This window comes from Triturus cristatus, chromosome 5_1 (assembly GCF_964204655.1).
Source record: "Triturus cristatus chromosome 5_1, aTriCri1.1, whole genome shotgun sequence".
Taxonomy (NCBI): domain Eukaryota; kingdom Metazoa; phylum Chordata; class Amphibia; order Caudata; family Salamandridae; genus Triturus; species Triturus cristatus.
This window is the reverse complement of record NC_140587.1, coordinates 308,007,032-308,151,210: the sequence shown is the minus strand read 5'-3', so window position 1 is coordinate 308,151,210 and position 144,179 is coordinate 308,007,032. Positions and strand designations below refer to the sequence as shown.

The window sequence follows — 144,179 nt, the reverse complement described above, 5'->3', positions numbered from 1 at the left end:
TCCTGGCAGTTGCCCCCCTGTTGTGTAGCAGTTATTAATTTCTCTTCTTCCAGGACTAGCAGGGCATATAATTCTCGCATCTTTTGCTTCTCTTTCCTTACCCTAGTTAGCGAGAACTGGAGAGTTTCCCCCCGAATCCCAGCTTTTAATGTATCCTAAACTATTTCTAGAGAAGTGCTACCAAGAATCTCACTAAGGAACATTACAATCCAGGCTTTCATGTTAGTTACAGATTTTTCATTTACCAGTAATGCCCGCTAAAAACTCCATTGACGGCCTCTTCTATGGGGCATACACTCCTTGATTACCAAAACTAGAGGGTTGTGGTCAGACATGACCTGGGGGGAGAGTTCAATATCACAGTCTTGAATTCTAGCATGTGAGACAAAGAAAAAGTCAAGACGAGCGCGTGATTGATGGGGTGAAGAGAAAAAGGTGATGCTATGTTCGGTTGGCTTCTGCTCTCTCAAGCATCCATCAGGGTATAATCTTTACACATACTTCTAAGATATCCTGAGTTTCCTGCCGTAGTATTTATATTGTTCCCCACATGACCAGCTATTGGCCAAATTGATGTTTAAGTCTCCACATAGAATAATGGGAGCAGGCCAAGACACCAGTTCATTGTTCAACCAGTCATATAGTCCAGCATCATCTAGAATTGGTCCATATAAAGAACATAACATAAAGGTGCACACATTAGACCGAAATCACAGCATAACCCATCTCCCCCGACTGTCAGTACGAATATGTGACAAAATCTGAATCACATCCCTTTCAGCCAAACCTGCCACCTCACAAGTCTGTGTGTTTTGATACGTGCCCGGAACTACTATAAAACCTAGAGTGTCCAATAAAGACAGCTGCACTCCCTCGATGTGGGTCTCTTGAAGGCATACTATATCTGCCTCTAAAGCTTGCAAGTCCAGGGTTATCCTGGCTCTCTTTTTCCTATAATTGAGGCCGCAGATGTTCACCGTGGTGACTCTTAGTTTACACGTTGGCCCAGTTTCCTAAATTCTCGCGCTTAATACCTTGCCCCTACCCATCCAAGAAAAATATCTTCTTGTCCAAGGCAATGCTATCTCTTCCTGTATTTTTTTGTGTCCAATTTCCATGCCGTGTCGCACCCTTCCCATCCCCAAACCCCTCCCTCCTACGGACCCCTCCCTCCCCCCCACCAAATAAGCAATCAGGCTGAAAAAAAACAAAGGAAAGAAAAAAAAACAACAACGAAAAACCTTAGACTGAGTATCCCACTCCAACCAGATTCAATGAGGACTAAATTATCCTTAAAACCCCAGAGTGATTGCTGTGTAGCAGGTTGTACCACCAATCATTTAATCCAGGAACATGAAGCATGGATCCCTAACTGCTTTACTGAGCTATATTTTATCTACATTTCATCCACCTATTTCTTTCAGGTATTCCTGAGCGCTGACTTCTGAAGGGAAACTTTGTGTTTGCCCTTTGTAAGTCACTTTTAAGCGGGACGGATTTAGGAGATAGACTTCCGCTCTGCACTGCTGGAAAGGATTATACTGTCGCATCCGCCACCGCCTCTCTACCGTGGAATGGGCAAAGTCGGGTCTTACAAGAACAAAATATCCACGAAAGCCTTCTTTGCGGTAGGACGAGCTTGATCATAAATTTCTTGCCGCAACAGAAAGTTCCCAAAATATGCCAAGATCGTCCTAGGTCTTTCGACATCATTGGATCAAGACTTCTTCATCATTAGGGGAAACCTGTGGGCACATTGAATTTCAGCTCTCCAGTCCCAATTAGTTTTCTCACGGAAGGCACCCTTGAAGAGAAATATAATATAGGCACATACATCAGGGCCTTCCACCTGCTCGGGTATCCCCAGGGCTCTCAAATTGTTATGTCCCTGCCTATTTTCGTACTCTTCAAGTTTCCATAAGTGATCGACCATCGTTGCTGCCTGTGAGGCTTCTTGCAGTTTTAACCTCCTAATCTCGTATTCCAGATGCTCAGTGCGTTCCTCCACCATGGTCAATATCAGAGCAGGTTTTATTTTTTTTTTTACAGTCCTATGCAGTTTTTTATTAGCAAGCCTCACCCAGTGACTTGAGCTCTTGGCTTCATATTGAACTTGTCTTAAGGTTTGAAGGATTATTGCCAGAGATCCCTCTACCGAGGGGGATTGTGGTTGTATATCAGATGTTCCCTTGTTTCCTTGTTTGGCAGATCTTTCATGTTCCCCCCCCCCAGAAAATGCCAGCTGCGATGCAGAGTAGTCCCAGTGAAGATTGCCCAGGGAGCCGTCCCCACTGCTGCCTTTAGAGGCTTCTCCACTTGCTCGCCCTTTCTCGTTCCTCCTCTTCTTTCCTTGGGATCCCACCCCCAACCGCTTATGTTGGGTTGCATAAGTAGATTCTTCCAGGGCATCACTAGAGGAAGATTCTGAATCTGCATCAACAGTTAGGGAGAATGATGATTCTCCAATATTCGAAAGGTCTGATCATCCGTCAATGAGTAGAACTTGGCTCTGACATCAGGAGACTTAGCTATGCATAGAGGTAGCCATTTGCCACCCTCCCCAGATCTTGCACCAGCTCAGTGGGAAACCCAGTGATGTTTTCAATATGAGAAATTTGCTGACCTGTAGTTGCAGGTTGGGTCGGGCATCGCGCTCCCTTTTGCCCCTCGCTTGCTTGCATCTGCTTGCTTCTATCTTGGGCCTGGCCCCTATTATTGGGGCTATCTCCTCTAATGTCTTCTGGGGTCACCATGCTAGGAGCTACCTCTACCGCACCCCCACACTAGTTACGGGATTAGTTTGAGAACCATCAATAGGGTTTAATATCTCACTGTGAACAGGGCTGACGTTATTCGTAATCCCCAAGTCCAGTTGATCCCCTGGGGAGGGGGCATCCGCCTTCCCCTCCGCTCCTTCCTCGGTCTGCCTGCTGGTTTAACTGGTGTCCCTTGCTTAACTTCTGGCCCACTGATGTGGCCTTGCTACTGCCAGAGAACAAGGTAGAAATTAAGGATTGGCCGTGTGTCCCAGTCTTCCCTGGTCGGTCCTGGTGCTGTTCACCAGACTGCTAGGCTTGAGCCCTCCTCTGTCCACAGCCTCTTCTTGATTCCCCCCACACCCTCTAACCAGCGTCCCGGGAAGAGGAGGAGGAAAGAAGCCCCCAGACAATCCTGTATTCGGACCGGTTTTCCGTGATCCACAACCAGGCATCCTGATTTGTTTAGGAGTGCTGCTGACTCCGCTGTAACACTGTAGGAGGGAGCGTCGGAGCCGTGTGATCAGTGTCAGAAGCCACGCAGCATCAGAAGAACAACCAGCCGGCATCCGCAGTCCCCGCTTTGTCCAAGTAACGGCTCCCGGTGCACAGCACCTGATCTGAAGAAACAGGTGCAGTCCGGATATCATATTCCGGAGAGAAAACTCTTATTCTTAAATTACTGGCCACTGCGGAGCTTCATGGGCAGGAGCGACCTGGTCCATGTCCTACACAGATGCCATCTTGCTTTTGAATAAATCTGTCTGCATGTTATTTAACATCAACCTACAGCTACATAGCTGTAAAATCACAATCCCATAAGATGTGCTGAAATTACTCACACACAACGGCCTTGCCTGTGGAGAGGTGATGTTGTTACTTTGACAGGATAACCAGTGTGTTGGGGCCACCAAAAGCATTATCCTTCAAGAGGCGTAATCTGGCACAGTATGTTGTTACTTCACATGTAATCATGGGCGTTCTTGGTTTTCCCAGTCTGTCAGCAAACAATCCCAGTGCTAGTGGAGGTGCACCCAGAACTAGATTGTTTTGAAAACATGGTATGGTCTGGTCAGTTTCCATTACATACGTCTGGCGTGGCCACACAGGCTTGCTACAATTGCATAAGCCTTTCACATCTTTGGAAATATATAGAGTGATGAATTAGTTATTTTGTCAACTGGCCACAGAGGGTATGTTGCTAAAAGAAAAATAAATATGCAGTTTGACTTTAACACTAATGTTTATGCAGTGGCTATTTTTCACCCACAAGCACAGGCTCTTGACATGCATAAAAGTGGCATCCTCAATACCTTGCTTATTACTTGTCTGGTGCCTGAAGAAGAAAATACAAAGCCAGGAGCTTTTGTCTGCATTCATACATACCCAGGATTAATAAGAGATTCAAAGGGCCATACGGTGTATACACACATAAAGGTAAAGGGACACAACACGTTGAAAGTGGCTTTTGTTTAAGTACACAGCGGACACATGATAAAGGCATCAGCCATTAATCCTGCATAAGGGTTTTTGTGTTCTGTTTTGTAACCTCAAAGTGTTCGCAACAAATTCCAGTGTTGATTGTTTCTGTAAAACACCAAGCCTTCTGTCATCCCTTAATAGCTATGAAATGTGAATGTTTGTCTCATCACAACTCATTATCACCTGCTTAAAGCATAGCAACCAAAATCCACACAGTTTTTCCTGTGCTTGACAACAACCTAAAAAAGTTCATGCATATAGGTATGCACAATAAGAAATTAAAGAAACAAAATTCATTTAATCTGTGGCTATCTGACATCATGTAGTGTTACTCACCCAGAGTCTGCTGCCTTAGTCTACAGCTGATTTGTGTGTGACGAATGTTCAATCAACTGACAAAGTCCGCCTTCTATCCTGTTTCCAGATTGAGGATGTTTTACACATTTCTATCATTTATTGATTGTATTTTAAACGAATTATATGTTCCATTGTTTGTAGTTTTACTGAATATAGTTTATATTGATAAATCACATTTATGTGGTTGATATATGGGATCAGTATCTCAATTTTTCTACACTTTTTTAACTACTTGTAGCTGAAAACTATAACTGTTTGCTCTGTCCCGTAGCTAACATGAGGTTTTGAATTGATCAGGTGAACTTCGGAGGCTTATGTTTTTTTAGAGTTGGGCGGAGTTACCCAAAAACTCTATGCGATTCTGCATAGCTTACAGTGGCGTAATTCAGTACATTGCTCACGGTGATTTGTATTCTCAGGAGCATGTCCTGTGCTGTACAATCAGTGCAAACAGCATCATGCGGCCATCCAAAGGGTGCAGCTTTTTCAATGCGATCCGTAGCAACCTGCCATAACCACCCACGTTGAGAAATCACATCGGTAGGTGTCTAACTCTCAATTTTCTCACTCGCCAACTTAACATTGGCAATCCATGTGAGAGAAAAAACTCCACCACACAGCAGTTGGCAGAGTTTTTTCCAGAACTCCACTCTGCAAACTCTGCTGGAGGAGCAGAGTTTACCTCCATCCCTAATCTTTATACACCACTATGACATAAAATCTTGATTAAAGTGTCTTCTCCACTGTCGATAGTAACAATAAATTATTTCTCATCCATATATTTAACATTTGTGTTCTGTTTTATGTGCATGAGAAATGTATAAGAACATCTAACAAATACTGCACGTTATTTTTTTTTAACTTGTTTTTATTCAATACTGCACAGGTATCACATTACATAGCGACCCATCAGATAGTAAACCCACGAAGAAGAATAAATAGCCACAAATTAGCATGCACTCCAGACAAGTAGTGCAGGATATCACAGCGGCCTAAATGTTTGCCCTTGTGCTCCGCTCTTAAGTGACATTGCTGGACATACATTGTCTTGCGCGACATACAGAACAACTCCCATAGAGAGAAATTATGCACAGTATAAGCCAACATAACAATCTTGGCAGCGACTCGTGATACTGTACATTATTAAATTGGATTCCATCATGCCGAACATTCATTCTTAACAAACAACTGAAAATATACACACAAAAAATCTACAAAGAGTTTTATTAACTATACATAAGCAAAAGAAACAAAACTAGCCTATATCTAACTATAAAATTATACCTTTAAAACCTAAGAACTATTCTAAAATCCTATTTACCAAAACGACAATATAAAATCTAAAATTATTAGCCCCTTATCCTATAAAACATAATATAGACTGAAATCTCCTAAGACATACAAACCTAAACTAAAAATTAACCAATACCTATGATACTAAACACCAACTAAATCATCAAACCCCTAATCAAAAAGACACATCTAAAATATTCTAACATATCATTTCAAACTATCTAAATATTATATCTTAAACTAAACTGCATCTAAAACTATTCTAAACTATGTATACATAATTTGCAGCTAAGAAAGAAACAAACGTCTTAATAAATATAATCTAACAAATCTAAAAAATGAGATTACATTTGTTGGGTTTTTGGAGATAGGGCCCCTCGACATCCCCACAGAATTATTATGACTTGCCTCAAATGTTTTTTTTTGTTTGCCACTTTGTTTCTGTGTGTTGGTAGAGAGTCCTAATGTGGAAGATAGTTGAGGTGCAGATGTTCACACTTATGTTAAGGTGCAGGGTTGACGGGTCCATGTGTTGCTTAAGATGATGCTCCATGCCTTGCTGCAGATGAGATTGCCCTCTGATCTGCTTCTCTGCCTCATATATGTGTCCCCTTTTTTAATCCTATTGCCACAGACTCTAACCTGAGCTGTCTTACTTTTCTGCTAGCAAAATATATTTTTTCTGCTGATTATTAAATTGATCTTTGGAAGAAACATGAATTTATAAAATACAAGATTCACTAGAAATTAGAAAACATTAATTAATAAATATGTCTTATCTGGCTAAGTTAAAGCAAATTATGTCATTGAAAGAGGTTACACATTAAGTAATGACTACTAGATTTGTTAACTGTCACTCAAAAAGACATTATTTGAAAGTAAAATGTCGTACTCAAACAGATTTCTATGCAGATTAATTATGTTGTGTTAGTGTTACACTAGTAACATACATACATACATACATACATACATATTGCATGGTTTTGGGACATTCAAACATCCTTTACATTACTATTGATATGGAAATTGTAGGTTTCCTAATGTGACCTAAACATTTTTTTATTTACATGTGAAAATGTAGATTGTAACTTTAAGTTTTCGTTTTTTTATTTACCATGATGGCTTTCCTTTATGTTTTTAGACATTAAAGATCATGTAGAATGGAATTGATGCATAGTATTCACCTATAATTTGAATCTTGTTTTTTAACACATATTGTGTCATCATAATAATTGTTTGAGGCAACCTTATCACTCTGAACATTGTTCCCTGCTATACAATTAGGGGCCAATTACGATGTTGGTTGTAAAGCTTTATGACCTACATCAAAGAGCCCGTCATCCAGTCGGAACCTGCCCGTAATCCATATGGATGGCAGTTTACACCATCCGGATTACGATGCATGATTTCCGGCAGGGTTTCCATGCCGACCTTTCCAACATGGTAACCCTGTCAGAAAAGCATGTTTGGGGGCCCCTAGCAGGGCCCACTTTCCTTTGCGGCCTCCGGTGGGGGGGGGCGAGGGTAAATCCCTGCACCTTCAGGTGCCTGCCAGGGGGTGCAGAGACTAATATAATCCCCCATTTCTTTATGGTAGCTTGTGTTACGGACAGTTTATGGTTGTAATGCAAACTCCCATAGAGAAATGGGAGAATGTGATAGCACCATGTGCAGTCGCATCATAATGAGCTGGTTGGGACCGCTGACTGGAGTTCGTTCGGTCCTGTTTCTGCGATCGTGTTGGTCGGAGGAAACTCCCACCAACATCATAATAGGACCCTTAGTGTCTCATGTAAATTTATGATTCATTTTTAACATTTGAGTGGACAGAACGCATACCTTAAAGTAATACAATGCGCTGTGTATTTGTACACAAGCTATTACATGTTACCAGCAAAGCACAAATGTGACTTTTTAGTATTATCTAAGTGTAAACTGAAGTTTAGTACATAAACTAGCATTACTGATGCTCACACCTCCAAATATTTGCCAACACTGCACATCAAAACAGAAGTTATTCATGATTGAGTTATCGTTCAAATGACAGTATTTACTCGGGTTATTGCATCAACTTCCCAGCAATTGCATTATGTTGCAGTTGTCATGAATAATATTTATCCTTCAATGTAATGATTCTTGCATGTGTGTTAATGTCCAGAAGAGAATTTTACAGTTATAATATACACACATGTAGACATACCTTCATATGTAACTGAAGATATTTGATGTGTAGACAGAATGAATTACGAACCTAATATGTTTTTGTCAAGTATTATCCTTATGTCACACACATGGAATGTGTGTTACATTAATCTACACACATACCATGGTTTAAAGTAAAAGCATTATTTATTTGCAAGTGAAATGTTACCTTACGAGTGTTAGATCTGGGGGTCTCTAGTTGGCAGGGTAGGTACCACTGTCCAAGTAGGGACCCTTGCTTCTAGTCAGGGAAAGGGGGATACACTGTTAAGATAACCCCTGCTCACCCTCTAGGTAGCTTGGCCTGAGCAGTCTAGGCTATCAAAGGCAATGTGTAAAGTATTTGTACCAACACTCACAGTAACACAGTGAAAACACCACAGATTTACTCCACACCAGTTTTAGAAAAATAAGGTATCTTTACTAAAAACTTCACAAGACCAAATACTACAGACAAACCAACATATAATTTAAAAAGGTTACTTTAAAGATAGTTCAAGAGTTTGCAGAAAGTACTCCAGGATGTAAAAGTCAGTGTCTTGCACAATGCGACTCTCAATGCACAAAGTGCCCAACAGTACCTGTAGTTGCGATAAGGTTCCCAAAAGCTATAACAAGGAAGATGGCAAAGGCGATGCGATACTCCTGAGATCCTGGGGAGGCTTTGCAGCAGCCCTGCTTCACGTAGCAGAGGTGGATGCGCCGGCTCCGATCTGTAAGGGGAGGATGCGATGACTTTGGCCTTCGTTGCGTAGGTTTCTTAGGGGGAAGCTTCACGCACAGGTTCGATGTGACACGCTTCGATGTGGCACGATGCGCGGCGCAGCGTTGACTTCCGGCGCCGCAACTCTCGATGCGCCACGGAACGGGACTCTGCGTCGACGCACACGATGACTGGAGACTTCCACGCACCAGCAGTGGTGCGGCTCGCAAACTGGTTCTGCGACGACCCTCGCAATGTCAGGAATCTTCACGCTTCGGGACGATGCTCGACGCACTCGGCGATGCGGGGACCCTGCGTGTTGCGATGGTGCCGCGATGAAATTTTCCACGCACTCTCGTTCTTGCGACACGCAATCGGATGATGCGTTGGGTACCAGTTACTCTTTTCACGCTTCTGCTTCCCAGCTCCCAAAACACAGCAAAACGACCTCCTGAGGCCCATAGACTGGGCAAGCACTCCAAGGCAGGTCAGAACTCCTTCAGCAGAGTTCCAGGGGAGCTGGTGGTGAAGTCCTTTTGTTCCTGGGACTTCTTAACAGGGAGCCAGCTCTTCTCAGGCCCTTGGAGATCAGAATCAAAAGAAGGGGACACAGCTAAGTCCTTCCCCTCTCCTTGGCAGCAAAGCAAAACAGCAAGCAGGCAGTCTTCTCCTCTTCAGTCCTTTTCAGCTTTCTCCTTGGCAGAGGTTTCTTCTTAGTTCCAAAGTGATCTAAAGTTTAGGTGTCTGGGGTCCTCTTCTTATACCCCTCCAAGTCTTTGTCTCTCTTTGTTTCAGTGGGGGGATTCCCCTGCTCAAACCGGTTCCTGGGTGTGCTCTGGTCTGGAGCACCTGGTTCCTTTCAGAGTGAGGGGCAGGGTCGTTAGACGCTCAGCAGGAGGTGGAGCCTTCTTTGTGCCAGCAGAGGCAGAGTCCTCAGCCTGGCCAGCAGGGGGTGGAGCCAGCTTTGTGCTGGCAGGGGCAGCCCTATTCAAACCCAGGGACTACTCCTCCCACCCATCTAAAGCAGATCTCCCTATTCACCCTGCTGCTGACTCATCCAGGCTCCTGGAGCCACCTAGCCCATCACATGACACCAGTCAGCCAACCAGCACACAGGCACACAGGAAGGTTAAACAGGAGAATAGCTACATTCTAAAAAGTGCTATTCTCACACAGTGAATTTAAAAACCATCTTGCTAAAAAGATGTATAGTTAAATTCTGAACACAGAGATACCAAACTTGGATTTTCTTTCTTGCCCTTATGGGAAGATAGGCATGTAAACAGCCTTCCCCATTCTATCCTATGGGCAAGATAGCCTCTCAGCAGTGAAAAACGAAAATGGCTGTAATTCACTACCAGGGCATGTTACACACCTCAGTACATGCCCTACCTTTCAGATACACTGCACCCAGCCCAGGGGGGTACCTAGGGCCACCATAGGGATGCCTGACATGTACAGAAAGGGAAGGATAAGGCCTGGTCAGTGGGTGCACTGGCCAGGTCGGAATGGCAGTCCTGGACTGCACATAGGCACTGCAAGCAGGCCTAAGACATCATTGTAGCGCTACTCCTGTGGGTGGCACAATCAGTGCTGCAGCCCACTAGTAGCATTTGAATCACCAGCCCTGGCACACTCAGTGCACTTTACTAGGGGCTAACAGGTGAAACAAATATACCAATCATGGATAACCAATCAATATAACAATTTATACAGAGAGCATATGCACTTTAGCACTGATCAGCAGTGGTAAAGTGCCCAGAGTCCTATTGCCAACAACCACGGGTCAGAAAAAATAAAGGAGGAAGAAGCAAAAAGTTTGGGGATAACCCTGCAAAAATGGCCGTTTCCAACACAACCCCCTTCCAGCCTAAAGCCAGGGTAGACCAAGCGATACCTCGATGGGATTCCCTGCTTAGGGCGATAGAACATGGAAACTGGCCCAAGCAGCAGGGCACTATTCCTGTTCTACGCCTTCCTGAACCCGGTTGGATCTCTCCATCCATACTCTCAGGGTCCACCAAGCCAACCCATGTGGAACCCTTCTCTTCACCTGTGGACACCACCTGTGCAGCACCTAGCCTTAACTTGCTCACAGATGTGTCCCAACAGACAGACAGCAAGCCGCAGTGACCAGTGACAGTGGTCAGGGATGAGACCCAGGCCTTATGTCTCTCCGGGCCCTCAAACCCCTGTGGCGTCAGAAGGTGGGGGGCAGTAGTCCAAGGTGGTGGGCAACCTTTGTCCACTTCCTTTCCTGTCAGGTCGGGTCTGACAACCTGGCACTGACCCACCAGCTCCGGGCCTGTATCCGGTGGCTGGACAGGAGGCTGGGGTAGGCTTTTTCATACCCAGTCCTCCTCTTCCTTGGGGCTCTGTACCCTCCCACCTGGAGCGGTACCCCCTTCTAGAATAGTCAGGGCACCTGTGGCAGGTGTCCTGCACCATTCGCCCACCAGTTCAGGGGTTCTATCCTGCAACTGGGATCCCAGGTCAGGGGGGACACCCCGGACCTGGCCCTCCAACCTAGGGTCTACACCCTCCAGGTGAACCGGGGTCAGAGGCGAGGACTCCCTCCCTCTGCACCCCCTTCCAGAATTCTGCACCCTCCTACTCGGAGCGGTACACCTCAAAGACAAACTGGTAGAGACACTGCTTACAGATGTCCCTCCCTACAGTTCAGGACCTCTCTCCAGCAACTGGTCTCCCAACCTAGGGTCTAAACCCTCAGGTTGCACCGGGGTCAGAGGCGAGGACTCTCTCCCTCTGCACCCCCTTCCAGAGAGCTGCACCCTCCCCACTGGAGTGGTACCCCTGGAAGCCAAACCGGTCAGGACACAGCTTACAGATGTTCTTCCCCCCAGGTCAGGCAGATCCTGAACCTGACCTCCCAACCCAGGGACTAAACCCTGCGGTTGCACACCTGCCTGGCATGCCAGGACTTCTGGGGACTCACGCAGTATCTCCCCAAGGGTGACACATGACTCATGTGTCTCGTGACAGTCTGCCTGGCGCAGATCTCCTGGCCCCTGTCCACCTGACAGTGCGCGAAGATCCCCCAGGACAGAAGTGGTGTCACCATGGTAACTCCTAGGGGACTCAGCCCTTCTGGCTGGTCCCTGACCCACTGGTTCTCCCACTGGGGAACACATCCCCCTCTCACCCCTCAGTCTGGACTTCTGCACCCTCCCAACTGGAGCGGTACCGCCAGACACCAGAACCACTGGAGCTCTGTTTACAGAGGCTCCAGGTTCTCCTGACACTAGGAGATCCTCCTCAAATGGCCTACTAGCACTGTCTAGGCCCCCAACCTGGTGTTCCCTTAAGGAACCCACCAGGCCCAGAGACTGGGTTTCGGGCACCTTGGGACCCACAGTCCCACACTCACCCCTTCTCCACTGAGACAGGACGTGAGCCCCTACACCCCTCCCACTACACTGGGAACTAACCGGGCTACACTGAACCTCTTCCACCTCACAGGTCTGGAAGATATCTGGGCCATTCCTTTTGGGATCACTCCCCAATGCCTCTCCAGACCTTTTGGCATCCAACCAAAGGTCTGCCTCCAACGCAAGCTCTCTGGAACCAGAGAACTCACACTCCACCGGGTGTTGGCATAGCTCTGGAAAACAGGGACTTAAAATATGCTCTCCAACAAATGAATCATACAGTCCCCCACAGTTGTTAACCAAGCTACCTTTTGCCTCACCCTCCAGTGCCTCACACAAGTACCCCACACCACTCTCCTGAGATTGGCAAGACAGTACCTGACTGTCCCTGTCACACAACTCACACTCTTCTGGGCGGTCTTCACACTCACACACCAAGGTTTCTACCATGGGGGAACCCCTCTCCCTGTACCTCTCATCTAGGGTCAGTAGAGTGTCCCTCCCACCACTAGGAATATGGTCCCCTGTGCCAGTTCCCCAATCCACTTCAGGGACACTGCACTCCACTGGAACTACATCATAAACCTGAACCCCCTGGTGTATGTCAACCCCCTCCCTCAAGTTAGGCGCCACATCTCTGGGTGTTTGTACCTCTCCCTCAGCACTGGATATTACAATCTTGCTGCCACCATCTGAGCTGGACTCCACCTCCAACTCAGCAAAGCTCACTTCTTGAGCTAACCATTCTTCTTCAGCTGAGACACTCATGGCCTCAAGCCTCTCGAGCTCCAAATCAAGCTCCCTCATTCTTAATTCATGTGCCAAGGTCAATTTCAATTCTTCCAAGGCATACATCTTCTTGCTCTCTTCTACTTTGTTCTGGATTTCTATTTCCATCAGCTTCAACTCAAGCCTCATGACTTCTAACTCATGATCTCTAGCCCTTTGATTCTCCTCCAACTCCTCTAGAGTGAGACTCCTACTGGAATGGGAGCTGCCAGCCCTTGAGACTGGTCCGACCACGGGCAGAGCTTGGGGAACAAAACCATTCTCTTCATCTGCATCATCTTCCTCTTGGGCCTCCCAACAGGCCTTCAAGAATCTTTGTAGCACATCCTTTCTAGATCCGCTTTTCACAGGGCAACCAAGGTCTTTGCAGAATTGCTTGAGCTCCTCAACTTTGTACGAATACAAATCCTCAATGGAAAACTCCAATTCTGCCCTCTCACTTGTTGCCACCTGAGACATGATGCTCTTGAAGAGTTACTCAAAAATAGAATAAAAAATATATTATGTGGTTGTCTATTAGTCTGCACTTAAACTAGTGATGTACACCAATTACTGTGGGTCAAGTACAAATACAAGTTCAATCCTCACCGCTGACCACCAATGTTAGATCTGGGGGTCTCTAGTTGGCAGGGTAGGTACCACTGTCCAAGTAGGGACCCTTGCTTCTAGTCAGGGAAAGGGGATACACTGTTAAGATAACCCCTGCTCACCCTCTAAGTAGCTTGGCCTGAGCAGTCTAGGCTATCAAAGGCAATGTGTAAAGTATTTGTACCAACACTCACAGTAACACAATAAAAACACCACAGATTTACTCCACACCAGTTTTAGAAAAATAAGGTATCTTTACTAAAAACTTCACAAGACCAAATACTACAGACAAACCAACAAATAATTCAAAAAGGTTACTTTAAAGATAGTTCAAGAGTTTGCAGAAAGTACTCCAGGATGTAAAAGTCAGTGTCTTGCACAATGCGACTCTCAATGCACAAAATGCGACACTTTCGTGCCCAACAGTACCTGTAGTTGCGATAAGGTTCCCAAAAGCTATAACAAGGAAGATGGCAAAGGTGATGCGATACTCCTGAGATCCTGGGGAGGCTTTGCAGCAGCCCTGCTTCACGCAGCAGAGATGGATGCGCCGGCTCCGATCTGTAAGGGGAGGATGCAATGACTTTGGCCTTCGTTGCGTAGGTTTCTTAGGGGGAAGCTTCACGCACAGGTTCGATGCGACACGCTTCGATGTGGCACGATGCGCGGCGCAGCGTTGACTTCCGGCGCCGCAACTCTCGATGCGCCACGGAACGGGACTCTGCGTCGACGCACACGATGACTGGAGACTTCCACGCACCGGCAGTGGTGCAGCTCGCAAACTGGTTCTGCGACGACCCTCGCAATGTCAGGAATCTTCACGCTTCGGGACGATGCTCGACGCACTCGGCGATGCGGGGACCCTGCGTGTTGCGATGGTGCCGCGATTAAATTTTCCACGCACTCTCGTTCTTGCGACACGCAATCGGATGATGCGTTGGGTACCAGTTACTCTTTTCACGCTTCTGCTTCCCAGCTCCCAAAACACAGCAAAACGAACTCCTGAGGCCCCAAGACTGGGCAAGCACTCCAAGGCAGGTCAGAACTCCTTCAGCAGAGTTCCAGGGGAGCTGGTGGTGAAGTCCTTTTGTTCCTGGGACTTCTTAACAGGGAGCCAGCTCTTCTCAGGCCCTTGGAGATCAGAATCAAAAGAAGGGGACACAGCAAAGTCCTTCCCCTCTCCTTGGCAGCAAAGCAAAACAGCAAGCAGGCAGTCTTCTCCTCTTCAGTCCTTTTCAGCTTTCTCCTTGGCAGAGGTTTCTTCTTAGTTCCAAAGTGATCTAAAGTTTAGGTGTCTGGGGTCCTCTTCTTGTACCCCTCCAAGTCTTTGTCTCTCTTTGTTTCAGTGGGGGGATTCCCCTGCTCAAACCGGTTCCTGGGTGTGCTCTGCTCTGGAGCACCTGGTTCCTTTCAGAGTGAGGGGCAGGGTCGTTAGACGCTCAGCAGGAGGTGGAGCCTTCTTTGTGCCAGCAGAGGCAGAGTCCTCAGCCTGGCCAGCAGGGGGTGGAGCCAGCTTTGTGCTGGCAGGGGCAGCCCTATTCAAACCCAGGGACTACTCCTCCCACCCATCTAAAGCAGATCTCCCTATTCACCCTGCTGCTGACTCATCCAGGCTCCTGGAGCCACCTAGCCCATCACATGACACCAGTCAGCCAACCAGCACACAGGCACACAGGAAGGTTAAACAGGAGAATAGCTACTTTCTAAAAAGTGCTATTCTCACACAGTGAATTTTAAAACCATCTTGCTAAAAAGATGTATAATGAAATTCTGAACACAGAGATACCAAACTTGGATTTTCTTTCTTGCCCTTATGGGAAGATAGGCATGTAAACAGCCTTCCCCATTCTATCCTATGGGCAAGATAGCCTCTCAGCAGTGAAAAACGAAAATGGCTGTAATTCACTACCAGGGCATGTTACACACCTCAGTACATGCCCTACCTTTCAGATACACTGCACCCAGCCCAGGGGGGTACCTAGGGCCACCATAGGGATGCCTGACATGTACAAAAAGGGAAGGATAAGGCCTGGTCAGTGGGTGCACTGGCCAGGTCGACATGGCAGTCCTGGACTGCACATAGGCACTGCAAGCAGGCCTAAGACATCATTTTAGCGCTACTCCTGTGGGTGGCACAATCAGTGCTGCAGCCCACTAGTAGCATTTGAATCACCAGCCCTGGCACACTCAGTGCACTTTACTAGGGGCTAACAGGTGAAACAAATATACCAATCATGGATAACCAATACATATAACAATTTATACAGAGAGCATATGCACTTTAGCACTGATCAGCAGTGGTAAAGTGCCCAGAGTCCTATTGCCAACAACTACGGGTCAGAAAAAATAAAGGAGGAAGAAGCAAAAAGTTTGGGGATAACCCTGCAAAAACGGGGCGTTTCCAACAACGAGTTATTAAGCAAGGCTTATAACAATGCATACACTCTAGCAGTATGGTGTAGGGGTGTATGTGTTGTCACATGTAATGAACAATGTCAACAGCTGCCTCAAGTTACACAGACAACACATATCTTCAAATATAAATGAGTGATGTGGTCTTTAGCCATGCCGTCACAATTTGCTAAGTCATCCGCCAACCCACACAACCAAGATTGAAAAGAAGTAGGTGTATGCAATTCAGCTTTTATACTCTAAGTCGAACCTTTCATAGATCAACTTTAAAACTATACATTTCTGTAATGCTTGTATATGTACTCCTATGGAACACACATTGATTCAGTATTATAATCAAACCATGCTTTTTAAATTTGGAACATTTTGCCTGACTCAGTGTAAAATTGCTAATGTTGTTAACAATGACCACTGACTTTAATGACCTTTTCATTTTTCATTCAGAACATGTTTTAAGATATAATGAAGCTCATGGAGGTGCCATTGTTATTGCAGATGGACACAAAGTAAGCTAAGTCAGTATATATTTAAAATAATTTTACCTTGTGTTATTTTTTACTCTTGTATTTTTCAAAATATTTTCACATTACTTTTGAGTGTAAATTTTGTAGTATTTCTAGAAGAGAATAATTCCATAAAACAATATTGTTACAGACAAACAGCGAGTAATAGAAATAAAAACATCCTTTCAAAATTGCTGTAAGTTAATACACTCAATAAATATATGTACCCAACCCCCTTCATCCTGTTGTGTCTTAACCATTGGTTCCGATTTGTTGGAAACATCTATGCAGTCTCAATGGGGTTTAATATGCTATCCATCTGGATAGAAAATTAATTCTTTTGAAATGAGCACCTCGCAGTGCTTTATTACTTGTCTCACTAAGCTGCTGCCATTCTCTAGTGTTGAATTTACACCCTGTCTCAGAATGAATTTTCCAAAGCCACTCCATAATAATCTCCTCTCTATTAGCCTTCTGATGTAACAAGTGATACCAAATTCCAACACCCACTCTGTTGTTCGCCATCTCCCTAGTGAGGTGTGCAGATTCGCTCAGCATACTATAATTGTTTTTGAGAAAATTCACTACCTGGTGGAAACTCATATAAAGGGCGGTGCTTTGGTTACTGAATTGCAATCCTATTGTTTCCCATGTCATTAATCTATCATGATTGTACAAATCCCCAAGCCGATCAAAACCTAATTCTTGCCATAGCTGATGAGTCCTTTGGACGGCGTTAAACCTCTTGCACAATCTTGAATAGGCGTATAAACATGGTATGCTGGGATATCTCAATATTTAAAAAACAACTGAGTTCTCACCAATAAGGCCAATAAAACCTTATATCATGACTTTTGTGAAGTTTTGCTGACCATAAAAAAGCTAGCAATTTAATGGCACTTTCTTTTAACATATGAATCAAGAGGAAATTATCGAAGACTGAAATTATCTCTCCTAATTGTGATAACAAGTTATTCAGAGAGGCCTGGTATTATGTCGCAAAATGTGGGAGTGACAATCCCCCACATGATACATCTAATTGTAATGTGGCTAGTTTTACCCGAGGTTGTTTATTATTCCAAACAAACTTCCGAATCATGTTATCCAATTCTTTCAAATAATAGCAAGGAATTTATATTGTGAGATTACTAAAAAGGAATAAAAACAAATTGGCGCATTGACATTTTGACAATTAAGATCCATCCGTTCAGTGATAAATGCAAAAGAGTCCAGTTATCTAATAATTTATTCACTTTCGCAAGGATATTTCCATAGTTTAGTGAAAACAGTTGGGCATATTTATTTGTGACAAAGATACCAAGGTATCTAATTGGGTGTGGTGATCGATGCTGTAAAACTTCAAATTGAATGTGAGGATTTCTGTTTTTGCTTGATTCACCTTGTATCCCCCAACATGCTTACATTTCTGGATTTCGTCCAACGCACCCTTCATATGAGATCCCCCAGCTTTGAGATATAAAATTATGTCATCTGCGTATAATTACATTTTTGCCATCCCATCAATGAGAGCTAAAATTGATGAATTATGATGAATTTTTGCTGCTAGGGATTAAATAGAAGGGGAAAACAGAAGAAGGGACAGCGGGTATCCACATCGATTTCCACAATTTATATATACCATCCCAGCTTCTACCCCATTAATAATAATTTTGGCCTCTGTCTGGCTATATTCTTCTTTCAACATACACATCAACTGATGTGGAAAACGAAACTTATCCAAAATAAAAAATAAAGCACACCAATCTACAAAGTCAAAGGCCTTTTTGACATCCATTATAAGAATTGCTGCTTTGATCTTATTAGTCGAAAAATAGTCAATAGCTTGCATTAAAAAGTATGTATTAGTGGCCATTAGCCGCCCTGGAAGAAATCCATTTTGATCTGTATGAACCACCTGTTGGGTGCATGGAGTAATTCTCATCGCCCAGATTTTCATAAATATTTTATAATCTGTCTTTAACAGACTGTACATGCTCCCCTCAAGGACAGTGCCTCATCTAGTGAAAATTCCCTCCTGGATCCTTTTTCTTTGCCATGTTAAAAGTGTGGAAAAGCTGCATGAGAATAGCGTCACTTTTTTGTGGATGGTACTTGCATGAAGCACCTACACCAATGCTGCACTACATCAGTTTTTGTAACTCGGACTTTAGTCTTGTGAAAATCTTACAGCAGAGCAAGGCCGAAGATGTATATGACAAGTGACTCGAGAAACTCATCTTGGAAGATAGTACCTTGACAGGTGCACAGATTATCCTTTACCAAATAAATACCACTGTCTCTAACTTTGACACCTTTAAACAAAATAAGAAGATTAACAAAATCCAAAAGGAAATCAAAAGTTACAACACCAAAAGAACTTACCCGTACCTTCATGGCGACTTCTATGAGACAGCATACCAACCACCCAGACAACAAAAATTTGGGGTAGATTTCGCAACAACCAACAGTAACCTTCTCGGACTCCTCCAACACCTCAGCTGAAGACTCAAGCCGCGGTGAAGGTCCCAGTACTACAAGACCCCAGAGACCACAACCACTCCTCCGAGCCGGTTTTTTTAGATACAAAGCGGGGCAGAGGCAGGGGCCTCTCAAGGAGCAACTACCAATACCAATACGTAGGAGAACGTCAGACCTGCCGCAAGTTTTACCAATGGGGCCCCCACCAATGACCATCTCCACCAGTCCTATTGCCAACACTCTGCAAACATTCCCTATCTTCAACCTTTCCCAACATGATCTCTCACCCCAGGAAATCCCTCTCCTGAGCAAAGGACTCTCTTTCGTCCCTGTAGACAGAAGCAATTTTTTCGAGCCACATTAAAACCTCCTACAGTTCTTCAGGAGAATCAGATTAAAACAATTATTTGCGGAGAGACCACAACGCGACCTGGCTGGTTGTTCTCCTTTCTAACCACCCTCTACATTCAACCCAGCAGCGGCTCTTATGCCCCCTGACATCCTCACCTTTGAGAGACGGGTCTTACATGAGATCAAAACTATCCAGGTTGAACATGAATTTGTAACTTACAATCTGACCCTCATTGAGAAACAGGCCCTCACAAATCTTACTTCCAACAAGGACATAATCATGAAACCAGCTGAAAAGGGTGGCGGCATCGTCATCAAGGACCAAGAAAAATACAACATGGAAATACTAAGACAACTAGCGAACGCAAATCACTATCTGGCTGTACCACTGGATCCCCTACCAGACATAACAGCCAAGATTCAGGAAGTCACTGAACTAGCGGGATCCCAAGACATCATCACGGACAAAGAAGCCAATTTCCTTAACAGCCGTCATCCACGAGCACCGGTGATATATGTTCTTACCCAAGATACACAAAGATGCACACAATCCTCCTGGCAGAACCATAGTCTCCAGAAGTGGCCCCATCCTCGAGCCTATTGGGTAATACATTGATACCATAATCAAAGTATTTGTCCCGCTCACAGATACCTACGTCCGGGACAGCATGTACCTTATCAACCTCATAGAAGACATTCCATTCATCACAGGTACTGACCTGATTGTCAGCCTGGACATTGAGTCCCTTTATATGACTATCCCTCATAAATAAGGCCTCTTGAACCCTTTTACAACAAATATCCCTTTCTGGCGTTGCTGCATTGATGATATTCTGTTAATCTGAGAGGAAACCAAGAAGCCCTACTACAGTTCCTCGAATGGTTGCATATTTGCCACCCACACCTCAAATTCACGGCTGATTCCAAAGAGAACAACCTTCCTTTTTTGGACCTTGCACTATGTTGTGATGTGCTTATTATCTTTACACTCTCCCTACTCTGGCTCTCTGCCTGCCTGCTCAGCCTTGGATGAGGTATGATAGAATGTTGAGGGTGGTTGGGATTCTAGTGTGATCAGTTGGTGAGGAGGGGCTGAGCAGGGAGGACGCTGCTCCTGGTGGGGCATTAAGAAGGAACAGAACATCTTCCTGTAACATGTAACTAATGATTTGGACTGAAGAATAAATCATCATATCATCTATACAAGACCATGCCTGCGCTCATTCATTCCTTTTAACACTGGCGACGATTCAAAGAACCTGCGTGTATTTTTGGACTTGTTAAACTCATGAGCCTATGTGAGTCACCTTGGATGAACTTGGTATTGAAGAAGCGCAGTTAAGAAGAAGTAATCTTGCACTCCACAAGCCCCACCAGTGACCTAAAGACCGGTCAGCCCTATCGTGGACGTGCCAGATTATGGACTTGGGTGAGTGTTTCCCCAAAAGACTAATTGGACTAGTTGTTGTGTGGTTCTGGTTGATAACCGACATCCCTGTGAGGAGTAAAGGCTGGTAGTCTACTATTTATTCAAAGAGGCTGCTGAGGTGAAAATGATGACAATATGAATTTCGGCGCAAGGGAAAGGGTGCGATCAGCATCACAGCATCACAGCATCACACACGGAGCATCGCATTTCAGTCTACCTACTCAGAATGGAAGTGTTGTCAAGTTTCCTCAGAGACTTTAAAGAAATAATTTTAAATTTAAAAAGACATTGAGACTGTGTTAGCGTTTCAGTCTCTGTTTGTCAACTGAGGAGCTCTTTGTTCACGTCTTGGGGAAGAGCGTCGTGTGAGGAGCCTGCAATGCGAGTCATGGAAAAGTCTTCATGTGTTCGGGGTGTTTGGGTGTTTGAGCAACAGCTGTAAGTAGCCCGGGAGTTCAAAGCAGTGGCGATTTATGCCTACCGATGTGTGCCTTTTATAAAGCTGGCTCGCAAGGTTTTGGTGCATTTTTTTTTTAATTTTTGGGTGTTTTTGGGACGTTTGTGACTGTTTCACTGGATGACATTTGTAATTTCAAAGCAAACGGTCACTCACCAGTAACTGCCTTTCCGTTGTTCTCAGCGCGAGTCTTGCTTTGGGCTCGCGCAGCGTTGTGCAGCTTCCAGACGTTGATGCACGCGCGTGCCTTGAGCCACCCGGTGCAGCGTGCGCTGCGTCCCGCCATTTTGGGATTGGCGCTCCATATTTACTTTGTTCCTGTTACTTCATGCGTTCAAGTCGCATGTGTTGCCAACCACGCATTGTCTTTTCAGTGCCAATAAAGTTATTGGATACGTCGTGGTTTCAAAGCAGGAAGATGTCACTGGTACTTATGTCGAAATCTGCGGTCTTCCTCCTTGGTATGGGTGTTTCTTGAAGCGGCACTTTTCTTCATCTGGTCCTGTCATGGAGCGTGTACATAAGTCCAATAGCTGCGCTCAAATTCCCTACTGTCTAAAGGCTGGATGTTATGTGCTGGAAATGCAGGTTTGCAGATCTATTTTGGACAAGGATTTCGGGTGACAGTTCGCTCACCGGTGTCAGAGACTTTTCTTTTCTTTATTTTCAGCATTGTCACACTGTTTTTGTTTTATATTTGAATGGTGGGTTTTGGTTCCTTAGAACGTGGGGGCTGGTCTTGGGTTACTGTTTATTATTGGGGGATTTGTGCATTTGTTGTTTAATTCCTTCTTGTGGCCAGTATATTTTGGGGTTCAAGGACATACTGGTTTTGCTATGTTGCCCTGAATTGTAGGGGGTTGAAGGTTACCCTGTGTTTGTATAGGGTTAAAGGTTACCCTAAATGGTCTAGAGTCACCCACGTGAGGGTGTGTCTTGGGTTAAAGGTTACCCTAAATTTGTCTTGGGTTATAAATACCCATACTGTTTTGTGAGTGTGCTTTAGGGTTAAGGGATACCCTAAATTTGTCATGAGTTATTGTTACTCATAGTTATCGCAAAAGTGTTTTAGGGTTAAGGGATACCCTGATTTGTCTGTTATAGTTACCCATAAAGTATTTTGGGTTTAAAGGTACCCTATGTTGGTTAGGGTTAAGGGATTTAGTCTTAGATCTGTCTTATTGGTAGATCTGTTTTTGTCTTAGTTGTGCAGTTTAGGGTTGTAGATCCCTGTTCTGCCTGTCTTGTGTCTTTTATGAGGCACAATGGGTACGTTGTGGGGTGTAGTGTAGTGTCTTGTACCCATAGTTGTAGTCTGAGTTTTCATGCTAGTTTTGCAGTTTTGTTTTTGATCATTATCAGGGGAAGGATGGTGTTTAATGTTTTGGTTATTCATCTTTCTTTTCTACTAAATGTGTGTTAAATTTATTTTCATGCATTTTTCTGTTTATGATCATTATCGCTGGGGGGGTGATGTTTAATTAGTTGTTATTAATGCATCCTCCTATGCTCAGTGAGTGTTGTATCATCTTAACACATGTTGATTGTTTTCAAATATTATAAGGGGGGAGATGTGTTGTGATGTGCTTATTATCTTTACACTCTCCCTACTCTGGCTCTCTGCCTGCCTGCTCAGCCTTGGATGAGGTATGCTAGAATGTTGAGGGTGGTTGGGATTCTAGTGTGATCAGTTGGTGAGGAGGGGCTGAGCAGGGAGGACGCTGCTCCTGGTGGGGCATTAAGAAGGAACAGAACATCTTCTTATAACCTGTAACATGTGATTTGGATCTGAAGAATAAATCATCAATCCTTTATACAAGACCCATGCCTGCGCGCTTTCATTCATTTTAACACACTACAGATCATAGAAGACAAAATAGGCATAATTCTTTTCAGAAAACCCACATAGCGTAATACTCTCCTATTATATTCCAGTTTCCATCCACGGGGTTTGCGAGATGGTTAGCCTTTTGGACAATTCCTCCGCATCCACCACAACTGCAAATGGAGGAAGGACTATTTCCGTGAAGCAGCCATACTCACCGACAAACTCATCTCACGTGGCTATCCCAAAAGATTGGTTACCAGAGCCCGCAAACATGCCTGGTACAACCACAGGAAAACCTTGCTCGCACCTAAAGAGAAAAATAGGAATACCCGTATTTCCTTCCTATCTACCTTGTCTCCTTCCAGCAACAAAATCTCCAAACTCATCAAAAGAAATTGGAACACCCTGACTACCCTAGACATTTTTCAACAATCCCCTCTGTTCTCCTACCGCTGTGGCCACAACCTCGCAAACAACCTGGTACACGCCATAACCTGGCCAAAAGGAATCAACAGAGAAGAAGCCATCACATTTGCCTGGGGCTTGCCCCCCACTATAGGTCATTACAAATGCAAGAGGTGTTTTGCGTGCTCCACATCACAAGACTAAATAATTCCAATTTTATGAACACACATACCCATTAAAAGGCTTAACCAACTGCAGACCCTGCAATGTCATTTATGCCATACAATGCCAATGCAACCTCTTCTACATAGGACAAATAACACACATTATTAAGGATCTGATAATCCTGCATAGAAGCCGAATCAGATGTGGTACACTTCCAAGAATTTGGCCACAAAGAGACTGACTTTTCTTGAGAGATCATAGACCAGCCTACCCTACCACTTAGGGGTGGTAACCTGCAGCAACTTCTCAACAAGTGTGAATGTTGTTGGACAGCTCACTTCAATACTGTTGAACATGGCTTGAAAACTTTAGATGAGTGAAACTATACCCTGGTTTGTTAATATGCTAAGCCAGGACATCCTCTCCTCCCCTCTTAGCCACCCTTCACTATCATCATACCCCTTATTTCATGACATAAGACCTTACTGTTTATGTTCTTATGCTCCCGTGAATGGGTCGGGCTTTGTATATAATCTGTATTTAATAGTTTGCACCTTGTGACTCATCTTCCATTCAGTATTTGCACATCTCTTGCAGACTTGTTTATGGCTCAGTTATCACTAATGTACGCTGGTCCTGAAATCAATTTAATTACATTAATGATCAACTGTTCCCGGCATAATTTTTTAATTTTTATTATTTCTTAATTTTCATTTCTAATGTAAAATTGTAGTTCACAATGTTAATTACTTTATCTCCCTAAATAAAACCTGTATAAACCTTTGTGACCCAAAGGGTGGGGATTCATTCCCCACAGGGCTACCTTACGGCATCTTCAGATCCCCCTACAGGATGTGATAAACAAAATCCTAGTAAGTCTACATGCCGTCTCCATTCTTTTCCCTTACAACCTATCCCACACCAGGATTAACACTTTCCCCTCCCCTGGCCTTTTCAAATGAATACACCGTGAAGGACCCTCAACCCGTGGCATTCACTGATGTTTCCTTACCACCCGGGCTCACTGCCCTCTCACCCGGACCCTTTTTCTCAAGGACCTCTTACTGAACTTACCCAGTAAGTTTTTCAGTCTCTAGCTAGTTCTACCTCTGTACTGCACACTGTACTAGACTTAAAGTTTTGATATTATAATGAGTGCTTCATAACGCCAAAACAATGTTTGTCAAAGTTACTAGCAATCAAAAACACGTTTTATTTAGACTAAACATCCTAGTTGTAACTATCTGCAGCAGATAGTGTGCCATGCAAATTCTACATTTAGAGAAGAATTACCAAATACAAGTTCAAAAACATACTTAATACACATTTAACATTACGATTTTAGCGTCCTAACTTGAATCATACCTCCACTGTCTAATATGCATTTGTACATTACTTTGATACCATGTACTAAATGTATAAACAAACAGCGGAATAGATGTCAAAATCATCTAATACAATGCAACCAAAATAAACAAAGAACTGACCAGCAGACAAAGTCGCAAATGCAACCTGCTATGTTGTTATGTAGTATTTACATCCAAGTGATGTGGTCGAGATGCAAATACTGACCACCAAGATACCAGGAAACAAGTAAAACAATAAAAAAAACATTGAAATAAACATGCAAATTATTTGACCGAAAATGACAAGTAAATTCAAATAAACATTAACATCTGCCAGAAAAACATGGCTGCTGATGACAAAGTGTATCTCAAAGGGTGAAACATGTTGATAGATCTGTTGTATAGCATAGTCCTACCCTTAGGGTGCCGAGCATGATATGATATGATAAAGCTTTATATAGTGCAACAGGTGCCCACGGGCATCAAGGCGTTTCTTGCCATTCCCGACAGCATACCTGAACATGACCAGATGACGGGGGTCAATCACAGGAAGAGCCACGATTTCTTAAGGCCTTCCTAAATGGCATATGGAGCTTCATCCTGAAGGGGTAGGGTGTGCCAGAGTTTAGCCACTGCAAACGAAAAAGCTCTGCCTCCCCATCTCTTTCGGCGCACTCTGAGGGTGACCAGTAAGCTGTGAACTGCAAATCGGAGAGGTCTACCTGGGGAATATCACTGAACCATGGACTTGATTTCTCCAGGGTTTTCACTGTAAACTGCTTTTATACAAGGCTTTGAAGGGGATTTGCTTTTGGACAGGGAGGCGGTGAAGTTCATGCAGTCCTTAAGGAATTATATGCATCTAGGGATGCCTCGTGTCAGTCTGGCCACTGCATTTTGCACCAGTTGTAATTTGACAAGAGTGACCTTGTTATTGTTTAAATAAAGTTCATTGCAATAATCAATCCCAGATGGGATTAATGCCAGAACCACCTGGTTCCATGCATGGGAAGGAATGAAAGGGAAGATCTTCTGCAATCGTGTTGTTGTTGTTGTTTTTATTATTTGTTTGAGCAAAACACATTTATCAAAATACGTCAAAGAAATACATTAGAATAGATTCTAACAAAAATATTATGTATTATATCTTCAACATTATTATTGTTTACCTAAATGGGAATTTGCATATCTATATACATACACATCACTTATCCATCCAAATTGGTAGGCGCTAATATAAGTATATCTTTATGCATCTACACACACCACGTACACATTTCCAAGCTATTACCCTTCCATACTATCAGTTTTCAAGGCAGTAAGGCTACATGAGAAAGAACATGAGGGCGAAATCAGGTCCAGACACAAAAAAATAGAAAACTGAATAATTCTGTAGATTCAAAAAGCCTGCACACATTTTGGAAAAGGAGGCCTCATCATCAGTCAGTTCATATGACACTCTCTACAGACAATCCTTTGTTTACCCGCTGATTGAGACACCTACCCACCAAGAGATGTCTGGGTGTCATTTCAGAGGGAACTACACAACTAAGGATAGACTTTGGACAGATAGCCTGTATGCCTAATGAATATAACTGGAGGAATAGTAATAAACTATGACAATGCTGGGAGTATTTCACAAATCCATCACTTATTCATACATAACAATTTTAGAAGAACAGATGTTTATGTATACATATAGATTACGTTCATGAAAGAGCAGTGTTATTCCATGCCATGCTAGTAGGTGAAGTAAATAACAAGAAGTGTAGAAATTGCTTTTTACTTTATCAAATTTGTGTGTGGGAGTGAGGGCAAGAGGAGTGTAAAATGGTAGGACAGAAGAAATGAAACATAGAGACTAAGAGGTTTGGTCACTGGGGCGGCCATTCACCATTGTACAGTTTGTTGGAAACAGGGGCTGCCCATGATACCCATCAGAAACTAGAGGCAACACTGAATATAGCAAAAAGGGGCTCCTAGAAGAATCAAGAAGTTACATATTAATTAAATTACTTACAACAAATATAATTAAATGATTAGCAAATTGTTAAAAGTATAGATAATCAATGTATGTATTTTTTTACTAAGTAATATCATAATTAAAATAATGAAACAGGTGACAAGTAGTCATTAGGTCAGCCCAAACTGTACAATGGTTAATTTATCACAATAGTGGTCCATACTCGCGTGATCACACAGTGCAAGAAAAAGAGAACAGACTATATAAATGTGTGTATGTAATTAAATATTTATACACCTTCACGAATCCGCTAGGAACCGCCTTTTGCTTTATTCGTTATCTTACAGCATTAAAATGACATTATCAGCTTGGAAGCTCTGGTTACCAGAGTATGGTCCGGTGCACACATTACAAGCAATGACCAATCCAGCGAAGCTTGATGTCTTGGAGAATAGGTCCAGCCAAAAAACAGTTTAATGAGAAATAGGAGACAAATTGTAACAAGATAAATAGCAGCCATGGCTCCTGATGTAATCCTGATGTAATGCAACATTAAAATGTAGTATAGGCACCTCATAAAGCAAGAAAACGTGATTTTGCTAAAACAATATGGAGTGTTCAAAATTACTATAATAAATAACATCAACGTCCTGAAATCTTGTTCGAAGAGGAGAGCACCACATGCAAAAGTACTGCTTGCAAATGCATGTCACAGAATTCCTGAAGACTATGGGGCATATTTACAAGCCCCTATTGCTGCAGAAGCGTCACTTTTAATGACGTTCTTGTGGCGATAGGGTCCTCTCCTTATTTACAAGGCGGCGTTAAGGCACTCAACATGGCTTAACGCTGCCTTATAAATAAGGCCCCCTTTCACACTACACTTAGCGTGAACAGGGTGGGCAACGGGTGTTCCGGGACGACACTCATTGATTTTGACGCTGCCCCCTATTTACAAGGGTGGTTTAAATAGGAGGCAGAGACAAAATTAAGACCAGGGAAAACCTGGTCTTAACATGGCGAAACAAGGAGAAATGCTTTAGTTCGTCTCGTTTTTGCTGCTTCTATGTGTGCAGCAAAGCGCCATGAATAATTGCTTATGCGCAGGAAGGTTTTCCTACTTGCACATAAACAATGATTACAAAATGACGATTTACAACTTCTATGTGTGGTGCACAATGCAGCACACATAGAAGTGACATAACGCCATCTGTGATTGTTTATATGCAGGAAGGGACACCTTCCTGCACATAAGCAATCATTCCCTCAATGCAGGCACCCTTGCACCTTGTGCAAGTGTCCCTGCACTGGCGCCAGGCAGCTAACTTTAGCGCCAGCGCTAAGAAAAATTAGGGATGTGCCGTATCTTTGTATATACAGCTCATCCCTGCGTTTTCGGAATGACGGCGCACGGCATTAGCAATTTGTGCTTAACGCCACACTCTGTCATTCCCTTGTACATATGCCCCTGTATGTGAGTAAGTCACTTGCCTGGTTAAGGCTGAAGAGAGACAATTGGAGGGCATGCATTTCCTTAATTTTGACATTAAAGTGCAGCAAGACTTTTGCGGTACACAGGACACATCATTGTATCATGAATGTCAATTAGTGACTGTCAGTGGTATTGTATTGCATTAATATGTGTATTTCGGTTTCCAACTGGTTACAAGGCCTAAACACTTTCTGGGATTTCCTTCCACATTTACATAATGCTTCGTACTATCGAGTTGAACAAGTATTGCAATTTACACCAGGCTTAGGGGCACCTTTCAAGTGCATAGTTTTTTTGTTTAAATTTATTTATTGGGCTTTTACATTTCTTATTGCTTCTTGACTTTTCACATCATTTCAATGCATTAAAACATAATTACAGTTGGGTGTGGAGTACTTGTACTCGTCAGCATACATTTTACTACTTCACAATGTTATAACCATACTGTTAGGGAGGAGTCCTCTCGTTGTTCTGAACTTGCCAGCGATACTGTCTCGTGTTCGGATTGAACTTGTCACCAATGGGCGTGTGAGAATTTTTCGCTGATGTGTAGTCTTCCCAATGTTATCATGTCTATTCTTTGTCTGAATGTGTTCCCATCAAACTGTCAGCGGAGTTATGTCTGCCAACGCGAACTTGCGAACTTTCAACAGTTGGGGTAAACTGTGGGTAAAAGTGGGGAAGCTATTGGACTAAGAATCAATAGGATCGATAGTGTCAATGGTATTGTTTCTTTTGTAAGGTGTAGAGGTATGGAAGTACATATGTGGAGGGAGGGTTGGGAGTGTGAACCTCTTTCGCGAGGTACTCTAGTACAGTCTAGGAGGGGATTCCAGGCGTTACGTCTACCCAGGGTTGGCTCTGGATTGGTGGGTCCTACTGCGGTGCTTCTGTGTTGGAACTAGCAGGAGATAACGGCGGGGTCTGGGGTTGGGAGTCTGCAGGTGTCTCCGGCGGGTTTGTTTCATGTGTGAATGTATGTAATAATGGCGTCCATTCTAATGAGATAGGATGCTTACGGGTTCCCTTTACCTCTTCCTCTCTGAGCACCCCTTCCTCTGCCTTTCCCCATTTTTTCATAGCCCCTAAACAGGCTGCTTCTGGGGGTACTGTTGGGGCCTGTCAGTGCATGGCTATTCCCCTTTTCGCTAATACGATGGCAAGAGACATAAAGCGGTACTGTACTTTTTCGGTCTTCCGCCTGCGGAAGTTCCCGAGAGCACACGCTTCCCACGTAGACATAGTCGTGATGTCAGTCGTTGCCCTGAGTGTCCGATGGACCCTGTCCCAGTAGTTTTGAATGGCGGGGAAGTCCCAGAACATGTTTTTGAAGTCCACTTCAGAGGTTTGACATCGGGGGCATGCAAAGTGTGTGTCTGTGTAGAACTGATGGCTTTCAAGTGCATAGTTGAAAAGGTTTTGAGTTTAATTTGGTCTTTATTGGGCATGTGGTTTTAAGACGTAGTTTAAGCAGTGTGCATCAAATGGCACAGCAGATAAGTATGGTGTGTTGCAGAGTGGAAGAAAAGACAAAGTCGCACATGCCTCTTTTGATTGTCTTTAGAGATGAGCATTATCATAGTTTCAGCCATTGATATGCATCAGTTGGTTCCACTATGGTCTATCACCTCAGGCATCCCCCTGCATTGTGCTGCCAGTCAGGTTGCATGTGCTCTCACTGACATTGTCAATTCTACTGTAAGGTCTGCCACTGTACCTGTTTCATGAAACAAGGCTTTATTTAGCCCCCTAATGAAGAAACCATCTGCAGATATTAATGCGTTAGCAAATAAACTCCTTACGTCACTGCTGACATCTAAAATCCTGAAAAAACATGTGAATGAGCAATTGTCATTCTTCCTGGAAGCCAATTCTCTACTCAACCCTGTTCAGTCTGGCTAAAGTCATTTCCACAGCACCAAGTCCGCTCTGATGTTGGTTTCCGGTAAATTCAGGATAACAGCAGATCAGCAACGTGGTGCTCCTAGATCTGTTGGCGGCTCTTGAAACTATGAATGACTCTCTTTACCTTGATAATTTAACACACTGTGACATCCAGGCCAAAGGTATTTATTGACTTAAATGCTTTTTGCAGGACTGATCCCAGGCTTCCCATTTGTGACCGTATCAATCCAGCTTTCATCCTCTTGCCTACATGGTGCCTCAGAGCTCCTGTCTGAGGCCCTCTTTGTTCAGTGCATAAGTGGCACCATTGACCAGACAGATTACTTCATTTGGATCTTCTGCAATGGCCTTTGCAGATGAGACAAAAATTATTCTGAGCACAGATCATGTCCTCCCAACCCACCCAATCCATTTTCTGCCTTGCATTATGAGGTTACTCACTGGATGAGCATCAATCATCACCTAAAACTAGATTAAGATAAGACTGAGTTAATGATCTTCCGGAGTCCTTCTGATATTTAGAGCCAGTGTCATCTTAAGGATTTTAGGGATCCAGGACAAGAAATATTTTGAGGGGCCCTTGTTCGGAACAACTTTGTATTTTATTAGTTTTTCTCCCAATTCAAGTTTCATGATGTCAATCAATAATGAATAATATGTTAATGGTTGAGATTGGGAAATAGACATAAGTAAGAAACAAGCTCACTTTCCGAAGGGCCCCTCGGAAGGTGGAGGTCCTGGGCAATTGCCCACTTTGCCCATGCCTTAAAACATCTCTGTAGGGAGCTTCTACTGGTGGCATGCCGAGCAAGGCGCCTCTATTGCCCCCACTCCATTATCGAAGAATATGGGAGTCTATTTTAACCTTCAGTTATCTATCCATATCTTTTCAAATTTGCAAGGTGTGCTCCAGCTGCTTCTTTTAACTCAGGAAAAGTATACACCTTCTTTCTGCTCACTGCCGCAAGACATTTGTTAAAGCTGTTGCTGTAGCTCTGCTGGATTACTCCAACTCTTTGTATCTTAGTCTAACAATATTAATTCCCCACTGTTTGTAGTTGGTTTAGAATACTGTTGCTCAGTTCCTTCACAAACTGCTGTGCTGTTCTTTTGTTTCTTGTGGCTTAGTCCAGCTTCGTTCATTAACTGTCCACCTCTGTACACTCCTCTCTTTGCCTTTCCTCTAACCTCTCAGCAGAAAATCGGAAACAGTGAATTAGCTAAGAGTAGGACAAGGGCGCCAACCCTCTGATATCATGAGTAGTCGGATGAGTGTGATATGATGTACAATACCCCCCAGTATTTTGGTGAATCAACATCCGAGAATATGTCTGCCCCAAGAATACCCAATGTGCTTTAGAATAGACATTGTGTCTCATAACGAGCTAAGAATAGTGTGGAGGAAAGATGCCAAACTCTCTAAGTTGCCTTTTAACGCCTATCTAGTTTTGATCAATAGTACTCCCAGTGTGCCCTAAAATATTTTATTTGCCATGGATGCTAAACACAATCCTTTGTAACAATTTCCTGGTCTCCATGCAAATAATCTTTTAAAACTGTCCATTCAAATGTAACTCCTTTGTCAGTCCCATCATGTTCATCACAGCACAATGAGTTTGAAACTCCTATCTAAGACCCTGTTCTTTACGGAGCAAAAAAAATCAATGTTAGCCTCTGTGGTGAGCATGAATGCAGAAATAGGCCGTGACACGGTGGTGAGATGGTTCTTGCTTAGACAAACGTTTGTTGGCATTTTAATTCTATTGTATGACTCTCAAAAATACTTTCATTTTAGCAGTGTCCGTACAGTGTAATTTTCATTATCTCAATCGACATATCAGAGGTTTACACTCCCATTCCACCTCATTATCCTGGCAAATCTCTTTCCTAAAATGTTTTATGACATTAGCACATTGTGAATTGCGAAAGTGACCAATGATGTATTTCCTATTTTAGTTTCAGCAAACCAAAATTACTTTGATTTGCATTCTTAATAATGAAACAGTTACCCAAGAAACTATATTGGTGGAGTAGAGCTGAAAGTCTTAAAATGATGACTGCTTCCATAGTTAATTATACATTGAGGGGCTTATTTACAAGCCTCTTGAGCGACCGGTGCTTTTTATATGGGAAAAGGTGATGTACGGGCAGAGCAAGGAACTTATAAACAAGCCCCTGATTATCACTCACCAACCTATTGGTGAAGATGAAGACTGATAAAAACCATGTGGTGTTCTTGCACCTAACATAGGGTGCATCAATCTTTGTGTTTTGTCAACACATTACACAATGGTTTGCAATTAATAAATGTGGCTGTGGACCCACCCAAGTATATTGTGGTGTTAGGATCGAAACAACCTCTTAGGGCAGCTTGAGACAATGCAAGTCGGGGACTTAGCAGAGTAATAAGGATTTAGGGCTCTGTAGAAGTGTTTGTCTTGAAGCGAGCAGATTGACTTTGGGAAGTCATTTCAGAGTTTAGGACCCCAACGCCTCTGCATTTCAGCTTGAACCAGGGGGTAGGCTATTAAAACTGATCGTGTTTTATTGTAGGCTTTATGCGCCATACTGTGGTCCCACAAAAAGATCCTGAAATCCAGTGAAGAAAGTTTTGTGCTAAGGAAAATTAGTTTTGCTTTTGCAGTTTACAAATTTCCTTGACTGCCTTGTTTTCAATTCTTTGCAGTTTGAAAATTTATGATGCGGGTAGGCCTACATATACGCTATTGTGTGACACGATACAGGCACCATGAACCACACCATCACATGCTGTAGGAACAATGATTTGTGTGGTAGTATTTTCCTCGTAATCACAAAAGGGGCACTGTTCCAAGGGGAATCAGGTCAAGAAGCGACCGTCATCCGCAAATAGAGGTGAGAGAAAAGAGGAAGAGGATTGGGTCAGGGTTTAGGTACTGCGGGTGACAGGGGAGACACGTTATTGTCTCTTGTTGCCCTCACACACCCCGAAGGATGTCATGCTTCATCATCGGGCGTTTGCTCCTCGTCGGGCCGGCGGTGCAATGCCCTACGGGTCCCCCGAAGGGTCTCTTTGGCGGAGATCTTTTAGAGAACTGCCGATGGATGCATGCGGGTATGTGGAAGGGAAGTACCAAAGTGAGCAGTGCAAAGAGTGTGTGCTATGTGAATTTAAAAATGCCTAAGGATACCAAACAAGTTATCATTTAATAAAGAGATATCCTTGGTATAGTAAAAAACCGTAGGTTAGTAGTTATCTGTCGGGACGTTATGTGTCTAGATAACTTAGATGATGGTCGACATGTTTCACGCCTTGGGTGGTCACAGTGATCCTTGGCGTTTCATCAGGACCAGTGGTGGTGGTGAGATGTGAATAGTGCACAGACTAAGAAATGCGGGTAGGGTGATATTAGCCCTCTCGCTATTAGAGGGAAGGGGGGAAAAATACGGTTTAGATTACCTCCATAGGTAGTGTATGTAAAAACCAGTATGTTATGCCCCCTTTGGAACTGACCTAAAAGAGGAGTGAGTGTTTCTCCATGAGTCTACGGCGTAGGATGCCCACACCATCTAGGGGGGTTACTCAGGTGACGGCACTGGAAACCTGCCCAGTCCAGACGCCAGCTGGCGTCTGGACTGGGCAGGTTTCCAGTGCCGTCACCTGAGTAACCCCCCTAGATGGTGTGGGCATCCTACGCCGTAGACTCATGGAGAAACACTCACTCCTCTTTTAGGTCAGTTCCAAAGGGGGCATAACATACTGGTTTTTACATACACTACCTATGGAGGTAATCTAAACCGTATTTTTCCCCCCTTCCCTCTAATAGCGAGAGGGCTAATATCACCCTACCCGCATTTCTTAGTCTGTGCACTATTCACATCTCACCACCACCACTGGTCCTGATGAAACGCCAAGGATCACTGTGACCACCCAAGGCGTGAAACATGTCGACCATCATCTAAGTTATCTAGACACATAACGTCCCGACAGATAACTACTAACCTACGGTTTTTTACTATACCAAGGATATCTCTTTATTAAATGATAACTTGTTTGGTATCCTTAGGCATTTTTAAATTCACATAGCACACACTCTTTGCACTGCTCACTTTGGTACTTCCCTTCCACATACCCGCATGCATCCATCGGCAGTTCTCTAAAAGATCTCCGCCAAAGAGACCCTTCGGGGGACCCGTAGGGCATTGCACCGCCGGCCCGACGAGGAGCAAACGCCCGATGATGAAGCATGACATCCTTCGGGGTGTGTGAGGGCAACAAGAGACAATAACGTGTCTCCCCTGTCACCCGCAGTACCTAAACCCTGACCCAATCCTCTTCCTCTTTTCTCTCACCTCTATTTGCGGATGACGGTCGCTTCTTGACCTGATTCCCCTTGGAACAGTGCCCCTTTTGTGATTACAAGATTTAAATTTTTGGAGCATAGGCACTGGACCATCATTTAGCTCCTGGTCCCCCCCTCTTTTTTTGATATAGTAGTATTTTCCTCAACACCCAAATTTATTGACAGCAATAGACCCATAACTTTTAAATCTAGGCACCAAAATGTAGGTTAATTATCAGCACTCATTCCTGGATATGGCCTTAGTAAAAAACATACTGCAGCAGCAAATGGTGGACAGAATGGTGAATAAATCAAACATTTACCTCAGGTCATGAGATCCGGGTTAAATCCATCATTCTTTTGCACACTATAGAACCACCTGACTCAAGCTAGCTTGGCTGATGAGGGGTGATACCTCGAAATCAGTCCCAGGATGCTTGGTTCTGGTCCAGGGAGGACCCGGCCTGGCATTTCAGGCTTGGACTGTTCCCATGGGGAGCAGGGTCAAGACTAACTTGCATATAGCTGGGTCTAAACTGTAATGGTGTAGCATGCAAAAAAACGATGGATTGAACCCAGATTTGTGACTGGGGGTGAATGATTGATTTGTTCAGCATTCCGTCCATTATCTGTTCTTTTTGTATTTTTTGCCCCACGTGGGAATGGTATGCCTAGACGTGGGTCCCGTGCGCGCTACACCACCAGATTCAAGCTAGCCTGGCCGATGTGGGGTGATACCCCATAACCGGTCCCAGGATGATTGTTTCTGGTCCAGGGAGGACCTGGCCTCACAGTTTGGAATGGACTGTTCTCATGGGGGGCAGGGTCAAGGCTGATTTGTAAATGGCTGGGTCTAAACTTGAATGGCATGGCATGCAAAAAATGATGGATTTAACCCAGATCAGGTACTGGGTCAATGTTTAATTTGTTCAGCATTCATTCCATCATCTGTTCTTTTTGCATTTGTTGGACTATGCGGGAAAGGTATGTGCAGACGTTGGTCCCGTGCTCACTATGCCACCAGATTCAAGCTAGCCTGGCTGATGCGGAGTGATTCCCCAAAACTGGTCCAGGATGCTTGTTTCTGATTTAATTTGTTCAGTGTTCTGTACATCATCTGTTCTTTTTGTATTTGTCACCCTAAGTGGGAAGGGTATGCCCAAACGTGGGTCCCCTGCTCGCTACACCACCAGATTCAAGCTAGCCTGGCTGATGAGGGGTGATACATCGAAATCGGTCCCAGGATGTTTGTTTCTGGTCCAGGGAGCACCTGGCATGGCAGTTCTGGCTGGATTGTTCCCATGGGGAGCAGGGTAAAAACTGATTTGCACGTGGCTGGGTCTAAACTGGAATCGAATAGCGTGCAAAAAATGATGGATGTTTAATTTGTTCAGCATTCATTCCATCATCTGCTCTTTTTTCATTTGTTGGACTAAGTGGGAGAGGTATGTCCAGACATTGGTCCCGTGCGCACTACGCCACCAGATTCAAGCTAGTCTGGCTGATAAGGAGTGATTCCCCAAAACTGGTCCCAGGATGCTTGTTTCTGGTCCAGGGAGTACCTGGCATGACAGTTCGGGCTGGATTGTTCCAATGGGGTGCAGGGTCAAGACTGATTTGCATATGACTGGTTCTAAACTGGAATAACATGGCTTGCAAACATATCATGGATTTAACCCAGATAAGTGATTTGCGCTGAATGTTTGATTTGACCAGCATTCCGTCCACCATCTGTTCTATTTGCATTAGTGAAGAATAAAGTCGAAGGGTCTGGGCATTTGAACCAAAGTTACTGGATCCCTTCAAAAGACAAAGCGTTAGACTTCTTGCTATTTATTTTAGGAAGCCGGGGTTACACGTACAGAACAGATTGTCCTTTCGTCATTGTAGGGAGCTGATTGGCCTCTTCTGAGCAGAAAAAACAAGATGCTTTCCTTTTTGTAGACCTCAGTGACTTGTACTTTTTAACTCACACAAAGTTTTACTAGACCACCTGACATAAAGATTGTGCCCTAGATATAATTTACAAATATATTACCCCAACTGTAGTTAATAGAAAAAAAGCCTAACCTCAACAGGATATTTTTGTAAATTATTTTGAGAGCACAGAATTGAGGTCAGTAGATATTTCTGTTTTATAATCCCTCAGACAGGCTGTAAGGAATCCTCCCAGAAGCCGGGTGCAATAGACAGAGACAGAGACAGAGACATACATATGACATATGTCATTACTAAGCTCTCACCACAACCTGATTGGAGTGCAGCCTTGAAGAAGCACCCCAGTGACCTATTAAAAGCATGCTTATATCATTCCGCTCCAAACCATGGGCTTAATTAGAAAATCACTCTATTTTTTTGTTTTTTGGGAACAGATTTTATTGAATTTTACAGAAGGTGCATTGGGTCGTTATTCTACAACCCTATCAACCAACAAATTTACATTGAGCCAACTTGGGACACTAGTACAGATTATTAGTCAGTTCAGGATGTTCGGTTCTTTCGATATTCATTTGCGGTCTGAATTAGAAAATCACTCTATGAGTTGTACTGAGGAATGCAAGGCCGCTACAAGGCAAAGAATAAAGAGAGTCAATGACACATTTCTGCTTTTTCTTTCTTACTTGCTTCAAGATTCAGAAATATTTTTAAGGCTCAAAACTATTACAAAATGAGTAGGACAGTGATAGGCACTGTGTTAGGGAAAGGTATATTTCTGTTGGTTTCATTTCCAAGACTAAAGTGCACCAGTAGCAAACTCTCCTTAATATATTCTACAGACACATTACTGTTAAAGGACATCGATAATATGTGAGATGGTTGGTTTGAGGCACCAATATATCAATTACAGGGTCTGAATTCCATAATGGCAGCAATAACTCTGTGGTGTTTTTCTTCCTTCAAATCTACTTTAAAGTGGAACCAAGACACAACCTAGGGCAAACACCCAATGCTGGACTTGAATCAAGTATGGTTATCCTGGCCCACGTAAAAAGAGGAATCACAACTTGAATAATGGCAGGCTAATATTAGCCCATCCTTCACAAGGACGTAAGTTCCACAGAGGTTCATGAAGATCCAATTACAAATGACTATTGTCATTTATGGCATACACAGACATGGAAATGTGTATTGGAGCTGAAAGAATAACAATAGATTTTAACTGAATAATATTTGGAAGAATGATCTTGGCAAACTAATACTCAAAGTATTATATTTATCAAAGTGTACTAATACCTTTCAATTTTGATGAAGATAGCATGATTAAAATATCACTGATTACAAAACCTTGTGGCTAAAATCCTCATTTGAATTCCCCACGCTCTTAATTTTATAATGGTTCACAAAAATGTGAGGAGTCGCCCAAGTGCCTGCACAACAAATATTTGCTAACGAGATTCCCTTTTAGTAGGCCATGAGGCTGCCATACCGCTGGTTGCCCTACATAAAATATTACTAAGTAGCTCCGCGTTGGCTATCTCATATGCATATGCTATAGTATCTTTATCCATCTGCTTATAGAAATTGTAAAAGTCACATTACCGTAATTTACTCGGCTAAAAGTAATAAACAACTGGTGTTACTTCCCAAAATCCTTCGCACGATCTAGAGAAACCAATACTGCCCTCTTAGCATCTAGAGCAAGGGTCTCTAAACTTTTGAGTGGTGAGAGCTACTTCTGATCTATGAAAATGATCTTGAGCTACTGCCTTATATATGGATAAGGTAACAGCATAAAAAGGCAAGCTACTTAAACACTGACCCTGGAGAACCCAATTTGGCTGTAGTCAATACACAGTATTAGGGAGCTGTATCAGGACATATGTATTCATGTGGTACTCAAGGACAAGTTATGCCTCTTTACTCTTTTTTATAAAACCTGTGCAAATGTCTCGTTCAGGTGTCTGACCTCCTGGTCATGCAATACATGGAATGATACTACTCTCACTATGAGAGCTCAGCCCTCAAAGACGTTCATAATCTGGATAATTGCCTAAAAATCCATCGGTTGAGCTCCAGAAACCGTCCCTGCCTTAATGATCCAGATTAGGCTTCACTTTGCTCTACAAATAACTATATCACTGCAGCCTCCCCAGTACTGGTAAGTATACCTCTGAGACAAACCTGAAATGCAAATTAATCAATGAAGAGATTGCTTTAGGAAGTTAATTATCTTTAAAGCTCTACAGAAAGGAGAGGAAGAAAGAAAAATAAAGCAAGAAAGAAAAAGGTAGAGAAAGTAGAAATAAAAAAAGAAGGAAGAAGGCAAGAAAAAAGAAAGAAGAAAGAAAGGGGAGAAGAAAAAAACAAAAGGAGAGAAAGGATGGAGGATGTAACAGAGGAGAGGAAGGAACAGAGGGGGTGAAGTAGAAGGGGGAAGGAAGCAAAGGAAATCTATGTAAGGTGAAGAAGAAATCAAGAAAGGAGAAGAAAAATGAGAAGACGGAAGAGAAAAAGGAATTAGAAAAGAATGAAGAAATTATCTAAAGGGAATGAAGAAACAAATAGAAAAAATACAAGGGAAAGAAAAAAAGGAAGGAAGGAACAAAGAAGAGAAGGAGGAAGAAAGAATTTCCAAGAAATAAAAATAAAAAAAGAAGGAACAAACATGAGATGGAGACAAGTAGAGAAGAGGAAAATAGAAAGTTACAAAAAGACAAAAAAACACAAATATAAGAGTGAGAGAAAGAAACAAAATGAGAGCATTAAGAATAGAAATAATGAAAGGAAAGGAAACAGAAAAAGAAAAAAAAATAGTAAAAGAAAGAAAGCAAAAAAGACTAAGAGAGAGAGAAGACAAAAAAGGAGGAGGGAGAAGAAAGAGAAAGGATAAGAAGAGGAAAAAGAACAAAAGAGACAAACAATACAACAAAAAACAAGGAGAAAGAGCAAAAGAATGAAAAAGAATGAAAATGCAGCTCTTCTTCAAATACATTACTGCCAGGTACTTAAAGAAAATACACTTCTCGTGTTTTTTTTCCAGGACAAAAGGTTTCTATACAGCCTAGTCTGATGTGACACATTTCTTTATTGTTTATTTAGGGATTCTAATTGAGCAGGAGCCCTGCACAGTCCTCTTTCTGGGGCTCAGAACTGCATATTCCAAACTAGCCTGACAGTCTGCGAGCTACTGGTAGTTCGCGATCGACCTGTTGGAGCCCCCTGACCTGTGTAAAACATTTTCATCCTGAGAAGTAGGATTAGGAAAGAAAGAGGGAAGAAAGATTTCCTGTTCTCTATGAGGAAGGAAAAGAACCTTGGACAGAAATCCAGTGTAATTTTTAAACACGCTCCATAATTCTCAGCTCTGAGGGTTTGAATAGTAAGGTTCCTAATTATCTAATTCATCTAGATTAAGTAATTACTACAAGAAAGACAGCTTCAACTTTAGTGATGAAAATGGTTAAATGGAAACCCTTGTGGAGCTTTAAGAACCAAAGGTAAACCATCAAGTGGGAAGAAAGATGGAGAACATGTCTAGAATTACAAAAACATCTAAGGAGTTTAAACCTTAACTTTGCATTGTCCGGAATACCTCCTAGCAGGGTCACAAAAACTTTGTATAGCTACCCATCAAAATGCCCATTGAGCTCTCTAGGTGGAACCAGAATAATCCTTATGAATAGAAGGACGTCTAGATTGCTGAACCGTTACTGCTTTACGTAAGCCTGACTGTAGAATCTAAACGAAGTGGGATCAAAAGGGCAAGAAGATCACAGGAAACAATGTTTATCTTCAAGTAAGCTTTATTAAGCTTAACAGCAATTGACCTCAGCCACAGCTCACACCGCCGGTGCCCGCCATCTCCACGCAGGGAGCTCAACTTCGAATCTTTGGTGCGGCAACATTCTACAGCATGTCAAAGATAGTAGGAACAATAAGACCAAAAGGGGAGGGGTGCAGCACAGGGAAGGTCGTTCCCCCCAACAGACGATACCACACATCCCTCTCCTCTACAATTAAAACCGAAGAGGATTAGCAAGCCACCGAATGGGTAAACTCAGGATTACTTATCAACATACTGTTCCAAATATTTGAGACGGCAGGAAACCCTACCACTCAACCTTCGGTGAGTGTTGGCATTCCCAGCAGCTGTTGACTCCCAAGCCATGGCAGAACCTGGTTTGCCTGACTCCACACCTTTTAGCGTGTCCCCATGTGCTGTAGGAACTGGGCATCTTACCACTGTGCCCAGATTCCAGATTCGCCCATCCTGAGTCTTGACAGCATTTCTGAACAGTTTAACAACTCTTGTGGGTTCCGTGAACTCGGACCAGCTCGGTCACCCTGTCGGAGCTCTGATCTTAACTAGGTCACCCACTTTGTATTGAATCTCTTTCACTGCATGGGTGTTGTCAAACCTCCTCTTTCTATCTGCCATGGCCTCTCTCTCCCTATCCCTTCATGGTGTCTCTTTGGTTAGAGTGGTCCACCCCTTGTACCATTTAATCCACCCTGGTACCAACCTGGAGTTGGGTTTTCTAGCTCTCAATAGCTCAAATGGTGTAATTCCGGTGGTTTGATGGGGAGTTAACCTGTAGGCCTCTAGACCTTTGGCAACCTCGTCTTTCCAGCTCAACCCACTGGCCTTAGCTAACTAGATGCTTTCTTTGATGGTTTTGTTAAATCTTTCAACCATCCCGTTGCTCTCAGGATGGTAGAGAGCACACAACTTGTGTTTGATACCATTGCACTCTAGGAATTCCCTCATTTCTTTATAGCAGAGCTTTACTCCATTATCTGTCAGAATGCTGCTGGGTAAGCCCTCACGATGGAACAACTCCAGTAGAAACTCGATGACTGACTTAGTTGTGATTTCTGACACAACCTTAACCTCAGGCCACATGGCGTATAGATCCATGAGTACTAGTATGTATAAAGTGCAGGTTTCTCCTGTTAGCGGTCCTACTATGTCTAAAGCTACATCAGCCCACGGACCTTCCGCCAGTGACGTGCTGTGCATGGGAGGAGTGTGTTGTTTGAGTATCTTATCACTGGCAGAGCATGGTACACAGTCTCTTATTTTCCTCTCTATCTCCAAATCCATATTTGGCCACCAATAGTCCAGGCATAATCTCTGCTTAGTTTTGGTAATGCCCAGGTGGCCCTCATGAGCCAAATTAACCAGAACCTCTCTCAAGTTTCTTGGAGGAACTAACTTTGTACCCCGGAAAAGACAATTGTCCATGACAGAAATCTCATCCCTGACCATCCAGTATGGCCTGAGAGACTCTTCCCTCTTGTCTAGATCAGACCAGCCACCCTTGGTCTTCTCACATACTCTTTGAAGAAGCACATCAGCACTCAAATCCTCCTTCCATCGCTCTTCATTCACCACCCCTTGAGTGATGACGCACATATTTTCACTCCTCCTCTCAAACTCCTCCTCACCTTGCCTGTTTTCCTCCTTGATCCCTGCAGGAGTTGTCTCTACAAGCCGCGAGAGACAGTCAGCGGCTAAATTTCTCACCCCTGGTACATATTCGACCCCAAAGGTATATTCTTGTAGGCTCACTACCCACCTCCTGATCCTGCTCGAGATGGCATCCAACCCTTTCTTGGTAAAGACTTCGACAAGGGGTTTATGGTCTGTCCTTACGTCAAACTTAGTCCCCCACACAAAATCTCTGAATTTGGTAGTGGCCCAATATACAGCAAGAACCTTTTTCTCAATCACCGAGTAGTTGTACTCTGCATGGCATAGAGAACGAGAGGCGAACTCTATGGTCTCTTTCCCCATTTCACCTTCTTGGGTCAGGACCGCACCCAACCCTTTAGAGCTAGCGTCAGTAGTGAGGATCGTCCTCCTACCGGGAACACAAGCTTTGAGATTGGGTGCCTCAGCTAGAGCTTTCTTAGTGTCATCGAACTCCCTTTGGCACACCTCACTCCAGATGAACATTACTCCTTTCCTGAGAAGATTAAGAATCTGAAAGGTACGTCTGGCAAAATTCTGAAAAACTTACTGTAAAATTCAATCATACCCATAAAGGATTTGATCTCCTCTTTGCTTCTGGGAGGTGTTAGATTAAGGAAGATGTTTTGCAAATCGGCCTTGGGAAGTATCCCTTCCACCGTTACCTTATGTCCCAGGAATTCTATCTCAGAACACCCAATCCTACATTTCTCCCTCTTCACGGTAGGGCTTTGCTCAAGGAATCTCCCTAGGACTTGTCTGAGCCTACATTCATGCTGTGTGTTGTCTTCTCCAAATATCAGCACATCATCCTGGTAGCATAGAACTTCCGGAATCCCTTTTAGAAGGTTGCTCATGATCCTTTGAAAGACAGCTGCGGCTGACACAAGTCCAAACGGCATACGTTTGAACTTGTAGGCCCCCATAGGTGTGACAAACGCCATGAGGTCTTGTGACTCTGGGTGCAGCCTGACTTGATAATAGGCTGATGATATGTCCAGAGTGGAAAAGACCTTGGCACCAGCTAGTCTGCTCATCATTTGGGAGATGTTGGGAAGGGGAAACTTGTCTACAATCACCTCTCTGTTTAGCGCCGTAAAATCTATGCATAAGCGCACCGCCCAATCTCCTTTCTTAGCTGCTACTATGGGTGCCAACCACTCCGTGGCCTCCACTGGCTCGATCACTCCTAAACAACACAGTTTCTCCAATTCTTCTCTTATAGGTTCCTGCATGGAAATGGGCAGACTTCTGACCTTGGCCGACACTGGTTTTGCATTCTCCTTAACTCTGATTTTGTGCGCATAGTTCGTAAGACAGCCCAACCATTCTAAGAACACCTCTTCAAACTCATCTTCAATTCCCACACATGTTTTGCCCACCTCTTGTACCAAAATGTGCGGGTTTTTATTAGGATTGAAATAGATATCCAGATCCTACTGCGCTTGTCACACCAGAATGTTGTCACCCTTGCTTGACACGTAGACCTTGGTCACAGCCACTCTATTATTATAGCCAACCATGCCCCAAATGAAACCTCTCAACCGTATGAGTTGACCACCATAGCCCCCTGGCCTGACATCCATTATTTGGCGTTTCAATTTGCCTCTTGACACCTTCTCAAATTCTTCAGTGGAAATAATGGTCAATTTGGAGCAAGAGTAAACATGGCTTCAATCTCTGTCTCTTCAATAGCTATGAAGTGTTTCGGGTTGCTCGCAACCCCACACTCAACTTGCAACACAATTTCATCACAGACTTGTGTTGTGTCATCTCTATTGCTTCTTTTGTAGTTAGCATTACTCCTGCAAAAGATTCTAAAATCTCCTCTCCTTCCACATTTGTTGCAGGTTGCCTTGAGCGCGGGCACTCCTTACTATTTGCCCAATGGCCTACTTTACCACACCTGTAGCAATTACCTTTTGAATTCCAGCCACCATTGTTTTCCTTCTGATCTCTTTTGGCACCTTTCACCACTAGTACACTTTCACTATCACTCGTTATTTCATTAACCTTTGTCTTCCCTTCGCAATCTTGTTTAATTTCACTGACACACTTCATCATGTGCTCAACTTGTTTAGCAACATTAAATACATCCCCCAGAGGTGGGTCATCTTTCAGCCAAGGCTCCTCGCATACTCTTTCTATCTTACACGTTAATAGAAACTGATCTCTTATTCTTTCACATGCCCCCCCGAATTTGCAACTCGCGGCCAGTTTTCTTAACTCAGACACAAATGCTTCTACTGTTTCGCACTCTTTCTGGCCTCTTTTCCCAGAATGGTAACGTCCATGTTGGTGCTGATTTTTGGCAAGAAATGAATGTCTCGCTTTTTTGAACTTATTTCATAATCGTATAAACCTCTGGCATCATTAGCATTCAAGTCAGGGAGATGTTCTAGAATGTCTTGTCCTTCAGCCCCTAGGTAGTGAAAAAACAATGCTACTTTCCTTTCCAGACCTAGATTTGGACCATGTACCACAGCATAGTTTTGGAAAACCTTTTTCCACTTGAACCACTTCAGAGTAGGCTCCCCTGGTGTAACCAAGAAGAATGGTGGAGGTGTAACATTCTGCATGTTTTGTATTTGTGGATAAATGTTTAAATATTAAATTATAAGCTCCCTTCCTTCAATGTCCCTTAGTTCTCAACACCACCCCACAGAGACAGATCCACACGCCCAACCAAAATGGACAACGAAAATCAAATACTTTGAACATGAAAGGACTGCAGCAATGAAACAACATAAAAAGAATGAATTTCCACTAGATGACGTCGTTGTTCAATTGCTGTACTGTAAAAGTGTTAGCATATTCTTCGTTAAGTTATGAATTAGAGTATGGGTTCTATCCACCATCCGACCCCTTGGCTGGCAGAAATGGTATAAATTGCCTAAACACAATGTCAAGTGGATGTAGATTCCACCAGGAAAACGAGTATAGAAGAGTGACGAAAATGCGTGCTCCTAAATGTGCAGGTTTAACACCATAAGTTCAAAAATACTCTTTAGCTTCCAGCAAAACTCGCTGTGCCAGTCAGTGGGACTGGCTAAATCTTCAGCGGAGCTTGTGGGAATCCTTGGTGAACCGGAAAGATGCACAGCTGTGCCAGTCAGTGTGACCAACACTCCCACGATGCGATGTATAGTGTGAATTACGCCTCACTGATGACACAAAAGAAATGCTGAGCCAGTCAGCGTGACCGGCCAATACTTTCTCCACACAACTGCTATTTGAGCACAAGGTGAAAATGAAATTGAATGTTTACGAGTCCACAAAACTCAGTTTCCTGTTAGGTGTAGTCTCTATTTTCATCCAAAAAAAAAAACCAGGCAGAACAGTTATCTGCGACCAGCGGTAGTAAGAGCCCGGTTTCAAAGCTCCTTTCTCCTCAGAATGCTCTCTCCACTCCACACGGAGCTGTGACCGAAAACCCAATTAGCAGTGAGCCACCAGCTGAAGAGAAAAACTACAGCCGCACTCCAAAAAGGTGCTGAAGTGAAAAGTTGGTTCACTAGAGTAGCTCAGAGGCAAAAGGAGAGCGTAACACCACAAAAGACAACCCTGTTACTGTGCATGAAACTCCACACGGCATACGTGTTTTCCTAGTAGTGCTGATTTTAAATACGGTGACAATTCAAATCAAAAGTTAGTGCAAGGGTAAGAACTACATCCAGTCTCACAGCAACGGGTGGCACTATTTGTTTAACAGTGCCGCTGCCCGCAACCAGCCTTAAAACGCCACTTTGCACTAGGGTATTGCTCCAGGTACCACAGCCCTCAGCCTGCCTTCCACACTGCAGTCTAAAGTCAAAATTCACAGTATAGCTGCCTCAGACAGCCACACAACCAGCAGGGGCTCCTTTGTTATTACTCATGGCACGCAGCCTCCCTATCTAAAGAGATCAAAGTTCCTTGCGTGTTGAGGCCCAGATCTGCTGTCACAGAAACGCTCCTGTATCCCATCCTCGTCGCCAGTGTAGAATCTAAATGAAGTGGGTTCAAAAGGGCAAGAAGATCACAGGAAATGAGGTTTATCTTTAAGTAAGCTTTAATAAGCTTAACAGCAATTGACCTCAGCCACAGCTCACACCGCCGGTGCACGCTGTCTCCACGCAGGGAGCTCGACTTCGAACCTTCGGTGCGGCAACATTCTACAGCATGTCAAAGAGGGTAGGAACAATAAGTTCAAGAGGGGAGGGGTGCGGCACAGGGAAGGTCGTTCCCCCCAACAGACGATATCACACTGACCCTCATGACTTTACAATCTAAAGTGGCAGCTATTTAGGAAAAAAGCCCCTCATCTCAAGAAGAGGACAAGGAAGCAGCAGAATCCTCCAGATTTTCTTGGCGAAAAAAAGGTACCAGATACTACTACTGGTACCTCTGCTCCCTCCCTCTGAATCTTCAATAGCAATTGAGATATCATAGGAAAAAGAAGAATAGCATAAAGGAGCAGCTGAGTCCACTGAATAGACAACACATCCTCTCCCCCTGCTCCAGGAGTTGGAATTTGTGGACAGAGCCTCTCAATTAGAAAGTTTTCATGAAAGGCACACAGGTTCATGTGAGGTTCCTTGGATCTGTGGCTTATCTCCTTGAATACTATGGGGATTAGACACAGATCTCGAAATGTTACAAAGTTCCTGCTCAAGGAATCCATGTGGACATTGTTCTTTCCTCTGATATACTTGGCTGAAAGAGAGAGGGGGCATAGCTCCACCCCAGCTCCTTTCTCCATTGCTCTCAGATTCAGAGACAATGATCTTGATTCATCTTGCATGGTAACATATGCCATCGCCACTTTGCCAGGACATGATGATGTTTGTGAATTTCCTGAAAGTAGTTTAAAGTTTTCCAGTTTGCTGTCAGCTACCTCGAGATTGATGATTACTGTTGTTGTTTCATGTACCATTTTCCTGAACTGTTTCATTCAATGACGTTGCCCCCCAACCTGTCAGACTGGCATCTGTTGTCAACATATAAGGAGGATGGATCCTGAGAGGGAATCCCCTGGACGATGATGATGTAGACAGCCACCATAGAATTGAATTTAAATCTGTTTTGTTACTGGGATTTTCTTGTCATTCCATTGAAGAGGGTCTCCAATACGTTGAAAGATGAATTACTACCGGTCAGTGGTGTAGTCTTGTACAAAGAACAAACACAGGAGACCATGTGAACTTGAACCCTCCTTCTGTGTCTTACGGTTGTTTCCCTCTGCTTTAGGAGATAACATAGGGTTTCTCTGAGTCTTGCTGTTCTGTACTCATGGACACAGAATTTACCATCATTTGTGCTGAAATTACCTGCAATAAAAATTATTTCCTGTGCTGGATTCAGCTGACACTTTCCATAGTTCAAAATCAGGCTTTGACGTCTCGGATAATCCTCCATTATTTTCACCCCTTCAATGTGCTTTACTTTGTTTAGGCTACATGAAGACAGTTTTCCAAGTACAGAAAAACATGGAGACTTTTCAGGTGAAGGGAGGCGATTAATGGGGCCATAATTTTTATGAAGGCTATTGGGACCGAATTGATTTCAAATGGCAGCACCTGAAGCTGATAGTGGACCTCGAAAATGCAGACTCTATGAAACCTTTGATGTTCTTCCACAATCGGGATACAGCAATAGGCATGCATCAGCTCTAGTGTTACTGTATAGGCCCATGGAGGAATTCTGCAAGATCTCCATCTTGAAATGACTGTTCCTTAAGTATCCGGCACATTGAGGTCTCAGTCATGATTATGGGTGGACTATGCAATATGCCATTACCTAGGTGGGCAGCCCACTCCCATATCCACTCCTACTGCCTGTTTTTTGGCCTGTCATGTCATGTCATGGAATCTGCCTCATATGTAATGACTGGAACGGGACATAGGACACAAGGATAGAATCATCAAAAAAAGCTTTCTTTTAACCACCTATTCATTTATATAGTGGTAGAAAAGTATTCAAGTCAGACTCTGAGATTTGCCATGTGACATTTAAAGTGGGAGAAGATGCTAAGTCCCAGCCTGGTCAAGTGAAAGATTTCAGACAGTGTAAAATGAAGTAGTTACGCCCTTGGATCAGCCCAGTGGGTGCTATTGGTGAAGAGAATAGATGAGATTAAAAATATTACAAACCGAATATGACTGTGGGATTCTCAGAGAAACGGTCTTTCCCAGTTGGTAGTCAGGCTCTTCCTTGGAGCACAGATTTACAAGTGGAAGTAGGTTGAAATAAAAGTATGTGCATGCAAGCAACTACTGGCTCCCAGATGAATTCATTGGTCTCTCCTAGATGGATTTTTTGTGCGCGGGCAAAGTCCCCAGAGTGACCACTGTTCAAAGTGGTGTCTAGGAGTGTTGAACTACAATCTCGCTGGACTCCAGGAGGTGCGCTGTTACAAAGCACACCGTACTTCTGGAGAGAGATATTTTTTTATGAGATTTGCTTTAAGAAAGGTTTTGATTGTAAGTTCCAAGACTTTGTGCTGAAAACTGAATTGTTTTCTGATAAACAACTCCTATTTACATGATGATCCTCAAACGTTTAATGGGGAAATACATACCTGATCCTGCAAATGAAAAACCCACATATGATAAAAAGTTGCTGGCCACAAAAGATATATTTGAAAAATACTGTGCAGACCGCCATGGCATAGATCAAACCGTTCTATAGTGGCAGGATGGCGCAATATACTATAGTACATTTTTGAGTCCATCCATACTAGCAGGAATGGAGTCCGGAAGGAGAGTAACTGAATGATAAAGCATTATTTACTATTTGTGTCATAATACTTACAGAATTGAATGATATATGTTGTTGAAAAAAGTGGTGTTCTAAATGTGTCCAGGCAGTGTTAGCATTGGTCACGATGGGTTTGTGCTTGTCAGTTGTATTGATGCTGTTTGTTTGTCATTATTGTTGTAATGAAACATCAATGTAGTGTGAAGATGCAGCAAACGTCCAGCTGAGGTTTATACATCTCTGATATGCTTCATACTTTGGTGAACATACTCTCCCCACAGGATGCTGTTTAGATGTTTCAATTTCCCTGGCCTTCGGTGGTGGCTAGTATGGTTTTGATAATCTGAGTCTTGTGGGTTGAGGTTGGAGGTTTCATGTTTATTTATGCAATGATCTCAGGCTTCCTGGTGATCGCAGTGGTCCAAGCATGTATCTTCTTACAGGGCTAGACCACAGGAATGCACTAGAACTGAGCCTTACAAATTGTTAGCATCTCTTTAACATAGCAGTGCAGGATGAGAGCATTCCACATGCGGCGTCACAAAACAACCACCAAACATAAAATGAATGAGTACATTGCACTTCAAAGGACTATAACCAAAGCCATGTACCTTGGGATCCAAGAGGCCTCGTTTAGTAAACACACAGAACACAAAGTGTCGAGCCAGTGTTTCAAACTTTGAAGGACAATTGTGTGCATAGCCTCAGTGGTTGGGAATATGGTCAATCATCGGATCAAAGACTCAAGTTGGATTCATCTGTAGAACCACAAACTGCTTGCAATCCCAGTAAAAAAGATACTACTATTCATCTGCTTGAGCATGTCTCTCCATCTCGAACACTCCCCTTGGACTGTGCAAATCATTTGAATGCTGCACCTACTTTTTCATGCTCTTATATGCAATACATTTCCAAGAACATTCTATGAGGCTATTGTTGCCCTTTCTTGTAGTTAAGCACAGGAAAATTGTTTACATGTTTTTAGGTGGTTTTGCTTAAGGTGATGAATTTAGAATGTATTCTCTATGAACAACGTTGTTTTAAATTATGGCTAAAGGTAGACAAGTGACTTTCTCTGAAGTACTATCACCGAAGACAGGAAAGAATGTTCGGTTTTTCCACATTCAAGCGTGTAGCTTTGTCTTTTCATGAGATACTTTTGACCTTTAAAACACGCATTCGTTAAATTATTTTTAAATAAAAATTCTATTGGGAGCATATTGCCACCACGCCTAAGTGGCAGCATATTTCCTTTCTATCTTCTTTTTATTTTTGTTATGCTTGCAATAAATTATAAAACATTATTCATCTCAACAGTTAGTTTTACAAGGACAGGCGTATTGGCTTTGCCAATGCCCATTTTTCAAGATATTTTGATTTCGTTGAAATGATATAGAGGAAGAAAGAAGATGCCCATTCCAAGTTCCCACGCCCTTACCTAACATAAATACTCCTGATTTATTATTACATGAATGTAATAACATCGCCAAGTGTAACTAGAAAAATACAAATCAAGTATGTTATTGGTACATTCAGCTTCATATACAGGTTGTAAATATATGGGGTCCCCTTGGCCAACAACAAAAGGTATTTTTGCTCCTTGTATTAGCACACATCTCTATCTCTCTCTCTCTCTCTCTCTCTCTCTCTCTCTCTCTCTCTCTCTCTCTCTCTTGGGCGAACCCTTGATGCAAGTCACAATTTGCAAATGGATGGAGAAATCTTAATGGATCAGGATCCTTCAATGATAATAGTTTAAAAGATCCAGGAGTAATGAAAAATGAAACTTTATGATTTAAAGTAAATAGAAGAGATTTGATATTCCAAATATCAGCATGGAAACCAGGCAGCCAAATTATGTCTCAACCTTTGCAAACAGGTGCACAGCACATCTTCCCTTAAATGCCAGGATAAAGGCAAAGGTGTTTTGAGGAGTCTATAAAGTGCACTGAGGCAAAGGGACTCTGCATACCTGCCAAAATCTCAGACATTATTGAACCCAGCCAGAGACCTCCACTCAATGTTTCCCCATTAGTTCAGCCAATAAACTTTCAGAAGGATGAAATAGGGAGACAATTCACTGAAGGACTCGAACTCTGGGACACGATCAGCCCATAAGACTCATGTTATTGTAAGAGGCACAATATGGAATCTGCAGCAAGGAGCTTATTTGCTTGCTATTTCCTGAGAATGTGGATTTGGCACATCTTGTTATTATAATTGTTCACAGCTTGATAGGCAAGCTTTCATCACCTGGCTCTGCTTCTCGTGGGCATACAAATTATTCAATTTAAAGACAAAATCAATCAACCCTCCATGGCCAAGGTGACTGGTACTTAGGCACCATGACTGCAAGATTTCTTTCCCCTTACCAGCCCACATCATTTCATTTTCAAGAGCAGGTTAATTATCTACAAAGCATCATGACCAGCACCCCACCTCTCTGGCTGACAAAATCATCCTCTCCAGTGTGTCTCAGTTAACCCACAACCCAGTGACCATCAGACTGGGGACAAAGAGAAGCAAAAAGGATAAAAACTGAACACAGACCTTCTTCCTCTCAAAACCCAGGATCTGAAATGATATCCCTGCCCCCTAAACCTTCTTCAATTTAGAAAACAGGTGAAATCACACCGCTACAAAGAATAAAACATCTAGATGTCATAGAAAGTCCCACTTTCTAAAAACTAATTCGAATCCCCCCCACCCTCAGAAATTCTCTATGACTACATTGCTTGCCTTTACATTTGTACTGCAGTCCTGTGTGCCTGTCTAGGACTGTGTTATATAAATGACATCTACATACATACATACCTTGCATTGTTTTGCGTCTGACATTTCCTGATGCTTATTTTTAAAGTCAGTAAATTATAGCAATAACCTCACTTAGGTTCTAGTCTCTCTCCACTGGGTTGTTCTCAAGGCCAGACACCCTCCTCTTCAACTCCAAGGTCGCCCTGAAAAGTTTGTACTAATCTTCTCCAGTAATGTTGAGACTGCTATTCAGTGCATTTATTCATAGAGAGTATGGTTTTCAGACATTATTAGTTTCTAGTAAGTCTCCCAATTACTCTAAAGTAAAAGAACAAGATGTCATGGAAACAACCACCGTTTAAGACATTATGGTGAGGGTTGCCTGCCAGCCTCCTTTAAACCTTTAGATGTTGATTGTCTTTCACATGCTCAGCATCCATAATTGGTGCCAATGATGATTCACTGCATGCAGGCTGATATCGGTCATGGGAAGAATACTTGATTGCAATAGGAATTCATGGTGAATCCTCTCAAGGGGTGACACCACAGCAGGGAGGTTGCCACCAAGTCCTGAGAAACCTACAGGGAGGGTCAGTGGGTAGTTTTAGTGTAGAAGGCAGGCCTGGTGTAGATAAACATGTAGAGCAGACAATCAGGAATATCCCAAGGTCACCGATGACAGGAATAACAAGCTGCTGCACTCTGAAAAGGCAAAGAAAGAATGGGAAATATTTGACACAAAGGTGCTGTTACAAATGTAAGAACAAACAGGTAAAAAATGGTGTCATATTCCACAGTGCCTACCTGGAAATATTCCACAAGGCTAGAAGCCACACCAATCTGGACAGAAACAAGGCATTCTGAGTCTCTGTAGTTTTGCATGCCTTAGTAGTGTAAATGTTTAAATGTTCACAACGTTCATATGGAAGCACTGATTTGGCTTGACTAGTCATATTAGGGCACGTTTTCCTTCATGTTTTTGTCTTTTTCCACTAGTAAAACAGACCCACCTTCCCCAACAGCTCTGCTGTTGTAACCTTCAGCCCTCGCCAGTCCTCTGAAGAAGCGATCTGCACTGTGTCACACAATCCAACTGACAACAAAATGGCAACCTGTAGATGCCCCACAATATCTGCTTAAAAAAATAATAAAGTGACTGTCGCCCAGCAAGATCAAGAACACACATCTTCAGAGTGGTGGTTAGCACAAGCTGATGGTTAGTGCCTAGCCTTCTGATCAATCCAGGTCCCAGTTAGCACTTCAATCATCGTCTTGCATCTTAAATCGGAGCAGATGGGGTACAGTAGATGCATTTGACTATCTCCAAGGCCAATCCTGTCTCTCAGTCCAGACCCACCTCAAACTGCTGCTGGATTGAGAGAAGCCCAAAGGTAGTAAACGTAATACTTACTTTTTCCTACTACTCCTCCTGGAGTATACACCATCAACCAGGACTCTCCAGTCAGAGGTTTCTTGGCCTTCCCCTTGTCCTCTTCTCTTTTGGGTTCCAGGTGAAGGCTTGTCTGGTGGTATTTGATGTGGACTTGTGGACAGGTGACCTATCCATTCCCAGTGTCTTTTCATGATTTTTTCATGAGCAGGGAGTTGGAACGTTTACTGCCATAGGTAATTGTTGGTGATGGTCTTTGGCCAGCAGATTTGGAGGATTTTCCTCAGACAGTTGTTGATTAAGGTCACAGCTTTGTTGGTGGTGGTCACTGTTGTCCTCCAAGTTTCTGCTCCATACACAAAGACTGATTTTATGTTGGTGTTAAAAAGCCTGATCTTAGTTTGCATTGTTAGGTCCTTGGAGCTCCAGATCTTCTTTAGCTGAATGAAGCCAGCCCTTGCTTTGCCAATTCTTGACTTGACATCGGCATCTGTGCAGCCCTGCTTGGCTATGGCACTGCCCAGGTGGGTGAAGGCCTCAACCTCTTCCAGTGAATCACCTGCAAGAGTGACTGCAGTTGTTCTGGCCATGTGTTAGCCTTCGGGATCTTGGGTTTTCCCCTGTAGATATTGAGGCCAAGTTCTAATGATGTGGCTGCCACTTTGTTGGTCTTCTCTTGCATCTGCAGATGGGTATGGGAGAGTAGGGCCAGGTTGTCTGCAAAGTTCAGGTCATTGTACTGCAACCAAGGTGTCCACTGGTTCCCATTTCTTGTCCTTGATGTAGATGTCTTCATGATCCAGTCTCTGGCCGGCAGGAAGAGAAATGGGGAGAGCAAACAACCCTGGCAGACTCCGATCCTCACTTTGAAGGCTTCAGTGAGCTGTCCTTCAAGGACTATCTTGCAGGTAATTCTCTCGTAAGAGATCCTGATGATTTTTACAAGTTTATCTGGCACACTCTAGTGGTGGGGGGATTTCAAAGGTCTCCTTATCCATGCTGTCAAATGCTTTCTCATAGTTTATGAAGTTGTCATAGAGGGGGGAGTTAATTTCCATTGGCTGCTCAATGATGCGCAGTGTTGAAATCTGATTTGTGCAGGATCTATCTTCTCGACAGCCAGCTTGCCGGTCTCGTAACGGAGCATTAACTTGTTCCTTCATTCTGTTCCGGACGACTCTGTGGAACACTTTGCCTGGGGTTGATAGAAGAGTTATCCCTCTATAGTTTGCACAGTTACTCAAGCCACCTTTCTTGGGGCTCTTAATCAGATATCCCTCATTCCAGTCTGATGGCACCATTTCCTCTTCCCAGATCCTCCCAAACAGGGGGTAGGACATGTCAAAGCTGTTTCAATGTCTGCCTTCAGTGCCTCTGAAGGAATGTTGTCAGGTTCTGCTGCCTTCCCATTTCTCAGTTGTTTGATGGCTTGCCACATTTCTTCCTTGGTTGGTCTGCTGCAGTCAATTGGCAAGTCTTTGTCAGCTGGCTGTATGTTCGGTGGAAACTGTGGCCAGGGCTGGTTCAGCAGTTCTTCACAGTGCTCCACCCATCTTCATTGTTGGCCTTCGTTACCCATGACTGTCTTCTTAGCATTGTCTTTAACAGGTTTTTCTGACTTGCTATATCTGTAGGAGAGCTTTCTTGTTATGTCATAGAGTTCTTTCAAGTTTTCATGGCTTGCTACTTCCTGGGTGTCTGTGGCAAGGCCATAGATGAATCTTCACTTGTCTGCTCTTAAGCTTCTCTTTGCTTCCTTGTCGGTTTTGGACTATTCGCCTTGAGCTTTTGCTTATTCTGCTCTTGCTTGGTTGGTGTTGACTGCAGCTTTCTTTTCCCTTCTCACTTGTATCTTGGGACCCAGCACCTCCTAGCAGGTTGATGTCACTGTTTCTTTGATCTTCTCCCTGTAGCTTTCTACTGGGTCTCTGTCATCCTCTATTTCTTGCAGGACTTGAAACGTGCTACTGAGGGTGACTGAGGATTCACTCTGTTTATGCGCATCTTTGAGGAGGGTGGTCACGACAAGGTGATGGTCTGATGCAAAGTTCACTCCTCTCATCACTCTCACATCATTTACGATCCTTCAGAATATTTTTGCAGTGCAGACATGGTTGATTTGATTCTCTATTGAATGGCCTGGTGACATCCATCCTGCCTTGTATATTGTTTTGTATGGCAATACACTATCACCTATCACCAGACTGTTCAGGGGACAGAGATTTGCAAGCCTTCCACCATTTTCGTTTATTTCACCAATGACGTTTTCGTACCCAGTGTTGTCGCTTCCAATTTTGGCATTGAGGTCCCCCATCAGTATGGTGATGTCTCTCTCAAGGTATTTCTCCAGGATGGACTGGAGTCTGTTGTAAAACTTTTCTTTCTCCTCTTCTTTGCTGTTATTTGTAGGTGCATAGCACTGGATAACATTCATGTGATCCTGTTTTTCTTTGTGCCGAAGGTCGCTGTGATGATTTTGGGACTATGGGCTTTCCCATCCAATCAGAGCTCTGTTGGCTGCTGGCGTTAGCATTAGTGTTACTCCGTGAGTATGTGGGCATTCTCTTCCTTGTGTCCAGAAACTGCAGCATTCCTCCTGTAGTCAGTTCTTTCTGTCTGGATTGTGTCCATTTGGTCTCGCTGATGCCAAGCAAGGCAAAGTCGTATTTTTTCATCTCTGTTGCTACTTGGGCTGTCTTGTCTATCTCGTACATGGTCCTCATGTTCTATGTCCCAATGGGGATGGTCTCGGTCAAAAGCAGGCCTAATGACTTTTTGGCTTCCAGGGATCTCCGGCTTACACCAAAGGTATGATAGCTCTCCGTGAAGGGCGGGATATCTTTTGGTCATTTCTGTAGCTGTTTTTTTTTACATGGTGGCTTAGCTATCCCCACGAATAACAGTCCTCCTTTTGCAACTGGGCTTGAGGCCAGCCAAATGTAGTAATCATTAGGCTTAAGGATTTTCACCATCTGTCAAGGGCTGCTAAAAAGAACAACTGATCAGTTCCCTGGCTGGCCACTCTCCTAATGCAAACAATGTATATCAGAGAATGGAAAGTCTATTGTTCTGGAATTATTCAGTAATTCAAGTAGGCCAACGCTATAAGAGCTGTGTGCCAGTAAAGACCAGACCTTAACCTCTTCCATGCTCATGACGTCTCCCGGCCGTCATGAGTCACGATGGGCGTGTGCGGACGACGGCCGGGAGACGCCATGACCACGCCCGCGATCGGAATGTCAGCACTGCGGGAGCACTGCGGCGGAATTTGCGCCGCAGCGAAGAGGTTAATACAGAGGATCAAAGTTTGATGTTACTTATCATTTTGAATTATTTAGCTATGGCTCATGTCCAAGTAAATTGGTAATAGGGGTGCGCTTATGGCTATTTTAGAAAAGAGGTTAATGAATTAAATGACTTTCTCTCATCTGGCTGACAAGAGCTTTTAGGAAAATGATGATTTGTCTCAGGAGCGGGCATGGCAGTATTGGTTTGGCAAAAGTTACATGTTCTACTATGCTAATGATTATATATATATCCAGAATCCAATTTTAGAGCGATCTCATAATTTTGGATTTCTAGACTGCATTACACTCAACCAAATAAAAAAGTATACTCAGATAAAAAAAAAAGGCTTAGGGTCATGTATGTAGGTTTTGACCAATGTTAGGGTAGTTCTGGAGTGTCAATTAATGGCTGAAGAGGACAACTGGTACTGCTCTGCCTTCAAGGTTCTGGAGGTATTCGTTGCAATCTGTCTCTCAAAGAAAAATGAACGATGCTGGGATTTTAAATTTACACTTGATCTGGCAAAAAGCTGAATACGATGAAACTCATTAAAGGTTCACATTTTGTGTATTATTTGGAAAAATCTTCTTTAAAAGATTTGATAATATTTCAGAGAGGTTTATCCACATATGTATCTATCTATTGCTCAGTCATCAGTCTTTTGCTCAATCAGTCTATCGATCTACATATCTATCATTATGAACTCATTTATTTATAAGGAGTTTTATAAAATTATAAAATAACACATAATGCCTAATCACCACATAATTGCCCTAGTACAGTCAGAGATCCTGATAGCTTCAAGCAGAGGATAGTGTCCTGAGGGACCAGTGTATGAACTCCTACTCGCAAACCAGTATGTACAATTTGCATACACAATGGATTGCAAATAGTTGTGTAATTTGCCATGCAGCCTACGTACTAACTGGTTGCATCTCAAATTAACTACTTACAAGGTGTGCAGACTGACATGCCTAATGAATAATAATTATTGCAGTCTCCTGTTATTGTCTGGAAATGCAGGGATGGTGTATTTCAAGGGACAACAAACCTCCACTTTTGTGAAGATTCGTCATACTGCCCCAAACTTATTGGCAACATAAAAACACTTTTCCTATAGAAACTAGGTCCTAACTATATCTACCTACTGGCAACCACCAGTAGGTAATGTATGTGTGTAAATAAATAAATAACCTGACCTTCTCCGGAGTCCTCATGGTGTCCGTTCCACTCAGCACCTAGATACCTCCGGGTAATTGTCGCTCTTTAGAAATTCTATTTCATTCATTTCATTTATTTCATGTAGATAGATAGATAGATAGATAGATAGATAGATAGATAGATAGATAGATAGATAGATAGATAGATAGATAGATAGATAGATAGATAGATAGATAGATAGATAGATAGATAGATAGATAGATAGATAGATAGATAGATAGATAGATAGATAATCAAAATGGTTAGGTGACATTATATGTAAAGGTGAACAATACTTTAAGATAGTAATGTAACCTGCTAGCCTCACCTAGAAAATAAATTGGTGAACAGTTTCAAAAACCTCAAGACCCTTTTGCAGCAATGTTACCAGACGAGCAGATAGCCATGGTCCGCCGAGGAAAAAGACATGTGCAACAAAGTAACAAGTCTCGTGAGGTAAGTAGAAAGCAGCGTGTTAGCCTGTACGGGAGCCCACTGTGGACAAAAAAGAGAAGCTGGCTCAGTGTGTGCAGTCACAAAAAGGTATGTTTCATTCCAAAAGAGAGCAAATTTGTTTCTTCAAAAAATATAGAAAAAGAAGCAAAGTTACTCAACAATGAAGAATTCAAGTATAAATGAACGATAAAAAATCCTTTCACATAACAAGAATATTATAATGAAAAAAGAAATGTGCTTATAATCAGTGGTGGCCGCTTTTTACCGGGGGTGGTGAGCCGGGGGAGTAGGAGGGGGTGTAAATTAATGTAATAAAAATAAAACACTTACCTTCAGGCCAGCCACCCGGCCGGCCACCGCCTCTCGGTCCACTCGCCACCGCAGCCTTTTGCTTCTGGGAAGCAGGAACCTGGAAGTACCCAGGCTCCTGACTCCCCTAGCCAATCACATTGGTCTGAGCACCGTGGTTCGGCGCTCAGATGGGGAATGGGGGGTTGGGCATGTTCTGCGCCCAGGCTGTAAAGCAGCCTGGGTGCAGAATATGCAAAGTGTGCATGACTGTTATCGTCCGCCTGAAAGGGCCGACCAAACAGTTATGCGCACTTTAGAAGGGGCAACCACTCCTCCTCCTGGCCCCCGCCCTCTCAGTCCAACCCGCCCACACCAGGAAACGGAAAACGAAAATGATAATAACGCTGGTTATTATCATTTTACTTTTCCTTTAACTACTGCTCGCTGAGCAGTGGGGTGACGCTCCTCCGCCTTAGTGGAGGAGCCGCCCCTGCGTGTAATACTTATCTTTAGTCGTGCAGCAAAGAGGAGGACGCTTTGCAGATCTGCACAGATGGTTATGTACAGAGCATTAGTTATTAACTGTGTCCTTTGTGGTGTTATTGGACTGCTAGAATCGTGACCTAGTCTTAATTATGATAGGTTTCATGGTTCTTCAACCATGTTCTGAACATTACCATTTGCTTTTTTTGCTGGTAAAGTTAACAGTACAGAAGCTAAGTCATAATTGGGCCTTCAGTCTTGTAGTAGAATGTATGCCTATATCCATAAAAAAACATCTATGACAATACGATACCTGTACCCCAACTGTTCCCATGATCCCATACCCTCAAAGTCAAGCATTTATGCTGCCTTACAATTTGTGATAGAATGAGGGTCAGTGTCCAAAGCTCTCATAAGAAAGCCAAAGCCGGTGCTTTTAAATCTCGGTCACCTAATACCAAGGCTGCACCGTCTAGAATCGACCTCATGGCTCTTTGATCCACCATCAGACACTCTCTACCAGTTTATCTCACTCGGTCAAGTTCCTGCTTTCCCCCTTTGTACTGTTTTTATTTCCATCTTTCTCTTCTTACTTCTTCCCCCTTTGCGTATTTTTCCGTCTCTTACTCTGGGTGAAAGTCCGATGAGGGAAAATAAATTCCTGTCCCCAAAAATGAGTGCAGGTGGGTCCCACAGCTCACACTAAACACTGCTAACAAGGCTTGTCCACATGCATAGGTGTCTATATGGTATGAGTAGAGTTGCATGTGCACATGTGCTATATGTGGAACTTAGATACACAAAAATAAGATGTGTTCAATTCCAGATTGACAAAATCAGTCTTTGTGGAATTTTGTGATTAGGCTTACATTAGGGGAGATGTAAGGGTCATTTTTTATACAGGCACTGCACAATGCACTGCAGAAACATAAATTGAAATGAATGTGGATATTCCTAAACATTTCAAATAGTTTTCCACAATGGAAACCAACATAAGTATTCTCCGCTGAAAGGATGGGGAAGGGAGGGAAACACAAAGTTCAGTTTTAGTTCCATTTTTTCTTGCAAGTGTGGTAATGTCCAGCAGTATAGTGTTATGCATAAAGGGTAATCTGATCAAGCGATAAACCATGAAGGTGGTCAAACAAACAAATTCTTCAAGAACAAAACTGGTCCATGTCCAAGTACAATGAGATGGCTCTGTTTTTCCAAATACATGTATGTCGTTTGTACTTGGAGTGCTCGTAATGAAGATGGTTGATAGTGTTATCTATTTTTTCAAGTGCACATTCTGAAGTTTATATATATATATTTTTTACATTTTTCCAAGATATGTATGCTCTGTGCTGATTGCTGCCAACCTGAATTTCGCTCTGTAGTTCAGCACGCACTTTTTTGCTGTGGCTTTTGGCTTGGGTCTCACCATATCAGAATTGGTGCTTTGTGTTAGTTTATTAGTTTCCTTTCAGAAGTTTATGTTGGCTTCCCATTAGGTTCTGATATGACATTTTCTTTCCAATATTTCCATAAACTCTTTTAGTCAGAGGAAAACGTTTTTTTTCTTTTTCTGGCCAACGTTTATTCCAGAATGGTAAGGTGAAACTATTGAAGGTGAATGTAATTACACAGTAGGGTATTTTTATCTAGGAGTTTGTGACCTCTTTCTGTTTATTTATTGATGTATTTATTTTTTATTTGTACTTTTACAGAGACCGGACTAGACCTGAATGAGTGGTAGAGAACTTTACACAGGAATAGTTAGATCCATAGGATCTTCAGGTTTGTTAGATTACATGCTGTCGATGTTTTAAGTTTTACCCACGCAAAATAGGTAATTAATTATTAATATTTCAGGTTGGGAAAAAACTGTATGGGGAATGAACCACCCATGGCCATGGAGCTGCCACCAATCCTGCCCAGAATTACCGGCTACCCATATTGTCGGAGACAAAGAACTCTGGAATTCACTTTTGGAATTTATTATTCGCACCCTGGGAAAAACTACAGTGGTGTCGGGGTCATTAGTTATTTGCTTTACAAAAACAAACTCCCAATTTGGAATTTGGTTCTGATAAATTAAAGGTTTTGTGAATAACTGGTGACAGCCATTCAGCAAACAGGTGGAACCACCATTAAAGCAGTTCCTCTGAAGGGATGACGGGTCACCAGCCAAAACCCAAATCAGACATTAATTTTAAAATGTGCAAGTATTACACATAGCACAGTTGTATACCAGTACTGTGATGTGTAATGCTCCAAAATTCCACTTGGATTTTGGACTGCAGTAGGGTTCAGATTAAGGCAATGGCTGTGGTTTATTGATGTTTGAGTTGAATAAACCTTTAGCTGGAACTTCATTTATTCACATGTGCTGAACACCACATAATTTGGTGACGAACGCGGGATGCTTTGCGGTCACTCAACATCAAGCCAAGAAGGAATCAGATGCGGTATAGTTTCAAGCGGCTAACATTAGTTTAGCTTAGCACAATAGCTGTTTGTTTTTGGAGACGCAGTGTGTGTTCCTCCAGTGCTGAAGTCTTCGAGAATTAAAGAGACTGCATGCTGATCGGAGCTGGTGCGATCAGTGGGGGAGGCAAGAGCGGAAACGCATTTGCGTTCCACTGCAGCTGCACCCAAGACTGTGCCTCATCGTCTCTAGAGACAAGGGCGGTCACGGCGCAGCAAGGTCAAGTTTCCATAAAAAGAAGTCCATTTGCTGCAAGGAGCATCATATGAGCAAACACCACTCACTGCGGAAAACAAACCGAAGGCAAGGGTGCACGCATAGCCACCATTTTAAGAGGTTTGGAAGACTCTCATAGGAGTATTGAGAGTTCTCGTCATTTCCAGGATATTTTCACTTTGAATGACAATTAATAAAGAAATTTCGGTGATTGGCACACCATTTACAGCATACTTGTAAGCAAGCTTGTTGTCGTCTCTCTGCCTCAGCTTGCTATTAATATCATATTTTGGGAAGAATCTTCAGGGACCTGTCAGGAGTTATGTTATGGTTTGAAGCACAACTTTTTTTTTGCCAGCAGTCTACATTTTACAGGTATTCGAATTTCCTTCTATAGGACTGAAGAGTCTCACAGCATGCAGGTGGCAATTTCGTGAGCATTTATTTTTTGACATTCAAAGTAAAAAAAAAAAAAAAGGAAGCACTGGTGTAATTTTAATGTTCACTATACGTAAACAGTTGCTTTTACATAAGTTGGCTGGGTTAGTGTTCAGCTGATAAGTGCGCAGGAGTTGACAGTTTGCGGAGACTCACTCAAAGTCTTTGAACACTTTTAGAGAAAATGCAGAACATGACACAGCCACCATTTTGTTTGGCTAATCCAGGTGAACTGACAATCAAGTGGCAGAAGTCTAAAAAAAATTTGGGAATTACACAAAGGTTTGCGGAACAAATTTGAGTGCTGGGCGCAAGCACTCTTTATTGCTTCACTGTTTAGGTGGAGAAGGTCAAGAAGTTCTCGAGAATTTGCCGGTACTTAGTGATGCAGATCAGAGGGCATTGAATGAATATGAAATATGTATGTTATAATTAGATCAGCATTATCTGCCACATGTCTGTACCATTGTGGAGAGATATTATTTTAGTTTGTGAGAGCAAAGGAAAGATGAATCAGTGGAAGATTTTGTAACTGGGTTGAGGAAGTTAGTGGCCAGTGGCAAATTTGGTGGGGCTATAGAAGAGAGAATAGGAGACCAATTTGTGTTGAAATGTGCACATGATAAAATTAGAGAAGATTTGAGGTTGAAAGATGAGCCACCTTTGGATGAGGTGTTAGCAATTGCAAAACGGGTTTCAACATATGATGAAATATGTAGATAAGTTGAGCAATGCTAAGAACAAATTGAAGGAAACAGATGCAAATGTTAAGGAAGTAATTTGTCAAGTCAAGAGCAAGAATTCCTCAGATTTAGAAAGTAAGAGAACAACATGTGTGCCTGATAACAGAATCACCTACTTTCGATGTGGTGGGTTAGATCATTGAGTGAGTGCAACATTCAGTCCCGCGTTACAGGTCATTTGCAGTACTTGCGGGAGGAAAGGCCATTTTGCAAAATGTTGTAAAAGTAAAGTTAAAAGAAGAGATCAGCCTCAGGTTAAAGAGATTGTGTGTCAGGTGGATGAAGGAAAAGCCAAGCAACCGTCTCATACTGTTATGATCAACAAAATAGAACTTGAAATTAAATTTGATTCCTGTTCGCACCTGACTATGATTAACAAGGTTACATTTGATGTTTTCTTTAGCCGATAGAGTGAAGCTACTCATGGTATATATTTCACCTGTAGGGTATGGAGGTTTGCCGATAAACATGCTCGGGTATTTCGCAGCATGTTTTGAACTGAGTGGAAGGATCACTGCTGGGAAGGTGTATGTTGTCAAGAAGGGGGAACGCATTATTAGGGTGGTCACATCAGTGCTTGCTAGGTGTTATGCTGAATCTGAATGCTGAGACACAGGTTCAAGAGCAAGAAGTAGACGAGACATTGGCAGTTCTGGATGAGAAGTTTGTGGACGTGTATCAACATAAGTTGGGGTGTCTTAAAGGGTATAATCATCACATAAAGTTGAAAGAGTGTGCGGTCTGAGTTGTCGCCAAAGTGAGGAGGATACCCCTGAACGAACAGGTTGGTGTGCAGAAAGAGATTGATCGTCTGATTGAGATGGGTATTATTGAATCAGCTGAGGCAATGGAGTGGTTGGCTCTGATTGTTGTTGCCAAGAAATCCAAAGGTGAGATTCGCTTGTGTATTGATTTGCATGCTCTTAATAGGGAGGTGGTTGTGGATAAGTTTCCTTTACCTAACATTGATGAGATTATTAGCACGTTGGCAGGTGCTAGATATTTCTCCACTTTAGATTTAGCTTTCGCTTACAATCAGGTGGAGCTAGATGAATCAACACAGGAACTGACAGCGTTTATCACACCTATGGGAGCATTTAAATTCTTGTGAATGCCTTGTGGCCTAGTCTTAGTGGCCTCGCTCAGTCCAATGTGGCTGAATAATGTCCAATGAGCTAAAACAGTTACCTGGTGTAAAGTGCTATCAGGATGATTTGTTAATTTAGAGTAGCACAAAAAGGGAACATCATTCAAGGGTGTGTACAGTGTTCGAAAGGTTGAAGAAAGCTGGATTAACGTTGAGAAAGAAAAAGTGTCAATTCTGTGCAGAAGAAGCCAATTACCTGGGTCATTGCATCACAGGACAAGGTGTATTTCCCAAAAAAATAGTTAGTTGACACCATAGTGAGGTTACAGGAACCCGGTCACAAAGAAGAGTTAGTATCCTTTTTGGGGATGGTTGAGTATTACTGTAAGTTCATACCAAGTTATGCAGACAAGACTCAAAGTATCAGGAAGTTAATTGGGAAAATTGTGAGTTTTGAATGGAGTTCTGAGTGTGACAAAGAATTCAATTCAGTCAAGGAAGATTTGAAGAAAGCACCCTGTTTGCAGAAATTTGTACCAGGGGTGGAAACACATATCATGACTGATGCGAGTGCTAAGGGCATTGGGGCAGTGTAACTACAGGACAGAAATGGTGTGGAACATTTAATAGCTTGTGCTTCCATGTGTTTGAGAGGTTCAGAGTTAAAATACTCTGTTATAGAGAAGGAGGCTATGGCAATCTATTGGGTATTGAGAAAGTACAGGAATTTGATTTGGTGCATGAAGGTTAATGTGCTTTCATATCATAAGCCATTGAAAGAAATGTTTTCAAAAAAAGGATTGGATTCCATTTTGTCTCGAATTAGGAAATAGATCATATCACTTCAAGATTATGATTTTTCAGTTGACTATATTCATGGTGTGATAAATTGCTCTGCAGATTGTTTGTCGCGTTTGGTGCATGCAGGGGTGGTTGACCAAGAAGAGGGAAAAGATGTGGATGATGTAGTAAATGTGTGTGAGGTAACATTGGGGGAGATTGAAGAGGTAGAATGGAAGAGCGGGATAAACAAGGATATGGAAATTTAAAAAGTAATTGAGTTGTTGTTATTGGGAAAAAAACAAGCATCTTCAAAAACCTTGGTCAATGGTTTGTGAAGAATTGTCAGTTATGGATGGTGTACTTGTTCGTGGAACAAAACTTGTACCACTGTTTGGGGTGCAGAAGAAACTACTTGATTTTGCACATGATGGCCAACTAGGAATTGTTCAGACGAAAGTGAGGTTAAGGATGCAGTACTGATGGCCAGGTATGGCTAAAGAAGTAGAAAGGATGGTGAGAGATTGCATTCAATGTTGTGTGAGTGATAAGATTTTGAAAAATAAACAAATGCCCATGGTCTTCAGAAAGTCCTGAAACATCCCTGGGATGAAATTGCCATAGATATAGTGGGACCCTTGCATGGTGAGAGTGACACACCTTATTTGATAGTTGTGTTAGATTTATGCTCAAGATGTATTGAAGTAAGCTCTGTTAGAGATATTTCATCAGCAACAGTGATAAAAGTTTTGGAGATACTTAAAAGAGAAAGTTCTGCTCAACAGTAATACAGACATGTTTTAAAGGTTGTGGGAGAATTCATAAAATGAGTTCAGTCTATCTCCCAGAAACCAATGGAGCTGTGGAAAGGGTGAATACAAGTCTCAAAGAGAGGATTCAATTAGCTAGGGCAAGCAATTTAAATTGAAAATCTGTCCTGCAAGATAGGATAACAGCATATTGCATGTCTCCTCACTCAACGACAGGGAGATCTCCTTTTGAATAGTTCAAAGGTATTGCAGGCAACTCAAAGTTGGATCCAGGATGGATGGTGTGGAATAAAGGGTTGAAGAACAATGATGTTGGTGATTGGAGGTGTAAATAACTTAGACAACAAAAGATTAGGAAGCAGTATTTTGATGCAAGGAAATGTGTTCTAGCTAATTGTGTGGCTGTGGGTGACTATGTCAGAATAAGGGCACCCGTAGGATGCCAACCAAGGTCAAAATATACGAAAGTGAGAAGGGTTGTTATTATTCAAAAATGCTGTGGAGACTGATTATGGGAGAAATTGGAATAAAAGCAGGGTTGTGGTAGTTAAATCCAATTCAGATGCTGAGTTTATGCAAAATGGTTGTGTTAGCAATCAGTATTCTGGTAATGGTGGTGATTTACCACGTTTAGTGTCATATGGCCTTTTAGGCTCTGCCAGGGTTTGGAGCTAGAGAGTGTGTAAACAACCTTTGTATATGAAAGATTATGTCTGTTAGATGTAATTTTGACGATATTATATGCTACATGATGCTTGTATGTTTATTACTACATTTCTGTTTGTTTCCCTTTATTTTTATATCATATTTGGGAACTTTTCATTAAGAGATGTCTGTTTGTTCTTCTCGGATTTTCACCCATTACTTCATTATTTTAGATTACTTTTGTATGTTTTTTTTTTATTTTTTTTTTATTAGCATTTGAAAAGTATACAAGGTTAATACAACCAGAACATTGTGGTCACAATACAACAGCATCCATCATCCGTTTTGTGCATTCTTAATCAACGGCCCTTCCCACCCTCCGAAACATCACTGCATTTAAAACACTCATTTAATTCCCCTGGTACTTCTGCAGGTATTGAGTCAAGTAATTCCAGTAGTCACGTGGTTTCGATCTGGTAGGCAATTCTTCTTCATACGTTTTTAGTGTGTATTTACAATACGTTAAATCAGCAATCCAGTCTTTCAGCTTTGGTGTCCCCGCCATTCCAGCAGAGCGACACCCTCCGTTTGGCCAAGTGCAAAGAAATCACGGAAAATTTGCGCTTTTGAGCCTTCACCCCGGGCCAGTAGACCCAGTAAGCATGTGCGAACATTGCAGCCTACCTCACCCCCAATCATATCCCCCAGCACCTGTGTCACCTGCGTCCAATATTCCGCAACCGCCCCACAGGACCATGCTAAGTGAAGAAAGTCTGCTCCTTCCTCATTGCAGCGTTCACATCTAGAGTCCACTCACAGCCCATATTTGTGTAATCTAGCAGGTGTATAATACGTCTGGTGTAGATATTTGAAGTGGATAATGCGCAGATTGCCATTAGGTGTCAGCATACTAGTCAGTGTGCAAGCCACAGCCCAGTCTCCCTCAGTTAGAGGGACCTCCAGATGGCAACTCCATTTGCCCATAGCTTTATATGTGTTTGCCGCAATGTCGCCTTGTAATTTAGCATAGAGCGTGGACACCAAACTTGTAGCCTTAGGTGTGGTTATTATCCACTGCAAAGCGGCCAGCACCGGCGGTTCATCCGGGTATGTCGGGTACAGTTTTTTAATGGCATGTTGTATCCTGTGGTAATTAAATTGGAACAGTAGCGTCTGGTTACTAATAAATGTCATATTTTCAAGCGTTTTGAAACTACCATTTTCATAAAGATCCCCCAGAGTGTCGATGCCGACCTGTCGCAGTAATACGACCCCCACCTCTTCTTGGGTGACCGAAATCTCCGGATGCCAGTGTAACCGGAGCGCCGGAGCATATAACGGCAATTTATTAGCTCTTTTGCCCATAAGATGCCAGGCTTTGTTCGTGGCATCGATCGTGTTGATGTCACTCTTATGTAATGGTGGTCTGCGATGTGTTATAACTGCTTCCAGCGGGATCGGTAGAGCGTCCCCTTCTTCAATTGCAGTATGTGTCAAATATGGGACTTTGTGATACCAGTAATGCGCGTATTGCGCTTGCGCACAAAGGTAGTACAGATAAAAATCGGGAACTCCGAAACCCCCCTGGCTATATGGCAATGTAAGCGTCTGCAGATCAACACGAGCCGTTTTTCCCGCCCAGATTAGCTGGAGGACCAGCGAGGTGATGCGTCGAAACACCTCTGTAGGGGGTTGGATGGGTATGTTATTGAAAAGGTATAATAACTTGGGCAGCAGCACCATTTTAACAATGGCAATGCGGTCTGCCAGAGACAGCGGTAGCTGAATCCACCTTCGCACTTTCCCCTCCAATGCATCGATTGCCCTCCCATAATTAGTCCTAATGACGATGTCAGGATCACGGTGATACCACACACCCAAATACTTCACCGGTTCAGTCTGCCATTCCTAGGGGTACTCCATGGGGTGGGGCTGTGTGCTGTCCGTCAAGGGAATAATCACGGATTTAGCCCAGTTTATATTTATACCTGAGTGGTATGCAAATTTGATATATTTCCTTAGCAATGGGTTCAGATTTTCCCCTGGGTCCCTCACATATAACAACATATCATCAGCATATAGTGATATGTGCAGCGGCCTTTGCGGAAATTGAAGGGCTGAGTAATGATGTCCCTGCCTAATTTTACATGCTAGCGGCTCTAGCGCTAAAGCAAATAATAGTGGGGATAAAGGGCACCCCTGTTTAGTTCCCCTGCGGATATCGATGGGCTCCGAGATATATTTATTCACCCGGACTCGCGCCACCGGTGCATCATACAGCAAGTGTATCCATTGGAGAAACATGGGCGGAAAGCCCATCCTCTGCAGCACTGTATCCAGATATGGCCATTCTAACGAATCAAAGGCCTTGGCCGCGTCTAGAAACACCGCCGCAGCCTTGGTCGTGGGTGTCAGGTAGTGTGACAATGCAAATAAAGTCTGCGTATTGTGTGCAGTGGATCGCGATGGGATGAACCCAGATTGATCAGGCAAAATCAGCATAGACATTAAAGGGTTCAGCCGAGCAGCAAGTAGTTAGGCCAGTATTTTATTGTCCACATTTATAAGAGACAGGTGTCTGTATGGGTCGCATAACTCTGGATCTTTTTGCGGTTTAAGCAGGGCTAGTAGGAGTGCCTCACGCAGAGTTGGCGGCAGGCTCTGCTGTTCGTGGGCATTACCATACATCTCCACCAGGCGAGGTGCTAACTGATCCACAAAGGCCTTATAGAATTTGCACGTAAACCCATCTGGACCCGGGGCTTTACCATTTGGTAATGTTTTAATCACTTCCGTGACCTCTTCTACCGTGATGGGCAGGGACAAATACTCCCTATGCGTGTCCGACAGCCACGCTATCACCATGTCTTCGAGATAGTCCATTATTTCGTCCGGGTCCGCTGTAGGTCTGGAGGCGTATGTTTCACTATACGTACTCACGAACTCACTTAATATGTCCTGTGCGCCAAATCGTTTGTCTCCCTCTTTGTTGCGCACCACAGAAATGTTCTGCGGTGCACGACCTTCACATATCTTAGCTGCCAATTGTCTGCCCGATCTACCCCCCTCTCCGTAAGCCCTCGCTGCCTGCCTCTTCACCGTGTATTTGATTTCATCTTCCGCATAGTTTTGATACTCAGATAGTGTTGTTCTAATGTCTCCCAGTATTTTAGGATCGAGCGTTCTCTCATAGTCCCCCTCTAGCAGTCTCAGTTTGTCTTCCCTTGTCGTTAGTTGTTGCCTTATATCTTTTAGGATACCAGCGTTCGTGCTTATACAAACGCAGCGGATCGTCGCTTTAAAAGCCTCCCACAGTATGCCGGGATCTTTCATAGTAGGGACATTGTGATCAAAGTATTCCTGTATAGCCTGCGCAATAGTGTCAACATACAGTGAATCTGAGAGAGCTTTTGCGTTAAATCTCCAACTGAAGGGAGGTGGTATGTAGTGTGGGAATTCCATGGACAGGAGCACTGGATTATGATCAGACAGTGTTCGTGGTAAATGTCGAACCTCCCTAGTTCATAGGGCAATGTCCCCAGACACTAACCAGTAGTCGATGCGGGACCAGCTGCCGTGTGCCGCCGATGCATGCGTGGCCTCCCTCCCCTCAGGATTTCTACGTCTCCAAATATCAATAAGCCCCCTATCAACCATTACATCTTACAGTACATTTAGCGCCCGTCTGTGAGGCTCAGTCGTCGACCCAGATCTGTCTAGGTCATCCTGTAACGCTATATTGAAATCTCCACCCCAAATCAAATGCGCAGCCTGGATGTCCCTCAACTTGCCCCACAGAAAATGGTAAAATTGCGGATCGTCTACATTTGGCCCATATGTGCTCACAATGGCCAATCTTTGCCCCCGCAGCACACCTGTAACAATCACAAAGCACCCCAATTCATCTGCCACAGTATTTTCTATCTGAAACTGTAGTCCCCTTTTAACCAGTATTAACACCCCTCTAGCATAGGATGAGTACAGAGATTGATGCACCGACTCAGCCCATCGTCGCCCCACGCCAGTCTTATGTGTCGGCGCACAGTGCGTCTCTTGTATTAGCGCAATATCTATGTGCAGCCTATCGAGGTACGCAAGTGTCTGTCTGATTTTTTTGGGGTTGTTAAGCCCCCTCACATTCCACGTCAGTAATTTGAGGCATCCCGCCCCTATCCCTGCTGCCACCATTTATGAATAATGCTAGTAAAGTATACCCAACACAGGCATTCGGTTAGTGTGTTCCAGTGACTATCTGAGCGCGGAGTGACCTCATTGTTCCTCAGCATAATTAATCGGACTTCAGCGATGCATCTTATGCACTGCGACCAACAAATCAACTTTCCAACTCCTTTCCCCCTCCCCCCACCCACTTCAGCACCCCAATCATGCCAAAGACACATCCCACAACAATAAACTAACATAAGTTAACGGAGTTCGGGGATCACCCGCTTGGGGGGATCACCCAGAGCACACAACTCCATCCAACTAAATGGATGTGGACGGGAATACAATATGAGTCAGAGCTTGTAGTTCACCATACCAGTGTAGTTAGCGTACTGTCATAGAGCATATCTCACAGTGATCATGTTATCAAATGTTTTCAGCCTCTCCCTTGCAATTCACCTTCGCCTATCCGGAGGACAACACCTCAGCAACATCCCCGCAACCAGCCCCGCGGCTCCCTCTGCAGCAGAGGACTGTCGCCAGCGTGCGGCCCATCACCCTCAGTAGCCTGTCCATCATCGCGCAGTTCCTCAGTCCCAGCAGAGCCACACACAGGACCGCAAAGCTAGCCAATAGTGCAGTCTCGAGTTTGTGGTGCATTACTCCTTAAACAATAAGCATCAAACCACAGGTCCGATGTCCATGCGATCTGTACGCACTTTAGGTTGCCCTAGCTTAGCAGCCGGAGCACACTAGCATCAGAGTACACATCACTTGTACTTACAGTCCATAGCAGCTCCGAAAGGGCCCACAGTCAATGTTAGAAAGCGATGCAGTGTTCCGACGGCTCTGGGGTCTGCCTAGGTCCAACACCTTACCAAGTGTAGTCATCGTTGCAGCCACGCACACCTCGCTATGCCGCCTTTCGAATTCCGCTCTCATTCTGCCTACTAGTCTGCATCTGGATTCTGATCCTTTCTCTGCCGTTCTTTACGTTTGGCGCCAATTTGTTTGACGAGCTCTTGCGCTGCTTTAAGCGTGTGGCATACCGTCGCTCGGCCGTCATGTGTCACTCGGAGCCTGGCTGGATACAGCATGGCATAATCAATTCCAAGGTCGCGTAGCTTTTTCTTAACGGGGTTGAATTCCTTCCGCGCCAATTGGACCGCCACTGTAAAGTCCGGATAGAATTCTAGCGTATTTCCCTGATGTGTTATCTGCCGCTTTTCCCGCGCCAGCCGTAGGACGACATCTCGGTCTCTATAGTTAAGGACTCTAGCAACTATAGGACGTGGGGGGGCTCCAGGTTTCGGTCGCGGCGCCAGTGAACGGTGCGCTCGTTCAATCAAGAACATCCGGGACAGGTGCTCTGCGCCAAAGACACTTCGGATCAATTCTTCTACATACGTTTCCATGCGTCCAACGTTGGTGGATTCCGGAACCCCCGTGATTCTTACGTTGTTTCGCCGCGACCTTGCTTCCAAATCCTCCGCCTTATTTTTCAGTACGTCCAGCAGCTGTTCAACCTCCGCACATTTTTGGGCCGTGGCCTGGGACACATCCTCCACCGCTCCAATGCGATTTTCTGCCTCCACCAGTCTCTCCCCATGGCCATCCAGCTTTGCCGCCATATTGTCAACCCGTATCGTGATGGTGTCCAGTTTGCCATTGATGTCCTGCAGGCTCTGCTGGATGGCCTGTAGCACCCCCTCCAAACCCGTGGGGGTCGTCCCACCAGCGGCAAGGGCAGCGTCCGTCAGCACCGCGGCGCCTTTCGTTTGGCGTTTGGACTCAAACTGGAGCTTAGATTGAGCTTTGTCTGGTTTTCCCATAGTCCCTTCTGCGACCACCAGTCACCGGGGAAGTCAGGTCGTGAGTCTCCCCCACTGAAGTGCTGCCGTTCGCCGCCCTCCGTTTCAGAACCTGGTCCCCTATGCGCTCTCAACCTCCCGGACGGCCATGCCCATATCAGCACACAAGTCCCGGTTGTGGAACAATGTACACAGCGCCCCGTAGTCTCGTTCCTCACCAAGGGGCCACACAGCTGGCAATGACCGCAGCGCCGGATATCCAGTAGCTCAGGCGGTCTCCAGGCACCTTTCATGCCCTAGAATCTCCAGGTATCCGCAGAAGTCGACCCCTTGTACTCGCCTTCCCCAGCAGGCCGTGTATCATGCACCGAGGGTCAGTCCTCCAATGTTCTCAGCGCGGCAGCAGCCGTCGCGGCACACACGCACCGCACCTGCGCCCCCGCGCAACCACGGCAACCAGCCTCGAGGTCCCCGATATCGTAGGGAGGCAGATCCTCCGGGCATGCAGGGACACAGGTGACATGCGGGCAAGGCTCACCTCCTCAACACTCACAGGCGCGGCTCGCGTCAGGATCGGCCACAACTCCAGCGGGCCGTGCATCGATGCATCAGGTCGCAGTCAGTTCCAGCCTCCTCCGGGTCTGAAGTCCGCGCCAGGCTCCGCAGCCATTTCATGCCTCGCTTATCAGCAGAGCGATTTTCTCAGAGCCGCATTTTCAGCGCCCATAGGCAGCGGCGCTCTCAGAACCAGCCGAGCACCGGGGCGAACTGTTTCGATGATCTCGCCGGCTCTTTGTTGCCGTAGCTCCCAGTCTCTCCGGGCGGCGCCATCTTGTGTACCATGAGTCGCGGCCGTTTTCATCCAATCATCGGCGCATCGCCGAGTCACCCGCGCCTGTAAGCAGTCGTGCACCCCAGCCATGCATGGACGGTCGTTTCAGATCACCATGACAGCAAGTTGCCGCTGAGTTTCAGCCCCTCAAAAGCTCTTTGGTGCCGTTTTTCATCCCCGTCCGGCGGAGCTGTCTCAATAGGCAGCCATTCCGCTGTGCGCCCTCTAGCGCCCCCCAGATTACTTTTGTATGTTAAGAGGTAATATGTGTGATGTGTCATACTCCAAGGTTCCACTTGTTGTTTGGAATGTAGTAGTGTTCTGATTAAGGCAGTTGCGAGGGATGTTGATGGTTGAGGTGACTGAACCTTTAGCTGGAACCTACGCAAGGTGTGGAGCTTCATTTATTTACATGTGGTGAACACCAAAAATACTGTTTGGAATTTTTCAAAACTGAGGGGAAAATAAGGGCAGTGGCAAGCTCTGGTGGGAGACTGTCTGGGCCCACTGAAGGGGGAGAGTGATATCAACTAATAGTGAGGAATATCGAGTACTAATGTGATTTTCTGTCCTCACTGACCCAACAAACCTCAAAACTTACATCTGCCTATTCATTTCAGCTGAAATTGCCCTGCAACGCTTTTCTCAGAATCTAGGCGATGAGTTTGGTGGCAGTGAAAAGCTCTGGTGCAGGGCTTTAAGTCAGATGAAAAAAATTGGGGGATGTCTCTCAAAGGGGCGGGCCGATGTGAGTAGAGCGTTGCTTAAAACGCATAAGCTAAAAATTGGTGCAAGGACAATGGGCCATCCCACTGGTAATTTGCTGCTTCTGTCATGCATCGAGATATATAATACAACAAGTGAAATTACACGAACAACAAGCCAGGACTATTGACTTTGCCAATGGTTGCTAGTTACATAAGATAAATAAGCAACAATGATGGCTTTGTTGTATATAAATTTGAAAATGCTATAGTTCTGAAATGACGAGACTGTGAAAGAAATATAACGAGTCTTTTTGATCCTGAAAATAAGGGCAAAAATGGAGAGCCCGATAGAGATCCGTCTCAGCACTTGCTTTTTAGAACTACTGGTGTTGAGCACCTGCAGGACCCGGCCCACTTACGCTCTGGTGGAGGACTGTCTGGCTCACAGAAGTCGTGGACTGCTATGAATTAATACTGGGCCATAGAGAGTACTAATGTTGTTCCTGCTCTCACTGACCCCACAAATTCCAACACTCATATCTGCCTAATCATTTCAGCTGAACTAGCCCTAGAAAATGTGATCTCATTTGTAACAGCACTGGCTCTTTCGTGGATGGATTTTGGATATTCAATTTATCTTGCGCTTTCAAAGGTGTCTTGATCTCATCTCCAAATGAAATGTATATTTACAAAGGAAGTGGCGGAGCACGCCATTAGACTTTTTGGCTTAACCCTGCCTTCCGCCCCTATGGAAATGCAGGGCTGCATTGTATTTCCAACCATACGGTGCAGCCCTGTGTTTCCCCCTGCGCTGGGATCAATTACAGCTGCCTAGCGCCACCGCAGACACCCTTGCACCAAAGTGAAAGGGTGCCTGCTTTGTGGGAATGATTCTTTATGTGCAGGAAGGTTTCCCTTCCTGCACATAAACAATCATAAATGGCGATTTGTAACTTCTATGTGTTGCAACTCGTAATATTTAAAATGATTGTTTATGTGCAGAAAGGGACACCTTCATGCATGGTGTTTTGCTGTTTCTGTGTGTGCTGCAAAAGCTGTGGTAGGGGCTTGTAAGTATGCCCCTCGGTCTCATGACGTTTGATGATGGTTCGCATCATTTATTTCAAAGACTCGCTGGTTTCAGAGGTCCCATTGGTGCCCAGATCGTGCCATATGTAAATCAGTGTGCCTTTTTCAGAATATATGATGTTACATCGCAAACAATTAAAATGCATGCTTTTTCTATGCGGTTTTTACATCGCAACTACCATTACATTGCATGATTTTACAACACAGGTCATTACAACGCATTTTTAAAACTACCATTGCAACGCATTCCATTACAACGCATACCATTACAATGCATAATACTTTTAGGGCAACAGTAGGGTAAGTGTTGGTTAGTTTAGGGGTAAAGATTACTATTCCCACTCCAGTGAGTGCAACAGTAGAGAAAGTGTTGGATAGTGTAGGGGTAAAAATTACAATTCCCATCTACCCCAAAACCCATACCCACCCTAAAACTAAAAAATCTCCATTAATTACCGTATAATGCGTTGTAATGGCATGCGTTGCAATGGAATGCGTTGTAATGGCATGTGTTGTAGTGGCATGCGTTGTAATGGCATGCGTTGGAATGGCATGCGATGTAAAGGCAGTTGCATTGTAACAGTTGCGTTATAAAAGCAGTGCGATGTAATGACTGAGTTGCAATGGATGTTTCCCCCTTTTTCATTGCACCATTTGCAGTGAAGCTCATGAACTGCCAAGCCCCCGACCCGATTGGTTGCTGTCATAGCCGACATAAAAGTAATAGGCAATGAAAGGGAGCTTGGCCCCCCTCATCTTTCTAAGCAACCCCTCCAATGACTTAGTTTTATTTATGGTTGCCCAAATTGTTGCATTTATGTTGGAAACTGGAAGCACTGTCATCTCAAATTGAAACAATAGGAGTCATTTGCAGTTACCTAGAACACACCTTCAAGACAATTGTTCTGTACTTCAAATTTCATAACTGAAAAATATCTATTTATTTTATACTGTATTGATGACTATTGTATAGGAGGCAGTGAAACTACGCGTTAGCTGCTGAGCTTTTGCATAGGTTGAAGCATGCCATCTTCAGAAATCTTCATTCAACACAAAGATTCCCAGTTAAAATATTTTTCGGGCGAATTCTGCTGAAAACCAATTCTATTTTGCAAGCTGTGTTACCTACTAATCCCATTTTTCAGGGAGTTTGGTTCTGTTATTATTTAGGTGTCACTTATGGGCAGTTTTAGCTGTTTGTTGTTGAAGACCAATAATTGTACCTCAATACAGTGATCTTTTGGATTGCCCAATACTTGTAACTGGATGGCATTGTTGCCTGTCTCAATTTCCTGCTCCCAGTTCCATGGTTTTCTTCTGTCTTTTTGTGTTTTTCCCACCTAAAAGCATTTCAGTCTCATAATGGTTTGATTGGATGACATGTATCCTGCTGATGTTACCCTTATATTGCACATAAGCCACTATTTTCACTCCTTCTGTTATGTTAAGTTGATTTGTAGGTCACAATTTATCACCGGTGACTGTACACAGGCGCTCCTCCCTTCTCCCCATCCTACCTCTTCTCTTCACCCCCATTTCGCCCGCACTCAAAAGCTGTGCTCCCTCGGTCCCCTTGCACTTTGTGTGCTGCCTGGGGTTCCCTCTTTCAGTCCCAGATGGCCCCGTGGGGCTCTCTTTAAGTATTAGGTGCCTTATCATATAGTACTCTTCCAGGCCAGGTCTCCTCTGTGTGGCACTCTTTCAGTCCAGAGATGCCAAGTAGAGTATTACATGCCAAAGGGAGAAGCCTCTGGGAGAGAGTTTTCTTAGCTTGAGATGCTGTCCACAGAGCGCTCTATGCCCGGTCGAGCAGCTCTCTCCCTGTGTCTGCCATGCTTGGGTGTGGTCCCTATTGCATGTCTCTGTGTCAAGCTGTAGATGCCTCTGCTTGCTGTTTCAAATGAAGGTACCCCTTCCTTCTTTGCACATGCTGCCTCCAATTCTTAATTGTTCTGATGTGCAGCCTTTACCCTCAGCTGTCCGCCCCCCCCCACCCATTTCTGCTCTCTCCCAACTCAACCTGCTTTGTGGGTGGCATCTAGCTTGGCATGCTCTGCCTTTCCTGTGCTGAAGCAGAGGTTCATGGGGACGGAGATCGGAGAAAGGTTGCTGCTCTCAGCTTCCTTCAAATGGCTCGCTCAGTCAGTGCGGAGAGAGCAGAATGTTGCCTCCTCTCTGATAACAGGCCTGCCCACCAATTCCCTAGAGAGTCAACTCCAGGTAGGTAGGGCATACGCTGTCAGGGTAACACAGGTGTCTGTTCAAGGCAGAGACATTCACTCCTGGGTGTATAATTCTTCGCACCACCACTCCCGCCAGAGCACTTTCTCTGTACCGTTGGTTCCTCATCTGCCCTCCTTACATAGTGATGAAAAAAACATAATGTCCACAGGCTTCAAACCAACAGTCTACCTAACTGGGATACTTACACAATGGAAGGAAAGACGCAACAGTAAAGATTATACGTGTGACATAAAAAAGCATTGCCTTTCCTTAGATGTACACTGCACATCCCAATATCTCTCACTGTGGCGGGCGCTAATAGGTCTCACAATAACTGCTCACACAATTCCTCCCACACCAATTTCCCCTAAAACTTTGTAGAAAAACACCTATAAAGTATCTCACATAGGCACATCCTAATGCCTCACATGAATACTCAACATACGATGTTCACTGTGACATGCCACCACAGGCCTCACCAATCGACCTCTCCCACCAAAACCTCGGATTTCATTCTGGCCTAGAAACTTCCTAGTCACTCATGCCTGTAAGGTGAGGTAATGTAGTGTTCTGATTGTGCCATCTGTATGGTACAGCAAGGAACTCGGTTTTGTAACTTGGAGCTGCACACACAACCCTTTTGCTGGGCTGGGGTTGAAGTAGACGCCACAGGATTAAATCTGTTGCACCGTTGATCCCTACACTTTTCTGGACACTTCATATCTCATCAGGTGCTACCTCCTCCACCCCGAATTGACTTTTGGATCTCTGTAGCTTTCTCTTCTTCATAGCTTTCACCAGTCAGTCTCACTTTCCCTTCTCAACCTTCTACTTTCCCTTAGACATCTGCATGAATATGCTTTGCTTTTGTTTGCTCTGTCACATGGCCCATATGGGCATTGTCGTCTTCCCTATGTTAGCATGAGCACTTTATTGACTGTCCGCTGCTTTGTGTACGTTACTACACACATTTATTTTGCTTGTGCCACACTGAAACTTTCACATAGAACATGCAGTTGTTTTTGCACTATGCTCGTTTCTGGGATTTAGTCTGAACATTGTGAACAAGGTTAAGCAACAATGGCCCCTGTTATTCCGTTCTGGTCAGGCCGTAGCACCTAGACAAAACATGCAGATGCAGCTGTGGTTTGGGAACATGTACTATGGTCATATGAGGCTACATGGATAGGTAACACAGACACTTGGAGAGGAACCTTTCCAGGGAGAAGAGCGTGACAGCACCTGTGATGTAGATCTAACATCTATAGACTGAGGTACGGGGTCTGCTGATAACACCCAAAGATCTTCTAATATATAATCATCTTGCTTCATACAAGGGGTGTGAGGTTAGGCTACTCAGTCGTATATCATGACAGCTCCTTTTATGGTTTTCGGACTACTTGCTATGCTGACAGTATTTGTGTTAGGTATTTTTCTCCAGGTTGTGGCACGTATACTGCATACTAGAGCTCGTTTGTTAAAATAAACATTTAAAACTTTTTTCATGTGTCTGTCAGATCTTATTGTGGACGAGTACAAGAGCGTAAGTGAAAGGGTGTGTCTTGCATGGGTACTAAAGTGGTAGGATAACTCAGTTCCTGCCTACTAAGGTCCCCAAACCCCAAAGATAGATCTGTGAGTACGCAGAAACCCTGCAACAGCTCATTTTGCCCTAAGATATTTCCTCACCTCACCTCTTGTCACCCTTTCTTACCCATCCTCCTGCATCCCTAGTTGTTCCTTCAGCAGATCATCCAGTTGCTTCCTCTCACCTCTCCACCTGATCCTATGCAACCCAGCCGTGCTTATTCCCATACCCTGCCTGGTCCTTTCAGTCCCAATCTGTGAAATATCGACCTACGACAGATTTAAATCTGCTTTCCTGGCCTTACTAAAGAAACCTACAGTGGACCCCAGAGCCCCCTCTAGGAACCCCCTTCCGCAATACAATGCACAGAGTGGGCTTTAAGTCATTCCATTACTCCTGTATGGTTAATTTCTTGTAGTGCACATTCTCATACATTTGGCAGTACTAATGCATTTTATTATACTTTACAAAATACCATTCAATTATGGAAACTGAAAATGCATGTAAGTTCATGAGTCCATCTAGAAAATTAGAATATTTGCAAAGCCAATAGGTTTCATAAGCTAGACCTATTGGCTTTGCCAATGCTTGTTTTTGTTGCCAGCTTCATCAAGTAGAAGAAGCTGGTAAAGCTTTTGTTTTAAAAACAAGTTCACCGATTTTCCATGTACCCCTATCGCTGGTGCCTGTGAACCCTAATACATAATATAATACTGATTTAAACTCTGCAGAAACAAATGATTTGTGTATTCCTTGTCTGGGCTTAGAAATAAATTTATCAATTATATTGCACGTTTTGTCCACATTTCCTCTAACATACATATGTTTTGCATACAAAGGTAAAACAGAGCATGGCACGTTAGCTCCCCAGAGTACATCACAGAGCATCTTGAATGATGCTGGAATGCAGGATTGTGGTGTCTTTTATCTAAATACCCCCATGAAGATAATGATGCTACAAAGGTTTGCAGCACACCTGGCAATGCTTATTAATTGTTTTCTTAAAGTCAATCACTGCATCAAGAACAGGGCCTTATGGGTATGGGAACAAATCTGCTTTTTATGTAGAAAAGAGAAAGATCACACACATCTGTGAAGATAGCATGTTGATGGAGTATAAAAGTACATGCTAAAGGGAGCACACATCCTGTTAAACATTCTTCTATTTTCAGGGGGATGGGGCTATGTGTAGCTTCTCTGTTGGAGGATACAATGCATTCTGACATTTCAACTCATATGCAGTATGTCAAGAAAATGCAAGGTACATTTCAGTATCAAAGATTACATATTTCGTGGCATTGTTTTTTCATACACACATGAGCAAAATGATTTAATTTCAAGTGTTTCCACAGGTATGTATGGGCATTTGCATAGTATTAATCTAGCTCTGAGACACTTCTGTCTGACCCTTAATAAGATGGTTGAGCACTTATGTGAACACCATCATCCATTACGGTTAAGCATATATTTCCATGTAAACAGACTGGGGTGCTGCTCATGGTTTCACTGACATCTCATCGGTACTGGACGTAGTCAACCTTAAAGTCAACATATTGGGGTGTCACTTGCAACTTATTTTGATGGACTGTTCAGTTACTTAGACACATACTGTTGTGCTAAAATGGTAAGAAATCATTTAGTACTTCCCTCGATTCAGACTAAGTGCTCCTATTTGCACGTGCACTTAGCCAGTAGCGGCTCCTGGAGGGAGTGCTGCCGGGCGGCGACGCAGGGCGGGGGATGGACAGGGTGAGGGGTAGTAAACTCCAGATTATGGCCCAACGGAGGTAAGTATACAAATAAATAAATAAAACTAATCTTGTTGCACGCGCTGCATCGCCAAATGCGATGCCGCCAGCGCAATGAAATTTGTTTTATTTATTTATTTGTATACTTACCTCCTTTGGGCCATAATCCGGAGTTTACTACCCCCCCACCTGCCCCTCCCCTGCCCTGCAACACCGCCCGGCAGTATTCCCTCCAGAAGCCGCTACTGCACCTAGCACTATCTGTTTGATGGTGGGAACCTCACAAATTATGTTTGCAACAATTTATCCAAAACAATGTGCCCAAAACAGGTGCAAAATCCGATTGTGTGAGTTGCTTCCAAGTTTTGTTTTACCCAGAAATGTAAATTAAAGGGACAAACAGACCAACTTCCTGGTGCAATTGCTATATGCATCAAGGTGTTTATACTCCAGGGTTGAAATCAAAGGTGTCCAAACTTTGTTTTCCTCTGAACACCCTAAATGTTTTGAATGGGAGCTCCCAGCCAAAACTTGATTGCAAGGATTAGAGGAGCGGGAATGGCAGGGCTCACCATAAGGGGCTGGGCTTGTGAGATGTTCAGGGGTACTTTTTCTGTAGTTGATAATCCACACTATAAGTGAGACCTATAAAAGAGTAAATGCATCAAACAAAAACAGAAATTGATCAACAAACACTGCTCCCCATAATTGGGGTGTTGTGAGAACTTCACACTTCTGGGACCCTGTGCAACAGCACCTGCTGCACTAATGATAGCAGAAAACTGGTGCCTCTGCCTCTTTTATCCCTCCACCCCATGCCCGGAAACAACTCCAATCTTGAAACAGGCTCTGTCTCTTTGAGAAACAAATGTAGCTGCCACATGTTGCCCCTCCCTCTTTGCAGCAAGGCTGTCATACTAGGGTGACCAGACGTCCCGGTTTTCCCCGGACGGTCCCCGTTTTTGGAGAAGTGTCCCCGTGTCCCGACACTTTTCTCCAATTCAATGAAATGTCCGGGTTTTTAAACAGTGTCCGGGTTAAACATACAAATGTCCCGGTTTTTCATTTGTTTCGGTTGTTTGAGCATGCGCGTGCATGCTCTCTTTGCACTGATTAAAGCGTGACGTTTAGGTGAGCGTTGTAGCAGGAAGGGAAATCGGGCTTTGAATGGGATGGGGGGTGGGGAGAGGTGCTCCTTTCATTCCACAGCGCGAGGTTCAGCGCTTTGAATGCGACCTCTGTCTCCAGGCCGAGAAGTCAAAGGATGCAATCTGCATACATTCACACCTGAATGCCGGTCACTTAGGGTGCTTCCAGAGATACCTTTGTTTTGTTAATGCAGCGCTCCTGCTCCAACAGCTACTGATGGCAGTGCGTCTTTGAATGTCTTTATTTTGTAAAAGCCTACTTGCAGGACCTGCTTATATCCTTGTTTAGAAACAGTAACCTGTTTGTACTTCGTGTCCAGGGCCGGCTTTAGGGCGGTGCGAGCGGTGCCACCGCACCGGGTGCTGGCTTCCTGGGGGCGCCGTGAGTGAAAGTTTATTGTGCTTTTGAAGCACCTGCTGCAGCGTTTCTTTCCCCCAGCAATTACCAGGCCTCACATAAATGTCAAGATAACTCGTGTGATTAATAATCTTCCTGGAGAGCAGCATTTTGTATAGTTGAGGTTTTGACTTCGGTGAAGTTAGTGTAGAGGGTTAACATGCCTGTTGCAAAGAACCTGTACCAAGTAGATTACAGAGTGCATATGATGTAAACAGATCAGCAGATTACTGCTTTCAAAAGAGATATCCTTTTGTTACTTGCAATTTATAACTTAAAGTCCTGATATAGAATAGTGAGCTATTAACTTTCATCCTAGAACTGCATACACACTGCAAAGTATACATTATTAGAGCATTGATTAATGTTGCAAAAAGGGATAATTTGGCTAGAAATCGATTCTTATTATTAAAGAAAACTCCCAACTATGCTGTTTCTTTTTCAACTCTGCGTTTGTGCTTCTCCACACAAAGCACTCTTAAACTATACTGCCTACCAGTATGGATGACATGTGACTCCCTACACTTTTAGTCCTTTGGCTTATGTAACATTTCCTATACACTGATTACACATGCATGATTGATTGTCTCTGTGCAATGTGTGTGTGATGCGAAGTGCTCGGACACCCTACACTGGTATGAGTGGCGCTATATAACTAATTCAATGCATCTGAGAGAGTGTGGTTATGGAGACTTGGTCACTGTTAAAGGGTGCTAGTGAGAGAATCCGTGGTGGAGGTGGTCTTGGGGGGGCGCCAACAAACACTGTCGCACAGGGCGCCACCAGCACTAAAGCCGTGGTCACCAACTATAGCAAATGTTGAGGCAAAGTCTGTTTAAATGGAATTAATGGTTACAGCCAATAAAAGACCTCTGATTTGTCGTCTGTAATGCTTCATCTCGGTCTGTGGAGGGAGCTGTCTTTATAGTCCTTTTTCTATGTCCATGGCAGCTGTCAAATAGTCCTACATTTATGTCGATGGTTACTGCAAACCGCAGTCCTACTTCTATGTCTATGACCTGTCCCCGTTTTTTGTTTTGAGAATCTGGTCACCCTATGTCATACCCCAGTTGGTCTGTGCTGTTCGCTCTCCTTTATCATCACCTTTTTCTAGTTAGTCGGGTTCCACATACTTTGCTATGCTCTGTTAAAAGATCAGTTTACCTGAGTGCAAATGCTTAAAATGTTTGTTTGAACAAACGTGGTGCCGATTAGTTCAAAGCCTCTGTTTCCTGATGAATGCAAAATTACCTAAAATGCTTGTTTGTTGTTTATTTGTTCAATTGCCCTAATGGTGCTGATTAGTTAAAAGCCTCTGTTTCCTCCTAACCTCAAGGTTGTGTGATATTCTTGCTTGTTGTTTATTTGCTCAACTGCCATGCCATCTAATTAAAGGCCTTAATTTCCTGCGTCAGCTTATTGCCAGAGACAGCCTTCTAATTTACATGAAACACTCAGTAATAATCAGGAGGCCTCCAGTGCCTAATTTGTTTATTTACTCAACCTTCTATTTCCTGCCCCAGTCTCCTGCTACAGACAGCCTTCTGATTGACAGGAAATGGCCAGTAATCTTCTAGAAGGCTCCAGATTCACACTTGCATGGCAGGCAATAAATACTGCTTCAAACACAGCCACCTACTTGGATTTGGCGATCTGTCTGAAGAGAAATCTGTGTTTCCCGTCAGGGACGTCTGCGTGTTCTGAGACCTCCTGCCTGCGACAAGAGAAACTCGGCACTTTCACTTGGAAGCTGGAGGCCAACAACCCCTCTCGGAACTCCATCATTTTGTGATAGCTTCCAATAATCTTAAACCATGGAACCTAGTCATTCAGCCGGCACAATTGTTCCGCCATTGCCTTGAGCACAATCCTTCTCGTACCTCTTTTCAATGTTCCAGCGATTCGGGCCCATTACATGGACCTCAGGTTAGTGCACTAACCATGTGCTTCTAGTTTTGGTATACTGTTTTTCTTCAAGGACACACTAGCAATTTGAGTTTGAATAAGAAAACCTTGGCTAAAGGAAAAGGACTAGTTATGTGCAGTAACACAACATTAAGGACAGATTAAGATTTTGGAATCCTTTTAGCTGAGGTTAAAGAATACATGTCTAGGATTCAGTACAAAAGTTAGTGCTCAAAAGCCCTTCACATGAACTCAAATGTATTATAATTATTTTTATTTGGTCTGTTTCATTAAGTAATTGCACCTCAGGCTGATTGTAAAGCATTCATGTATGGTTGTCTGAAATGGTTGTATTCTTGTGGTAGAGTACCTCTCCTGACTGAAGGAGTGAACTTTGTCACTAGAACTTGAGGGGTCTGGTCAGAAGGATTAATAGTCACCCACCAGCCTTTTCACAGGAGCTTCAGGTATACCAGAACTATTGCACTCTCTGCCTTTCGCTCTCTTTTTTCTCTCTCCCCCAACGACCCTCCCCACCCCAGGATTAGTCACCAGTTTCAGTCATCTCTTCTGATACTAAGGATCTCTCAATGGGAAGTGGCAGAAGATCTTCCGCAGTACTCCAGGAAATTCAGGTAAGGGACCCTTGGTGTGACAAAGGGTGTCCTCAGCTCATTTGCTAGAAGGAATGTGAGCCCTGATGCCCCTTTTGTAAAGTAAGACAGTCATGATTGTGACTCCTAGGTTAAAGTGCCACTGCACCTGGTAAACTAATGATAACTGCCAGCCACTTCCTTACAAGTGGGCTACATCCTTGTTACAGCTGTAAATAGGTAGTAGTGTAGTATACAGTCATTAGTTCTGTGCTTAGTATTTGTACTTTAAAGTTGAACAGGGTTTGTCTTCATTTAATTACATGGAGTGTTCCATGATGTGGTGTATCCCGGAACTTTGGTATCCTGGTCAATTACTGGAGGACATTGTATCTTACAGTCCTGTTATTAGTACTGTGCTGCATAATAAATCAACTTCTTTCATATAAACATGCATCTTTATTACAATGTTATTGTGGAGGAAGACCGGCTACTAGATTTTCAGCAGCACAGCTGCGGTACTGTTTGTGGTGCCCCTGTAAAGACCTCGCATTGTGGAGTTTGATGGTTCTTTCCCCACCTTTCTCCAACTTTGTGAGTGGATTGTTTTCATTTTTCAAGTATTTTGGATACAAGTCAAGCACTCAGACCACAAACCGACAAGCCACGAGCACGTTTGTCTTTCAGCACAAAGAAGCATTCATGCGCTGTATCGCAAGGTATTGTTCCTGCTCCATCCCCACGGAAACAATCTCTATGACGTATTTTCTTGGCAACTTCACTCTAACCGGTGTTCTTTGTGCAGAAGCTAGCAGACATAGGGCATTGTCACATTGTGTGACGTTATGTGTGCGTTTCTGTGAGTACTGCAGTCTTCTGGATTGACGCAGTATTTAATGTGGCAAACTTTTCCAACTTCTAGAGGAGTTGCGCACATACACTGCTTAGCTGAATTTCAAGAGATATGGACTGTGGCAACATCATACAGTGAAAGGTATTTTTAGAAGTGGAGAGACAAATAATCGTAGCTATGATTTGGGGAAGTCGACTTGTCGTTCCTTCCAAGCTCTCTTAAAGGCCTTCCCCAAGATGGCATAGTACATTAAAGACTTATGAAGGTTCTTTTTGCACAGTGATTTCAGGGGCTATTAGATCGGTTCTGGATTTATTTATTCTTCTGGTATCATTTGGGTGTTGTTCTCCAAATCAATCAAACAATCAGGGTTGGTAAAGTGCAGCTACTCACCCGCGAGGGTCACAAGGCTCTGGGGGGGCAGCTCCGTTGAGTGCTGTGGTCATCCAAAGAGCCAGGTCTTGAACTCCTTCCAGAAATGGTGCAGTGTGGAGGGGGAGGTCATTTCAGGCCTTGGCTACGAGGTAGGAGAAGGATTTTCCTCCCGTTATGGTCTTATAGATCCATTGGATGGTGGCCAGAGATGCATAGAAGGAGAGGCAGTTGTTCAGGTATGTTGGTCCGATGTTGTGAAGGGCCTTGTATGCGTGGGTGAGGAGTATTCTTTCAACTGGAAGCCATTGGAGATCGCGGAGGTGTTGGGTGATGTGGCTGAAGCAGGGTATGCAGTGGATCAGTCTGCTACTGATGAGAAAGTGTGTGACGGAGTGCAGCAGATGTGGGTGTGTGGTGTATTTTGCGCGAGTGTGCACGGATGCTAAAAAAATTGCTGGTGCTACAGGGAGTAGCGGTAAAGATTCATGTGTGAGTGATGAGTGGGGCCACAGAGGTGAGGGGCGAAGGAAATAGTGGTATAGTATTATCTTTTGTTTGAAGTGGTAATGATTCAGAGGTGGATTAGCTGGAAATTCAAGGAGAGATGAGACCACCCAAATGTTGTGTCCAAGTGTTGGGTGCGGATCTAGAATTGAAGGCTGATTCTAGATCACCTTGGCCTATTATTACTAAGGAGTATTGTTTGCAACAGTTGGGTGACAGACTGGATTAGGAAACATTCAAGGAGTCAGTTACAATTGGTGAGAGTTTTGACTTTTCTAGAATCAATATAGTGGATTACCAGGAGGTGAATATTGAATTCAAAGAGAGGTTGGCGCCTATTAACTTGTATGTGGCTGTCAAAGGTGTGAATGTGTTGGGGTAGAAGGAACAAGGGAAATTGGGCATTATTCTTAACCCGAGGAGTAAGGAACCTGTGTCGTTGCTGTCTGATGGAGACCAAAAGAAAGAAATAATTCAGTTGTTTCCCAAAGTTTTTGATGGAAATTTGGGAAAGTTGATAGGGTTCAGTCATTGTATTAAAGTAAAAGCCAGTGCTGTTCCTGTAAAAGAGAAGCTGAGAGTGAATGTCAGGCAGGAGTTGAAAGGGATGTTGGATTGGTCAACGAAGGGATAATTGAAGAGGTGGAGTCCTCTGAATGGGTGTCATCCATTGTTTTGCCCCACAAACCAGACAAAAGCCTCAGGTTGTGTGTGGACCCAAGGACCCTAAATGCTAATTTAGTGGTAGATTGTCACCCTCTACCGATTATATATAAAGAAAGTGTTGAGTATGCTTGAAGGGGCCATGGTGTTTTTCACTTTGGATCTTAGTTTGGCGTATCATCAAATTGAACTCACAGAGGAGTCCAAACAATTCACCTAGTTCCTTACACCCCAGAGGTTATTTCAGACTAAAAGAATGCCATTAGACTTGCATCTGCATCTTCTGTGTTCCAGAGAGTAATGCTCCATATTTTTAAAGCTCTAGACAAATATGTGAGATGCTTCCAGGATGATATCCTGATATTTTCTAAGAATAAGGAAGAGCACAAAGAACATGTTATGGCGGTATGTAAATTGTTGGATAATCATGGATTAACACTGAAGGATGAGAAATGTAATTTTTTCTGTGATTCTGTGGAATGTTTAGGGTCGGGCAGAGGGGTTTGTCCAAAAAAGTCATTGGTGGATGGGATTTTCAATGCTCCTGCTCCTGACATTAAGGATAATTTGTTATCTTTTGAAGGAATGTGTGAATATTATAGTAAATTCATACAGGGATTTGCAACCACTCAGAGAACTTATGAATTGTAAAGCAGAGTTTGCGTGGAGGGACAAACAACAGGTTGCTTTAGAGCACCTTAAGGAGGAAATTGCCAGTTCCCCTTACTTTAAGACCGTTTTGTATAAATAAGATATGTATTATTACAGTCGATGCAAGATGGTACAGTATTGGAAGGGTTTTGGGACAAAAAATTGGTCAAAGTGAGTGGTGTGTAGCCTACAAAACTTAGTGAGATGGAAAGGAGGTATGCGGTCATCGAGAAGGAGTTTCTGGCATGTGTGTGGGCGATAGAACACTTCCCCAAATATGTGTGGGGAAGCAGGTTCATTCTCGGGACAAACCACCTGCCATTGTTAAGCTTTCTGTCTCGAATTCCCAGACTTACATCTAGGTTGCAACAGTATAATTTTGGAGTTGATTATGTTCTGGGCAAATGTAATGTTAGGGCAAATTGTTTGTCCAGATTACCATGTTGTGATGAAGGTGAAAAGGAACGTGATGATGTGGAAATGCAAGTGTGAACGATTTGGTGGGTGTAGAATTTGCTGGGTTGTCAGAAGAGGTATGGAAATGACAGATGGAGGAAGATGAAGTTCTGCAGGTCATTAAAAAGTATGTAGTGGAGGGATGGCCGAAAGAGAAGAGAGTTGTGCCTCAAGCAAAAAACATTTTTCAAGCTTTCAGAAGAATTGGTTATGGAAGGTGACATTTTGTTCAAAGGGGGCAAAGTGTGTCCCTCCTGCTGAAATGCAAAGAAGGATACTGGATTTGGCTCATAAAGGACATCAGGGTATGTCTTCCATGAAGAAACCTATTAGATCTATGATATGGTGGCCTGGGTTAGATGTGATGGTAGACCATATGGTAAGAGATTGTGGTCAGGTGTGTGTGTGAACAGTGATAAGATTCTCAGAGTTAACCCAGCTCTGCTTAAACCGGTTCCGTGGCAGCGGCGCCTTGGGAGAAAGTAACTTTGGATATATCAGGCCCTTTTAACAAGCTACCTCAGGAAGCAAGATTTGCCCTGGTTATGATGGATTATCATTCAAAGTGACCAGAAGTTAAGTTCGTGTCACAGGCAATTTCTAGAGTAGTTACCAAAGTATTTAGTAAAACATATTCTCTTGAGGGTTGTCCTGAAGGGATGGTTATGGACAATGGGGTAAAATTCAAGTCTCAAGAGATGGAAGAATGTTTGGGTATGCATTGTATCAGGCATATTACCACATCATTCTATGAACCACAAGAAAATGGTCAGGTTGAGTTTTTTAATAGGGTGCACAAGGAGAGTGTTGTGGTAGCAATATGTTCTGGTGCTGATTGGAAAAACGCCCTTATGGAGAAACTTTGGATTTACCGCATTACTCCTCATTCGGTTACTGAGGTCAGTCCTTTCCATTTGTTGAAAGGGAGGGATCCTGTTTCCAACATATGGCCATGGTAAATAAGGAGGAAGGTTAATAAAGTGGGTGAGGTGGATTTGGAAAATGTGGAGGAGAGGTTAATGGTGAAACAAGGAAGAATGAAAGCAAAGTATGACAGGAAATGGAATGTGAAAGAACCCAGTTGTTGTAGTGGGAGACTGGGTAAGGATATTCTTATCTTGTTTTGTGTTTAAGAGCTATTCCAAGCTTGGTGAGCCTATTAAAGTGATAACCGTATTAAAGAAAAACTTGGTTGTACAGGCCGGTAAAGAATGGAACGTTCACAGAGTTGTCAAGAGTAGATGTGCAGACAAAATGAGTGTTGGGGATGCTTAGGGGGCTGTGATTAAAAATTGATATTTGAAGTTTTCTTGTTTAATGTTTTAACACTAAGAAATCTAGGTTGGGTATTAATAAATGTTATAGCTTGTTAACGGGGGGTGCTACATCTGTAGTAAAATAAGGAGTAGTATGGTTAACAGGCATTAGTGTTGTGCTTAGTATTTGTACTTGAATGCTCAATAGGGTATTTGTTCATTTAAACACATGGAGTGTTCCCTAATGTCCTGTATTCTGGTAATTTGGTATCCTGGTCAGTTACTGGAGGGCGTTGTATCCTACAGTCCTGTTATAAGTTCTGCGCTGCAAAATAAATCAACTTATTTTACATAAACATACATCTTTATTACAATCATCTACCCTTTGTTAAAAACATGGGCCCCCATCTTGCCCTACCCAACTCCCTGCTATTTGTCAAGCATCAATAGTGCCCTCTAATGGGCCATTGCACCAAGGTCCCATGCAACAGTGGCACTGGGCACTAATGCAAGCAGGACCATTAGTTAAAAAGCCTTAATTGGAGTTCAGTTGGCCCTTCACACCCAGGGACCCTAGTGCCACTGTACCCGCAGCACCAATGATACCAAAAGGCTGCCACCTCTGCCATTCTACTTGGTCATTCCACTAGGTCTAAAACCCAAAGCAAGCTGTCTGCCCCTTGTGTAAAAAACAAAAAAGTGAATAAAGCCCTGTGAGGCAAGGGTGACATTGCCTTAATGCTAGCAAGCAAAATCTGCATATAAACAAAGGTGGAAATGGATAGGATCTCTGCAGACCTACATGCCCATTCTTTTTAATTTTGCAAAAACAGATTCGACACTTTTTGTTAAAAAACAACCATACATTCCCTGAACGGTCAATGTGGACCCTACGGTGGGGAGGGGGCAGGTCTCCTGTGCTATGGTTGACACAGAGAGCTAAAGAAGATAGAAGTGGCAGGTCATCTCACCAGGGTGCCTGCTACCTGAAAGAAATGTAAATGTATGTAATTAGTTCTTCACCAAATGTAAGACTGCTTGATAGGCAGCATTAGCTGTAATTGATGGAGTCTCTTGAAGCTTTATGATGACAGATGTATTCTTTATGAGAGGTAATGTTAGAGTGTTGTGTTCTGCAATACAACCTTTTAATGAACCCAAATAAATGTTGGCACTAGGTGCAGTTTGATTACCTATACAATCTGATTACATATTACTAAAATATATACTTTGAAAGCACTCATTTTATTTATCTTAAACAGCAAAACCCGCATTTATTAAAACATCATGCAGTGCAGAGCTGCAAGTAAAGTTACTGCACTGCCTTGTGTGAACAGAAGAGAGCATAGGACATATCTACTAAGATGTAGTGCTGGTCTGCTCTTCCCTGAGCTGGCGAACTTTATGCTGCCATTCGCCAATGCAGACACCGTTGCCTCATAGTGCAAGGGTGTATGCATTGTGGAAAGCATAGTTTTTATACAGGAAGGTGTCTCTTCCTGGAAAAAACTATACTTTATGGCGTTTCCCTCTTTTTATGTGTGCAGTAGAATGCAGGGAAGAAGGAGGACAAATTAAAACATTACTCCTCATTATAGCCTGCCTCAAGGAGGGTCAGAATTTGCTGCAAATCCATGCCTGTTCTGTGTAGATAGTGATTTGCATTTAAACTTATGGGTGTGATTGCATGGGAATGCCCATTTACCACCCATGAAACACCACCTTAATGCAAGGCAGTACATTGCACAACTTTAAATTACTTTTGATTACGATCAAACTGAAATCACCATTTGCGTTGCGATGTAAATATCAACACAACATTTCATTTCAGGTTCGCATTAAAAAAGTAACACAAACTCGATGCAAAGCCATTATAAATCTGGGCCAAAATCATTTTGCTGCAGCCAGTCTTATGTTGTTGGTCATACAATTTTAAAATAATGACACATTCCCAGTGCTTTCTGTCACAGATTGGGACCTCCTAGCACTCCAAAAATATAAAAGCCACTATTTCCTACTGCACCAACTATGAACCACCTGAAGTTTCAAAATGCATAATATAAGAGTGTTTTTCCTACTGATGAATCTCCAAGTATTTTTCATCCATAGTGTGTGCGTTATTTTATATGCAGTTAACCAGAGGTAAAACAATACACCAAAACAGTGACAGAAAATTGTGATATTTTTAGGCAGGTTCCTGCCACCATCTTAATTACCCCCACCCCCATGACACTGAGGATCACAGTTCCCATGCTTTTTTTAAAATCACTTTAACATCTTCATGTCAACGAAGACAGCCTAAAAATGCGACAAATAAACTGCCATCGTTTCACCTTCGCGCCATCTTCAATTAAAAGAATTTACTGAGACATTTGTGCCCCCCCATGGAAATGAAAAAAATTAAATACCCATTTGTAATAGGCCATTAAAAGTAAGTAGCTAACTCCATGTGCTCCCTTGAATCCCCTGCTACCTCAAGGGTTCAAGGTACCTCCCAGTACCCTTGGTGGCCTCGCCAACATAGAAGGCTGCAGACTAGCCAGCAGAGCTGGGGCACTCAACAGCAGTCCACACCTGTGTCTCACATTTTTTGGGGGAAAGAATAGTAGTAAAGTGTTTTAGATCGACCTGCAAGTACTATTCTGCTTTCTACTTTTCAGCATAGACGTATAGTTTTACAATTATAATAGAATCAACACAACTACAATTTCAGAATTCAAAGAATTAAAGAGGATGTGATAAACTAATAACACTTTAAATATGACAACGGGTCAGCTCTAAGGAAAGTTACAAAACAAACATTGCATAGGATTATGTAGGAACAACAACACATAAAAAATATATTGCAATTCACCTCAAGTCTTTGACCACTAAAAGGCATTCGGCCTACACCCTCTTGCCTCGATGTTGCCACAGACCTCCTCAGTGACTAGTAACATCCGTAAAATATACACAGTATCACGTATATTCTGTTGTTGTCGCGTCAAAGGTGTCAAATTCAAAATAAATTGCGAAAGTGGGGAGTCCCTTTTATTTGCTGCGGTAAAGATTTAAATATGTAATTGCAATTTGACTAGTCTGTTATCTTGGCTACCAACCTTTCATATATCCTGTTCCATCCAGTGTCTCTACACCTCTCTTGCATATTTTTGTACACACTTTTTGCTGCTAAGGGGGAACTCAGGGGCATATTAACAAGGAACAGGGAAAATTAACGCTAAGGGCGCTTAGCGTTAATTTTTTTAACGCCCGCTATCGCTGGATAATATCGCCTGGTTATTGCGTTATTAACAACGCTAACCACCTAGGTGATAAAAAAATCCAGCGATAGCGGCATTTTGGGAGGTTATCGTTGGTAATGCAGTGATAAAACTACAAGGATAGGGATATCCTTGTTGATAGCCCATGGTGGACTTAACCATGTAATCCACCTCCCATTGGATTACATGGCTAAGACTGAAAATTAGCAGACGTAAAAAAGCAGTGTTAATCGTGGTTAGCGCTGCTTTTCTTGTCTCTAACAGGGTTAGCGTGAAGCTTGATAATAGGAGAAATGTCTTCCACCAGAAGATAGCAGACATCCACAACAGCTTCAACATCCCGATCAACCCGACCGCGCCAGACTCCTCCCCCGCGAACACCACCTGGACCAACCACCTGACCCCCTGGACCAACGTCAATGACGAAGAAACACGCAAGGTCATGAACTCCATCCACTCTGGATCACCGTCAGACCCTTGCCCTCACCACGTGTTCAACAAAGCCGACGCAACCATCGCACCCCAACTACGGAAGGTCATCAACGCCTCCTTCGAGACAGCCACATTCCCGGACAGCTGGAAGCACGCCGAATTCAACGCCCTCCTCAAGAAGCCCAAGGCGGACCCCAAGGACATCAAGAACTTCCGACCCATCTCCCTCCTCCCGTTCCCGATGAAGGTCATCGAGAAAATCGTCAACGCGCAACTAACCCGCCACCTTGAAGACAACAACATCCTGGACCCGTCCCAGTCCGGGTTCAGACGAAACCACAGCACTGAAACAGCCCTCATCGCCACCACAGACGAAATCAGGCGACAACTCGACAACGGCAAAACTTCAGCCCTCACCCTACTGGACGTTTCGGCCGCCTTCGACATGGTCTGCCATCGCACCATAAAAACACGCCTTCAAGAAGCCGGGATCCATGAGAAAGCCCTCAGCTGGACCACATCCTTCCTCTCCGGCAGAACCCAGAGAGTCCGACTCCCACCCTTCCTATCCGAAGCCACCGACATCCTCTGCGGCGTACCCCAGGGATCATCACTCAGCCCGACGCTGTTCAACATCTACATGGCCCCCCTCGCACAAGTTGCCCATCAGCACAACCTCAACATCATCTCCTACGCCGACGACACCCAGCTCATCCTCTCCCTCACCAAGGACCCGCACACCACCCAAACGAACCTCCACGAGGGAATGAAGGCCGTTGCCAAATGGATGCAGAGCAGCCGTCTGAAACTGAACTCGGACAAGACGGAGGTCCTCATCCTCAGATCCACCCCCTCGGCCTGGGACAACTCGTGGTGGCTTACAACGCTAGGAACGGCACCCACACCTACCGACCACGCACGCAACCTCGGATTCGTCCTCGACTCCTCCCTCTCCATGTCGAAGCAGATCAACCCCGTCTCCTCCTCCTGCTACAACACCCTCCACATGCTCCGCAGGATCTACAAGTGGATCCCGTCCGAAACAAGGAGAACTGTTACACAGGCCCTCGTCAGCAGCAGGCTGGACTACGGCAACGCACTCTATGCAGGAATCCCAGCAGAACACCTGCATCGACTACAACGCATCCAAAACGCCTGCGCACGTCTGATCCTCGACGTACCCTGACGCAGCCACATCACCCCCCACCTGAAAGACCTGCACTGGCTCCCCGTCGACAAGAGGATCACCTTCAAACTCCTCACCCATGCACACAAAGCACTCCACAACACCGGACCAGCCTACCTGAACGACAGACTCAACTTCTACACCCCCACCCGCCAGCTCCGCTCAGCAAACCTCGCCCTCGCGGCCGTCCCCCGCATCCAACGAAAGACAACCGGCGGCAGATCATTCTCCTACCTCGCAGCCAAGACCTGGAACACCCTCCCCACCGATCCTACGACAGACCCAGGACCTGCTCACCTTCAGAAGACATCTCAAGACCTGGCTCTTCAAGCAGTAGCGGCTCCCCCCTCCCTTCAGCGCCTTGAGACCCTCATGGGTAAGTAGTGCGCTTTACAAATTCCTTGATTGATTGATTAGAGTGAAGCTTGATAATAGGAGAAATGTCGCTCAGCGACATTTCTCCTATTATTTTGCTCTGGAACGCCCAGTTTGCATCTCATTAGAGATGAAAAGGGAAGCGTAGTGAATAAGGGTGCTAACATGCGACTTTGCATGTTAGCACCCTGTTGTTGATAGGGCGATATTTTTATCCCCGCTTCTTTGGCTTATAAAGCCAAAGAAGCGGAGAAAAAGCCCTAGTTAATATGCCCCCAAGTTTCTGCCACAAATGTAATCGATCCTTCTCTCCTTAGAATAATTTGCAGAGAAACCTCTGCTGCTCTGTGGCTATGATTCTTGCACAAAACCATAATTTTTATGAACTGCTCCTGTATGGAAGTTGTAATAATAACATATTGGCTATGTATTTAACTCAATTTATTTATTGCAGTAAAGAATTTGTATGTAATTGCAATTTGATTATTCTGTTATATGTGTGACCATCTTTTATATATTCTGTTTCATTTTAATGTGGACCTCATTAGAGATCCAAATCTCAATAAAATAATTGAATTAATTGAGTCCCTTTTTTTGTCAGCGAATTCTTTTTAGCAGATATGTGTCTTGGCCACTTGGCATGTTTGTTCGAGCGGAAATTTAAAATGTCTAGTGGAATCACAGCTGGTTTCATATGATCGCATGAAGTTGGAAGTGCTGTGACTGCCCACACATTTCCACCATAGAAGGGCTTCACTTATTCTTAAACACATGGGAATCTAGATTCAGGAACATGTAGGAGTTTGTGCCTGAATACAGATTTAAGAAAAGATCTAAACATTTTGCAGTATATATCCCACCAATATGTTTTTCCCTGCTTGAATTCAGGTGTGTTAAAAGTGCATCACTTTATGTTTCTGCACCAAAAACAGGGCATCTACATGGTATTACTGCTTTATCACCCATTCCAAGGTGCTCAACCTGGACTGACGTTCTAGTACCACACCATGTAAATGCAGCCACCCATAGTGTGACGTATGAAGTTCTGTGTTGTAACACACAAAAGATGATAGGAGGAATCCTTGCAATTTGTCTAAACACTGGCTATTGCTCGGGGTTCTTTTGCTCACCATGTCCCCACCTCAGTTTGGGCCCAGCCATAAGCAAATCAGTCTTTCTTGCTTCTCTTCTTTCCGCTCTTTTCCCTTGCCGCCTTTCTTCTTTCCTTCTCTTTCTTTTACTTTCTTTTTCTCCTAGTTCTTTCTCTTTCTATCTCTCTTTCATTCCTTATTCCATTCTGTCTTGTTTTCAATTCTTTGGTTCTTCTGTCTTGCTTTCTGTCTTTCTAACCTTCAATCTTCCTTCCTTCCTTCCTTCCTTCCTTCCTTCCTTCCTTCCTTCCTTCCTTCCTTCCTTCCTTCCTTCCTTCCTTCCTTCCTTCCTTCCTTCCTTCCTTCCTTCCTTCCTTCCTTCCTTCCTTCCTTCCTTCCTTCCTTCCTTCCTTCCTTCCTTCCTTCCTTCCTTCCTTCCTTCCTTCCTTCCTTCCTTCCTTCCTGCCTGCCTGCCTGCCTGCCTGCCTGCCTGCCTGCCTGCCTGCCTTCCTTCCTTCCTTCCTTCCTTCCTTCCTTTCCTTCCCTTCCCTCCCCTTCCCTTCCCTTCCCTCATGTTGCTGCAAAATTGCAGCAGAACTGATGCAGGCTTTTGATTTCGAGCCTTAGAATGCAGCCCGTTGCATTTGTTTATCCCTTGCCTGTAGGCCTCTGTAATTTATATATTTCCCTGGGCCGCCTGTTCTGTGACATGTTCTATATCCGTTCTATGCTCCAGCGCAGGCATAGTTCGGTTGTTGGAACACTGGTTAAAGGATCTATTATGGAGAGTCTTGATTCTTCTGCATTCTTCACACACAGTCCTCAGAACTGGCACATTATTACCAGGGGCTCTTACAAAGACGTGCACGTACAAAACAACTTCTCTTTCTTCTGTACAAGCAGAGCCTCTTCCGCTCCAACCAGCATTCAATAGGACATCCCTGCTGTCCGCCATGTTGCTAGGTCAGTTGAAGGTCATTAAAAGCCTGGTGCTGTGATAAAAGAAAGGTAATCTGGATGGATGTACCACAAACTAGAATAAGATTGAAAACCGGTAAGTGTGGCACCCTAGACAACAACTGTAATATTGTTGGGGGTGGCCAACCCTGCAGTCGATGGACAAGTGTGGAATTATATTGAAAAGACCATTTAAAATAAAACACATATTCATCATCTGAGCAAGGCGAAGCTGGAGACCAGCCGTGAATTGCACACTGAAGACAAAGTTCTTATACACAAACTCGAAGAACTGAAGACGAGGAGCACACGTAAAGTACTAATAACTAACATTAACTAAAGAATTCTGATTTCTAAACGCTGTCTCATCTGCAACACACCTCTTTAAAGAACACTGGGTCACAAGCAGTAACAGTCCATGAAGCAGCCACCTGTCCTATCACCCCTTGACTTTAAGCTTTCCTTCGACCCTCTCAAGCTCTCCTCTGCCTCTTGGATAGGTTTCAGCTATAGAAATGCCATGGATGCATACAGATCACCAGCACAAAAATAACAATATTCTATAGTTGGTAAACATGGGTCAGATCTGTGACCTGCCTCGTGAAGAGCTGGACCGTGGACTCGGGATGATATCCATGCCGGTCTAATACACCTGTGTTTCCTCAGACCTCCTTGCACAGATGAGTGGTTGAAGAAAGACTTCTCTTAGATGTAACAGGACTGAGCATTGGAAGACTGTTACTCCCATAGCCAACAATTTGTTAACGGAGTGAGTGGAGGGCCGGGAGAGGATGTGGCCTAACGGCCAGAGCTGCCGACTTTGGACCTGGGGATCCAGGTCCAAGCCTTGGCATCGGCTCAGCATCCTGTAATACTGGGCAAGTCACTTAATCTCCCCATGCCTACCAAAAATGAATGTGTAACGTAAATGGTGCTCAGGTAAAGCACTCCAATACCTTCGGGTCGAGTCTGCGCTATATAAAACTGCACAAAAAAACCTGTATCCTGCTTGCAAAGAAGGAGGCCTTTTGGGCTGTAGTTCTCATGGAAGTGCCCACCTGGGCATGCATTCCCTCAGTTACCCATTGCTTCTCATATGTAGGTTGTAGCAGTTAACAGGGCTTTGATTACAGAACCTTTACATCTCTTCCATGCAAGGGCTAATTCTCCACATGAAATACAAAGAGGCTTCTTAATTCAATAAGGTAACATTGACAAATATTGGTGCATTAACCTGCCAGACAAAATGGAGGAAGCAGTTTGGGTATTGGTAACCCTGGGGCACCATATATTGTTCCTGGAGCCACCGGAAGATGTCAGGTAAGAGAGATGAGTGATATAATATCAGATATTTTAGTCAATTATTCCTTGAGGTTATAGCTTTCTGGTCAGAACATTTCCCAGAGCCTCTGGATTTATATCTTCCTCATGCCTTCTCTTGCTCTTTCTTACCCACGCCCTGAGGCTGATCATCTGCTTCGTGTCTGCAAATGTTCAATTTTTGTGTGGCTGAATTTACTCCATTTATCCTTTACGTTGTTCCTTGGCTTGGACTCAGCTAGGGTTTGCCAGAGACCACTACCTACTTTTAAAAATATTCTTTTCCAACTTTCACAAAGAGGACCCCGTCCCATTCCCATTCCCATTTTCAAATACCTTATCACTGCCTTTCAGTAGTCGGTAAAGATTCATGTTTTGCTACCACAATTCTGTCACAAAACTTTAATACATACCATGTGAATCATTATTAAGGGGTGCCCAAAACATGCCCCTTCCAAATACCATTCGGACTATGTTCACAAACCCAAATTGTGATTCAGTAACATGTTAGTTAATAGCAATTTATGGTTTGTGTACCAAAGGCCTTTTTGCAGTTGAAAACGGCCTGATTCTGCTAATTAGGCCGTTTGCGGCAAAAAAGATATCATACAGTTGACCCTTAGGGTCTGTGGGAAAATGCTTAAGTACATATGGGCCTTCAAGTCATGCAGAAGTGTGAACAGGCTGCATCTACAAAATGATCGGTGATGGTTAGCCCGAAGCGATCCAGTAGGCAAAATGTAGTCTTTGCTGCTCAAAAAATCATTATATGTTAGCTATTGTTTTTTTGGAAAAGTCAGTGGATATTAAAATCCTATGGCCATCGCTATAGTTGCTTTTTGGTAGTGTTTACAATCAGTGTGTATGCTTTCGTTTAAGCAGGCATATGAAGATGGATAGGGCTGGGAGGTTTAGGAAACTCTCCAACAGTGGCTGGAAAGATCCATTTGACTATTTCCGACGCCCACTGTCTAGTTGCTCAGTGGACTATTGCATCTTTTTCAGAGGTCTGAATTTGGTCCTCTGATCATATATATAAATGTCATTAGGTTTACTCAGTGTTTCATCCTTCTGTGGTTGATGGCATGATATAATTTAGCTGGGTTACAATAAACATTTTACCAGCATCATGATACCGCGTTTGTGGTGAAATTACAAGTAGACTGTTAGTAATAGACTGTTATATCAGGAAGACAATGAGGTTGTTGTTTTTCTGTTTTTTTCCAGCATGATGTACGATTGTATAGTGTTTTTTTCTGTTTAATCCTTCTAAGCATCTTATTAGTAGTTGCCCAAAATTCCTGATGTGGTGTGTAACAAGATTACCAACCATATACAAGCCATATTGGGAATGACAAGGTCAATGAAAATACAGCGGACCTGCCATATTCCCACCTGAGAGTATTGTTGCTGAGTGACACCAAAATCACAAGAGAACTCTATGAGATACAATGGGGAATAACCAGGGGACTGAATCACAGAATTACAGATTTGCTGTGTAATTTCTCATTACTCAAGGTATTGTGAGCGCTGAACCAATTATCCCCATTAATTCTGCACCGCAAGAGTTAGCGGGGCCACTGGTATTGTTAACTCTTGAATTACTGTAATACCCAATGCATTTCGGATATACAATATCCTTTGCCGGGGGATGCTTTCTCTAATATAATTCATTTTAAATGCCAACACAAGATAGAGATATATGCTCTGTATATGCACATGTATAATATTGTAGTGTTGGGTATTATAATATTCCTGAGGAATAATAATATTGTGTACTGATGAGATTGAAGGAGTTCAGAATTCAATGCAGTCTAGTCTGGTTGTGAATAATATATGCATGTTAAAGAAGTCCACAGCTTTGGCCTTCAATAACAGTACCTCGTGACAGGGTTGTATTTTGAGAACATTTGTCCTAGGACCTCTGCCGTTCTGGGCGGATTTAGTAGAGGAAGTAGCTACCTGGTTGGGAGGTGTTAAGGTGTGGGTATTAGCAGTTATGACGTAATTAGAGAGCAGAGTGAAATTGTATGTGCTGAGGAATAAAGACATACAATCCACAGCTCCATGAATGGCATAGACATACATGGGTGACTCTTTATGTTAAGTCACAATTGGGAAAGGACAAGCCCAGCCGCTGGAGCACTTGGTTTACTAGAACAACCCGCAGCACATAAATAGGAGTGCATCTAGGAGACTCATTATTTTATTTATTCAAGTTTGTACAAGAGCATTTAGCAATATAGGAAGGCAGTGTCCTCTCTGGTGTTATATTTTATTAACTGGGCACTTTGCATTCAAAGGTACTGCATGAGCTTGAAATGGTTTCACTATGTACTGTTTCGTAGCATTATAAAAGCATTAGTACACCAGGAATCCTCCTTGACAAAACAAAATATTGCAGGTCATGATGGCCATGATGCAAGACTGTTTTTTAAAATCTTGTTTAACAAGTTATATTTGCAAAATAGGTGTATAGAGTTACAAAACGGAAACACATTGGTTTTATTCAAGCAGATGTGTAGTTCCAGATGAAACAAAATTGCTTAATGCATATTACCTGCAGTAGTCGCTCAAAAGGAAATAGTCAAGAGCTGAGCATAATCATATAGCCATCCATCCTTCCATCCATCCATCCATCCATCTTGGCCCTGTCTGCAGAGTCATCTCCAAACTTTTCACCTCCACCTTCCCGTTTTCTCAACCACTTTTGTTGGTTTTTAGGGCTCTTTGCACTTTACTACGGCTAACAAGTGCTAAAGTGCAAGTGCTCTCTCCTCTAAACATGGTAGAATTGGCTTAGACACAATTGGCATATTTAGTTTACTTGTAAGTCTATGGTAAATGGGTACTACATGCACCCAAGGCCTCTAAATTACATGCTACTAGTAGGCCTGCAGCACTTATTGTAACTCCCACTGAAGTAGCCAGGGCCGTAGCCACAGGACACCATCTTAGGGCTGGGCCAGCCCATATTTATCTTTGCCCCCCACCCCCCAAATGACGGAGGCAGCTGGCACAGTATTCAAATGTGCGTGATTTCCGAAGGTAGATGAGCAATAAAAATGCCTTTAAATTTTGATTTTAGCTTGTTAGATTGGCTGTTTCAAGACAGGCTGAATGTCAGTGTGTCTTCTGACAAATTGAGTGGAGATGCTATTTACTTTTCTTTCTTTAACTAAAAAGTGAGAGGATTTTGTAAAGTGAACTATATGGCAATCTTGCAGGGGTACAGACAGGATTACTGGAATTATGTGACATGGAAGGCCTAACCTTTGCGGCAATGTTAACTAAATCATGTGGCAAGAAAATATAAATTATGCGACTTAATGTGGCAAATTATGTGATAGTACCACTTCATTATTTTATCATTTTTACACATTAGTGCTGTCACAGCACTTCAGAGGTTTCACTTCATTGGTACCAGTTCCACATCTAAATACAGCTGTAAATAACTGAAAGGTGACAGTCATCCTTTTCAAAGGACCTTCCACTGTGCTGCAGTACATGTTGTAGTGTTTTTAGTAATCTTTTATCTGTTTGAGCTACAAACAAAATGTGTTCTTTGTCAAAATATGTTGATTATGCAACAGATGATGGATTATGTGGAAAATGCTTCAAATTCATAATTATGCAGAAAATGCCGCAGCCACAAAATCACATAATTGCAGTTGCCTTGCGTACAGGGAGTGCAAAAAGAAATAAAGTAGGATGTCAATTTGGTTCTAGTCCACAAAAATGTAAATACCTGGAAATGAACTGTACAAATATTTCAACATAAACCAGCAGTTATAAAAGTACAAATAAAGCACATTTTCTTTTATGATTCTGAAGAATTTGTTTTTAAAAAAGATCAAAACAAATATTGGTGAGGAACCAATGATAAATATAGTATTGTATTCTATTGCATATTTGTATAACTGTGGGAAGTGTTTTCATGTTTTGTGTGATGACCACCGATATGCCATTATCGTGTTACGCGATCCATTGTGTAGTAGTGTGGGGGATGATGAGCTGTGGGAAACACAGATGGGCAGTTCATGTTTTTTCAGTACACTGGCAGCTCTGAACAGTTCTGCAGGTACCTTTATGGAGTTTCTTATGATATAGCCTGCTTCACTGGTTGTTTCACTGGGTTGTCCAATCAGAAAGTTTGGGTAAAGGTCTGGGACAGTGGTGGCATTGCTGGAGGAAGAGAGAAGTGGTGAGATTCGCTGGGATTTGCATTATTACTATCTTTTTATATCTGAGATTCATTGTGAGAAGTAAAGTAGCAGCCATAATGTATAGATACTAGAGACCTGCAGTCATGGATGAGAATAAAGTCCTCTGCTTTATCAGCAGTGTGGACAGAACTCTTCAATGTTTCCATGCCTGTTCATTTGGTGATGGCTGGTTTATTGGCTGCACAGTAAAGGTGATTGACAACCTGTATAACAGATGTATCTGATGTGAATGTAAGAGGTTTAAGTTACAGTTGGTTGCTGAAAGCTGAGTGTTATGGTATTAGTGTGAGCCAGAAATGTTAAGTATGAACTTACATAACAACACATTGTCCCAGTGCAGCATAAATCAGCAGACCAGCTTATTAAAAGTAGTTTGCTGGTTTGGCTGTTTTCAGAAAGCCTGGTCAAAGCACTACGCTACGCTCGTGTAGTTTTTGAAGTTTGCGCTACTTCGCACTACGCGAATTGCACGTAGCACAGTGCAAACATGCGTAGCATAGCGTTACGTAGTGCAGCGGTCATTTTTTGCTTGCTCGCAGGCCTCAACATTAAGTTGGCGACCGCGAGCAAGCAAAATGACATCCAAGCGAGACTTTTTCCTTGTTCGCGATCAGCAACTTCAAGTTGCCGATCGCGAGCGTGGAAAATAAACATCCAGGCGAGATTCTCAACGCGAGGAGGTCAGGTTTCTCATTGCGAGTGGTCGCGTATGCTCGTGACCGCTCGCGATGAGAAACTACCAGTCCGCGTTGAGAAAGCTGCCGCTCGAGGAAAAATCTACGCGAGCGGCAGAAAACTACAGCTCGCACTGTGCAAGATGCCGTTTTCAATGATTGCACAGTGCCGGATGCTTGTCCGCACTGTGCAATCATTGAAAACGGCATCTTGCACAGTGCGAACAGGGTACTACGCAGTTCGCGAAGTGCTACGCGTAGCTCGCGTAGTGCGAAGTGCACTTTGCGTAGCTTCGCGTAGTGCTACTTTGCGAACTACGCCCAGGGTTAGTTTTCAGTCTGTGGATTGTAAGCTTAAGACTGAGCATGAGGATGCGACTGTCTTTCCAGATTTTGTCAAGTACTCAGATACCCCTAAGGGTGACAGTGTGCGCTTTACAAATGCTGATTGATTGATTGTTGTTGTAGTTGTCATGGAAATAGCCATGCTTTCAACTGTCTTCTGTGGTTTATATGCTCCTGGACGCTTTGAATGCTGGCTGATAGGGAGGTCCAGAGCTTGGCGGATTTCTTATGGGAATGTGGTATGATGATAAGTGGCAAAAGCCTGGAGAACAGTTTCCTGACTTGCTTGTATTGCTTGAATTTAGCTTGTAAATATAGAAGTCCTTCTCCTTGGAGGTTCTGTGAACAATGCAAAGTGTATCAAATATTGCTCTTCTTGCTTTAGGTAGCCTGTGAAGTGATTGCAAGACTGGAGTCATGTGTTCTCTTGGGTGAAGGCAGTGAAGGAGTCTTGCAGAAACATTTGGATGAGTTGTATTTTGCTAAAGATGAATGCGGGCATGCCAAAGCGCAGGCTTTTAGCATAGTCAAGCTTGAAGATTATTCAAAGTATGGGAGGAAACAACATAGCATTTTCATTTTGTAGATGGCACTCAGTTTTACTTTGTTAGCATGTGGTATCAAATGTAGTTAGAAATCCATGGTTACCCCTAGGTATCTGATTTCTCTTGATATTGCTGGAGGGGCCTCATCTTGGCAGTAGGCTGTTATTTTTATCATTTTCCGCAGGTCAAAGGCTCTGTTTTGCGATATTTAGCTTTAAATGGTTATTCATCATTCATGTGTTTATGGCCCGAAGGCAGTCAAGTTTTAAATTGTAGAGGTCTTCCAGGCCATCTGTTTTTTTAAATGATTTAGGTGTCATCTGCATAGTTGTACTGTGTGGGGTTGAATTATGTAATCAGATTTGGTAAGGGGGTTATGTGGATATTGAATAGTAGAGGGGATATGAAGGACCACTGTAGGGAACCACAGAGTTGTGTGTGAGAAGCTGATATGAAAGTTGGTACCAGCACTAGTTCACTGTCATAGCTGAAAGGCCAAGAATTCAGTGGGCATTGGCTGAACTCCCTACATACCTTTTGTTGGAACTTGTGTTGCTGGTCCAGGGGGAAAGTGAGACCCTACTCAAGCAGCACAAAGCAGTCAGGCTTAACTTAGAGGCAATGTGTAAAGTCTTTCAAACAGTAATAAAGTGAAAAGTTTTTTTTTTAACGTGATAAAAAAGGTAAAAACACAATTCATGGAAAAAACCACGCCAATTTATAATAATAGTAACATTTGATACATTACTCAACACCAAAACAACAAAGATCCAATCAGTAGAACCAGAGATATGCAATTTGAAAGTGTTTAAAAGCACAAAGCACAACTGTGGTTATCTGTTCGCCCTGGACCGGGACCAAGTGAAAAGATCAGGTCAACTGTGTTGGAGTGCGGGCCAGATACAGAGACCCAGTTAGGCCAGCTGAACAAAGTACCTTAAATCCAGGTTTGTGGAGCATTGCAACATCCTGCGACCAGGATGCGATGTGCAGTGGTGGTTCTGAGGGAGCTGCTGAGCTGCGATAAGGAGCCCTGCATCGTCATCAAGGATGCTGTTGACGAGGTGCTTGCAATTTGAAGGCTTGTATCGAGGGTGCGTTGTGCAGCAGCAGTTCCGAGGAGACTATGGGCTGCGATGTAGAGTCCTGCAACAGGGATACATTGCGCTGCGATGGTGTTGGTGTGGTTGCGAGGAGATGCGTCGCGCTGCATCGGTTCTGATTACAGGACCAAAGCTGGGAAGGCAGAGAACCTTCAGGTCCAATTCCAATGGTCCTGGACTGGGGTGGCACCTTTTGGGGGCAAAACTCACAACAACTAGAGTCTAGGTGCTGGGTTGAAGATGGTTGGTTGCTTTTCTGTTCCTGAGGCTCTAATCAGGAGGCCAGCCAACTAGCTCATGGAGTTACTCTGGTGGTCCTAGGATCAAGATGCAGGTCTAGTCTATTTTCTCAGGCAGCAGGGTAGCAGTCAGCAGGGCAGAATGGCATCAGAGTGACCCCTTGGGCTAGTGGGCTTTGCTAGATCGAAATGGCAGTTTAAACTGCACACACATGCTGCAATGGCTGACTTGAGAAATATTTAGAAGGATACTGAAGCAGGTGGTACAATCAGTGCTGCAGGCCCACTAGTACCATTTAATGTACAAGCCCTGAGTACATATAGTACCACTTTACTAGGAACTTGCAAATAAATTAAATGTGCAAACTGAGCATAAGCCAGTTTCACCATTTTTAAATAAGAGAGGAAAAGCACTTTAGCAATGGTTAGCAATGGTAGAGTGCACAGAGTCCTACAAGCCAACAAAAATGTATGCAGAAAAAAAGGCGGGTGAAGGCAAAAAGTTTGGGATGGCCCTAAAGAAAGGGCCAAGTTCAACAACTTTCATATATGGAATGTAAAACAGGAATTTGCTGTGTGATCGCACAGCTGTACAGGGCATTGAGTCATGCTGTTCTTAAGCCAGCAGCTTTCATGAACTTTCCTATTCAGGATGCATACGTGGTTGTCATTACCTTCACTTATGAGCCATTCAGAAGCAAAGTCAAATCAGGAAACTACAGATTCCAGTATAGCATAGTGCTTTCATGCGACTATTTTGCTGGCACAGAGTCGTCACAACTCAGGTACAACTTACATTTGATTGACATTGCTTCAGCCTACAGTGGCCTGCTGTGAAATATAGCCTGGTGAGGTAACTGCTACTCTAGAGATCTATATTTTATTTGCAGGAGCCAGATATTTTGTATGGTTAATCTGCTTGCTACAGAGGGCTGCAAATACCCCAACCGGCAGGACTGTAATACCGAAATGATCCAATGTAGCCTGCCATGTCACAGAGGGCTGCTATAACAGAATATATATCTTTCAAACATTGTTTGATATCTAGATAACCCTACCAGGATCACCATCCTGAGGATCTATCCCCTTGGACCAAATATTGTTGAAACCATAATCAGGGCACCTAGTTTTCACCATTGCTGCAGCTGCACATGTTTCAAACACACAGTTTGCCACTAAATTCCCATACTGTTCTTGATGGACATGCTCCAAGCTCTCTATAAAGTTATTTTAAATCAGTGGTGAGAAATTAAAACTTCACTCACGAAGTAGGTAGGAATTAGGAAGCTACACTACATTTACATGGGGGAAGGTTTATCTTTTTGGGCATTCTAGGTGTAATGATTTCCTGATGTAGAATGTCCCAGGTAGGACATCCTCAGCAAAAAGATTTTGAGTTTGGAGGTTGAATATTCACCACCTGAGGTAAGATGTGTGGGAGGAATGGCTGTTAAAGAACTTAATGACAGGGCTTGGGAAGTGGGGGGGGTGCATAAAAAAGGCCCTGGAAATGGGATCGCCAGTGCCTCAGAAGGCTCGGGCAGGGGTGCCACTTGGCCTTGTCCCGTTTAATTTAAGAATAGCCGTGAGGGACACTGTTCCCAGGGCCTAAAAATACTCAGGGAGGGGTGCACCTGCTCTTAGTAGATACTTTTTAATAGTCTGTGGAGTAATCCTCATGAGACCATCACTGTCTGCAAGCAGTGTGGAACAGACTTAACTCTCTCCATAGAGTGCACACTGTTTCCAGTACCTATTTTTCTACTCATATCAACTCGTTTTCTTAATGTAGGGTCAGTGACTGTCAGGGGTTTGATACAGGTAAAGACTGTCTGTAGTAGGACATTGGTTATGTAATAAGCCTTCAATATCTGTATGAGCTTGATTTTCCCTGAACAGTTCTATACAAATTGAACACTGTGTGCAGAATAGGTTACCCCTTCATCTGTGGTTCTTAGTCAATATGAACTCGTCTATCCATGAAGTGTATGGTATAGGATCAATGTTGCACATAACACAAGTAAGCTTGCTTTACCTTTGGGGGTTGTATGTATGATAGCAGTAATGAAACATCATATTATAGTGGGCATATAACGTGCAATTTGTCCTCAAAACCTTTATACCCCCTTTTCCTCCCACAAAAACACTTTACAAGTGATTGGTGTTCACTGCGTAGCTTTTATTATTTGACTAATAACACCATCTTTATTTGTTGATAAACCTTCAACATTTTTACCAACTTTTATTAAATCGAAACCATCACACATTACTGAACATAAGATGGCGCCGTATACAGTGCGCCCCAGGTAACCATGTATATACACTTCGGCATCACTAGATCCACTCTTGAGGGGTGTTGTACCAGCAGGCCACAACCCCACCCCTTTTCCACTACTTCCATTTGAGGTAGCTATCCGTCGTCTACCCTTTAGACGCGACCAACAGAGCACTGCTTAGCGCCTTCCTGTACAACCGCTCTCTCCATCTTGCTTCCTCCAAGCACCGGCTACTAGGGTAGGGCCGGAGAGTTCAGGGCCACCAGCAGGACGGCCCCCTCTCCCGCCAGCCCATGAGCCCCAATGTCTACCTGCATATTGCAGGGTCAGCCCATTTTTGCCAAAAGAAGTCCCCGCCCTTTCTCTCTTGCCCGGGACCCCGCCACAGGATGAGGAGCCAACTGGCGCTCTCACCTTCCCCCCACCGCTGCTTCACTTTCCAGATGTAACACTATGGCCCTGCTTCCCCTCTAGCTGTAACGCGATGGCCCCCAAAATGGTTTGGACGAACAATTCCAACCCTGTCTTAGACAAATGCAACCCATCTTCCCGATATATTTTAGTGTTTAATGCCTGCAGCAAGCTATGCCTAATGTAACGTATTTGCGAACCTCTCAACAGTTTGGCCACCTCCCTATTCAGTTTTCTCACGGACGTGTTCACCGCGGCTGATGGCACGTCGCCACCCCAGACCCTCCACGTGAGCACCTCTGACCAAAATATGGTGGTGTCTGTTAAGACCCTCCTTACCCATCAGAATGTAGAAAACAGCGACTCCTTCACCCCCTTCCTGCCACCTGGAATCCTGCTTTCACCTCCCGAGTGAATCACCAGCACATCTGGAATGGGCATACCCTTGTCAAGGGCACTCTGCAAATGGGCTGTGACGTCCTCCAAACGTTGCCCGTCAGTCCCCATCCAAATATGATTGACTCCCATGGCCCTTTGTGTTCTCGCTTCCCCGGACGTGCTGAACCATTGCCCTGCTCTTTGTATGACTGAGTCTCCACACCAGCATACCTGCGTCCACTGACTTGCAACCAGTGCAGGAAGTCCAAGAAACAAATAGAGAGAAAAAAGGAGAGGAGCATCAGTACCAAAATGCCGAAACCCGACCCCTGCCTAAACCAACTGCGGTAGAACATAACACTCAAAACAAGATGAATTCCATCTGCCCACTCTCTTGATTGTTTCTGATGAGAGTCCCAAATTCGTGAATGAATGTGATGTGAAATGAGCAGTCTCTTCGCCCAACAGGCCCAGAGCGCGTCTACATAAGCGCGTGAACTGAAATCTTGTCAGCGGCATTCCATCTGCATGCAGAAGGAGCCTATCATCTCTGCCCCCAGGCCTTATCTGCAAGAACTTCTCTACCAACACCACCGGGCAATAACATGCCCCCTGTACTGCTCTTAGCTGGACCCACACGCCTTTCCCCAGAGGGTCCGTTTTTGACCTCCTCACTCTAACCTGCAGTGAGTCCGCGGCCACCACCACATCACCCATCAAGATTCCCCATTTTTTGTCCGCCTTAGAGCCTGGTATAAGCTCAGATACCCGGAATGCCCCAAAGAAGGCTAAAAATACGCTAAACTCAGCAGGTGCACTTCGTATGCTGACACACACACCTGAGGTAACACTCCCAAGATATTTACCAGCCTTCTGGCATCTATGGTTCTCCTGTTATCCTTCACCCCTGGCGCCAGTCGCTCCCAGCCTTTTATAGCCCGTCTGACTCGTATGTCCTTAGTGGGATCCATCACCCCTTTGAATCCCGCAAAGAAGGCAATTGCCGACAACTGCCTCCTAACCAGCGAACACGACCTTCCGTTCTCTCTCTGCCGAACTATGAACAACAGCACTCTCTGCGTTGTGAATTCCTCCACACACCATGCTCCCTTTGTGACTGCTAAGTAACCCTGCCATGCCTTCTCATACATACACTTAGTCGTGGGTGCAACTGAAGCCGCTATCAGGTCGGGAGCAATGGGGCACCAAGCTTCCACAGGCTTTCCGGGAAGACCGTCATCTGATCGTCTGCTTGAGGCCATCGCGCTCTGAATTCTGTCAACTTAAAACGAGACAAGGCGTCAGCTACCGTGTTATCCACACCTGGTACATGTTTGGCCGTAAAATACACATTACGCCTGAGACAGCCCCGCACCAATTCTTTTAGCAAACGGAGTACCCATGGACATTTCGCCTTTTGATTATTCACTGCCATAACTACCGACATACTGTCCGACCAAAACAAAATGCGCTTGTTTTCCAGCAAATCCCCCCACACCTGCAGAGCGACAATAATGGGAAATAACTCCAAGAAAGTGATATTGCGGACCAACCCCGTCCTGACCCACTCCGCTGGACAATGCTGCATACACCACCTTGATCCTAGCACTGCTCCGAAATCGACACTGCCCGCTGCATCCGTGTAAAGCTCTAGCTCATTGTTTGCTTGTGCTGGTTGGTGCCAAATCACCGACCCATTAAAATGTTCCAAGAAATCTCTCCACGTAACCAAGTTGTCTTTCACTTCCACTGATAGCCTAGTGTGGTGATGTTTCGCCCTTAAACCAGACATAGCCCTGGCTATATTCCTTGAAAAGACCCTGCCCATGGGTATGACCCGCAATGCAAAATTGAGTTGCCCCACCAACACCTGTAATTGATGCAAAGTCACTCTACGTGCCCCTAAGCACTCGTCTACTGATGCCTGAAAAGCCCTTATTTTGTCTTGTGGAAGCCTGCACACCCCCTCCACTGAGTCTATCTCAATGCCCAAGAAAGTTATGCGTGTCGCTGGCCCCTCCGTTTTCTCCTCCGCCAGCGGCACCCCCAATGCCTCCGCTATTCGCTGGAAGCCCAGCAAGGTCTCCTGACAAGTTGACGAGTTAGGGGGACCTATAAACAAAAAATCATCCAAGTAATGCACCACATCTTGCGTTGCCACAACATCCCGCACCGCCCATTCCAGAAAACGACCAAATGTTTCAAAAACCGCACACGCAATGGAACACCCCATAGGCATATATAGGTCCATAAAGAAATTGCCATCAAACGTGAAACCTAGCAACCTAGTGTCTTCTGGGTGTACTGGCAAGAGGCAAAAAGCGGACTCAATATCCGATTTGGCCATTAACGCGCCCTCACCTAACCTCTGTAATTTATGAATAGCGGTGTCAAACGTGGTGTATCGCACTGCACACAATTCTGGATCCAACCCCTCGTTGACTGACAACCCTGGTGGACTGGATAGGTTATGTATCAGGCGATATTTCCCCACCTCCTTCTTTGGTACCAGGCCCAGTGGTGAACAAACTAAGTCCTGTCTTGGCAATTGCTGAAAAGGCCTCGCTACCCTCCCCAGCGCTACCTCTCTCCAAATTTTTTCTCTGGTCGCCACTGGATTTCTTAGCACTGAGAGTTGATTGCGCGGTTGACACTGAGGTGGGCAGGGCCCTAGACGGGATATGGAAGCCAAATTTAAACCCCTGATACAGAAAATGAGCTTCTGCCCACCTCTCGTATCTGGCAAGCAGGTGGGCCAACACATGCAGGCGTATGGGAGTAGGCAAGCTCTTATTATGGTTGGGAAGGGCGCCCCTTGAGTTGTGCATTGGCAGGCGTGCGCTGGTCCTTAGGTTTCCCCACTTTTTTGTAGCACTTGCTTTCTGGGTGCCCGAGCATTCCACAGAAGGAACATATGTGCTTGAACCTACATGCTGCTCCTCTATTACAATCGTTCTTGTTGAACTAGCAGCACACTTGCCTCTTATCCCCCGCACCCCTCTCTCCCCAAAAGGAATGGATGGTCTTGCTGCCTGGTGTGGCTGAATAGAACTCCCCATGCCATATATTGATCTCCCGCTGATCCCACGCCACTTCGGGCCTCACAGCCTTCTGCCTGAATTTAGTATCATATTGCAGCCAGGCCGTGCCCTGAAATTCAGAGGCCGCCCCATGAATCAATGACATGTAGCTTATCAACTGGGCTGCCAGCGTTGGGAACCGCTCTACCATGATAGCTGCATAAATAGCAAACCCGGTCACCCAGTTCTTTAAAGACCATTCCACCCACACTTTCTTCTGTTTCAATTCACCTTCTTTGCCTGCTTTGATCTTCCCTGGAACCACACCCACATTAATCAGATCGAAAACGTCCACATAATCCCCCCTAAAAATCTTCTCCTTGGTTTCCGCTGGCACGTGCCAAGTTATACTTGCTGCAGGCGACACTGCCAGTGATGCGGAACCATACAGGACTGGGCTGCGTGAAAGTGGGGTCTCTGCCGAAGCAACCGTCGCCGGAGGTACCGCCGGCGCCACTGCAGCTACCCCTGCCCCCGAAGCCCCTGTAGTACTCACCGGTCCTTGCACCGTTGTAGTAACTACCACAGGCGATTGTAATACTCCCCCCGACTGGACCCACACCTGAGCCACCCCGCCACCTTGTTGCGCGACTACTGGCGCTGGCGCCTGCACGTTATCTGTTGTCACCTGCGTGGTGGCCCTTGTCATCGCCAACCCTTCCCCCTGAGTTGCCGAATTTTGCTGATTATTAGCCGTGACCGGTGCTAGCATTGTGACTGGTGCGGCACTCTGTGTAAGCCCCCCCCACTGGGGACACCACCCCCTCTGCCGGCCCCTTCAGCGCAGCAGCGTTTGAAACCTGCCTATTGTCCGTGCATACCGGAGGCTGGCCCACCGCCATCGCCTCACCTGTAATGTTTGTCCTTCTCCTGATGTGCGTCCTTAAAACGATTCGGCGTCCGCCTTATGCGCTTTGGCAAAGAGGGCTCCTGCTGTGTGCTCGGTCCAGCCTCCTGAGCTAACGTCTTCAGTGCCCAATCGATGCCGCCTTTCTTCGCCACCTCCCACAATGCTGCCAGGGATCAAAAATCCTCTGCTGACGCCGGGGCCTCCTTGCCCCCCGTGTCCTCTTAAGCGGCATTGTGTCCTCTCCGAAAATAAAAGAGAGTTAAAGACTGCCCAATGACCCTTCCTTTCCCTTTTGAGCGTCCTTGCCCCTGCGGGCGTCCATTCCCACATGCATGTCACACCCGCCTGGGCCGAACACTAGGACCAAAATTGCCCCTTCCACAGAATACCCAGCTTCCATCCTTCTAGCTGCATACCCTGTACTAACGTGCGCATCCCCAACCTTCGCCCCCAGGTTCCATGCTTGTATGCGTTGTTTTTTTGTTTGTTTTTTTAATTCGCCCCCACCCCCTCGTGAAGACTCCCACCATCAGCATGTCTTTGTCCATGACCATCCCTGCAATTGCCACCCATATACAGCGGCTCTCTGCACCGTTTTTTTTTTTTTTTACATCTATATACAGCGCGAACTCGACCCGAAGGTATTGGAGCGCTTTACCTAGCACCGCATTTACATTACACCTCAAGGCCCGGGGAGATTAAGTGATTTGCCCCGAATCACAGGATGCATACCCAACCTGGAGGCTCGAACCCTGGTTTGCTGCACCCGAGGCGATGCCTATTTATATAGCGCGAACTCGACCCGAAGGTATTGGAGCGCTTTACATAGCACCGCATTCACATTACACCTTAAGGCCCGGGGAGATTAAGTGATTTTGCCCCGAATCATCGGATGTGTACGCGACCTCGAGGCCCAAACCCTTGTTTCCTTCCCCCGAGGCGATTAGTGATAATCCATTTTTGACAACTCCTCATTTACCGCTGCATCGAAGCGGTTCGTATGGGCGCTTCCTCGCCACGAGTCCGTAGACGCGATGCGCCTGCCGCCAATCTCCAACACTCCCTTGCTATCCCGCTGCGCGCCCATTCACACCCAGGCTTACGATGCAAAGCCCTTTGAAGCATGCAATTGCCGACAACTGCCTCCCGGACTGCAATACCGATCCCGCTTGGTGCCGATGCGGCCGCCTGCCTTACCGCGTCTGCTCTGCACATCAAAGCGCCATTATCACGCTTTGATTCACCGCACTGAAATGAGGTTGGCGTGGCGGTAAATATACCGCTGAAAACAATAGAATGACCCATCTCCCTGCATGCCCCCAACCGTCCTGCTACGCCGTGAGGACCCCTCACCTGTGTGGATCGCCGCAAGCGCCGCAGGGCCAGCTAATCCGCTCCAGAAAAACTGCACCATTATATGGAGAGGGTCTATGGAAACAGCTGGCCAATATATTTCCTCATTGAATACCAATGAATTGAATCTTCAATTCACAGGAGAAATGAGCACCACAGAGGTGACATTTCTAGATTTGCAAGAATTTGTAGAGAACAATGTGATACACACTGCGCTCTACAGAAAGAAAACAGCTAGGAACTCTGTGTTACATAAGAAGAGCAGCCACCCTGCAAGCTTGATCCGCAGTATTCCCTACGGGGAATTACTTCGAATCAAACGTAACAGCTCGAGGGAAGAAGACTATAAGAGAGCAGTGGAAGAGAGTCTTCAACGATTTAGAGCTAGGGGATACCCTAATGATATTTTGAAGACAGCAGAAGTTAAGGCAGCACAGAAAAACAGGATGGAACTCTTAAGACAGGAGGGTACCCAGAGAATAGGAACAAATATTGAAAATAAATTTCGAATGATTACCAGCTACTCCAATGCTGCACATGAAATTAGAACAATTTTACGGAGCAATTGGAGGATTCTTAGATCTGATACTATTATAGGGAAAGATCTACCAATGGAACCCAGTATGACCTTTAAAAGAGCTAGATCCTTAAAAGATCAATTGGTGGAGAGTCACCTGGAAGTAAGCAGATCAGAAACAGGTCTACAGAGTCTCCGTGGCTCTTTTCCTTGTGGCAAGTGCAGAGCATGTGCCACAAGCAAACGAGTCATTACATATAAAGTATGGAATGATGAGAGACAGAGAGGCATTAAGAAGTTTATGACATGTAGTACCCCATACGTAGTCTATTGTTTGGTGTGTCCATGCAATCTTCGATACGTTGGGAGAACCATCAATCCTGTGAAGATGTGTATCTTGGAACATCAGAGAGCAATAACCAGCAGGGACACGAATTATCCAGTTGCACGTCACTTTGCTAGTAAACACAATAGTGGAGAAGTGTGGCTCAATGATTAGAGCGGCAGACCCTGATGCAGAGGTCTAGCCCGGGACCAGGGTTCAATTCCCCGCCTCGGCGGGTCTTGGGCTCAAAAATTCCACGGACCTGATAATTCTCGCCTCGGTGCCTATTCCAATCATGGAGTCCCACTCTGCAACTCTGGGCAATAGCTTGCTTAATCTCCACGACAGCCCCCACAACGCTAAGGATGCCTGGCCTCCACCTTGGGGGTGCCCAGGAGTGGACGCCTCACAGGGAAAGCCAGGATGGGTTCCACAGCGGTATTTGTACAAGCGCCTTGAGACCCTTGCGGGTGAGTAGTGCGCTATACAAGTATCAAATTTACATTTACAATGGTAATAGATCCTTATTACAATATTTCTGTTTAGATCACGTCCCAAAGAGTATTAGAGGGGGCGACAGAGAGAAGTGCTTAAGGAGATTGGAAACTCGTTATATCATTGATCTCCAGATGAAACATCCAGGAGGCCTGAACAGTGGGGAGGAGCTTGTAGTTCATCTATGATTAGTAGCAAAATTGGAAAAACGTAACCTTCATCAGATAATAGAACAGGATAACTACATGTATATAAGAGAATGATTAGGACAGCTTATTTAGGCAGAAAGAATTAGAATAGTATTATGGGAAGCACTGGGATGCATGTGACATATCACATATATATAAATATTCGCAAAGTTTGTGCCCATCCAGGGCTACATGAGTATTGAACATAAATAGAACATGCAGGACAAATATGAAAGACTGACATTTGTTAGATTACCTATTGAAGGTTAGATATTGCAGGATAAAACTCATATAGAGTGTAATAACTGTGGGACTGACTAATATGCGCAGCAATTATCAGCAATGACAAGCAGATCTTTAATTAATTTCCTTTAAGGATTGACTCAATGTTGCTTGAAATGTAATCTATGGTTTCAATATACAGATCAATAAGGTGCATTAACCCTAAAGATCTATAGAATTTAATGAACTGCCTATGAAATGTAAATAGATCGATAGGACTGAAACATGTTTAAAGATGGCGCTCATAGTAGAGTAACAGTCCTTTGTCCGTTGCAATGAAATTGACATGTGATATAAAGTTGCCATGGTAACGGCGCCCGTCGACATTGACGAAGGCTGACGCCGAAACGCGTTTGTTGTTGATTTAGAATTCGCAATGAATCCTAAAGTGGATTTAACCTAACGAGAGTGCTGGCCCTAATTTATGTTTGGAAGGAGCTGGATATTTTAGCAGCTTGCCACCGCTGGACCGGGCACCCGCTCACGAGTGCAATAACGAAGGCAACACACGGAACAAGATACAGATATATATTCAAAGAAAAAAGCAAAGGTTAAAGTAACATTCTAGTTAGGGGAATATGTCAGTGACAACATTAATGTTTTGAACTAAAAAAACACAGAAATACACCAGCTATAGTTAGCAGAGCTAAGCATAACTTGCACCTCCACCATGCACTGCTTATGACCTCACATATTACATCACTCATATATATATATTCAAAGAAAAAAAGCAATTGTTAAAGTAACATTATATTTCTTTATACTTATATATATTTTACCCAGTGGCGATCACCCCGCTGGGTAGTTATAGTTAGGATCCTGTTTCCATAGCAAATGCCTCTTTTGTGTTGCTGATAGTCGATTTTGAGCAAATAATGCTAAAAAAACCTTGTGTATATCATGTTGCAGATTTCATGGTGAGATCTGATTGGCTGTCAACACATCAACAAGGATGTGGCTGCAGCCATCTTAGGCCTTGGGACTCAAGCCTAAGCCCAAGGACAAAAGTTTTAAAAAAATGTAGGGGGGGAGGTTAGGATACCGTGACTTCCTTGGCCAATGGTGGGGTCCTTTCAGATTTTGGTGAAATTCACAGTGGATCCAAAATCGTTTTTTCTAAAAAGAAAGCACAGGCTGCCGCACTATTAAAAAAATTTCCTCCAAGTTAGACCAGGGCCTAGGGGGCACTTCAAAATGGTCCTTTTGGGGAGAGGAGTGCATGCCCCCCCTCCCCATGCCTTGAGGAGGCCCTGTGGGCCCCATCCCCTGAGGCCTTTCTGTGAAATAAGGGGAGGGGTAATGTGGCCCTGCTCCCTGAGCCTTTATAGGCCCCAGAAACCCCATCCTGTGGGCTGCATGTCAATAATTGGTGGAAGTGGAGCATGCTGTCCCCGTCCCCAAGCCTTAATAGGCCCTGGGGACCCGCTCGTCTGGGGCCAGCTCAATTACTGTGTCCCAGGGAGCCCACCTCTGGAACACAACATTTTCCCTGCCCAAAATGACATGGGCAGAGAAAAAAAAGTCTGCTCCCATCTGGTGGAAGCTTTGAAAATGTTCTCTCTGGGAGGAAGCAATTTGAGTTTTCCTATCAGTGTTCCTGGGGGAAGGGAAGCTCAAATTTCTCAGGGCTGGAGAGAGCAAGCAAAAACAGCTGCTCCATCTGAACTAGAGCAAATCTGGCTCCCGATTAGTCCAGGATGGGTTCATGCAGGGAGTCAGCTGGGGCCACGGGGGCCCTGGGACTCCCCCCACACCCTATGCCATGCACAGTTTTGTCATCAATAAGTTAATTGCAAATGTTGCCATGATATTATTAGAGATGTCATAAGTGATGAAGTATGTGGGGTAATTAGCAGTGCATGGCAGAGAGCAAGTTATAGTTACCCTGTGGCACGAGTTATAGTCACTTGAAATAACTGTTAGTGGTGAATTCCATTGATTGTTTTTTAAAACTGTATGGTTTGACTTTCATTTTCACCTTACTATAACATCCCTTTAATCTCTGGGTTTTTTCAGGAAATTTCTAAGGTTCTTTTTTTAATGTAAAGTAAGGTTTTATTTGGGTACATCTTGGCCACCTTCTGGTTCTTAAATAACATCAGTCCCAATAACTACCTTCCAGAATTCCAAATATCCACATATTCGTCAAGACAAATCCTTTATAAGTATTTCATCCTATTTTAGTCAAGAATTAACTCAGTTTTTCTCTGCAATGTCCATCCTGTCCTTGCATGCAAATTAACTGCTGATGCATAGATGTTATTGTATTAGATTACTTTATAAACACCTAGCACTTCACAACTTCACAGCACACTTAGAGAGCTTTTCTCCGCCATTTTCACTGTGCTGCAACCACCCTAAAAGGCCCAAACCCTTTCCAACTGCCCCTGTTTTGTAAATGTTTATGCTAATGTCTATTGCCTCCCTGACCTTTAAGATCCTTTTGTCCTCCTTCTCTGTCATCTCCACTTACTTTAATATTAAGGACTCAATCAACAATGAAATGTCACCCCTTTTCCCTTGCGTAAAATGTAGGGAATGGGGCTTCAACAAGATGCTTGGACATGAAATGGTCCTTGATGGCTTGCAATGTTCTGGGACTATCTAGACAAGAAGGGACTTATTTCAGTTTTGGCAGATGCTTCACCTGCCATGTAGGGGGCACCATTGACATCAATCAGATTTAATGCAGTGGACATCCACTTTTTTTTGGATGTCCTGCAACTCTAATTAAGGCCTAAAGATCATTATGAGACGGCTGGTGTCACAGATGTAGAATTTGGATCATCATCAGTGTAATGCAGAGTTATCCCTGTATATTTGTGAAATGAGACACGTTTTAATTTGGTGGGGTGGCCTGCTCATGAGAATGTTATCATGCTTCCTTTCTTGGTAACAACCCAGAAGGTATCTGATTTCCTTTTATCAGGACACAGTTCTATTCTTGGATATAATTTTCATTGATCCTTCTCCTTTTCTCAGCATTGATGTTCATTTTTCATGTATGTTCCTCATCTCCGCATATGAAATATTCATCAAGTGCTTGAGTCAACCACTGATTAAAGTGGTGTTTGCACTAAACATGATGTCTGACAGGCACTACTATTTTGTGATATGTGGCATGTTGCTAAATGCCATTAGGTCCCAAACTGAGTGGTGAGTGGTGTGGTTCTGCCTATTATGCTACTCTTTTTAGTGTTCCCATGAATATCTCAATTATTGATGCCATGTCATGAAGTTGTCATTGACAGCCTAAACACAGCTGCTGTGCGCTAATGTCCCCTGTGTGAGAGTGGGGAATGCAATGAACGTCAATGTGATGCTTGTTACCATTGCATCTTTATTTTCTAGAAAGGCCCAGCTTAGGCTTTGACAACTAAAACACTAAACACGCAAAAGGTGATAAGAGCATTGCTTGCCATTTGGCTAACCACTGGCATCTGCTTGGGGGTGCATTCCAACCCTTCCAACCCTCCATTCTTTTGCCCACCAAGCCACCTCAGATTAGATCCAGCCATATGCAGAATTGACCCTGCTCCACTAGGGACAGTCCAGCCCAAACTGCCAGACCAGGTCCTCTCTGAACTGTAACACAAGCAACCAGCTTCACCTTGATTAGAAGCATCAATCTATTTCACCTTGGTCCAGTGGCACAGTGAGCAAGGGGGCATGTGTGGGCATACTCCGAGAAAGCACACAAGTAACTTGAACAGTGAACCTGAGCAAGGGCTGCACCTACTGCTTCCTTGATTTGCTTATGGGATATGCAGTAGTTCTTTGGGTTGTGCATGATTTTGTATCTCTAATCTTCCAGTTAGATGCCACCTTGCTCGGTTACAGAGACAATTCGACTTAAGATTTTCATAAATCACATGTAAGACCCAGAAAACAACAAGACTCCCCTTTTCCAGGTGTGTATATGTCCCTAGAATATAAGAGCAGGCTGCTGTTGGTGCATGAATTGATCCAAATTCCGATTGCTTGCCTTCTATATGTTGAGCTAGTATTGCATCTAGACCCCTTTGTTTAACATCACTTAGTAGAGGCTTCAGAGTAGCCACATTGTACACTTAGTTCAGGCACTTGTCCTATCTATGAGAGAAACGTATATTATTATAGCTCCAACTATCCTCTTCATTCAAACTGGTCAGTGCTTGAAATGGTCCTCTACTCTGATAGAGCCATTTAATATTGGTGATGTACTTTACTCTGTTAGAGAGACATTGCAATGTTTGGAAGAAGAAGCTGCCTACAACAGTAGAGCCTTTACCATGTGTAAATGCAGCTGTCCCCTGTGTATAACTAGGAACAAATGTGGAAGTGTGTTTGCTCTGAAGTGGAGGCATTCAAGATGAGTGTGATCTTCTACACATCCAATAGAAATTGAAGATGTTATTTGCCTTGTAGTAGAGCAAATCAAATTGTAGATGTAGGTATTGAGCATAGGAGTGGGATTTACAGTTGATGAATTGTCTCCCGTCGGTAAAGAAACCACTGTGAATTATAGAGTTGACTTTTATCTATAGGGCATCCATTACAGAGGTGGATCTTCTATGTGGAATAGTAAAGCATGTTATAGATTTGGGGGAAATAAATGAAACTGTGTTTCACTGTTTGATAGCACGGTAGCTCTGACAGTGAACAACATGCGCTCTGACTGCAGAGTATCGCACACATTCGTAGCAATAACGGTCAGAATTCTGATATTTCTGCACCATGAGGAAATAGCTAAACCTGCACTGAACTGTCCTCCATTCATCCACATTTCCCTGCTCCCAAATCATTTGTCAATGATGATCATGTATTATGATACCATCTGAGGCCTGTTAAAGTCTTAAACAAATGCATTCCTTCACCAATCCCATTCCACTAACTTCACAAAAAAACTTTTGAAATCTTTTCTGTCATTTTCTTCATTAAAATGGGGTTTCAGGATATGCATTTTGCTCTCACGATATGCTTTTGCCTTACATATAGTTGACCGGTCTACCTGCGAAATGTCTTCATTGCTTGCTGCATGTTGCTTTCATAATGTCTGCCTGTTTTTTTTAAAATGATATCAAGGAGTACTGTTGATTCACATTAAAAAAAACTTGGTGTACTGATCAACAATCTTGCATGACAAGAGTAGACATTGCCAGGATCTAATATCTCCCCTGTACACGGCTCTGTGGTCCACAAGAGGAACGCCAGCTAGTCTAATCCAGTGGCAGCCTCCTGTGCAACCTGGTTTGTGTTTTCACCCCTGCAAGAGATGAGTAGAAGTTTGGGATCTTGTGGGAGCCATCTTAGGTGAGGGAGCATTTCAACTCTGCCCAGGCCTGCTTCCCTTCACTTACTTTCCTGCTTGCTTCATCCTTCTCCAGTTCTGGATTTCCCATGCCTATTGTATTGGTTATTCCTGCACTCTATCTTGGCTCCTGGCCTCAGGATAAAAAAGAATACAATGAAAGGAAACAATGTCACTGTACTACACCTAGAGATACTGCACAGCAGTATAGCACCAACCTCATTATGCATGTATCCAACACTACCAATGCATTTCTTTGTGCTAGATATTACAAGTTAAATCTGCATAGGGTGCGTGCCTTACCACTACCAGTCTGATTTGCAACATATTTCTTTAAAGAAACTCTTCTTTCCCACTAGAAACACGTAGCAGCGAACTTTGGAACTGTTCCTACATTGATATCTGTACAAAAGTAACATAACAAGCAGAGAACGCACAGCAATTTCATTGACTAGTTGCACAAAAAAGAGTGGCACATTAAGTACCTGATCAGTATTACTCATGTGCTCGTTATTAGGTAAGTAAGTATTCACAGTAGTGTGACATTCTGGGCTGACACCAACCACCCAAAAATCAAATGTCGCATTCATTCTGAGTGTCAAGTTGGCTTCTGCCAGAAAAAGGAGTGAAGCAGAGGCAGGCAGCAAATATGTGACTCCTGAAGGGTAGGGACCTATTCCAGGTCTGAGAAAAGTACCTGCTTTTGCAGAAACCTGGATGAGAATGAGGGAGGCGGATTGTTGTGCTTAGAGCCTGACTCAGTATGGGTTAGACCTATTGGTCCAGCTCCTGGTACTGCGGCTGAGGTCTTGCTGCCTGAGACCAAGGATATCACTGCCGCTGACCATCCTGAAATAAAAGAGCACATGGCACCAATGTCTCCACTGAACCTGCTCTTTGACTGAGACTATTGTGAGAGAGAGAAAGATCCCTTTGCAACTTGAGATCAGTGTGACCCGGAGAAAAGTGTTCAAAAATCCATAAGGTAAAAGCTGATTCATCAGTCTTTCTGGAATGGCTGATAACATTTCAGATCGCATTATAACCAGGTTATCCAAATATTCATTGTCATGGAAACATCATAATGCACAGAAGATGTCTTATAACCACCACTTCAGTTAATGATATATAGCTGTTATAAGGCATATTATTCAGATGATCATCAAACGTCTCAATCGCTTTCAAGCATAGAGCGGAGTAAGACCATTGATTTTGCAACGTTTTAAGGGTTGTCTTTTGGACAAAGATGTGTGACACATTCCTGGTCACTGGTTGTGACAGTGGAATCTTACACTTAAATACTGTATATCCCTCTTGTGCTATACTGCATGTTATTTCAACCACGAGGAATTCTGGCGTGAGAATAAGATGTCCAAACCTTTTAGACCATTGTACCCCACTGAAAGTTTGCGTTGGTGTATGATAAAGAAATCAGGACGTAAGCTTTTCTGCTTTATGAGATTCATAGATGCTGATCAATTCTGCTATGAAGCAACATACACAGTAAAAGGGTACCTCACCCTCCTCCACCCATCACAATGACAGTAACAAATGCACTTGGTGGGTTTAGTGGGCACTGCATTGGAAGTTGTCTTGCTAACATGCTGCGTCATTTCAGAATTCATCGAGTAGCAATGCAGACGTGCAGTCCAGATGCAGGCAGCAAATATGTGACTCCTGAAGGGTAGGGACCTATTCCAGGTCTGAGAAAAGTACCTGCTTTTGCAGAAACCTGGATGAGAATGAGGGAGGCGGATTGTTGTGCTTAGAGCCTGACTCAGTATGGGTTAGACCTATTGGTCCAGCTCCTGGTACTGCGGCTGAGGTCTTGCTGCCTGAGACCAAGGATATCACTGCCGCTGACCATCCTGAAATAAAAGAGCACATGGCACCAATGTCTCCACTGAACCTGCTCTTTGACTGAGACTATTGTGAGAGAGAGAAAGATCCCTTTGCAACTTGAGATCAGTGTGACCCGGAGAAAAGTGTTCAAAAATCCATAAGGTAAAAGCTGATTCATCAGTCTTTCTGGAATGGCTGATAACATTTCAGATCGCATTATAACCAGGTTATCCAAATATTCATTGTCATGGAAACATCATAATGCACAGAAGATGTCTTATAACCACCACTTCAGTTAATGATATATAGCTGTTATAAGGCATATTATTCAGATGATCATCAAACGTCTCAATCGCTTTCAAGCATAGAGCGGAGTAAGACCATTGATTTTGCAACGTTTTAAGGGTTGTCTTTTGGACAAAGATGTGTGACACATTCCTGGTCACTGGTTGTGACAGTGGAATCTTACACTTAAATACTGTATATCCCTCTTGTGCTATACTGCATGTTATTTCAACCACGAGGAATTCTGGCGTGAGAATAAGATGTCCAAACCTTTTAGACCATTGTACCCCACTGAAAGTTTGCGTTGGTGTATGATAAAGAAATCAGGACGTAAGCTTTTCTGCTTTATGAGATTCATAGATGCTGATCAATTCTGCTATGAAGCAACATACACAGTAAAAGGGTACCTCACCCTCCTCCACCCATCACAATGACAGTAACAAATGCACTTGGTGGGTTTAGTGGGCACTGCATTGGAAGTTGTCTTGCTAACATGCTGCGTCATTTCAGAATTCATCGAGTAGCAATGCAGACGTGCAGTCCAGATGCAGGTAAAAGCACACGTCCACCAGGAGGGGCAAGTTCAAGGGTAAATCACTAGGGCAAGAGGTGAGGAAGAGTGAGAACAAACAATTCTGCATTATTGCAATATTTATTACATATCGGGACTGGCTACCACAAAGTCTTTGTCCATTCGTTGCCCACCTTCAAGTCAAGTCAATCACACTTGCACCATCAGCTGAACACTAAGGAGCACAGCAAAGGGACCAAGATTCGAGCCAGGATAATATTACATTCAGTGGCGTGTCAATAGGTGGTTGTTAGGTGGCGGGGAACACATTATGGACCCCAGATAGATTTGGCAAGGCCCACTTACACAGGGAGCTGTGTATATATAGACATACATATCCATACATATAAAGTCATATTAAAAAATTGGAGGGAAACAAGCAGGGTCATTTATTAGCTCAAATAACTGAAAGGTATTTGGATAAATTAATGTGTGCGGTAAGGAATGGTATCCAGTAAAAAATATCTAGTTTACTTGTAAAGCGCGGCATGGGGCTGACTTCAACAGATGTGATGTTGGGGCCAAAGGTCAGGACAAATGGGGCTAGGACTTGGACCCATCTGGCCTCTCTTAGAGATGGCAGTGATTAAAATCAGCACTTCAAGTAGAGCAAGTCTCAAGCAAGTAATCACGTTGCGGCACTGCAGTATTGAGTTTATAGCTGGGGTTGGGCAGGTGAGCAGGAAGCTCTAGGCTTTAGCTTACCGGATGACACCATTACATCACACATGCAATGCTCTACCTCGTACTTTAGTTTAACAACCTGATGCACTCTTAGGATTGTATTTCTGGGTCTCTTCAGTTGATCCAAGTAAAGTAACATGCCAGAAAACTATGATTTGAAAAAAAGAAAAGACAAGAACCGGAGCAATGCCCGCTTGGAGACATGGCGTTACCCCCAGTCCTGTTCTTTCAGTCAAGAGCTAACTCATTTATTTGTTTTTTATTTGAAAAGTTTTATATAGCGCTGGCTAGACCCGGCGGTATCAGAGCGCTTTACATGAGGAAGAGCATTGTTTCAGAACATAGTTACAAACTTACATCAGTTGCAAGGAACATAGTTACATGAGTTACCAAAGCATAGAATGAACATTAGAAAGAAGAAAAACAGGCAATGGGAGAGAAATGTGGGTGGGGAGCAGGAAAGGAACAGGGGAGGTAGACAAGGAATAATAGAGGGAAGATGCTGGGTGGGGGTAGGAAGTACAACGGGGAGACGAGGAAAACATTGTCCGATGTCCGGCTGGGTAGGTGACGGCCGAGGAGTGAACCATAGCCAAACTCCTCTATAGCTGCATATGACAACTCCACCCGTCATCAGCCAAAGGTAGCTCGGGCACTGCAATGCATACAGAAGGTTCTGGATTCCGCCTAGTGAGGTATCGTAAAAAAAAAAAAAGTTCCATTGAGAGCGCCGGTCACGGTGTACGGTGCTGTGCTCCAAATAGTAGTGGGACCATTCCCAATCCTCTCTTGAGTGTGTCTCCCTTATCACTGTGGTCTCATCCAGAGGGGACTCTGAAACTCCAGGGAACAGATGCAGGAACCCTCCCACGCAAGGGAAGAAGGAGTGCTTTGGAGAAGGGCCCACTCATGGCGGCCATCTTAGGGACAGTCATTGCTGTAGGAGGATTTGAAAGTTGAGGCCCTGGTTCAGTCGCCTGGGAGACTGCTGCCCCAAGTAGAGCAAATGAAGGTGGTAATAATATTGTAGGTTCTAAACAGTCAATTAACAAGTGTAGGGGACTATTTAGATCATAGCTTTATCAATAACGTCTGCATTCAGACTGAATTGAGTCGGAGAGCAGATTATAGCAGGCCAGGGGCCACAGAGTGAAGAGAGCGCAGGCAGACTAGGAAATCAGAAATTACACAGGAGACAGAATATTGAGGTGAGTTGCGGATTGATGCGGGTTGAAGAACAATCTTGGTCGTCATTTTAAGGTCAGGCAGTGTCTCAGGAGCGATCGTTGCGAGGGGCGAGAACATCGCAACAAAGGTAAAACCAAAAAGGGGGGGGACCTCGAGTGGAGGGTCACAAATGGCTTTCTCCAACGAGAAACAGCCGTTCCGTGAAGAGTATAGGAGAGCCTCAAGGCGCTGTGGTCAGGAGTGTCTGACCTTTTGGAGCCGATGCAATGTTCCAAAACTGATTTCTTTTTTTTCGCCACGAACTTAAGCCTTGAATTGAGTGAGTCATTGGATTGAGCATCAGATTTTGGGTGGCACAACAAAGAAGGTTGTCCGCTGAACGTCGGTGTTGGAGGCTGATCAGCGTCGGGGAGCAGATCTTGACCATGGGGGAACCATGCAGAACACCTCTCGGCAGCCCCTCGGTGTCCGCAATGTTGAAAAGGTGGCGAGAGGGGGCACTCCCAAATCAGTGGAGGATGCAACCAGGGAAGGAGCGGCGTGTCAGACAGTGGTACAGCCCCACATCGGTGCATCTGTGGATGTAGGGGACGATTCCTGGTCAGCTACCCGGGGGGCCCGATCCTGGCGATGAGAGGCGCGGTGGTCTGGCGAGATGGAGGAGCGTCCGGTCACTAGGAGTTGGCTTCGAGGAAAGTCCCATTGCAAAAGCAGTCCAGAATGAGTAGAAGTTGTATATTTTGTAGATTCTGTGTAGATTTGCGGTGGAAGGCCGGGCTTACAAAGGGATATTAACCGATAGGGATTCCCTTACCTGGGAGCTCCAGGGAAGAGCTCCTACTCGGTGGCCATCTTGGGTCGTGCATGATGGTGGGAAGCAGTCAGTCCTTCAGTGCAGCAGATGTGAAGCAGAGCTAGAACGGGGTCATCACCCAAACATAGGTGCCAGTTCATTGTGAAGAAGAACTAAAGAGGCAAACAGCTTACCTGGACCTGAAAATGTCTAAGTGTGCTGGGGTGTCAGGCAGACACTGATACTAACATTCAGGACTGACCACAAGCTCAGCCAAGGTGGCGCATACTGACATCAGTGTGTGTTTTGGCACCTGGGTGGGTCAGTACATCCCATCCAATGCAAGATGGCAGGAACCACCCCGACATGAGCACATACAAAGTCACAGAGTCTATGACTGTGGGACGGGTTAGGTCTCAGTCCATATGAGTGGCTTCTCCTACTCAGTGGAGTCATGAGCATTCCTGATGTCTGGCCCCATTCTACCCTGGTGGTTCAAGCTCCCTTCGTGAGCCCTTTGTTGGGTGGCGCTAGGGCCGCCTGAGTCCTCAGTTCCATTTGCACCCTCTGGAGTAGGGTTGCTGTATGTCCTTGTCTTCTTCTTCCTCCCTGTCTTGGTCTGCAGGTGGTCAGAACCATGATATATATTGTGTAGTCACCTCTTGCCCACGCTGGGTAGTTATCATAGTTCTGTTTACTTTCGTCACTGTCCACGCTGCCCTCTCAAATGGGGTGTGGACCTTCCATCCGGGTGTCTTTACTTGGCCCTACTTGTCTGACTGACTTTTTCATTAATCTTCCGACATCTCACTTGTGTGCCCTGCATCCAATGGGGCCGGAATCTAACCTGGGCCAGTCTGAATGCTGCTTTTTACTGGCCTTTGAAACATCAGACATATGGGGAAATTCCTTGTCTTGCAGCGTGGGGTGTTGCAATATACCCTTAGAAAACAATGTAGATGCAACTCAAGGTCCGTGTTTTAGTCCATAACAATGCGGAGGGTTTTAGTCAAGGTCCTCATGAACCTGTTGATCGTTCCGTTGGCTTGTGGCAATTAAGAGCGTTATCTTCCAGGGCTTGATTCCGAGTGCCTCTATTTTTTCCCCAAATTCAGTTCCATGAAAAGGGGGACCATTTTTTCTCTGAATGATCTCTGGTAGGACATATGCTGCAAGGTCTTCTCAAGTAAGGGCTTTACATTAGAATATGCCGTCATGGTCACCTGCTCTATAACGGGGGTACTTGGACTGGTCGTTGACCATGATCATTGTCAACCTGCCGTCTGGAAAGCTCTCGAAGTCCAGACTGGCTTTTGCCCAGGTGGTCGTTGGTGTGTCTTCCATGGCTACAGGCACCGGTGCAATGGGGCTCCACGTGATCTGACTGGTGAGACACAGTTGCGCTGCTTCCTCTACTCTAGCATGTATGCCAGGAAACCATACTGTTCCTCTCATTCTGGCCTCTGTTTCCTCTACCCCTTGATGGCCCTCCTAGGCCAGGTCAATCACTCGGTCCTCGAGGGAGTTGGGGATGACGTTGCAGTGACATCGAATTATGTTGCCTCCCGCCATGGAGCTCAGCTCATTTCTGATTCACCAGGAGAGTGTTGTTCCTCCTGTCAAATGCCTCTTGCTCCTCCAGTCACAATTTCCACCTTGTTCTGGAATTCGTAAGTGCTTGGAGAGGCTCAGACAGAGTGGCCAGACCTGGCAGAAACCGGCTGCAGTATGTCACCATGCCTAAGGAGCGTTGTACCTCGGTGGCATTCTTGGGTGCATGAACATTTTTTGATTGCTGCAGACTTGTGGCGATCTATGAAGATAAAGAACTTGATCCTGGGCTTGAAAAATTAGTATTTGTCCGTATGCAGGCTTAGCCCACTGTCCCAAAACCTTGTGAATGTTGCTTTAAAGCATCTATAAAGGTCAGACAGGGTGGTTGGATAGATGAGAATATCATCACTTAGGTTGCGGACCACTTCCAGTCCCGTTAGTGCTTCCCGGATTGCATATTGAAACTCCTCGGCAGCTGAAGAGATCCCAGAATTCAGTCTCTTGTATCGTCTGAGCCTGAGGGGCACTGAGAATGTTGTAATGTAACAACTGTCCAAATGGAGTACCAGTGGGTGATATTCGGCATTAAAATCAAACTTTGAAAGCCATCTTGTCCCATCTGGACCCGCTATGATATCATCCATCTTAGAGGTGATGTGCTGTTGTCAGCAAATAGCCCGGTTGGGAAGCCTCATTTCTATACAGAGACATATTGTCCCTGGCTGCTTGGGTTTCTAGGTCATGACCAGGGGTGAGACTCACCATTTGGTCCCTGAGACATTTTTGATGATGTCCATGAATTCCAGTTTGACAAGCTCAGCTTCAACCTGGGTTCGAAGTTGGAAGGGTATTCATCGGTGTCTGAGAACTATTGCTTGTATTGTCATATTAATGTGTAGTTTGACGTGTGCCCTTTTCCAACACAATAACCCTCAGAATAGCTCTGGGAAATGGTCAAGGAGGTGAGCCACCTGAAGGTCATGGATTTCCCTGGCAAAGTAGATTTAGGTCTTCTTTGCCATATTACAGCCAATCAGGGTCCCTTCTCAGTCCCTTGTCACATGGAACATGGTTGTTAAGTCCTGTCTCCATGTTTGATGGTGGCATCCTTTGCTTCCATCAGAAGAAGTGGTTGTTTGCCTCCGTAGGCATAAATTGTAGTGCAGAAAGGTTGTATGGGCATTTCTGGGCATAGTTGCTGATATTGTTGATTTGTTATCATGTTAACGAAGGCCCCCATATCGATGAGGGCCTGCATTGCTGTGCCGGTGACTGCGAACTTGCAAACTGGCAGTGGGTGCCACCCTCAAGTTTCTGGAGCTGCATAAGATATGAGAAATGCCTCTTCTGTGTCCTCATCTTTGAGTTCCCCTTCTCTCCACCACTCTCCAATCTTACTGCAGGGCTGTGAGTGGTCACCTACGACCAGTTGGTGAATAGCCTTTGTCAGAGGCCTCCCACCACAGGTTAAACACCCCGTTTGCCGCTCCTGCAGACTCTTGCAAGTGGTTGGGCTTGTTGCGTGGTAAGCATGTGCCCCCTGCCACCGGGCATTTTTCCAAGGGGTGTGGTTCCATCTTACAGTTCATGCACAAGGTTTCTGAGTCAGCCTGGAGCTTCGCCTTGTGAGGCGGGGGTATGGTATGAATCGCGTCAACTGTTTCTGTGTTGATGGCATTTCGGTGCTGGAGGACAGCTGTGCCCCTCTATTTAGTGCCACTTCCATTTCCTTTGCCCTTGCGCTGGACAAGTCATGTGTATGGGCAAGAATGAGCATGTCTTCTAGGTTGGTTCAAGGTTGCCTGAGGATAAGCCTCCTTAGGTTGGCCGACCTCCACCCCTGTATAAGTTGTGCCCTGAACTCTTTTTGCTGGTCATTGTCTGTACAGTTGCTTGCCAAAGCCCAAAGGCGGGCATAGAAATTGTCCATAGACTACTTCTCTCCTTCTGAGATGTTCAAAATCGGGGTTTAGTTGGGGGTCAAAGTGGGCATTGAGGGTGGTTAACGCAGCATCATGGTCAATGTCCCCGATGTCTGGGAGGTGCTGGAACAGTCTATATATTTCCCCACAACAAAATTCAATACCATATGTATGCCGATGACACTTAATTGTATTTGAAAATGTCCTCGTCAGATAACATAAAAACTCTAAACTGTGCACTGCAAAAAACTCAACGATGGTTAACTCAAAATAGAATTCCTTCTGATTGCCCCCCACAATCACTCTGCACCTACTCAAGACTGGTTCAAACAAATTACAGCTTTCAATTGCATTCTTCATGTTGTTGACTCTCCGAGATCTTTAGGCATTACTCAGGACAAATACCTGAATATGCAAGATCTCATCAGTGCAACTACAAGGGGAGCCAATCATCAGCTCGACATATTAAGGAAAATCAAGTCATTCTTGCCTTCGGAGGACATTCAGTCTGCAGTCCAATCCCTAGTTATGTCACGCTTGGCGTATATAATGGTGACCCTAGCTGGGTTACCTAAAGCTAGATTGGCACTAAGAGCCACTCTGAACTCTGCAGCCAGACTCATCACTGGTTCCAGGAAACATGACCGCCATATCACCAGAACTAATTCCACTAAACTTACTGTCTATTGAAGATTGCCTGCCTGATGCACAAAGCTATTCACTACAACACCTCCGTGTAATTTGAACTATCAGGTTCGAATTGGACCCTAAGAAGCTCTAACAACCTACTGTTGAAACCTCCACAATTCAAAAAGAAAAGAACCTACAATCATGCATCCTCTGGTCTTGCTCCAAGAATTTGGAACGCTCTTCCTCCCGAGATCAGGACAAACCCCTCTACCTCCTCATGCAAAAAAACAAGTCAAATGGTTACTCATTAATGACCACCAACAGCAATAGCCCTAAAGACATATTCACTAACTTTTGTTTCCTGTTGACACTCTTTGATACCTCTGTTCATAAGTTTTAATTTTGTCTTTCCATGTGCTTCATAAGACTTGTTGCTTCTCCTCGTACCTCACATGTCCTACGAGATGGGTTGTTGCCTCTGCTTGTTTAAGGTCCTTTGGTGTTGTATTCATGCTTTTACCTCCTTTCATAACCGTTCCTTTGTAATGGGCAATGTTAGCGTTTAATAAAACTTTTCAAATTAATAAATAAATAAGTAATTACCTCTTTACTTCATTATCCCATTGCCTGATGGCTCTGAAGTAGATCTCAAGCCGCCCTACCCAGCTCTTCCACCTTAGGGCTGTGGTAGCTGGGTCTGCCCGTTCGCTGAATGGTGCTAGAGCCCAACATAGCTGAATGAGCCCTCATGCCCACACCGGCATCTACAACACTGTGTCCTGGGCCAGACCCACCATTGGGCCCTGTAGGCTGGCCGTCATCTACCATCACAGGTGCGTTAAACAGGTATGATGGGGGCCTGGCAGCTCTGGATCTGTTTCCCTGTGCTCAGTGCCTTGTGTTGAGCTCCCGTGTCAGCAGTTAGCAAGTTCACTGATGTATGGACTGGGTGAAGGTCTTCCCCTTCCAGGAGGCACTGTCTGGAGAAGCGTGGTGAGGGTCTTCCCTCGATAGAGGGCGCTTTGTGGAGAAGTGTTGTGTAAGTCTCCTCCCCAGGTGGCGCTCCGCAGAGGAGAGGTGTGAGGGCCTTTCCTCTCTAGCTGGCACATTGTGGTGCAGTGCGGAGTTGGCAGATGCACCCTGCACTTCTCATTGTGTGCCTGGCAGGTGCCCAGACAGCTCCCCAGCCTTGTGCGCGGGGGCTGTTGCAGTCGCTACTGCTGCAGACGGAGGAGTGGGTATGTGTACCTTGGCAGCCCTATGGGTGGGTCCAAGTGCCGCGGGCTGCAACCAGCAGTACGCTTTGTCACCAGTGTGCTGGCTGAGCAGGAACGCAGGCCAAAGTATGCACACGGCACACAGAGTCAGGTGGATGCTGATACTAACATTCAGAACTGACCACGAGCATTCTGTCCCCATTTATTTAACACCTTGGCTGCACCCGGCTAAGGTGGTGAGTGCTGACATCACGGTGTGTTGTAGCCAGCCGGTGACTCAATACAGTAGGTATCACGAAACTAGACTGACATTTAATTACAAATTGTGTGGCGTTTGCTGGAATTTCATCTGCCAAGCATAGCTGCTTCAGCTAGCTGACAACAATAACACCACTTTAAAAACTATTAAGTAGTAACCGAAACAGAATGTTCCTTTACAACTCTTGACCTGCTTAGGTACAACCTATTTAGATATGCACATTAACGTGCCAATAATTCAAACAAAAGACACCAATGGCTATACTCAGCCGCTATATAGAAAGTGGAAATGCTCAAAATACAGCATGTAAGTGGAAAACAACACAGGCATGAAACATGGTTGCTAATACAAATTCAGGTGTTACTCAAAACTAGGACTGTGAAAAAACACATCGTTTTGTTCACAAATTTTCAGGAAACTTTGACAAAAGGTCTCTATATGTGGTTTGCCATTATCACACGTGAAAATTTGACTCAAGGGAGTACCATGCATAAGAAATCCACCTAAGATGCCAGAAACACAATAGTCCAAGAAACAAAAGGTATCTTGAGCAAGACATGTTCTGTGCACATCAGTTTGTAAGAGATGAAGAGTTTGAAATCACATCATGTGAAATTTCTGGATCTTTTTTAAATTTTTTGAAATGCCCAATTTACAACTTTTCCTGGCCTAATTAAACGTTTGCCAGATCTACTCAATATTTTCTGAAAGTGCATAGTTCAAACCTGCTCTTTTGAGAACCATAACAAAAAAAGAGCTCTTCTGTTTTATCAGTAAGAAAGCAACACGTCAAGATCAGTATAAATAAGAGGAAACAGAACACCAAGTTCTGATATCAATAGTGATCAATTTTTACTGGTTGTCACTTTTCCTCTCCTTTGACATAACAAAGTGATAGTACAAAAAAGAACACTTGAAAGGGTATAATTTTCTGTTATGGTTAATATGATTTTGTTAGACCTGTTATTAATGTGGGTTGTTTGTTTCAGAGCATGAACGGTTAATCTGGACATCTGAAGATTCATACACTCAGCAGCACAAGTTAACATGTCAAGAAGAAGCTATGAATGTATTAATCCCATTCACAAGGGGTTGCATTTATTGCTTCTTTCTCCTTGCATTTCATGTATCGCCTTTTATTGGCTTTCAGATTAATTGTGTGAGTTCTGTATATCTGGGCATGCTAGTCTACACCATCCAGCCATTGCAGCTGATACAGGATGCAGCAGGCCAGCTCCTTATTGAACTTCTGCAACATCAATCCATCTCTTGGCATCTACGTACTTTACACTGCTATTCTACATATTGTTATTTGTTATGTTATTTTAATTTATTCAGCGCACAGCTACTCGGAAGTGTCCCGGCACTATAGACCGCTGGGGAACCCGTCCTGGCTATCCCTGTGAGATGGTCCCTTTCTGGCACTCTGTCCAAAATGGCATTTTCAGGTCTCGCCTACTAGACAGTGCATGTGTTGCCTGTTGCAAAGAATTTACCAAGAGCATAAATGGGCATGAAGCTGCCATTGCTTACCATTGGTTGGTTTTCCTGTTACAGAAGGTCGTTCTTGTGTTTGTCATATAATAATCTTTATTCAGCCAGTTTGAAAAAGCCATACAAGTACAGGGTAAAACAGTTAAAATACAAATTAAAACAAATATAGTCTGCATCCTGTTAAAACAATTATCATCGCTATTTTGCCTTAAAAAAAGAGCATATATTTCCTTAGCTTAATAGCAGCAACATTGTAGCTCAAAACAGCAGCACAATTTTCAAATGAAGACGGATATTGTAAATATACTAATCCTTATTTGTAGGACGCAAAGTGCTTGTGCAATAATATAGGCCATAGAAAGCGCCTTCTAAAAGAATTATAAAAGGAAGAGAAGAAAAAGTGGACAGTCGATTGGGCAGATGTACCATTACAAGGGCAACAAGGAAGATAATTAAACCATGTGCCAAATAAAGGAAAAGCTACTATAAAATGAATCATATTCAATCTCAAACTAGTCAGGTAGAACCTGTGCTCTGGGTTAACAATCCAGGATAAATAAGGATCCAAACCTACAGTTGCTTCAATTTCCAAGTACCTAGCAACTGAACTCATGTGAAGCATTCTTCCTAGTCTCATGTCCTCTCTGTGTGATTTGAAACTCCGTTTAACTATTTCTTTAGACTTGAGAGATGCATTCCAGTGTATCAAATAGATTACTAAAATTCCAATGTATCAAAGGTGTTTTGACATATATTAGCCTTGGGATGGCAAACATGCTGTCTAGACTGAGGCAGTCCATTAACATCTGTCTGGAAAATTCTGACCTGGGATTGTGCCATAGCTTTACCCACAATAATAACGGAGCAATTTTACTTTGGTCTCCACAAATCCTTTGCCCAATTCTAAATGGGAAATAAGACGTGAAGTGGATTTTGGAATAGCTAAGAGCTAAGAGACATTTGCTTTTAAGCAGTTGGGTCATATCCTTATTGGGCTTGTGGCCCAATCTTTTAGAAAATCTAAAGACTGAGTCACATGTTGCCCCCATTTTTTGCACTCTCTGAGTTTTTAAGCTATCACATGTACCATTTGCCTCTAACAAAATCTCAAGGGCTTTCCCATCGGTGGTACTCTCAATTGCTTTGGTGACAGACTTAAGGTCTATTAAATGTATTACCCTGTTCTCTTGAGGAGCTGGGAAATCAGCCCTATTAGCAATTTGCCCCCCCCTTCCTCACATTATCTCAATTAAATAGGAGAAAAATGGCTAATCAATTCTTGTTCGGTGATATAGCACTCAATGCTGCCATATGAGCTTTCCGAAAAGAAGGGGTGATTTACTATGTCCGAAAAACGTCTAGTATCTTTCTGTAAGGCAGCTTAATTCAAATCCTCCCATGACCTCCTTCTAATCTCTTGTTTCCTACTTTGAATGGCCAGCTTGTAGGTGTTTCTCGCTTTCCTGACATCAGCTATATCCCGGGACATTTTATTAGTGGCCGAATTCAGGGCTTTTAGGTCTGTGGTGCATTCAGGACTAAACCGTGCCTGGAGGGCTTGCTTTTTCGATGGTTGTTTAATATTCGGCCCCTGGAAATGACTACACAAATCCCCACAAAACTATCAAGGATTTCAAAGTGCTCTGCCTTTAAGGTGAGGCAGCAGAAAATATCACAGGAGGCCTTCCTAACCAATTCAATAAAACGTTTGATGGGTCGATGGTAGCCCAATTTAAATGTACCCTCTTATGCACCGAATAGCTAACCATAGAAACAGTCTGGCAAGAAGCTCCTCGAGAAATGGGGAAAAAAAAAACTCAATGTGATTGGGTTGTGATCACTGTGAGGAAGTGGGCACATCTCATAACTCATCAGGTTCTGTAGGCGAGATCCCTTGATAAGAGAATAAAATCTATTACACAACCCTTGTCTCTTCCTCTAAAAGTGGGTAAACGTATTGTACTATTTCGCTGCATGCCTGAGGCAAAGGTATGGTTATGTTTTATTAGCTGCTGCCTTTAAGCTTTGCCATAAATTGAGTGTATAAAGTGAGTCATGTCGTCCCCTTGATAATTGGAGAATCCGCATATGCGTTTCTCACTATGCTGACATTTAGCAATATTAAAATCACCTGCCAAGACTGTCGAAATAGAATTCCCCTAGGAAGATACAAAGCTTGAAACTAATTTCCCCATCTCTTGGATTAAGCCAATTGGGGGTGCTGAGAATTTTTTTTCCTTACATGTATTAAAAGAAAATTGAGCCCCTTAGGCATTTTAAAATGTAGAACTTGATAACATGGCCTTGATGCCAGTATTTTCACATTCAAATTCTTAATGGAACATGCCACAAACACGGCTAAACCCCCCTTTCCTTTTCCTGCTACTCACAGTGTTGCATCACAGCAATGAGATTTGAAGCTATTTAAAGCTATAGAATTCAAAGCCCATGTCTCCTGACAACACACAATGTCAAAATTAGCTACCAGTCCTCGTTGAAAAGTTTCGGGCAGATTCTCACAATATTCCATGACATAAACTGAATACCGCGACAGTCAGAAAAAATGTTTGGATTTGTTAGATTTGCCTCAGGGGCTGAGTTAACTACGGCACCCTCATTTCTCCCTGTACACAGTTAATCATTATCCTCTAGTCCGGAGAGGGCCCAAAACCTGTTGCATAAGGCTAAATGGAAATTTGGCTGGAATCTATTTCGTGTTTGGGTAGAACCATAGTGGCCATTAGGTTTTGCCATAGCTGGGGCTAAACGTTTGTAAAAGAAACCCTATGGCAATCTCTTTATAGAACTTGAATTAGTAAGCCCTGAGTTTGCTTGGTTCAAGATATCCCCTGCCACCTTGACTTTTCGATAATGAAGGATGATGTGTTCCCTGAAAAGCTTCTTTCCAGGGTTCCAATGTCACCCACATGCCGCACAAAATAAATCTCATGACTCAATCAATTAATCAGGGAACTATAAGCGCGCTACTCACCCGTGAGGGTCTCAAGGCGCTGTGGGGGGTGAAGGGGAATGCAGATCCGTTTTAGCCGACGAGCCAGGTCTTGAGGGTCTTCCTGAAGGTGTTCAGGGAGGGGGCGCATCTGATGTCTGTCGGTAGCTCGTTTCAGGTTTTGGCTGCGATGTGAGAGAAGGAGCTTCCGCCTGCTCTGGCTGAGGTCCCAATAGCAGCTAACTGAATTATAAAGCCAATGAAGAACCTTGTTTCAAGGGCCCCTGTTGATTCACCAACTTCTAGTGCCAAACAAGGCACATTGGACAATATATTAACGTAAGGACAGGAGGCTGGGGGCAAATCAATCACTGGAAGGGGAGCTAAGTTGGTGGTAACCCAACTTAGCTGATTGCTGGAATGCATCAGTGTCGGTGAAGGTCTGTTATTATAAGGTAACACATTTGAGGCTGTTTCTAAGATTCTACTCAAATTAAGGGTATCACCCACATGGTGATCCCACTTAGGGATATTACATGTAGCAGATTGTAAAACAGGTTGCAAAGAAGGAAGAGAAGGAGTAGTCAAAGTTATGGAGCCATGGGGTGAGGTAAAAGTATCAGTGCATTGTGGCTGAACCTTCTTTAAATTAGTGGCACAACTAGCTACTTATGTCACTATTTTATCTAAGCTGGCCTCTATAGACATAAGCCAATCATAGATGGGTCAGAGTTTAGCATCTAACAATTCGCTGATACACTGAGCTATAGAGTCCCAGGAGTTACAGGCAGAAAAAACACGGTGATGATAAATCTTGCACATCTGAGTCCACAACTTTGTAGGAATAGATAATTTCTGTTTAACAGCTTTTTCCCTGTGCTTTACCAGTGGACTCGGGTCTGCTGAACTGGCAGGAATAATCAACCTGTGTTTAGAATCAGGCCCTTCTGTCATACTGCAAATAAGTGCTCCAGTATCATGACCCCTCATGATTGCCCATCCAAAATATTAACACTACATGATGGGGTCAAAGGTAAATGAGGAGTAGCAAGTCCTTCCGTTGTTAGAGAAAAGACGTTGCTCTGCAAGTTTATTCTCGTTGGAGACTAAGTCTACAGCCCTCACCATAAAGCTGCCTATGAGTGTGTGTGGCTGAGGTTGTGAATTCGTACTAAGTAGAGGAATAACCTTCCTCCGCCCCATTTCTACTCAAACAGGTACCTTAAAATACTGGAAGAGATGATCGTCAGGGCCTCCATTGTGGATCCTCTGTCAGGCGATGAAGCAGATCCTGAATTTCAGAGCCAATAGAAGCGTCCAGTATCGGCCTCTGTCAGGCTATGGTCTTCGTCCGGGCATGTCCCACGCACATCCTGCACCGCAGGGAGCCTTCAGCACAGCAACAAACAGTTTCCCCTCCTCCACACAGCACGGGCCCATGGGGGATGGAGTCTGGCCCCGGGCAGCCTCCCTGCAACAATGTTTCCAAACAAAAAGCATGTCATAAGCAACGGGGACCCTTGAGACAACGAGCAGTTTCCCCTCCTCCACACAGTAGGGGCCGCTGGGGGATAAAGTCCAGCTTCAGGCATCCTCCTTGCAACAATGTTTCCAAACAGAAAGTGCTTCCCGTGCCGTGGGGAACCTTCAGAGTTTTTCAGCGTGGCAACAAGCAGTTTTCCCGCCTCCACACAGCACGGGTCCCTGGGGGATAAAGTCCGGCCCCAGGAAGCCTCCCTGCAACAATATTTCCAAACAGCCAGTGCGTCTTGTGTTTTTTATTCCCATTGAGACTTGCCTCTTTGCCATCACTTTTGATTGGCTGGCTTCAATGCTTCCGCTGCTTGCTTTACAAGCACTACATTTTTTGTTTCTGGTTAAGCACTCTAGGAGAATACATGTTTTTAAAAGCTGCCCCCCTTGTGTACTTCTCCCCGCATGCACACAGTGTTACTCTCTGTGTTCCGTGTGATTCTCCCTGTGTTGCTTCCACCCCATGTTGCTTCTCCAAATATTTTTTTTAAAGGGTCCTGATAGTGATTCTGGTAGTGATATGTTTTGGAGGGTGGAGACAGGCACTTTTGGTAGAATGGAGTGCAGTACAGTGACTTTCTCAGTTCAGCAAAAAAGCTTTAATGTAATGTTTATTACTTAGAATAAGTTAATTACCAAGTTTGCTTATGCTCACATTTTCATATGTGCAAATACGGGTGTTTGTGAATTGCACAATTTTTTCACTTAATGAATGTATTTATTTGAGGGATTTAATAGAATGTACCCAACCTGAAACTGGTATCAGAGAGCTAAACAGAAGTATAAAAGCTGAACAGTGACATGAAGAGTAAAGGTATACAGACAGAATAAGAAAAGAGTGACGACTTAACTGGAAAATAAGTTTATATCGACCATAATGTATCAATGATAAGATAATATACATTTGTACAATTGCATTAAATATTATTGCGATGGTAAACTGTGTCAGCTAACACGGTGGTAAAGTTAGGTAAAAGAGTAATTCAGTAAAAAAAGTGGCAAAGCCATTGAAAAAAGAAGACACTGAACTCCATTTTAAACCCTCCATGTGAGGAGTAGTTCTGAACTCTTCCGTCCCTGGAGTGTGCACTCCTGGAAAAGGAGTATTGTTTTTCTTGAAAGAACAGACTTACAGTAGGTAGTTTTCTGAGTGAACCTGGGTGCACTAGATATGGTGAGTTTCTGAAGCATGTTATTGGGTGGTTTGGGGTTTTATGTTTTATCTACAATACAGGCCATTATTATATGTTCTACGTCACAATAGGAAACCACTCGAGGGTGATCAGGCCCGGTGTGATGTATTCTAAGCTTCTATTTTCTGAGTCTGATCAGTCAGCCCCATGAAAAGCATCATTCAGTGGAGCCAGGTGAGGTTTTGGGATAACTGACAGAAGCTTGAGGGTTCAAACAGCTCAAGATCAATAGACTTGGCACAAACATTGATGTTGGGCTGACAAATTAGTCAAGGGTGTGGAGCCAGATTTGACCTGGCACGGGGCACTGTGGGGACCAGAGTGAGGAGTCAGTAGCATCCCGGTGTTTGTAGATTTCAATCCATTTTATTCTTGATCTTATCAGGCAATGCAAATGTTGATGCAAAATTGCACCAGCTCCATTACATCTGTAGTCATGAAATGTTGGTGCCAAATTGCACTGACATTGTGCATTTTATGTAATACACTCATTCTGCATAAAACAGCATGTCCCGGACTTACTTCTTTGGCTTCCCTGCATAAGGAATCCATTTCACTCCTGGTCATCTTTGGCTATGTTCTTTAGAAGTGACAAGCGTGAATAAAGTAATTTCTCCTGAAGCATTGCACGGCTCTCCGCCTCAGAAGTGGAAACAGGTGAACGGGGTTTGCTGTCCTTAATCCAGTCCCATCCGTTTTCACTTGGCAACTACAGAAATGTTGCGTCACAGAGTCACGAGGCAGTTCTCGACTGTAGGTCAAAGTGCACTGTAGGGTTTTTGGTGTCAATGTCAATCAATCGGAATGTTACCTCCCGAATGAGCGTGGAAACTTCTTACAGCAAGAACGCCGCGTGTGGAGGGATGTAAAGAAAACAGCGATCATTTTCCGTCATTTTAGCATAATTGGCGGGAACGGCCTGAAGAGGAATAAAGGTGAGGTCATCGTGTTTCGGGAAGTGGAAGAGGCTTCTGGGATATTTAAGGGCATTCAAGGAGTAAAGCAAATATTGACCGAAGATCATGTATGCATATTAGAAATTTGTAAAAAATGTTAAGAACAAATAACGGAGCAGGAACTGAATGCGAATGATGCTTCGCATGCATCTAGCAAGATCGATGTGAATATATTTATCTTTTTGAGTGGATAATAAATTCCAGTTGTTTTTTACTCCCTAATGGTCTTTCCTATCAGATTTAAAACATTTTGTTTGACACGGTTGTAAGCAGAGAGAGAATAAACGTAAAGGAGATGGCATGTCTTCAACAGTGTTTACAGTGCAGTACAATGATTTTGTACAAAGTGCAAATTGAGAATTGTTTGAATATGTGAATTCAGGCTTCCGTGTTTCTAGACTGGGGAGTGGGCTGCTAAAAAAAACGGTGGAAAAATTAATGAATGTACCCATATAATTATTAACAGTTTCTCATTATTATTAACAACTTTCAGGAAGGCTCATCTTAAATATGGTGCCAGAATGCTTTCATTTGTATGATGTCCTGAAATTGTGCATCAACATTGGCACTTACACTTTACTAATTGGCTGATGCAAAATTGTGTTCATACAGAGAACACTCAGTTTAAATGGCTTTTATTTTACTAATCAGGCTGTGCAAAGGTTAGCTACAAATTGCTGAGACTCAGATCTTGAGGTGGCGAAATGTATGTCTCAGGATACTGTGTGGTGAGAAATGATGTTTCAGCCCAGGATTGCTAAGGTAAATCCAGCTGTTATTAATATTTGTGCCCAGGTGTGGGAATCAAATGTGAATCAGGAAAAGCTGGATTGAAGTTCGTATCTGGACCTGCTCTAGTTGGTGAATGGAAGCGGGGGGACTAGCGTGGTGCGGATGTCGGTGTGTTGGGTGAGTGTTGAGTGTGCGACGGGGTCTGTGGGTTGGAAGGAGTGTTACGTGCTCCCCATGCCAAGCTACTGGAGCAACATCAAAATAGGTCTACCCTCATTAATATTGATTAGACCACATATGTATTTTGAGGACTTAAAGTCACATACGAAGTGAATGTGCTATGCAATCATGACATTTATAAATGTGGGTGTTCGCTAATGCGTTGTTTCCAGTAATAACGAGTTATAGTTTATATGCATTTATAAAATGATGTTTTGGTTTTTGCTATATAATGGAATATGAGATGGCAGTGCTAATAATACATTGCTTGCACATCTAATTACAATCTATGGCAAGAACATGAAATACAAAAGTAATGTTTGCTCAAATGGACCGACACTAAGCCACCTCAATAGTGTATATAAATATATGAAAAGAACAAAGATTCCATATATTAACAAATATTGCACAATCCAGAGTACTGTACATGAGAAATGCATTTACATTTACTCTCATAACGTGACTGTTCATGTATGAGCATTTATTTAGTTATAATGTGTATTGAAGTCTTGAATTTGTTAACTTGACCTATGGCGTTGAGTATTTGGGTTTCGTAACATCTAAACCTTCAATGTGAATGTTTTCTTGGATGGAGTGTTTTTCTCCTCTCTCTAGGTGCCTGATGCGATGACTTAATGAATGGAAAGTAGGCTCCTTTGTGCGAAACGGATAAGGAAGCAGGAATGGAGTCAAGGGTGAAAGAAATTATGACCACAGGAGAGGCTTACTCTCTGTGTGCAATGAAGGTATACATTCAAGGTTGTCTTGAGATATCTGGATCAAAGGAGAAAGAGTTATTGACTTGCTTTCAAAACATAAATCAAAGAAGAAGGAGATATGACTGTGTGTTGCTAAAGAAAGTACTCTTTGAAGGTGGTCTTTAATTGGGTCAGTGACAATAATTTAGGAGGGTCCTTGAGGGTATAACTTAGCATTGTTCTGTGGCTTTAAATGGACACTACCCTGAGATGTCTTTAAGATAGGAGAGGTATTTTAAGGATCTAATTAAATCTTAGTTTAGCATTTTTAGTATAGCTTAATTGGCCAAGTAGAAATCATCATGCATCATAGAAAGAAGGATTGTACTTTCCAATCTTCTCATTCTGCTGTGTTTCTGTTATTTTGTAACATCTCTGCTGAGGTTCTCATTTGTTATTTACTTTTGAGAATCAATTTTGTTCGCAAAGTTGGAAGTCCTTTCACAATTCTGCATTTCTATGCAATGTTTCTGAAACTAATTTATATTACGCTGGCTTTGAATTTGTAATAAATCCATGTTTAACCTGATTTTACTGTGTAACCAAATGGGTTGCACTGTGTTTGAGAATTTCAATTGAAATCTAACTCCTTTATTCTTCAAGCTCTCTAAAAAGATCAGAATCAGAGGAGACAAAAGGGCCCAAATCTCCTCCACTACAGTAGTACTGTATATTCAAAGTGTTATTGTAAACTGTGTAAAATCAAAACATCATTTTTTGCTTCTAATGAACAAAGTAAATAACTTGCCAATATTTAGGAAGTTTATTGTTAGATTTGCACTAAGGTTTGTAGGAAAGGCGCTGCATAAGAACCCTTAAATATGGTTACAGTCTAACGTTATTTCAAGTGGGGTATTTGTTCACATAGTGTTTTTAACCATTTTTTCCATCCTCTTTCCTCATCCAGTGACTCCCAAGAACATTTTTTTTTGCCTTTGTTCTATGTTCTAACTTGCTGAAACTACACCATTTGTAAGGTCAGGATATTGACAGCTGTCAAACAGACCTCCTCCTTCCAGCTGACATCAGGTGAGCTTTCTAACTTCCCCCTTAGTACACTGTAATAAAATTGGTTACTCGTTGAGGGGGTGGGGTGAAGCCCTACTCAAGCAGCAACCACAATCCTTGACAGGGGTTAGTCACAAGCAAACCCCAAATTAACCTGTGCCTAACCCTCTGATAGCTTGAAAAAGAGCTGGCAGGCTTAACTTAGAGGCAATGTGTAAAGTATCTGTGCAGACATTCAAACAGTAACAAAATAAAAACTAAGGATGGGCGGAGCTCGTGGAGTTCTACTCTGCGGAATTCCGCAGAGTTATCTAAAAACTCTGTGAATTTCCGCTGAGTTCCGCATGCGGCGGAATGCCTCCCATCCTAGTGAGTAGCTCGCCCTAAGTACCCTGAAAAGGGCAAGGAGCACATAATTACCCATGCGGTGTGTGATGGAACACTCCTAATTCAGGGCCTGCAATAGGTGCTCTCATCTAGATCTAGGAATTAGGTGCTGTTATGACAGAGCTGCCCCCAATGCCATATTTTCTCTCCTGCTGCCCCCTTCGCAGCGCTGGACCAACTGCATGCTGTGTGCTCACTTCTCAGAGATCGGTCTCTGCCTCCATCCTACTTTGTCCTTTTTCCTTTGTGGCTGGCAGCAATGTCACATCTCAGAGGCCTAAAGTTGTGCGTATGCCACAGGATATGAAACTGGAATCATGGGGGTCACAAAAAGCTGAGGCGGCCATGTCTGTGAGTTATAGGTGGGGGTGAACGTCAATGAACGAAGGAGCCATTGTGTCAGTCTTTTAGGGGCAAGGGGCAGGGCATCCATCTCTGTGAGGGGAACAAACCAAGGCGCCCATGTCTCTGAGGTGAACAGGGTCAATGTCTGGAAGAAGGAACCAAGCCTGACTCGAACACACACATTTGCATGATTACTAGGTGTCGCAGGCTATAGCGTGCCCGATGCCCATTCGAAGTCTCATTCAGGCCACTGACAGCGTTCCACTGGCTCAAGAAGTCTCCTCCCCAGTGCAGCTTTCTCTTATTCTGGCAGCCCAGCCAAGTCTCTAGTACTGCCCTACCAGTACTGCTGTCTCTGATGCAGTATCTCTGAAATTTCTTTTGGCTCTGATGCAGCCCCTCTCAAGCTTCTCCCCACTACGGCTGCCTCTAGCATTCATGTTGCTCTCCTGGCTTCTATATCACCAGTGCTGCTGTCTGCCAGTCACTACTTTCATAGCTCTGGTAAATTCCACCCCTTCACTGACTACTGCTGTAGTCCCACTTACAAACATCAACCCCCACGGATGCTGTCACTGCTGTCACGCCGCATATTTAACCCCAACCCTGCAGACACTTGTGCTACACATAACTAATCTTGCAACCCTGAACAACCTGCAGCCCGGCTTAAAGCACTTCAAAGCCTTGTTAGGGGTAGTAAGCACTGTACAAACGCAGTTACAATACACACAATAGCACTGGCCCCAAGTAATACTTTCTATAGTGCTGCAAACAGCTATGGTAGCCCCTCTTCATCCCAAAGTGCTGCTGTCACTGGTACTGTAAACCCAGCTTTACAACATCCGTGATATGATGTGCCTAGCTCGAATAAAGTCTGTAATCTGTTATGAGTAGGGGTCAGTGAGAACTCCGCTCTGCTGGTGGCTGGCAGAGTTTTTTTGCCGAATTCTGCACTCCACTTGGAGTGCAGAGTGCCAGAACTCTGCAAACTCTGCCTGCGGAGTGCAGTCCACTGCCCATTCCTAATAAAAACACAACACAAGAAGAATTCCACAACAAATGAAAAAAATAGAGTAGATTCCCATAAATTAAACAAGATCAAAACAAAAAAAAAACAATCAGAAGCTGATATATGCAGATTTAAAGATTTCAGTGAAAATAGTGTCAAAAAGAGCAAAGAGCTAATTGGGGACATCTGGTCGTGCCAGACTGGGACAAAGTCATAAGTTCGGGACAACTGCGAAGGAGCGTGTGCCGGCTACAGGGACCCAGTTAGGTCCACTGAACAAGAGTACGTCTAATCCTTATTGCAGGGCATTGTAAGTTCCCATGTCATGCAGGGGATGCGAGGTCCGGGTTGGAGATGCGAGTCTGCAATGCTAGGTCCTGCGTCGTCGTTGAGGCCATCGATAAGGGGCCTTGCGATGCGAAGTCCTGCGATGAGGATGAGTAGCCTGCCGACTGGTTCGGAACAAGCTGTGGGGCTTGAGATGCGGAGTACTGTGTCATCGTCGAGGATGGTGTATTTGAGGGGCTTGCAGTACAAAGGGCAGCATTGAGGATGTGCATCTGTGGATCAGATGAGGCTGCTGCGGCAATGCAAAGTCCTTACAACTGGAGGTTTACACAGCAGAGGTTATGGATCGGTTCTGCTCAGGTTTGCGCTGCATAACAGAGGAGATGCGTTGGTTCTGTTGGTTCCACAGATGGGCTGCCAGAG

The 144,179-nt window shown here is 43.9% G+C and overlaps 1 long non-coding RNA gene across 1 annotated transcript; it reads right to left on the bottom strand.

The window, feature by feature from the left end:
* Nucleotides 1-52,119: 52,119 nt before the first annotated feature.
* Nucleotides 52,120-136,620, bottom strand: LOC146830843 (uncharacterized). Its single transcript, XR_014961200.1, has 3 exons — nt 136,550-136,620; nt 57,728-57,894; nt 52,120-52,223 (listed from the first exon to the last, which is right to left on the bottom strand). It is a non-coding gene; the product is annotated as an uncharacterized LOC146830843 (long non-coding RNA).
* Nucleotides 136,621-144,179: the final 7,559 nt, after the last annotated feature.